This window comes from Centruroides vittatus, unplaced genomic scaffold (assembly GCF_030686945.1).
Source record: "Centruroides vittatus isolate TY-2023 unplaced genomic scaffold, ASM3068694v2 scaffold_373, whole genome shotgun sequence".
Classification (NCBI taxonomy): domain Eukaryota; kingdom Metazoa; phylum Arthropoda; class Arachnida; order Scorpiones; family Buthidae; genus Centruroides; species Centruroides vittatus.
In genome coordinates, this window is record NW_027122704.1 from 1,868,529 (window position 1) to 2,012,707 (window position 144,179).

A 144,179-nucleotide genomic window follows, 5' to 3' on the forward strand; every position below is an offset into this window, starting at 1 on the left:
TTTCCCTCTCGTCTCGTTTCCTATGGTGACTACAAGAAAATATTGATCAAATATACAGTTTTTAAACGTTTATATTTAAATATAAATTAGTAAAAATTGTAAAATTTGCAAGAAATTCAGCAAGCAAAATGCCAAGATGAATTTAACAAGACTTAAGTTTTCTATATATTAAAAAAAAAAAAATAATAATAATAAATCATTACCATTAACTGTTATTCAGAGTAAATGATTAATGGCATTAAAATCAATAACTGAAGTCTGAACAAAAGCAATGGAGTAGTATTTTATGATTTATTTTCCGGATGAGTTAAGAATAATAAAAGAAAACTTAACTTTGCATTTAAATTAAAATTTTAATGTTTTAATCGAATTTTACTAATTAAGATTAATTTTTATATAAATCTGTCAAAATTTATTAATATTCAAGCAAAGAATGATCTGTTTTCTTTCATAACTTCACTCAATAAATCAAACAATGATATATCTTGCTCTATATTATTCGAGGGAAATGTCATAGAACATAAATCTGAACGACTAGTATATCTTATTTCTGAGTTATATTTGGTAAAAAGCATTAAATATAATAAAAATCTATTCTTTTTGATATGTTTCTCGATAAAAGCATAACAATTTTGAAGTGTACAGTTTCAACAGAAGATCGAAAGGTTATTGTATCTTCAGTAGTATTCAAACGGATCTATACATTTGAACTGAGATTTCTGAAACTTCAATGAACTCCATATGTAATGTTGCTTTCTTGTTATTAAATATATTAAACATTACAAGTGTATACATTTACTACAAGATATTTAATTAACCAGAACTATATACAATTCTAAGTTATATAACACGAAGCTGATCATTTTGAATTATTCAACGATGCATATCTGGCATTACAAAGACGTTTCAATTTAAAAATAATTACTATAACAATTAAAATTAAACATTTAAAAATGTTTACAAGATATTTTAAACATACAAAGAACGCGGAATATGTAGAATTTTCCAATTTAAATTTCGAATAATTAAAACAAATTCCACGAAGTTTTCATACCTCTCTTATGTAAGCGCTTATTAATTTGAAATATTTTTTGCGGGTTATAGATACATTTTATCAAGGAAAAAAAACCCTGAAAGTTGATATTAAACACACATTCTTTCTCTTAAAAAATGACAAAAATCGATATTAATATAGGTGGTGATGTTAGTATTAAAATAAAACCTTCACGTTCGACATCTACCCAACAGAGTTTGATGCAACATCTCTACCTCTTAAATCAATACCAATATGTAGATACGAGATATAATCTACCAGCTGTGGACAATAAAAGCGTGTCATAGTTAAATCGAGAAGGTTAAAAAGAAAAAAATTTCTAATTCATTCATTAAAATTCAGCTTAAGTCATCCTTTAATATTACTTGTTAGTTTATTTTCTCTGTTTAAAGTTTAAAGATCAAAAGACAAAATATTCGATTTTTTATACAAATTTAACGTAAAAAAATTTATTCATGAAAAAACAAACTCCTATAAAAGTTATAGATTTTTCTTTTTTTTTTACTGAATAATTTTAATAAGATTCAGTTCAATTGCTCTTGTTTTCAGTTTTATTCAAAGTTTGTAAGCATCTTCATCTTGTTCTTATCTTACATGTTATGAATATAAAGTAAAATAAAATAAAAACTAATAAAAATTCCCGATTTTAAATAGTTTATGGATGAGATAGCATAATATATTTATAAGAATATAAAAGCGATAATTTATCTTGATTTCATAAAACTACCATACAAATTACTTAAAGAGAGTAATACGGTAATAATTTATGTAAGGAAAAAAACAAGCATTTAATATTATTTTAAGGTAATAAATTCATCGTTAAAATAATATATTTGTATCGGATACTGTTACAGTATCGAGAAAATTGCCTATCAACTTGACTAAATGGTTGTCATTAGTATCTTTAATTACATTATCCGACGTTACACTATCCACATATTTGCTAAAACTACTGTAATACCTGTGTTTAGTTGTTAATTTTATTGATATTTTTATGCGTTTTTAAAAATAATTTAGCCCCTATATAAAAGTATTGAATAAGAAAGTTAATATTTATCTTCCACCATTGAATTTTCCCTTTAGGAATAATTTATATTCGCATTCTTTACTCTTGTATAAGATTACTCCTTAAGCTAATTAAACTTTTGTTAAATTATGTAAATTTCTCTTAGAGAATTTATTTAAAATAATCTGTTAACAATTTTTTGGGCAGATTAACTTAATAATATTGAAACATCATCAAACTAATGAATTATTATTATTAATTTAAACTCAAATTTTCTTTCTTTTTCCAGAGTTTAAAACAGCTTACATTTAATTTACATTATATTGATTAAAAATTTGCGAATTTTTATGTAATAAAGCTAATTGGTTCGTGTAATAGTAAAATAATTACATTTAAAAGTTTCATTTTATCCATCATTACGGATTAAAAACTATTATTGTGAATGAGTAAATAATATTCTAGATCTCTAAGCTGTATTATATAAATTATATGTACTGTACTTTATTGTACAGTACATGTGATTTACGTGCTACAGCAAAGAAACAAAAACTCAGAAAAATATATTTAGCTACATATATTTAAATAGTTTATTGCTCACTGATGCAGTTGGTCGCGGGTTCGAGTCTGGCCCGTACCCGTGCTAACAGGCACGTGAAGAAAAACCGGAAAACTCCACGTGGCCAACCTGGACCACGTGGTTTTTCTTTAAGACATAAATGGGCTCCAGTTTCTCATAAAAAGACCTCATAGCCTCTTGGCAGAACGCCCACGTGTTGCCTTGCCTTATTCTGTCACCCCTAGTTAATTGTTTAATATTATTTATGATTTTTTTTCGTTATAGAATGATTTAATACAGTTAAATAATAAATGTAGAAACTAATTAAGTTTTTAGCATCTAGTCTCAAGAATATTGTCAATTCATTTACTAGAAAACTATTGACACAGTGTTGCTTCTCTTTATACAAATGTCAACATTTCTTTCGCTTGATTGTGTAATTTCACTTTCGGGAATAGTTAAATACAAAATACTTCTTCGATATCAATTCTTTCAATTAATTAAAAATGAATTAGGTCAATTTTACTTATGTAATATGCCCATAAAATACTGTCCGATACTCAATTTCAGTATGTGAATTTTAAAGAATTTAATAAATTTTTACGAAAAAATTACTAGAAAATTATTCTAAAAATCTAGAATTATTAAATATTAATTCATTATTTTTTATTATATATATATATATATTTTTATTTGGTTGTCTCTTCGCTTATCCGATTTAATATTAGAAAACGTAAATAGACAACAGGAAAAATTCTTAACGCTGTAGAGAATTTATCGATCTTGTAAAGCAGATACTTTACTAAATCTAGAATTCAAAAATATTTGATAAGTGCCTTAAAAATGTGGGATCGATTTAATTAACAATCGAAATAAAATTCGATTAAATTTCAAATAAAAAAAATCATAAATTATTACTACTACTTGATTCATTACTACGTTTATGTCGTTTATTAATTAAAATAAATGATTAATTTAATTAAAAAATAATATTTTCCTCTCTCTTCTTAAAATGAATTTAATCATTTCAATTTAATTCTTTCATAAAAAAAAAATCAAAAGATTTATCTGCTGTTCGTATATAAACAAATTCTTAATGAAAGATATCCTCGTGTGGGTTCTGCTGATAAATCAATTTATCATTCTATTTTACTCTTAAAAAATATAACAAGAGATATTAATTTTTTGAACTGTAGTGTCTATTTGAAATCCTATAGAAAAAATTATAAAAAGTATAATAGTAACGAGCAATTTTTTATCATGTTTTAATTAAAACACACGTGACTTCCGGTACAGACCGGAAGTCACGTGAGTTCTCCGACGCCTAAGCTTTTTACATCTGATACGGATTTTAGTGGTATCTTGCCCCTATACAGTACATCTTACTTCTCCTGATAACAATCGAGTCATTCCATTCTCGAAAAAATTTTGAATTGAAACCACATGACTTCCGGTCCAGACCGAAAGTTTGTGTATATACTTAATAAAGGTCCCTGACATCATCTACGTTTTTAATATCTAGTCTCGATTTTCATCTATCTAACTTGATCAGACAGGCGACAGACTACAGTGGAAATGTGTAGGTCTGCAATTTAAAAATTGCAGCCAAAAAAGTGTGTAGAAAAATCAAGATAATATTACACTTGTTCGGAGTAAAACTTTTTTTCTTTTTAAAAAAATTTACAATTTATAAATGTTTTTTTCTATTTTTTACATTTAATTTTATATTAAATATTTTCATTTACAAGAGTGGAAAGCAGTGAATTCATATTCTTAGCTTATTTAAACTAAAACTTGTACAGGTAAACAGGAAATAGCTACAATAAACTTCAATGTTAGAAGAGTTAAAATTAAATTCTGATGAACGTATGTTGTTCTGTGCCATGTATGCACCATATTATCATGAGATTTTAACAATTGTAACCAGTTTAACAATCGATTGATAAAATAAATAAGTACGTTTAAATTTTCTATTAAATTACTGTTTAAACAATGTCTTTTCTAAGGTATCTTAATTATAATTTAGGTATTTTCATTTACATATTTGTAAAACAATTTTTTTAACAGGAGATCCAACTCGAGGAGGAGGAAGAAGATAAGAAAGAGGAGAGAATATCTCAGTACGATAGTGAGCCAATAGGGTAAATAATTATATAATATTTTAAATTTATTCTCTTTGCTTTAAAAAATAAAAAACAATTGTATTTTTATTTAAATTTAGAATAATTTGATTCCAGAATAAAATAAAATAAAAATTTAACAGGAAGAAAAATTATTTTTTAAAAAAACTTAATTATAGTATAAACTACCCAAATACATTATTTCACATCAGTGACCATGTAAAAACGACGATCTATTTACTAAAATCTTTCTACTTCCAATTTAATGTTTAGAGGAAGTATATAAATCTTATACACACCATAAATTTTTCAAAAGAAAATCAATAATAAAAAAGAACAGATAATAAAGATACTATAACATACATTTGCTTATAAGTTTATGTAAAATAATATTCATAAACTAAAACAACTGCTATAAAAATGTTTATTTTTTTATTCATAATATTTATTTGATGATTTATTTTCACGGCGGATTATTATTATTAAGAAAAGTTTACTCGAGTTCAGAAGAAAAATGAAAATAAACAAAACACTTAAGAACTGAAATTTAAAAACAAGAAAGCTGTTGCTTGTTTTTAACATTTATTAAACATATCCTGTTATAAATCACCGTACGTAAATGCTAAAAGTAAGTATTAATTTTATGTTTTTTAGTATATTAATATGCTAGATTTTGTTAGAATGGCTTCATTCTGTCGAAGAGTTGCAGCTAATGAATGGTATCTTCCACGTTTGCAGCTGCTTAGATTCTTAATACTGTCTTGTCATTCAATTCTTGATCTTCCTCTGGTTCTAGTGCCTTTAATTTTTCCTTAGATTATCCCTTTCATGACATCAGAGAATGTAACTTTTCTTTTCATGATTCTCAATAAAATTTCTTTTTTTCGTATTCGTCTTTCTTAAACTTCCTCGATTGTTACTTTCTCTAACAATTGATTCTGCTCATCTTTCTTAAGCAACATCGAATTAATTGGGCTGCAATTTGAAAAAAAAAAAAAATTGTAGACATATAAATTCTTACTGTCGTTCATCTGTCTGTCTGTCTGTCTGTCATATTATTTTAATTCAAACATTTTTCCTTGAAGTGTGTTACATAGATGACCGGCACGACTCTGTAGTTAAAGGAAAAGTATGATGTACAGGGGCAAGCCATTACTAATTTGAGGTGGAGAGCATATATTTTAAATTAAATAAATTAAAAACATGAATAAAAATTGCAGCCCGGCATTGTGACGATGCCATAATAAATTGCTCGTATATAATTATATAACTGTACATTAAAATATTGAACTATTAATTAACTATATCCTATTATTTTAATATTCAATTATATAAATTTAAATAAACAATCTATGCCTTATCAAGGAAACGTGTAATGCTATTTTTATAACATTTACATAAAAATTCAATTTAAGTTATATTTAATCATATTAAAATATTGTTACAATATATATCACATATATGTTAAGTATTAACTAAGTAATTTGATTTAACTAATTGTGTAAATATGTAATTTGTATAAAATTATATAACTATATATTAAGATATTAGATAACAATTATTACGTATTGATGGATATCAGTAAAACTGCCTTCATAACTTGTAGGTTTTTTGAACGATTTTTTTCTCCTTAATATAATTGAAGAGTAGATAAGGCAATGTAACACATTGTCGATTTTCAAGGGACTCCCCTTTTCAGGGAGTCTCCAGGGAGTGCATTCCTGGAGGACTTTTAATGGAAAACTAACCCTATTTAGGTGTTTACACGTGTGAAGAAAACCCGTTGTTCAGAAACGAACCCACGACACAGTTGTTTTATTCATTCGGGCACTCTTGGCACTCTTTGATACAAGCTTTCAGAATTAAAAAATTATTAACTAACTGTTTTCTATTATCTCATTATACGATTATATAATTTATTAAATACAAACTTATAGTCTATATATTAACAACAAATATTCTGATATTTTCATTAAAAATATTTAAATTATATTTAATAATAATAATAATAATAAAAGAAGAAGAAGAAGAAGAAGAAGAAGAAGAAGTAGAAGTAGAAAAGATTTAATTTCGGTGATTTTTCATTATTTTCAACTTGTATAAGAAATTTTAATGAACAATAATCTAATAAAAAATGCATTGAACTAGACATAATTTTTCTTTTAGTAAGCAGCTTATCTTCTATCAATGAAGATTAAAATCCATTTTTATAGTCTAAAATGAATATTTTTGAATAGAATTGATAGTTAAAACATCTTTAATTCTAAAAAATATTTCGGGCAGAAACTTTTTGAATTGTCCTATTTCTCTTTATATTATGTTGAGTAATGTTTATGTATTTTCTTTTGATAAACAAAATAAAGTCATTTATTTTCTCGTTTTATTAAAGATGTACTCCAGGAATAAAAAATTATATTAAAAAAAATCTCCATTAATTTTTCAAAAATTTGAAGAAAAATACATCTTTAACGTTATTTCTTGATTATATTCGATAAGATAAAGAAATCCTTTTTTCCCAGGTAATAAAATAAACAATTCAGTTTCATATTTCTCAATGTTATGTGCTGGAAATATATTAAAATTTTCACTTTTAAGTAATTTATTTTTCTCTAACGTGTCCTTTACGATCCTTATTTTAAAAAAAAAATATATATATATATATACTTTTCTAGAATAAAATAATTTATATTCATTTTATATTAATAAAAATTTATATTATATAAATTTTAATTTCCTTTTCTTTCAATAAGTATATTTACGTTGATAAAGCGTTTAAAAAGAAAATAAAACGGTATTTACTTCATTAAAATTGCATAAATTACATGTTTAAAAGTTTATTAGTTTTTTTATCTTTGTAATTTTATTCTTTAATAAACTTGTAAATATGATCATCGCATCAAATTTCCAATGCAAATCAATTTTAAATCCTTAATAACTTTTTAGATTAACACAATAAGCTTGATTAATAAAAATTAGCAAAACTTTTTCATGTTTTTAATGTTACAAAGTTTTATTATTTCTTTTTAATTTAAAAAGGATTAATAAAAAACGTTGGAAAATTCTCAAATTTCTAATAAATTAACTTGAATTTGATAAAAAGTTTAACTTTATTTAACAAATTTTATATATTTTATATATAAATATATTTAATTTTATTAGAAATTCTAAATTATCTTCTTAATAAATCTATAATATAAATCGTTGTTACGAGAAGAATAATATAGTTTCACTACACCAATTTATCTAAATGGCTAGTTAAGTAATACATCGAAACCTGTTAACAACGGCCACTGATGGAAGGTTGTTTAGAGGTTATTTATATTCAACGGTCACTGATAGAAACATAAAAAATTTCACTGTTTGGAGGTTATTTATATTCATTTCAAAAGGAAACATTTCTGAAAATGTGGTTAGAGATGGCTATAATTGGAGATTAGAGTGTATGTTATTTCTCAGTTTACAAAAATAACTTAGCTAATGGCTTTCAAATATAATACTTTTTAGCTTTTTACATATTTATTAAATTACGTAAACCTCTTGAATAAAGTATTTTTGTTACATTCCTACACAGTTTACTTGTAATAATTCTCTAGAAGTGATACGTGCTAGTTGAGAACTCCTTTCTCTTTCGAGATGATCTTTATATTTCTACATAATATATTTTTAAAATTTCTTTAATAATTTTCTTCTAACCAATTATAATATCATTAATTTACATTCTACTTTAATATTTTTATTTTTTAATTTTTTTCGAGAAAAACAAATGTTATTCTGCAGAGAATTGTATTTTAAATAATTTCAATTATTTTTAATAAATAAAATAATTTTTTGCTATATTCTCTCGCTTCTGTATATTTTTTTAATAATATTTATAATTTATTATATGCAATTTTTAATGGGATTTTCATATAACTTTTGATCTCTGCTTATTAATTTTTCAAAATAAATAAATATATAAAATCCAATAAACAAGATGGCATGGAAGGAGTAGATCAGTTAAAGACTTCTTATTTTAGAAGAATAAAATTTAATAAATTTGCAATTTAAGTACAAAATTCTTTATGATATTTAGAAACAAAACAAACGAGACAATAATTGAAACAATTGTTTAAAGTCATACGAAAGAAGCTTATCACTATAAATTTATTGCTCTTCACAGTTCTTTCAGTATTTGGAGAGTTTAAAATCTAAATAATCAAAATAATTATCATTTAATAACGTGAAAGAACACTTAATTAAAGATCGAAACAACAGTAATTGCTCTATTATAATTCTGGATTTCCTCCTGTATTATGAGAATACAATTAATCTTAAATGATAAATCAAATTTAAGCTTAATTTATCATTAAATTAAGCATTCTTTCATAAAATTTTACTAAAATTTCTTGTAAGAAAGGTTAATTTTTTTAAATAAAGCAGAATTGTAAATTTTTCAATAGAAATAAATAAATTTTAATTTATTTTTCACAGACATTAAAAAATTATAAGCATATAAAAATATCTTATAATGATAATATTATTCCAATCTTCAAGTATACGTAATGGACTTTATCATGGCATCTAATTTTCGAAAATTACACGTCACCAACATTTTAAACATAATTCTGTTGTCAGGTATTGAGTATTTTAATTTAATCATCGATTTAAAATTAATTTTTCCAAACTAATAATGGCCCACTAGTTAATTAACCTCATCATCTATAAACGTTTTACTTGACACGCATCTCATCCAAAAGATATCAAATAAATATTTGTTTTTCGATAAAGTGGAGAAATTTTCTACTTCATCTTGTCTTTCCAAAACTCCATCTTCTATAATTAATTACTATATTTTGTATAACTTTATAAACAGCAAAGAACTGAATTTTCTCTTCTACGTACATAAATATACATATATATATTAAAAAAAACTTAAATTTTATTAAAATATTTCGATAATTAATAAATCTTTTAATTAATTAAAGTATCAAAATTTAAATTTTAAATTTTGTAGGTTACATATTTTATATATTTTTATATCTAAAGCAATAATAATTGTAAAAGATACGGAGGAGTGTAGAATAACCGTCTTGACAATTTGAAATTTGATAATACCACTTCTAGACTCGAGATAATGTTAGAAAATTAATAATCTTGTCATTTTAAGCAATTAATCTTCTCCATAAATTAAAATATATTTACTGTAATAACAGAATTTATAAAATTTATGTAGAGTTGTCGAGTTTTTAACCTTTTCCACTGCGTGAATCCTTCAAATTTTTAACATTTTTTCTCGCTTTCCCACAAAAAAATTCGTTAATTGTTTTTATTTAAAGGAAAATATTTCCCCATTTTCTTGTTTGTAGCCTAACATTAGATACATCTTATGTAATTAATAAAGAAAATTTACCTGTTTTTATTTATTAGTATACAAATATTTAGGTCTAAGTTAGGGATTTATAACAGAAAAAAATTACATATTAAGATTATTTTAAAAAACGGCCCAATTATTAACGAGCAATTACTTACTATGACATCGTCACAATGCCAGGTTGCAATTTTTAAGCATATTTTTAAATTTATTTAATTTAAAATATATGCTCTCCATCTCAAATTAGTATTAGCTTGCCCCTGTAAATCATACTTTTACGTTAGCAACGAAGTTGTGCCGGTCATTTATCTAACTCCGATGTTAAGAAAAGACAGACAGACAGACGGATGGAATGAAAATTATTAAGTCTACAGTTTTTAAAATTGCAGCCGAATGATAAAAAAGGGAAATTATTTAAAAGGATTAATGAAAGAAGTTGCAGAAGTCTCGAATCCTGGGTGCGTGAATCTCGGATAAAAACTGCTGTTTGTTAAATAATAAGCATTTTATAAAGAATTTATATAATTAAATAATATTTTCCATCATTTCTTCTCGATTTACAAGATATAAAATTAACTAATATTGTTTAAAAAATAAGAGTTTTTATCTAAATATTATTTTGTAAAAATATTGACATTATTTTTTTATGATTACTTTGTAAAAATTATTAATTTATTTTCTCCTTGCAGTTATTTATATTTATATATAAATAACATAAGACGATAGTTTTAGTTTTTGTGTTATAATAAAACGAATTTTCTTTATTAGAATAAAAGATGTTTTGCCTAAAGCTTTCTTATTCAAAAATTAATTCATTGTAATTTTTTTTATGGTAATGTAATAAATTTTTCTTCTTTTAACATAATTTTATACGCTTTATATGAATTACTTAATGTTAAAATTATAAAAAAATATATATATATATATACTAAAAGTTAGACTTATTTTTATAACTGTAAAAAATAATAAAACTTTATTTTCTTACTCCTACATTTAAATCAGAATATTTTTTTTAAAAATATATTAACTTATTAAATTAAAAACTATTTAAATTTTATTATAAAGTTTTCTAATTAATTCAAAATTTTTTAATTTGTTTAAATTTTGTTGGAATTTTAATCAAACTTAATCAATTATTTTTAGCTTAGTATTTTAATTACGCTTAATATTATTCGTTGCTTAATGATAAATAATAAAAATATATTTATGTAAATATTCTTATTAATAGTATTACGAATTCAAAGTTATATCGAAAGGTAATTGGTTGAATAACTGAGGAAATTGACACATTTTTCAATGAAAATAATTTTTATTGGTAAATTTAAATTTTTAAAATTGTAATACAGTTAACTGGAAAGTTATATTTAAAATATTTTATTATTCGGATAATATGCAAGATGACCTAACAGTCAGTGAACCATGTTTGTTTGTGTGTTCCAGAAACACTTTTTGTGTGTGTGAACATGAATTATAAACTGAGTTTAGAACGATATTACTTCACAAAATTGATAAAAAGTACAATTAAGTAAACAATAAAATAAGAAAACAATTTAATCTTGTTTACAATGGCCACCCCGTTTAATGATAGTGTTTTAAAACATCATATATAGATGATATTCAGATTTCTCGCTCATAAAATTGAAATAAAAAATTGAATACAACTCTTTAAAAATGTATATATATATATTAATGTAGATTTATTTAAATTTTATGCTATAAAAATCTTTTAATATAGGTTAAAGCCTATAAGGAATTTTGGCTTCTGTATTTTACATATAAACTTGTTATTCTGAGTGGCAAATTCAATTAACTTTCAACAAATAGACTTAAAGAATTCAAAATTTCCTTTTAATATGTATCATGCGAACGACATGGGATATATGTTTGAAATTAACTAATCTGTAAAGTAATTTTAATTTTATATGGTTTTAGAATTTAAAACGAGCTTTAAAAAATTTAATTTAATAAAGAATAAACAAGTATTTTAATAAAATTGTATTATTTATACTAGAATAAATATTTTAATAAAATATAAAATTTATTTTTAAAATAGAAAAAAAAAATTTCACGAGCAGCCACTCGAAATTATTAATTCTAAACGTTTTTGCTACAATTTTAACAGTTTATTTACTTATTATATTAAATTATTAAATTTAATTAAAATTCTAATTAGGAAAACAATTTAAAAATTAAATTATTTCAAAACAATTATTTTTTATTGCTAAAAAATAGGAAATTTTTTTAAATCTAAAAAGAAAAAAAAACAATTCGATTAATTGAGGCTTTTACTAACTAATTTAATATAAATGTATATAAATTATAAGTAAAATTCAGCTTTCCTGTATATTTAATTTAATATTTCTCTACTTTTTTTCCTCTTTATAACTTGGAGATTTTTCAAATTTTAGATAATAAAAGATTTGATTTCGCTTGGATAAACACAGACACTTGGCTGATGTTGACCATTCTTATTTATATTCGGCATCGTTTATCTATAATAATTGAATAATGTAAATTAACTGAAGGTCACGGTTAATTATTTAAACGTTATGGCCCAGAATTTACATTTTAAAAAAATGCATTAAATGCATATTAAGAACGAGTTGTAGCCCACTCTTCGAGTCTACAAAAAGTTTTCCTTTTTATGTTTCTCACTAATATCAAGAGCCTTGCCAAGTTTAAATGAGTTATTAAAAAAAAACAATATAAATTACTTATTAGATATATTTAATTAGTTTTTAAGAATTTTAAGTAATGATTATTAATAATAATTTGCTAAAATATATTCATTTTATCGAAATAAACAGGAATAAAACGACAATGAAATTAATCTTCGGAAGAAATTTTATGATAATTAAATTATGTCGTAATGACAATTTTTCGTATTTTAATTACAAAGAGAAAATCTTCCTTTCATTTGCTGTCATTTACTAATCTATACGAGAAGTTTCCAAGTAAATAACATCGTAAACATTACTATATCCGGTTTCTAATAACCATACAGCAATAAAAATTACAGAGGGAAAAAGAATTTAATTCTTAAAGAATTTAATACAGAAACGGAGCTTACTTATAAATAAATAAACTAAAATAAAAATATGTTTTTATCACCGTAAAAAAGTATATAAACTGTTATATAAAACCTCTATAAATCAGAAAAATTAAAAAAAGTTAGGGAAAATATATGTTGAATATTATTTCCCGTTTAAAATTTAAAGAGTAAGATTGTATGATCTGAGTATAAAGTAAGTTTTAAATTTTTATAGGAGAGAAATAAAGATTATATATATATATATAAGTACGAAAATCAATACAATGAAAGTTATGTAAACCAGACACGTACAGTACAGTATCGAATACTTTCTTCCATTTAGGCAGGTTTCCGTTTTGAATAGGTTTAGCTGTATACTAAACATGGAAAAAGGTTATTGTTCTGTGAAAAATATTGGCATTCTATCCCATTGCTAAATATTATAAAAGCTGTTATAAATCTAAACTATCTGAAATAATATTTGATATGAAAAATAGAAAAAATAATATTCAATTTATTATATTTCTATTCTTCTATTCTTCTTACTAATTTCTTGTCTAGACATTAACTCGTGAACCTTCTTTAAAAATATATTATTAACAAGAATTGTTCAATTTATTTTAAATGTTTATTTTTTATATATAAAGCCTCTACATAATAAACAGTTTCTTTATAAGTAATTTTTTTAATAAAATTTTTACGTTTTTAAATTAAGAATTTGGCTTCATGTTCTATGTACAAACGAGTATTTTATATTATGTTTCTACTAAAATTGGCAACTAAGTCATGCTTTATTTTATGTATTATTAACTTACATAGGCAAGTCGATACGATATAATCTTTAATATCTTCGAAAAGATATTAACTAGCTGATGTCTTGTTTGTCATATTTAAAATTTTAATATTTAGATTTATACGTTTAAATATCTTCATTTTAATTAATTCTTTAATAAAATGTCGAGTCATTTTTTATGTAAAAATGAAAACAATTAAGGATATATCTGCCAAAATAAGAGCATTTTGTAGAGATTAGAATAATGCCAAATATAGAATTTTTAAATCGCCGCTGTGTGGGCACTAAGAGGGCTTTTTTTCATTCCAATTATAGGTTCGGCAGGCCCACAACGGCTATGAAAAAGGCCCTCCATATCTGGGACACATCATCCAGGATATTACTGTAGACTGATGTCAGAATAATTCGTTTTAAGTATAAAAAATTATTTATTTTTTTAATATAAATTTTTTTCTAAAATTAGATAATTGCCTCATTAAAGAATACCTGACATATTTTGCCTCATATTACATTACTCTTGTTTATAAAATATTTAAAATATTTTCTTAAATGAAGAGAAGAATTTTAAATCTTTCAATTCATTTAAACAAACTTCCATTAATGAATATCAATTTCTATAGAAATTTAAGAGTAAATTAGCTATTATTTATAATGTTGTAAACAGCCAGCTGCATTATGTCATTAGTCAAGGTCACTTTCTATTTTCGTTTTACCAAAATAAGTGTAATTTATTAGCTTAAACATAAGAATTTTCTTTTGTATAATTATAATTGATCTTCATTAGAATAAAGTAAAAAAAAATTCTCGATTTTAAGATAATTTTAATGTTAAAGTTTTGCTTTTTTTCCTTTAGAGTTAGTTGTATTTTTTCATGGAATTTTTTTAATCGTCCTTTCCTACGCTTGATATATTTTAAATTTAAACTTTATGAAACTTTTAAGTAAATTTAATAACAAATTAATATTATTTTTTTAAGTTCTTGAATATTAATAAAATTTTAAAAATTAAATTAATGAAAGTTCTATTTATTTACATATTAATTTCTCAAGATTTTATAATAAACTTTAAAAAATAAAATAGTAGACTAATAACATTCATAATAATAATATTTATGGTTATTATATTTTATAACGAACGTATATTAATAAAATATACCGATTAATATGTATTATCTTTAATTCAAACATAATTAATTAAAGTTCTTTAGTGATATTTAGTTGAAAATTATTAATTAATCTGTTCAGCCTCTAATAAATATTTAAAAAATTATATAATATAACATTAAAATATGTAATTAATAGATCTACAAATTAATTAATGTCTAAGGGCATAATAATAAATTTACTACAGATCTGGGTACTGTGAGTATAGTTTCTGAGCCACTTTAGATCCCCTTCATCCCTGTTGTGTACAATGATTTGGCAACTTTTTGGCAAACTTCCTCATGTACTGTACTGTACAATAGTTCATGGACCCTCCTGACATTGGATATATGACTTTAAAATATTTTATAACGTATATTTTTATTCTAATAATTAGTAAGTTGTATTCATATGCCCCTAAGAAATGTTCACGTAGACAATGTCTCAACCCCCCTCTCCATGACCCTCTCCAGGGGCGCGTTATAGCTTCGTGGAGTTCCAGGCAAATTTGAATTATGTACTATACAGTGTTAACTGTACAGTACATAATTCAAAAAATTGTGAAGAAAGAAGACAGTGAAGAAATTTTTTGAGGAAATATTATCTTATAAAAGATTGCTTTGGGGTCCCTGTTGGGAGGTACCAGGCAATTGTATTTTTTGCACTACTGACCCCAATTCTGTACACATAATTAATGAACGCCCCTCGTACACCATATAATTTATTAATATATAATGTTTAAAACATATAATACATAAATGGAATTGATAACTTATCATTTATAATAAATTTTATAAGAATAAAAAATAACCAATTACTTATAGTCTATTGATTATTCAAATTCTCATGTTAATACTTAATGTAAACAATTGTTAATTTAGTTTTTATTCTTAGTTTTTGTTTTATTTAACAAATTTAATAAAAATTTAAATAAAAGAATTATCAAATGTTGATTTAATTAAATACGTTATAAGAATCGCTGCTTATTTACATACAAATGAACAATAATGAATTTCCCCCTTCCTTAATTAAAAGCACAAAAAGAAATATTTTCTAGGATTAATTTTATACAATAGAAAACAGATATATGTATATATGTAGAAAAATGTAATTTTACTTAATTTATGCCATGAAATGTTTGTATAGATCTGCTCAAGAGATTATGAATTACATTATAAAAGTCAATTAACATTCTAATTATGTTTACTTCTCGATTTATTAAGTTTATTGATGAAAAGTAAAATTATGCATTTGGAATTGAAAGGAATAATATTAATCTAAACCTCTTATAAAAGTTAAAGAAAACTAATTAATTACTGAGAAATTCATTAGATAAATAGCCAAGTACTTCACATACAACTATTCAAGATGCGAAAGTAATTTTGACGTCTTTAAACATTTCTATTAATACGAAGGATTAGGGATTATGTTGCAGATTATACATCGTTATAATAATAGAATATTCAAATATTATCTTATCTATTAATGCGACAAGATGAAAATTTCTCTTTTTCTCCCCTCGAATGAATAATAAATTAATATTATTTCCATACAAAACACGATACATCGGCTATATTAATATTTCATTTATTTATAAATCATGTTTTGTATAACATGGATCCTCCTTTCCTGTCAGATTTCTGTTGAAATATGTGAACATTTTTATAAGATTTTTTTAAAAGAACAATAAAAATTTGAAGATAGAAATTTATTATTTTATAAATTTTAAATTTTTATATAAAGTTTTAGATTTTTATTTGATTTTATTTTTATTAAATAACATCTTCAGTTAAAGTATTTAAAAATTACTCATTTTTGCTTTGCAAATATGTGTACTTAAGCATGTAATAAGCGTGTAAATATTACAACATTTATATATATATATATATAATAAAGTAAAGATATTATTTATTTAAAACCTTAATCGAAAATAAACACCGAAAATGTTTCAATAAAAAAGAAGGGTGAACTGTTTTCTTTTTCTTTTTTGTAAAGTGAATTCTGATTGGCATGTAGTCGAGAATAGTTTCTGCTATTTATTTTTTTTTCTGACAAAATATTTCATTTCTTGTATCAAATCAGATCGCAGATGTCTTCTTTCTAGACGATGTGCAGACTTCAGTGAAGAAAATCTCTTAAGAGTTTCCAAAAGAAGTAAAAAAAATTACATATAGATATGTCACAATCGTATATTATTTATATTAAAACACAACAAATATCTTTCAAATTATAAAGAATTTAGAAGTACCTATTTAATCAACAAGTTAATTAATTCTCAACTGTATAGTGGAACGTTTTTCTATGGGCAAAAAGGACAATTTCCCACCAACAGGAACTCCAAATCAATCTTTTATAAGAAAATATTTCCCCCAAAAATCCTCCGAAGGAAAATGTCTGATATATGGGGCCTCTTAATTTCAATTTGCATGGGCACTCAAGAAGCTATAACGCGCCACTGCAACTGTGGGCTGTTATATCATCAATATCACATGAATTATTGATTTTAATTTATAAATATGTAGATTTTTATTTTATGGTTATGCTAAAAATAAGACATTTTAATAAAAAAGAGAAGTTTCGGGTTTATATAATGTTATGATAATGTGAAAAGAGATTTAAAAGAAAGTGTTTGAAGTTAAAACAAAAAAATCCACATGAAAACTGAACCAGGACTGTCTTACATGTTAACCACTATTGAAAGCATCATCCGGAAACTTCTGTAACTTGATGCTTGAACTACCTTGTTTCACGTGATGGATTGACGATCTTCCTGTTAGCGAAGAAAAAATAGCAAAGTTTAGCAAATATATGGCCTATTACTCATTAATATAACATTAAGATCACTTTTTTTGTGAAAAAGCAAGCGATTTTCACAATTATAATTTATTAAAAGTTTATATAATAGTAAAATGAATTATTTAACAAATAAAACGTTTTATTTAGACTCTAAAATATTTACCTTTTTGTGGAAATTTTATTGACAGTTTGGCTATTGGCTTGTGGCTATTGATCGTTACGCTGTCAGTTGAAATGATATCATTTGAGTCTTTCTCCTATGGGGAATCAAAACATGCAAGATGGGAAATCACAGCTACTTGACTGTAATGACTACAAATAAAAATTTCAATTAAACTGTCTTTTTTCTTTAATTTTAAATTAGAAATGTTCTTATTTTTCTCATTTGAAAATCTTTAATTTCATTTCTTATCTGTAAAAATTTATTAATTGTTAAAGAAATTTTAATTTAACGTGTAATACAGGTAAGAGATATAAATATTTTCTATAGGCTTATAGAATGAAATCCTCAAAAGTTTGGTATGGAGCCTTTTGCCTTGTTTTTTTTAGAACGAGTGAAATACGGGTTTTATTACCTAAATTTACTTTTAGATAATAAAAATAGCATTAATTTGTAGGGGTAGGAACCATTGTAAGCCCACTAAATTTTCTTCAGGCTCGGGGAAAAATCCCCAACTCACTCTTCCTCACGATGGTTCTGCCTAGATCTAGATACAAGGCCCATAATATAATAATATTGATTACAATGCATTCTGTACACCTTAGATCAAGGTTTAATTCGTAATAAATTTCTTAAATGTTCTTCGTTTACTTTAAAGAAATGAAATTTATCATTCGAATTTTTCTTGTAATCCATCAATTCGTAAAACAACAAATTTTCCCAAAATATGTAAACCTGCCACGAATATATATACAGGTCATCAATCAAACTTAAACAAGTTCTCGACACATTTTGTGACCAAAATGGTAATCGGCTACTAAACCTAACGCAATTTATTACAGAAACTAATTTTATTTAACATAAAAAAATAGAATAAAAATGCTCATATCGATTAATAATCTTCTATTGATACTATAAAAAGTGTTATCGATCCGGCGGGTTATTAATAAACTGACATTTTTATAGTGTAATATTTAGAAATATCGAATAATTTAACAACTTTAATGACTTATAACAATTATATTTTACTCCAAAATATTAAATATATTTAAAAATTAATTAATTTCTTATGTTTTATAATCGGTTGACCTGCACGACTCTGCTGTTATCAGGGAAAGTATGATTTACAGGGGCAAGCCACTACTAATTTGAGATGGATAGCATATATTTTAAATTAAATAAATTAAAAATAGGATTAAAAATTGCAGCCCAGCATTGCAACAATGCCAAAAATTATTTTGTACAGTACGTTTCTAATAAATTCATTTATAAAAAAATAAAAATATCTAAGTTTTAGTAAGTCGTGATACAGTTTTAAATTACTTTAAAATTATATATCTTTGCTTTTTCTTCCTTCAACTCTGCAGGAATTAAATCACTTCATATACAGGTGTTGAGACTGTTAGTACCTTTCATAAAACTTCTAGTCTTGCTTTATGACTTAGAAGTTCGGATGTGGTAATAACGTATGTGAAATTGGAATGGTTAAGATACTGATATTTTGCCAGTAGAGAAATGTTTTATTGGCATTTGTGTAGCGAAATATTCTAAAAATGATGCTTTCTTTATCTATTTTTTCCCAGATAATTTTCGTAAATGTTTTTGAATCTCTTCCTTCTTTTGATGCATTACTTTAATATTTTGTTGTATCTCGTGTTGAGAAATTCTAAAATGTAAATATACGTATTTATATATAAATCTACAGAATAGGAAAAAGTATTTTTCAACTATGAAAATTTCCAGATTTCGATTCATATTGATGCTCAGGTTATAGAACGTGTGTATAAATATATTTATTTCTTAAAGCATTTATTTTTCCTAAAGTTTTCAAACTTCTCTGATATACTTCTAAATTTAAAGATTTAAACTATATACGTATATATTTTTTAATATTACAAATTTTATAGTTTATTTTCTTTTAAAAGTTTAGAATTTTATTGTGGAGCGTAAGAAAAAATAATAGTTTAATTTTAAAAAGAAATAGTTTAAAAATTAATAATTAAATCGACAGGATAATCTTTTAAAGGTATTTTATTATAAATATTTAATTTTTTTTATTTCCGAACTTTACTTTGAATAATAATAATAATAATAATAATAATAATATAATAAATAAATAAATAATTTATCACTTTAACTTTCATTAAAGTTTTAACTGCATAAACTTTATTTTAATTAAATAATTTTATTATTTATTCATTTATACATTTATAATATATTTATAAAACTAACATTCAGTTTTTTAAAGTAGAATTTATGAATTAAATATTTGTTTAATAATTAAAAACAACTTTAACTCCGGTCGATTCTACTAAAAATATCACAATTTAGGTGAAATTATCTCGTTATTTTTTTATATTTTAATAAATATTAATTAATTCTACTCCTTATAAATTCTAAAAATACTCAAAAATACCTTGATTTTAAAATAAGGATTTATTTTTAAATGCATGATAAGTGATTAAAGTCCTGATTTCTTTAATGAAAAGAATGGAGAAGAAAATAAATAAATTTACAAAAAAAAAAATGTTGAGAAAAAAATAATAAAATCCGCTCTGAAGAAAATTGATTAAAAAGATTTTCTCACTCAAAATTGGAACTTAAAAATAAAAAAATATTAAAAAAAAAGAAATTTATTAATATTGATGGTCAAGAAAGTTTTTTAGAAATGAAAGCGAAACTATTTGATAAAAGAAAAATGAATGAATGGCAGATCATTTGTTGCTGAATTTAAATAGAAAAATATATATTAAAAAAAATTATTACGGAAGTTCTAATATTGGATAAATTATATTCCATATCCGAGATTCTTATATAAAATATCTTACATTATATAAAAAATATTCACGTAATATTTTCACTTATAAGAACTTTCTTGCAATTAAACATATTATATCAGATTATATAAAGATTATTTATATTATATTGATTTATATATTATATATATATTTCAATTACTGGTTTAAAATTCTTCATAACTGAATCAATACAAATTTAACATATAATTTCAAATTGAACTAGAATTAATTATTAATAAACTAGAACTATAGTAAAAAAAAATAAAGAAGAAATATGTAATATGCTTCTAGAATTTAAAAAAATATATATAATTTAAGAAAGGAAAATGTATGTCGACTTTTGAATTTACCACATTAACTAGCATATGGCGTGCTTTAACCCGATGTTAGTAGATAATCTATCCTTGAGTTGGTCATAAAATTCTCGCCAATATGGACATTTCCGTACTTATTCTAGTTTCTTCTCCCTTAGTTTACATCTGGAAATTTTGTGGTACATTGTAAAATATCATAAATATTTATAGCATCAATCATTAAAACAGTTCCGAAAGTCTATCATTAACAGATAATACAAATAAATAAGTAATATTCCATTTGTTTTTTAAAAAAAAATCTTACATGACTTCTGCAAATGATGTCGGAAATTTTGGCAAAGACGTTTGAAATTAAATTTATGGACTAGTAAAGTTGTTAAATAATTTTGTTTCTTTACTTCGTTAACGTAATTTAATTCATTGTCAGAAGATGAAGTTAAACTAATTTTAACGTACAGTACGTAGTTTTGTTTATCTAATTTGTGATGTAATTAATGATTCTGATGCATATATTTCTAAGTCTAAATATATCATTGATCAATGAATAAAAAAGGGGTAAATTTTAATTGGTTCCTATACTAATTTATCTGATATATATATATATATATTTTTTTATCATTGAAATTTTCTTCGAAACTTTCCTCTACTCTTCTGTCAACAAGTTCTGTCAACAATCCAAAATTACTTGGAATGTTTCGGGTATTCCCACGAGTCTACGGACGATAATAAAATAAACCGTTTTAAATCTAAAATTGAAAAATAAATCATTAAATAATTTAATAAAAATCGAAATTTATGTCGATTGTCTTATAATGTATACGTTTATATATATAATTATTAATTTATTATATATTTGACAAATTAGAAAAAATAATTCAAATTAAGGTGGAAAAAAATTAAATTAATTTTTTAATTTTAAAGCATTTTATGTCATTTCTACATAAGCCTCGTGGGGCCTAGACAAATTTGAATTAAGGGGCCTACAATTCATACAGTGTTGACTTCAAACATTATTCTTCGGAATAATTTTTTCGGGAAATATTTTTCTTTTATAAAAGGGATTCCTGGTTGCGGGGCCCCCAGGCAATTGTCCATTTTGCCCATAGGATAACGCGTATAGTAATATAAATCATTCAACAAAATAGGCTCGAATTAAATTTATGAATATGCAATTCATGAAAACTCTGTTTAATTGTTTATGTTCTACATTTTTTTTTTTTTTTTTACTTTTGACCTCGTTGTTTATTTCCTGTGTTTTCTTCTATACAATTGCAACTTTTCTTCATGCTTAGCGTATTGATGCAATTCATGTTTTATCGCAAAGAGTGTCTTTTTTCGATAGATCTATGCAAGAAAAACAATTAAATACTTGCGGAAATTATAGAATAAACTCTTATGAAACTCATTGTTGATCCCTATTGTCAAATAGTTTTAAACACCGTCATAAACTCTGCAAGTTTATCTACAATAATCAATATCATCCATTCTCTATAACCATATCGATCTAATAGTAACAATTGCCTTTAGCCAAGCTTATAACTATAATTAAGACATTTATACGCAGATTTAATAAATTTTATTGATTAAATTTTAAGGTGAAAAGAACCATTTAACACTTTAAACAGAATAAATTTCCATAAATTAATAATATAAAAAAATTTATATATATATATTTAAAATGTAATAAATTTAATCGATTCAGAAAAGATTCTTTAAACAATAGAAAATTAATAAAATTTAATAATTTTCTTTTCTTAAAGTTTTATTTTTGTAATAAAAATTAATAATAAAAATTTTTAACGTAATTTTAACAAATAAAAATTTATTTAATGTATTAAAATTATAAAAAATCCATAATTTAGTGACATCGAATATATAATACTTTTTTTGCCATAAACTGTTATAAATACAGTAAAACCTGTTTAAAACGAATAGTATTGGACATAAAACAGCTACAAAACGGGAAAATTCCCGTTTTCCCGTTCTGTAGATGTTTTATATTTTTATTAATTAACCCTTCTAGAAAACTAGGGAGAAACAGCAGTGTTGTATTGTCACAACTTACTTCTAAACAACTAAAATAAAATCTTAATAAAGAAAATGATGATAATAAATTCGAAAAGTCAACCAAACGAGCCACAACTTACAGCCACGTACTGCACAATAGAATTTAAGTGATGTTAAACTGAAAAATTCAGAGTCTGTTTCCGTGTTAGACAGGTTTGAGGCTCGTAATAGTATTTATTTTCCATTTTAGACAAGATTTACTGTATTTTAGTAAATTTAGATCTACATATTTATTACAAAAAACGACTATACTTTAGTTAAAAGTTACGATAGTTAATAGTTTCACTTAAAATAGATTCTATATCAACAAAAAATAGTTTAGCTTTTAATCTATTGTCAGATTTTCTATTGCTTCATCACGTATATTCATTCAAACTGTTTACTATCCATTAGAATATCCATTAATCATACAAGTAAACATTATCGTTCTTCCTTTTCCCTATATTATCTCGAATATCTCCAAATATCAAGCCGTGGCATTATTATGCGACAGATTTTTGTTCTAAGGAATAATCAATAAGCTAAGAAATTAATCTAATTTAACGATTCTCTTCTTGATTTTAATTATAAGGAAATTTTGGCATTCGGTCACTTTACTATCATTTCAAGCATAAAATAGCTTCATTAATGTATTTTCTAAAAATAAATTTCTTCCTTTACTAAGAATTTTCCAAACTGTACTTAAAACGAATTTACAATTTTAAAAATGTGTTTTAATAAATATTAATGCCGAATTTAATTACTAAAATTAAATTATACGTTAAATATTACGACTCTTTATTCCAGTTTATTAACGAATAAAATATAATTATGAAAAAAAAATCCTTACAAAATGAACAGAAATTAACCAGCAATAAATTCTTTTAAATTAATTTTAATGGGATGAAAGTTTTATTAACCTTTATTAAATAATATACTGATCTTATGAGGATAAATATGAAATCGTTCGTTGGGGTTTACACCTATAAATTTCCACTATCGGACTGTCTGTCTTTCCTTAATCTTGAGAAGGATGTTAGATAAATGAAAGTAGAAACTAAATACGGAAAACTTAAGGCAAGAGGTCCTAATTATCTCTACATGAACTTCCGGTATAGACGGGAAGTCACGTGATTTCAATTCACAAATTTTTCCCAGAACGGAGGTAGATAGACGACCGGCATGACTCTGTTGTTGTCAGGAAAAGTATGATGTACAGGGGTTAATTTGAGATGGAGAGCGTATATTTTAAATTAAATAAATTAAAAATATAATTAAAAATTGCATAAATAAATACTTTAGTTCGTTTATTAATACATTAGTTTGGTGATGTAATGTTATCAAAACAATGCCGAAATAATAACTAACTATAAATAGATTTAGTTCATAAAGTTATAAAATTATTTTAAAAAATATTAAACTCTCCAAAGTAATCGTACATAAAAGTACAAGAAAAATTTGTTTTAAAATTAATTTAAAGTATTATTTATAGACAAGAAAAATTATTTTTTTTTAAATCCCTAATTTATTTTTATTTTTAAAATATTTCTTTTAAAATATATTAAATGTATGTTATTATTATTGGGTAAAGTTATAATTGAAAAATATCTGTTTGCTCGAATTTTCTATAATATTTTAATAAAAATATCGCATTTCCTCAAGCTATTGTTTTTTCACGATTCGGGGCGTATTTTTTCTGCATCTTTACTTTAAAAATAAATGTTAAAATTTAATTAAAAAACATTTTTATAACTCTTGACGGTTTCTTTTATAAAATATTTTATTAAGTGTTTCTTTTTTAAAGTAAAAAAAAACATGTTTTATTAGGTATAAATTTTAAGATTTTTATATATATATATTTTTGTATTTCTAGAAAGTTATTGCTTATATATTTTATATACGGTATATATTATATATTTTTTAACTGTTAAGATGTCGAATGGCATCTAAACAAAAATTCGAGTTTTTCTCTTGTAAAGTTCAAATATAGACGATTAAATTGTATCGAATCGATAGAAGAATGCGAAAATTCATAAATATTATCGATTATTATACACTTTTTTCTTCCCTTTTTTCACAAATAAAGTAGTTTTAGGTAACAGTTCGATTGAAGCCAAACACTTCCTTTGAAAGAAGAATCTGTAGAGTTTTTCAAGAAACGTGTTTGTTTTATATCCGGACTTTTGACATTTCTAAAGAAAAAGTTGTGACTTCAACGAATTATTCTAACTGAAACAAATTTTATTTTTAACCTTTAAAAAAAATAAAAATAAAATAATAAAATACAAGCTGAAACTCATTACTCTACTTCACTAAACGTTATGCAAATACTTGTTTAAAGAGTTAATTCTTCTCAACAACGTTTAGTTTACCAATAAAAAAAAAAGAAAAAGAAAAACAATAATAAAATTTAGTAAACATTAAAGATAAATATTTTATAAATTATAAACAGTGTCGTGAATGTAAACAAAGTAGTAAATTTTATGATAATTTAATAGTTCTGTTAATTTGACTACATATTACTGAGAATTTACACTCATTTACATTATTTAAAATAATATGATAACAAATTTATCAACAATAAATGAACCACATTATGTAGTTACCAATCTATGTTTGATCATATCAGATTGATAAACGAAGCCAATAAAATAATAACTATTCATTAAATCAATGTTACAGTTATAAGATGAGATAAAAGTATTGATAAGTAATCGATTTAAATATCAAAATAAAATATATTATGATAAATATTTTAATAAGTTAAATATATATATTATTTTACCTGAAAAACTTTTGTTTAAACTTCAACTTTCTTATAATATATATATATATATATATATATATAATCTGATTATTGAGTTTGAGATCGAATCTCAAGGGAGAATGCTCCGAATTTATGATTTTATTCTTCATCTCTAGAGGTTGCTAGAGGGAAAATATCTTTTAAAAAAAAGTAATAAAAATTAAATATTATTTTTTAAACATTTAAACAAAATTATATTGATAATAAATTTAAATTTTTAAATGAAATTAGATAAATAAATTAATTACTTTTTCATCTTTGAACTTATGAGGAATACAACAACGTCACTTCCTTTTTCCAATCGCAACGATTTGTTTTACGTAATTTTAAGGGTGTTCCATAAACTTGCAAATCTTCGTGATTGGCGGAAAACGGGACACGACATTGCTCAAGTTTGAATTTATTATCATCCATACTAAATGTTAATTACTTTTTATTTATAGAAAAGATAATTAATCATAATTGAAAGCATTTATTTAGATAATTAAAAAGTATCCATTACAAAAAATACATTATAATAAAAGTAAGTAAAAATCTATATTCTTCTTTCTTTCGAAAGTAAATGAAATCAAGTAAACACGCAACTGGCTCATTGACCGATTTTCTAAAGTTTAACATTTTCTAATAATTAGAAAAAGGTAAAAGAAAAATTAAGGATTATTCTACAAAATTTAACAACTTCAATTATTTTTCTTTAATAAAAAAAATTGTTTTACCCGATTAAAAAGTAATAATTCGATTGATTTAGCTTACACAATTAATACAGTAGCGATTATCTTTTCTTTATTTTATGTAATATTTATTAATACTTGGAAGAATTCATGATTTATAATATCTTACAATGATCAAATTTCAGAATCATTTAAGTTTTCAAACGTAAAGTACTTGATGTGGATAAGTAGTATTAATGACAAACCATTCTTAGAAAGGTTTGATCGTTATTTAAATTTCCAAATCATCATTAGTTATTGTCATAAGATCTTTGATTAAATCTTCCCCAGGAATAATTGTGCAAGTTAGAATTTTCTAATTTAAAATAGAATTTAAAAAAACTATTTATTTGTTTATTTTTAAATCTTTATTTTCGGATTATAAAATTTTTGTAAACTTTGTTAGTTTAAAGTAACAAAAATAATAGTTCTTACGCTGAGTAACTTTTGTCATTCTATACAAATACTCATCTTTGAAATTTTTGAAATAAAATGATTTATTTTTAAAGTAAAATATAAAAAGAAATTATTTCTATTTTGTCAGCTGTTTATGATCCTTTATATTATTATTATTTTTATTTTAATGCGCCAAAGTCTGCTATACGAATTTTTCTAGTTATTTTTAAATAAATTTTCGGTCTTAAATATTAAATATTTAATAATATTTTAGTAATATATATCAGTAATATATCTATGTAAAGATATTTACGTTAGATAATATTTTATTTATTATTATTATTATTTTTTTTTTTAAACTTCATCGGAAGCGGTTTATCCATTTTGTGACTTCAGCAGATGGGTTATGTTCTTGTTACTGAAGTAACCAGTAAGTGTTTGTCGCTATAACAGTTATTGGTATGTTTAAGAGCAAACAAGTATCAAGAATATCCGCGATGAAAGCTGAAAATTTAACACAATAATAATACTTTAGTTTAGGTAAAGATATAATATATTTATTTAAAGCAAAATTACGTTATTTATTTATTAAAAAATAAATCAATTTAAGAGCTTAGAATCGAGCAAAGAGTTATACACAAAAAGATCTTCGTATACATGCTTTTTTTAATACGTTAAATTATCCACTTTGTTTAATATTCTTATATTAATAAAGCAACCTAAGCTTCCTTAAAATACATAAAGATTTATCTTAAATGTTAATATAATTTTATTATATATTTTTAAGAGTATCGGCGCAGTAAATTACATAAAAATTATAATTATTATTTACAGATAATAGTGATTAATATTTTAATAGTAAAAAAGAGTTTATTGACGACGTTGTTATTCAGTGTTCTTTAGTGTGAGCCAAGCGGTGCGCGATCTATGAAGCTGTGCCATGCGCCCTCCTACTGACAACATTAAGGATTGTGAGAGCACTGGGCAGTACTGGCAAGGATGATAAAGCTGTAACATTACCGCTCATGCCTCCTAAGTTCACGGCTGGAATTACCTGTAGTCTTACAACCTTCATTATATGGTAAGTAATGCCAAAATTTTGTTCTTCTAAGTGCATTTCTTAATATAAAAACAATCATTTCGAAGATATATAAAATTTTCTATTATAAATTAACACATAAACCGACTTTTACTTGCGAAATTTGTTTGTAGAATATTTACTTTTTATACTTCTAAATCCTCTCGTCTTTTTTCAATTAAATTCTTATAATTATTTAAGTTTCTTAAATATAGACAAAACTGTAACGAAATTCTGGTCAGGATCCAAACAATAATATTAATACTTAAAAATATAATATTAAATAATTATATAAAAACTTTCCATACAAACTTATGCATAAAAATTTGGCTTTAAAATAGTATAAAAATTAAAAAAAAAAAATACTTTTACTCGCATTTATCACCAATTTTTATTGATCATCAATTTTTAACTTTTGACCCAATTTTCACACGTTCACACTATTTTTTTTATCGTTATTTTGGTCACGTTTAAGTGTATTTTGATACCATTTTGTCTACCATATTTTTAATCGTTTAGTCTTTAATTTATAATAAAACCTATGAAATTTTTTACCATAAAAATATTATTATAAAATATATTTTTATGAATATTTAATTTATTTTACTTGATGAAATTCTTGGCAAATTATCAAGCTTTCAGTCTTTGGTAGATTACTATTTTAGTAAAGTTACTGATAACAAAATATACAAAAGCTATTATTAATTTTTTTTACAATATTTATTACAAAAAATTGCTTTAAGATAAATTGATAAAAAAAACTAATATATTATATTTAGTGCCAGCTTAATTTTATTATTTATTAATCTATTTAATTTTTAATGCAAATATTACTTGAGTATTATATATATATATGTGTGTATGAATTTAAATTATTATAAAATTCTAAACACAAATATTCAAAAATACAAATTAATTCTCAAGAGAAAAATGACCAAAATTTAAAGAATTCACTCCAGAGATCCCATTAAATATGTATTTTTCTTTAAAAATAAAAATAGAAAAATATTTTACATATAATAAAAAACCAAACAATTTCTAATATTTTTATTTAAAAAAATATATTAAAATTGTTTAAAAATTAAGTAATATTCTATTTAAAAAAATTTCTAAAAATAAAGAAGCTTTATTTATTTATTTTTAATAATTTGTCAGTATCAATATGCATATTTTAAACAATTTATATATATATATATATATAAATTAAAAATAAACTGCAAATTTTATAAACAAATATGAAAAAAAAAATATATATATATATATATATTTTATTAATATGAAGTGTATTGTTTAATATTCTCTTGGATATATAACTTGAAAGAAGAAAAGCATATTCTCAGACTAAAAATAGTCTCAATACTCTTATATCTCACATATTTACTGTAAATCTCAATATGCTATATTGATTGTATATTGAGAGTTTGTTTTATAAACAGATTTAAACTTTTAGAAATAAAAATTTCTACTTTCCTATGCTATATTAATCACTTTAAATGTTTTCCTATATATTTGACTACTTTTTTTTGAATAATTCTAATGCATTAGTATCATTGAAACTTCAATAATCTATATTCGATCTAGTAACTTTTTTTTTATATTTTATTTTTCCACACAAAAATAGGATATTTTAAGATTCACGACATCACTTTGTATGTTCTTTTTCTTTAAAAAGTAAAATTTATAATGGCTATGTTCACTTCTATATCTTAGAAATTTATTCAGAGACATTATTTTCTGTTTCTAATATTATTTTTAATCTTTACCATACAATTTAAGCTATTTATTCGAGCATATTATACTTTAAACTTGGGGTTTCTAACCTATCTAGCTTGTCGATTCCCCTTTCCAAAATTTGATTTAATTCTCCAACCTTTCTACACTGTTAATATATATATATATATATATATATAATGTAAATATTACTGTATAATAATTGTAAATAATTATGTTTACATCATATAAAAAGTTTCACGTCTTAAAGAGCTTAATAAATTGTTTGTAAGAGATAAATTTATTATGATTAAAATGCAATTTATTTTATATCTATATAACCTCATTTCTTTTCTCCTTATGTATGTAGTTTAAATCTACTTTTATCTCTTTTTAAGATATTGTTTGTTTATCTTTTTATATCCGAAAAAATAATATTACGATTTTCAGACTGATTCAACTGTTGATATAAAGGGTATACGAATTTTTCCAAGTGACTGAATGTAGAAAATAAATTGAATTCGATAAAACATTAATCTTAACTTAAAAAAAATTCTTCTTGATAAGTCTCGTATTGAAGAATTATGTAATTAATGAGTCTACTGATCGTTTTATTTTGTTTATTTTGGAGAATTCTTTAAGATTTTCCTAATATTGCCATTAAATTATATGAATTTATATGTACTGTACAGTAAAACCTCTGAATAACGACACTAACGAGAACATTAAAAAATGGACGTTATTTGGAGGAGGTTATTGTTTGGAGATTATTTTAAAGGCAATTTTGTTTTAAAAGAAGCTTACGAAAAAAAATGGCCGTCGTTTAAAGTTGGAGTTGTGGAAGGTCGCCATTATTGGAACTTTGAATGTGTTATTTTGTAGATTTTTAATGGTATAAAAGAAATACACAATTTTAAATTATTGTTTCACCATTCTGATTTTAAAAAATAATAAATATCTTTCACTTTTTTAATTTAAAATGAAAATTATAAAGGTCTTTTTTTAGAGCTATAGTCCTTAGAGATATATAGTGTCATGTATAGAACTATGCCTTATATTTGATGTAATTAAATATATCTTGTGTTATCTTAAACATAAATTTACAAAATAATACTCTTTATTTTAATGACCTTTAATTATAATCAAAAAAAAGATTTAATTAATTTTTTTTTAAAAACTGTTTTATTCGTTGGTATAAATTCGTTTTAATTGCTTCACAGTTACAATCTTCAGAAAATCATTTGTAAACTAACACAAAAGTATTTTGAAATAAAAATCTTTCTAAGTTTTACTTCTCTTTTACAGCAATTGTTGTAATGACTGCATATTTTTTACTGAAAGTTGATTTAAGAAACAACAGGCTTAATTACTCCTTCAAGCCATAGTTATAGAAACAAATATTAAACTAAGGAAAAAAAAAAATACTTATTTCTTATTTAATCTGTTTTGCTGTTAAAGAATTAACAGTAAAAAAATTTGTTTTTATTGTTAAATATTGATTTTTACAAGTAAATAAAGTGACAATTTACTGTTGAATATGGAGCTTCTCCTATACGATTTATTTATAATCGTGTAAAATTACAAATTATATCGATAATTCACAATACGTTACAATTATATTTATTGTAGAAACGTTAAAGTTAAAATATTTATAGAGTAATCTCATTTGTTACTATGTTAAAATTGTTTTTTTTTTCTTAGCAATTCCCAAATAAATTAAACAAGTTAAAAGGCTGATAATTGGTAAATACTTTAGAGATACGTAATTACGTCAGATAAGATCTGTAAATACGAAAGAAATGAAATTCATATAAACCTAATTTTAAACTCTTTAGTTGCATTTTTTTTTAAATAAATTGTTTATATTAAAAATTTAATTATTATAATTCGTTAGAAAAATAAACATTTTAATGTCTCTAATTTGGAAATTATTTTAATTAGATAAATTTACTAATTAGAGTAAAATTAAACTTTTACTTGTTAATAAGTATTCTAAATTATACATTTTAATTTAACGTTTTATAAAGACTATTTACTTAATATAATTGTTATTACAATTTTCAATGTTAAGTAGTTAATATTGTAGAATTAATGTGTGACAGCATTAATTATTTTAAAGTGATTTCAATATAAATTCGACAAGTGAAACACTTCTTTAATTCATAAATGTAACAGTATAAAAAGAACTAAAAGAAAAAAACAAACAATCAGTAGCTAGATAATGAAATTACGTAATAATGGAAAAAATAATACAATAGATTAATTTGATACCAAACAATTTCTTTATAGAAAAAAATAATAATAATAAAAATAATTTCGTTACTGTTATAACTCAAAATTGGCACACCAGTATCTTAAAACCGTTATTAGAAATTAAACTAGTATCAATTTAGAATTGAAATCGATACTAGATGTTGAGTAATTAATAAAAACATTCATTTAATTGATTTATATCAATAAATACTATTTTTTTAAGAAAAATCTCAACTAAAAACATAGAAAGTTAGTGCCGGATTGCCCACTCGACACCCCTAATTGCTTCAAGTGGCGCATGATTAATAATACGATCAATTGGAAAAAATAAAGCAATTTTACCATTGAAATTGTAACTTATATTATAAAATTTATACATAATTATACAATTAGACTTAATTATTTCGTGATGTCTTAAAAGGGTTAATGTTACCTTAGGATCCAAGATGGCGGCGGGGGAAATTTTTCCCTACGTTGGTACAGCGACGGGGAAAAAATAATTATAAAATCGTAATTTATTATTTTGTTAAAGGAATCATTTAATTCGAAGAGTTTCTTCTTCTCAATCTTTAAAAATAGTTTTACGAATGAAAAAAAATATAAAAGATAAACTATGATTTTGTTGTAAAACGGCATGTCATAAAAAGTTATGTCAAGCTGTCGTTTGTATTTTAGAAGTATCGAGTTAGATCTTGACGTGTACAGTACAGATAAAGAAAATCTGACAAAATGAATATTGAATTTGGTTTATCGTAGTAAAATATGTATATATTTCTACGTACTTTATACGAAATTTAATATTTTAATTAATTAATTAATAGGTTTTACAACTTGAATTTCGATATTTTTGATATAGTTCACCTCGTTATATATCGAATCTACTATTAATAACTTGTTACATTCTCAATTCCTTAACTACACGTGAACGTGACATTTTAAAGAATCAACATCCTGAAAGAAAAATAATAAATTTATCTACAAACCTTTACAAAATAAAACGTGAAACCATAAAAATTCAAATTTAATATTTGAAAGTGCGAGAAGAATGAATGCCACCAAATTTTACTTCCTTGATATTTTCTTTAAAAATTTTTATTATATATACCCGTATAAATATATATTTATTATTAATATTTGAATTTTCTAAACAAGCAAACAGTTGAAATTGTATATATATGTGTGTGTGTTTTATTTGTCCGTTTCTTTACAGATATGTAAATTTTGAAAGAAGATCTGAAGATCTTAACGATTATGGAGATTTTTAACGATACAGGAATCGAAGATGAAAATACAGAAAGTAAAGCAGTGTTACCGAAATTTATCGAAGCTATTATGTGTATTATGTACGTGGCTATATCTATAGCAGCAATTGGAGGTAATGGTATTGTTTGCTACATAGTGATGGCTTATCACCGAATGAGGACTGTCACCAATTTCTTCATTGTTAACCTAGCTGTCGGTGACATCTTAATGGCTTGTCTCTGCATCCCATTTGGTTTTGTTTCCAATTTACTGCTACAATATTGGCCATTTGGAAGTGTCATGTGTGTTCTTGTGTCTTATTCTCAAGCAGTTTCTGTATTCATTAGTGCTTACACGTTAATAGCAATCAGCATAGATAGATACATCGCTATCCTTTATCCTCTTAGACCACGTATGACTAAACTCCAAGCGAAAATTATTATATTTGTGGTATGGATTGTGGCTTTATTGACACCTTTACCTACAGCTATCATGTCGAGATTAGGACAACCACCGGACTGGATAGAGAAAAATATCACGGAACTGTACGTTTGTACCGAAGCTTGGGAAACGGACGAACAAAGATATTATTACAGTATGGCTCTTATGATATTACAGTATTTTTTCCCATTGACTGTGCTTATTTATACGTATACAAAAATTGCTATAGTCGTCTGGGTCAAAAGAACACCGGGAGAAGCGGAAGATGCTAGAGATCAAAGAATGGCAGCATCTAAAAGAAAAGTAAGTAGAAAAGTCAAGAAAAGAAATTCTTAAGAGCGATTAAATTCAACACAGATAATCACTTTGGTTAATTAATCTTGTTTTAATTAATATAATGCTATTCATTTCCGCATATAAAACTTTAATTAAAATTATTTGAAAGCGTCTTTTGACAAACGTGATCTTTGATTGATGAGAATCTGAAAATATTTGCTAAGTACACATAAGTTAAATTGTTAAACAATTTAATAAAAATCTTCACTTAAAGTGCTTAATTGTATTAATTTTATTAAAATTTAATTCAGGGAACAAAGTTTGGCTTAATTAACAAATTTTATAGTTTATTATACTGAAATCATGTTAATTATGAAAATTAATCTCTTACGTATCTTCTTTACTTTATTCTTAAAAGGTTTTTAAATTCAGACTATTCTTTCGATTATTTAAAATTACTAAAAAGATATTTTTTTTTTAAATTTCTATAATTTCCTATCTTTCTCTTTTATGTTCTTTGTTATTTGTGCATTCTATCCTTTCCTACACTCTTCTTCCTATTCTTGCAGATGATTAGAATGATGATAACCTGTGTGACTGCTTACTCCTTGTGCTGGCTTCCTCTCAATACTTTTGTTCTTGTGGGTGATCAGCATCCTGAGATTTACAAACTACCAGAAATCATCTACGTTTGGTTTGTGTGTCATTGGTTAGCCATGAGTCATACCTGTTATAATCCTCTTATATATTGTTGGATGAACACGAAGATGAGAGCCGGTTTTCAGCATGTTTTTCGTAGTGTTTTCTGTCTTCGACAATCTACCCCAAAAGATTTGTTAGAAGTTACACAAATATCTACCGTTCATTATGGTCACGGGCAGAAAATTAGTGGTCATCCACTCTCGCGAAAATTCACTCACATAACCAATGATGGCGAAAAGATGTATAGAATTAAGTACGAAATTATTTTATGGTCTATTTTTACTATTTTCTTTGGTCTTATTTTTAAAACACTTTTATCTAAATTAATCAATATAATATATATATATATTTTTTAAGTTTGTTACTATTTAAAATTGAATGAATCTTTTTTTGTTTCAGATGACAAAAATGATGATAACAATAGTAACAATTTTTACATTGTGTTGGTTACCACTGAACACTTTAATCGTTGTAGCCGATCAAGACGAGCGAGTATGGAAATACGAAAACATCATTTACATCTGGTTTGTTTGTCACTGGTTAGCAATGAGCCATACGTCATATAATCCAATCATTTATTGTTGGATGAATGCAAAATTCCGCGAAGGGTTTAAACAACTTTGTCATCGTATCGGATGTATTAAAATGCGGCAAAGATACGGAGAAAGTGCACTCAGGAGGAGCAATACATGTACGACATATACAAGTATAAGAAATATGAGCATACGTGGTTCCACTTCGATTTCTCGTATATCTCACATGGACGGTTTCAATAAAAATTTTGCTTTGCCTATACATAGGACTAAGGCACATCCTCACATATCTAGATATGATGATGAATTGGCGAGTGATTCTTACGTATAGATAAAGATCGTATGTTTTTCTCGTCATCTTCTTGCGCTTTTGTATCTTTATCTAGTATATATCATCCCACTATATACGTGTGCATGTGTGTGTGTGTGTGTGTGTGTATATATAATTTATTTTCAAAACATCTTTAATGTTATAATTTGATGTTTTAAAAGTGTGATTTTCTTAATATATTAACATCCTTTAAAATAATTCCAAGAGTTTATAGTTATTTTACATGTCTTAGGTTGGCTTATACACTCATATTTAACTATTTTAATCACATAAAACATATTAATAAATGTCAAAAAAAAAATTAAAATTGTATATATGTATGTATACGTCTTAAAAAAATTTATTATTAATTAATTAATTATCTAAAAATTATTTATTAATGTATATATTCTATCTAATATTAAATTCATTTATCACTAAATCTTGTTAATATTTTATGTAAATTAAATTAATATATATAAATAATTTATATATTATACAGCTTTGATAATTCAGTATTATTTTATATTTATATATAATATATATTTATATTTTTAATGCTTTAAAAAATAAATAAATAAAATAACAATCAAGTAAATTACATCAAATATTTATAAAAAATGTATATTTATGAAAAGGAAAAGAATATATATATTTTTATTGATAAAAATTAATAATGATATGATATATATTTATTGAAAAAAAAATATTAAAATTTTATATATTTATTTTAAAATTATATGTAAAAATTTCAGAAAGAAAAGTGTCATTCTGCTAAATTTTATGTAAAATATTTAATTATTCGATTAAAATTATGCAAAATGTTAGTTGTCATTCATAGCTTAAAAATAAATATCTGTCTAAATTATAATTAAAGTAAATTCTATCATTAATATAAACTTTATTATAATTTCTATAAATATTAATAGGGTTTTAATTGATAGGATATTTTAAAATCTATTCAATATTACCGAATAAACTTAAACCCTGTTCTTAATTAATATTATCCCATGTTAAGTGATGACAATAAGACTCCGGGCTATAGAAAAGAAGAAAAACTAAACAAATTTGCACAGATCACTTACAAAATTGCAATTAGTTTATAATAAAACTAACATTCTACTTGAAATTTGAAAGTTTAAATATAAAATGATATTAACATTCTTATAGTTATCAAAGTATTAATTCATGTTTTAATACCCTCATTACAAATCATAGCACAATTTAAATTATTAATCCACATAAATATTCATTAATCAGTCAATATATTGATATAAAGTTGTCAATATTAATATCTAAATCTTTAATTAATCCTTTGCTTTATATTAATTATTTAATGATATTTATTAATCTACGCTGATAGTAGCTTTTATCCACGTGATAACATATAATACCCGTCGCTGGTTAAAATCTTGGAATATTAAATTTTGCTTACGAAATTAATTCACGAGCGGAAAAGTTTAAATTTATCGTAGAAAATATATTATTTAATATCTTTATTTCATACCTGCGCATATTTTATATCATTACAAGAATCACAATCCTTAATTGATTCAATTAAGTTGTTAACTACTTAAATGTATAATTAATTATTATTTTTTATGAGTTGTAAATGATATTTACTTGTTGAATTTTAAACAAATACACAAATGCTAGAGTCTAGACTTGATAATTATAAAATAAATACATTAAACTGTGCATTAAGTGTGAGGTGTTAAATAATTAAATTTATTTTTATAACTAATTAGACAATTTTTTAAAAATACTTTGATATAGTTCCAAAGTTTAATATACTTTTGCTATTTTTAGTATTAATTATCTTCTTATTAAGACTTAAAGAGGAATGAATACTAAATAAAATTAATATATAATTATATATAAAGACATTTAAGTGAATTTAATATATTCTTTGTTCGATTATAGCTAATATTTAATATGTAAGACAAAGTTATTTAACTATTAAATTTCTGGATATGTAAAATGTTTTATTAATTGCATTAAATACAAAAGAAATTTATCTCTGATTACAATTAAATATCATCTTTTACAATATTTTATCAATTAAATATTTTAATTTAACATTGTGTATAATTTAAATAATTAAATAATTATCCTTCCATTAAATAAAGCTATTTTAGTAATTAAATAGGAAACAAACTTACTTTTTAAACATTAAAATAATATTTTTTTCTTAACGTATAAAAATTATTTTCTATGTAACATCTACGAAAATAAATATTTGATTAATTTTAAATAATGAAATATATTTAAATAATAGTAGTAATAATAAAAAACAAGCGTTAGAAATTAAATTAAATTATATTATTTTCAACATTTATTAAGTATTAATGATAATTAAAGTTGTTTATATACATTATCATTAATATTACATTTAAGAAGTGGATGTTTACATTAATCTTAAAGCTGTTAATGGACCTCTTTAAAAAGTATTAAAATGAAGAAGATAGTAAGAATTTACAGATATAATAAATTAAAAAATAAATCTTAAATAATAATAAAAATGAATCATTTTATTAAAATTGTTTTATTACAATTATCTTCCTTAGAATCAAAATATAAGCTAAGTCATTTAAAAAAAAAAATATGAATTTAATATAATATCTTAAAAACAAACAATAAAATACAATATTTTAAAGATAATTCTACTTAAAACAGCAGATTTTTTTTATAAATAATAATTGTGTAATATCAAACCATTAGCCCTGAACATGATTTTTTTTTTCTGATATTACACAATATTGAGATCAGTTTCTTACATTGCACAAAAACAAATAAAATTCTTTAAGTAAAATAAATCATATTTTGCACAAATTTAATGGTAAAAATTATTCTTCGGCCCGGTTAAAATCTTTACAAGATATTTCTTAGAGTATCGACGATTACAATTAATTAGTTTAATAATAGTTTGTCTATCTTCACTTCATTCCCTAACACTTCAATTAATTACATACAATCAATTATATAATTAGGAAATTTGCTTACAATCTATTAATTGGATCATGAATATGTTATCTGTTTATTACATTCATCTTCAATATAATTGAATTAATATATTTTCCCAAATTGTAAAATATCTTATTAACATTAAAAAAAAGTTATATATATATATATATAACTGTAAAATCATCATTATCTAATTAATTATTTAAAAACTACTTTTACAAATTCTTATAAACATTTAATAAAATTTTATCTGTAAAAATATATATAATTATATAGTAATAACATTTATAAGAGTGACAATAGACATTTTTGTTATAAAATTGATAAGAGGACAATTGAATTTCTGCTGTATAATGATAAGAATATAATACTATATTGTCAAATTGTTTAAATATTCATATCATATGTAACTTTAAGCAGCACCAAGGCAATAATTTACAATCATTGTTTTCATTCTCAATTTATCCATGCTAAATATAACTGTAAAATTCTTCAAATTTGTTGTTCTATTTTATCTACAGTTCAATTTATTTAAGGACTAGAACTTTGACTTATTTATTCTCCTATTGAATCGAACGTTTTCAAATATCTCGCTCACATCTTGGCATTTATGAACTATAAATTGATTCAAATATCCCATTTTGCCATTCCAAGTTTTGAAAATATCTTTTATTAAAATTTACAATAAACATTCAAATTTAAACAAATATCTAACTTTAAAAGAAAGGGGGGAAATCAGTTTAATTAGAGCCAATTTTTAATTTCATTAAAGATATTAACCAAAAAAAAATTAAAACATCTGATCATTTTCCCAACCAAAATTCCATACACCATCAAGAAATATTCTGCTTGAACCAATTTTTAAGCATGAAATGACCTTTGAACCATTTATTAAGACGACTAACCGATTGATACATCAATCGTCTTAGATTTTATTTTTTTTTAATTACTTTTCCCAGCATCAGAAGATGAAATCAATCAACTTTTTATGTTCTGAACGAATCTCCAACGTCGCTGTTCTTCTTCCGATTCAAAATATCGGTCCATCCTATAGGATATTTTATATAACACACGCAACAAGATGGAAATCTGAAGGATGCGATCTGACTCTTCTTATCATCCGGATCCAAAGCTAAAAGTCTCTTGTATGCATATAACTGGCGGCATTTTGAATCAAATCCTGCGGGAAGATTCTCATCCATATACAGGCACGACTTATTCTCGTTTCTAAATATATAAATACAAATAATATATTTTTTTAAAAAAAATTACTAGGTTAATAGCTCTTTGTCACTATTTTTATAACGGTATTAAAGTTTTTTATCGACCAAACATAAAAATATATCTTGAAGAAACATACGATTTTTTAATTGCCGTTCATAAATTTTAAGAGAATATATATATATATTTTTTAAAGTAAATTTCTATTTTTTTTTAATTAAACATATAAAACATACTCGCAAATTTCGGCGAACACAGCTTGAACATAGTCAACGTCGTTAACTACGTAAACCCATTTATTATCATCAGACTTTCCAGCTTTAGGATAGAAGAGTCGAGTCTTTCTGGAACAGATTCTCTCTTCAGAAACGTCAACATTTGTAGCTTTTACTCTAGAATGTAATTCTGGAGGCCCGAAAATTTCGCGAAATTGATCCTTACTGAAAGGTATCGATTGACGTATTTCGCTTCTAAAAATAAAAATTTTAAAATAAAAAAAAAAGGTTGTAGTTTAGTTTCCGAAATATATATTTAATAACGAACAATCAATTATTATTATTATTATTTAAAATTAAAAATATGTCATTAAACCTCCGAACAACGGCCACTGACGATAACATAAAATGTCCGCTGTTCGGAGGTTTACAAGTTATTTTGTTGTTTGAAATAAATTTTTAAATTTAATTCAAAGGTAATTTACTCGACGAATAAATACAAGAGTATTTTATTTTCTTGTAGAAACTAGTCGAAATGCAACAAGCACCAAAAGAAAAGTTGGTGCAATAAGTACAGTACCATACCATAATTGAATTATCTTAATGGAAGTTATCTTACAAAAACTACATTTACTGAAAGATTCGAGATTATTTTATCAAATTTGAACTAGTTTAATTGAGTTACTAACGTGGGATAATTCGAAACATTCTCGCAGAAAGAAGAGCCGGGATTGGAACACAAAGGTCTTTCTTTATAAACTCCAGGTTGAAAAGGATATCGAGGAACGTGCCCTTTTGGATGGTATTCTCTATCGATTTCCGCTTGATGTGGTCGTGAAGGCCTGGCATTAATTTCGGGGCGGTATACCTTACTGCGATTTTGTATCTCGTCGTCAGGAAACACAATCGGTAAGTCAGGATTCGGTCTTGAGGTCACAGAACCCGTATACAGCAAAGTAACCATAATGTTGGCCTGAAACAGAAAGGTAAGTAAGAAAAAAAAAAAAAATAGTAATAATTACTCGACTGTTGACGTCACCGTTTCGCCGACAAACGCCTTCGTACGTCACGAATAACGTCACACTTCCTGACCTCACAAGGTGACTGAGAAACCTGATTACGTTTCACGGAAAATTATTTACATAGACGATTGTTTTTCCCCCGATTTAAAGCATTCGAAAACCATTCATTTATCTTCGAAAACATATTTTTTTTGAAATTCTTTTTTAAAAAATATATTTTAAATTAAAAAAATTCTAAACGTTTTATTTACAACTTTATCTTATATAAGAGGAAAATTTTGTAAGAGATTGCCACACGTACAGTTCTTATCAGCAAAACAATTCTGAAGAATTTCGTAAAAAAAAAAAAAAACCCAACAGTACATTAAAATCAATGACATTTCTCCCATTCAGTAAGAACATTTTACAAGTTCATATACACGTAAATTAAATTTTAAAAAATGTTTTCGTGCATGTATAGCGTACAGCACGCATCGATGTATTCGTCTACTGAGATAAATATTTTTTTTTTTATGAGCATTGTTTAATGCCTTAGATTAGTTTTTAATGTGACAAGTCGTAAAAAGTTTAAACCACCCATTTAAAAGGAACCACGCTAATAACAGTAAACAGCCTACATTACAGTGTAGAAGGAGAACAATAAATAACATTAAAAAATCGCTTCGCTTCCTTATAAAACAATACAAAATAACATTCTTTTATATCTTTAAAAAATAAATAAAAAATAAACAATTAATTACATTATTATACATTAAAAATTACACAAATTGTTACTGTTAACCTATAATTACGAATATTTATATGTATTGTTTCCTTTAAATAAAAAAAGAATATTTTATATTTATAAATCTCCATTTTATTTCCTATTTTTTTAAACAAATTCTTTCTTATTGAAGCATAAAAAAAAATTACATAACATTTTAATCAATTCAAAACACTAAATAAATATTATATTTAATAATATTATTTCTTCACTTGTGACATATGAACTTGTAAGAAACTAACATAAACAAGCAAAACCAGATTTAGCTCAGTTTATATTTATATACATTCAAACTTAAAATATTTTTATTGTCTTAAACTTTAAAATAACTTAGTTTTAAAAATATTTTAAATTATATAAATATAAGAAATTTAATAAATGCATTAAAAATTGAGAATTTTTTTTTTAATTTAAAAAAAAAATTATTAATATTATTATTATTAAAATTATAATTTAAACATATTTTAAAATATAAATAAAGGAAAATACTCACTAACAATCTATTAGTGTCCATTTTTAATAATGTCAAACCTTCATCCGAACAATACACAAGAAAGAACACTACAAACTGAAAACACAACTAGTTATAACCAAGGACGACGGGAAAAACAATCGAATACACCAATCAAGTGTTGGCATGAGACACGTGCGATGAAGTAACACGTGTAGGCAATTTTCATGAAGTTCAGAGATTTACGGATCAATATTTTCCCCAAAATACGTGATATTTCCATTTTATGGAATTTCCCATTCACGGGAAAGAATTTTTAAAAATGGAAACAAAAGCGAAGGTAAGTAGTTCTGTATACACATAATAAGTAAGAGCACAAAACTAAGTATTGTTAGGTAAATTACCTTAAAAGTATTTTAAAAAAAACACATAAATTTATTAAAAATTCGATTATATTTTGGCACATATTCGATTAATATTATTTTAATACGCATTAATGAGTTAACACAGAAAGATCGTAGTGTTAGGTTAATTTATTGAAGTAAAATGATATGGCATTTTTTATTAGACACAAAAAAATGAGTCAAAAACTCGTTCTTAAAATTTTATCGATAGGAAATCCCTTATATTCGGAATACACGTAATACTACACACAATTATAAAATGACACTAAGCATGACTGAGTTAAGCACGATTCTCCTTTAATATGTGAGCAATTTTCCCCAATCTTAAAATGAAATTCTTCATTTCTTTTTTATTTTTAAAATTTTCATTGTAATGTTCTCCATCATTAAATTCTTCTTTACGTAACTGTTATTATTATTATTATTATTAATATTGCATGCGGTAATCTGCCCACGTTAAAGTGGTCTAGTGTGATGTTACTTTACGTCATTTTACACATCATTATTACAAGAAAACTACTATACACCAGTGATTATCATAATGAATCTTGCGATAATGAATGAACGTTTCCTGTTAATTAGATTGTATATTTCTATGATTTTTAATGGAATATGTCTGATGAAATGACTCACTTCCTTGATTGTAATCAAATTAGTATCTTATATATATATAAAAATAATAATAATAATAAAAAAAATACCATTCATATTGTATAAGAAATTAATTACTTCACGGTTGCACTGACTTATAATGTGTATTATACACTCTTCTATATTTAATTATATTATTTTTGCGAATTTCTGTTTATTTTTGTCTATTAAATAAGATAAATGTTGACTTTAATAATTAAATTAATTATTGATAACAATAATTAGAGTAAAACATTACTCAATTAGCTTCTTCATTCCAATTTGTTATATTATGGAAAAGATTGTAATTAATTTTGCAAAATTAATTACAATCTTTCAACTTTTTTTTGTAAATATTAAAAAAATTTTAAATTATATTTATAATAATAATTAATTTAATTAATTAATGCATTATAGATTATTATAATCATCATTGAAGGAAGTAGAGCATTTAATATTTATTATACAATTAATTAATAATTATATACAATTGTTAAACTGAAGAAGGCCATTTAATATAGCCGAAAACGGTAGTTCATTTGATTTAATTAAAAAAATTTTGCTAGAAGAGAGAGAAAGATGTTTCGAAGCTTAATAACTTAATGTCCAATAGAAAATATAGTAATACACAAGAGAAATTTCCCTTAGCTTAATATAATGTATGTAAAATATAAATTCTATCTCCTACATCGTTTCATTCGAAATTAATAAAGGGCTAATTAATTTAAACCAGAATAATTTGTAATAAAAATTATTTAAGATATTAAAGCGAATGTCGTAGAATGTGGCGTATTTTATTCTTAAGTAAAATTCTGGATAATCTTTTTCATATAACTTTTTGTTATATTTCTGAATATTCAAATTAAATGGATCATTGCTTTAATTTCCTATAAATAACTGTTTTTATATGATTTAAAAAAAGAATTCGGTAATAGAATATTTATGTAAAAGTAACGTAATCAAGAATAAAATCAATTTTAAAACAAACATTGAATAATTCATGAATATCACATATTTAATTACTATTACTAGAAGGTTGATAAAGCAATTTTACTGATTAACCTTCAAAATGTTTAGAAGGTTGATCAGTAAAATTGCCTTATCAATTTTCTGAAGCTTATTTTATAGGGGGAAAAAGTATAAAAGTTTTAAACAAATTTATTAAATTATATTTTTTATTTATAAAACAAAAGTTTTGGATGTTTGTTCTAGATTAAAAAAGAATTATAATGTTAAAAAAGTATATTTTTTTTTTGTTAATAAGTGCAAATTACTGTGAAGATAATTTTTTTTTAATTTTATATTGTCATTAGTGTTTAACCAGAATAAATTAACAATAAAAAAGTTTGATTTCCCAAGATAATAGTTTCAATTGAATAAATTTAATTTGTTTTAGATCTAAAAAATGTAATAATAATTTCAAACAAAATTAGAAACTTGTTTAAATTTCATATACGTGTTCATTTATAAGACTGAGCTAAGGTCGGAAATTTTAAAATTTATTCAATAACTATAAATTTTTTTAATATTTTTCTTCTTTTTTATTAAAAACAATAATTAAAAGTAACAGAAACTCTAAAATTCTTATATTCTTTCTTATATAAACAATGCCCCAAATGAATAAAAATATAATAACTGAGCGCAATTTATTTTTATACAAGAATTCCCATAAAATCAACAAAAGTTGTAATTATTTTATAAACAATAATTTTTTTTTTTCATAAAAATATATAATACAATAATTTCTTAAAATTTTCCAGTTATTTAACTTCTTTAAGTACAAAATATTAAATTGCCATTTTAGCATTAAAGAATATCTCTGATATACAAAAATATAACATGCACAATACATATATATCATGTTACAATACATTATATGTATATTACACAAGCCTTCACCATCATATAAAAAGAAATTTATAACATTCTACAGGAATGTCCGTAACATGGCTTTTTCACAATGAATTTATGAAAATGATTTGAAAAAATATATATGTTTTTGAGCACACAAAGATGAAAAATTATATTATGGCATTTATATCACATTATAAGCTTGTCAGAAGTCTCATTCTTGTAAGTGTCTTACAAGTTCCTTCACTTCCGTCAATTGGGCGGCATCAATTGCATTTAGAAAGACGTCAACATCTCCATGCCTCTGTATAAATAAAATAGTAAATTTTATTATTCAAAATTTAGAACATTTTGTACATGTATAAAGCAATTACACTAATATCAAATTACACCTCTAATTAGATTTAAAGTTCAGTACTACTTAAAAACAGAAATGTTTAGATTTTTTTATATTTGAGTGAATGTTTAGAAAAGACCACTGGATTTATAATAGCAAGGTTGAGGCCGAAGTTTTAAATGCGAAAACGTGTACGTTGGACGTTCGGCGCCGCTTTCCTGTAAGCCTAGAAGTTTGACAATGGTGTTTGGAAAGTCAGTGGAATCGTGCTCGACATTCCAAACGCCATTGTCAAACTTCTATGCTTACAGGAAAGTGGCGCCGAACGTCCGACATACACGTATTCGCATTTAAAACTTTGGCCTCAACTTCGCCAATAGTGAGATTATAAATCAAGTGGTATATTGAGTATATTGTTAAATTTATAAATACAAAAACAGAGAAGCTTTTTAATGTTAAAAATATAAAAAAATTAAAGAAAGACAATAGCAAATTATTCTTAATTGAATTATTTAGCAATATAGAAGTGTTTTATAAAACAACAAAGTTTTAAGAAAGATAAAAGTTAATGTAAGATTTTATCTTGTTGCAAATTACTATTACTGTATTTTCATAATCAAATAAAGAAATTTTCTGTCGATATTAGGAAATGATAAAAATAGTCTGAAAAAGAATTAATTCTTAGTTATGAATTAAGGTCTTATCTACTGCAACTCGCAAAAGCTGCAGTATTGTTATCTGAATTTTCACATTCAAATAATTTTAGAATCTATTGTAGGAAACGTATTGTAGGAAATTAATATTGTTTAGTTATCAAACAATTGAAAAATATATAATTTTGTAAATAAAATTCCTGGATTTTTAATGTTATATTCATGTGTTTGCTAATGATAATGTCTGAACATCAATTTTTAAATTACAAAAATCTAAAATAGATTCATTTTATTGTTTTATACTTTTAAATTTTCAAAAAATCACTTTAGAGAAGGTGCTGTTTTCTATAAAGCATTCTTACAAAAAGCAAATGCTTAAAATTTTACAATAAAATAAATTAAATAGATTTAAAAATCCATTTTATTCATTTATGTTTGCTTCCGTGAGAATTTTCAATGTATATAAATGTAAAACTATGATGGCTGGATGGCCAAACAGTCAAGGTAGCAGCCCCTATTGCCCTGGGGACCAGGGATCGAATCAGGATGGGTCAAAAAATCCCAAGGAAGTTTTCGGAGGGGGAGGTCCATTCAGATATGTCAGGTCCCATCCCTCACCATTATTATCCATAATACGAAGATTATAATTTACATTTTATTCTACATACATCGTATAAAATGCACATTGGTGTTTACGTAATTTTGATATTTTACAGGAAAAATACTCAACTACAAATATTGATGTAAAATTAGATCAGAAGCTTAAATCCAACTATTATAATTAGCAATGTAATGTAATGACACATACTAAAAGAAACATATTACAAGTGTAAATTATAAATATCTGATAACATGATTAGATTAAATATCTTTATTCAGTGACATACTCAAATGAATAGTTTATTTTTAACAAATTATATAATGCAATTTCATGAATAATTTACAAGTAAATCAATTATTATATTTAAATATGTAATTAAGTTAATTGCCACATTTATTAATATCAATATTTACCTGGAAATGTTTAATGATTGTCCTTGTCGGGCTAACTTCTTTTTCGAGTGGTGTGTCAATACCCAAGAATAAAGCCAATTTTTCCCAGCCTAATTGGGGTGGATCCAGCAGTTCACATAATTTGTTTAATGTTTTTTCATCAAATAATGTTATTTCACCTATGTAAAGTTAAAAAAACAAAATAATAAAGTCAATGCATTAAAGATTTATCATATAACTTTTGATGTAACCAATAACTATAATAGAAAAAGCATTTGGATTAGATAATAGAATTAATAAAATCTATTCTTTAATTTATAAATTTATATTTATATTTTAAGCAACAGCCATTCACTTACATAATAATATATTTATTTGCATTTATGCATTTTATATGACATCATAAGTTATGAGACTGTTTATGAAAACCATCTCTTAATTTATGATGATGTAATTTATGTCACCTTAAATATTTACATATATACATATACATACATACATATATATATATATATAAATTTGGATGTATATATTATATGTTATATACAAACATACTTAAAAATATACTACATATTTATTAGTTCAGATTACAATTATCAATATAATAATTTATTATCAAATCAAATTTATTCTGTAAGTTTCACACAAGTAAATGAAATGCAATGCAATATCATAAATATTTTTTGTCATTCTGTACATTTTCTATAAACATTTTTTTATAATTAATTTATAAAAATTCTTTTATTAAAAATAATTAAGTGAAATTTCAAAAATATGAAAGCCATTTTAATACTGAAGCTAGAATATTCTCTTTATTAATAAATTAATAGGATTATTAAACTGCATTTGTATTATACTATATTTTTATTACATTCGTACTTTGAAAATAAATAAATAAAACAGTTTGTATTTATTATCAATAGGTTTTCTTAGATTAAAATTTGAATAGTCTTTTAAATAATTTTAATTATACTGATATTAAAGATGCGTGAAAAACAAGTTTATAATGTCTGACTTCAGCAATTTATGATATATACAGAGAGAAGTAAATTCAAGGCCAGGTTCTTAAGTTCATAAACTAGATATGTGAATGCCAACATATTCTTTATCAAATTGGAATATCTGAATTGTTAAATTATTTTATAAAGTTTGTCGTCATAGAATATAAAAACCTTAATTCAAATTAAGAATTAAATAGTGAAAAAATTATACATAAAAAACTATTAATAATTAGCAGAATCATTATTATTATGTAAACATTTAAAATAAAATTCATACGTATTAAAAACACACACACACATATATATATATATATATATACACAATTCAATGCAATCATACTTGAAAATTGTTCACTATATCAGGGTATATCAATAATTTTGAAAACTATTGTGCATTTCTAAATCTCAAAAACATTAAAAAAAAATCAACAATAATATGTTGCTAAAATAGATGCAATATAATATAATCTGAATATAAATATTTCGCTTATATTATTTTTATAAATTTTTTACCCTCCTCTAATTTAAGATAAAACCAGTTTCTTTTAAAATACTGAATATTTAAAGTCGATTAAATATTTTTCCATTTAATAATTTAAATTATCAAACTACACTAAATTTTTTATCTAACCTAATTAGTAATTAATATTTTATTATTTAAATAATTAAAAATTTTTAAAAAACTTAATTATAATAAACTTTTATTTTACTGAATTTATCAAAATTATCATCATCACATCTTTCATTTTACATAAAACAACGATACTTTTACTGTATAATTTTTCAATTTTTTTTTTCGGTTGTACTCTATTTTTACTAAAATTCTGTATTTATAATTTTAAAAAATAAAATAAATATGAAATTATTTGTTTTATACCTTCTTTAAGTCCAACAAATCTTTTAAAAATATCACTTGTATTAAAAAATAACATTTCCTATGCTAACAACTATAAATTTTTAATTTCAAGGCTCAATAACTATTTTAAGTAAATAAATCATAATTTTGTTTTAGTGGAGAGAATATGATAAGAAAACAAATTCAAATATATATATATATATATATATATATATATATATATATATATTTAAATTATAAATTTTCTTATAAATACATTTATAAATAAAAACTTGTTTGTCCTTTAAATATATGGTAATGCTTATTATTTTAGGTTGATTTCAAAATATAGAGACCATAACTTTGTGCAAATTATGCTTAGGTCATATTGCACAAAACAGGAAAATAAGAAAATTAGGGTAGGTCAAAAAAAAAAATTTAACATACTGAATACAGTTTTTATCTATTTAATAAAAAAATATCATGCATCCAAATCAGAAACGAGAAATAAATTTGATAAAATATTAAATTTTTTAATAAATATAAAAATTATAATATACAGATTGAAATATTAGAGTTTTGAATTTAAAGTTGTATGTGTTTTAAAATTTAAAACAAAAAGTTTATTTAAGAAACATAATTACAATTTAAATTGGATACTTATTTGGTTTTTTTTTAATAAAAATCAAAAGAACCATAAGAAATTTAAGATCTTTTAATTATAGGTTGAGTAAGTTTAACTTATTTAGAGTAAAAATAAGCTGTTCTAAAAATTAGCTATGGTAGAATTATTTGCTTTCACTCATATTCTTTATATCAGTTTTTTTTAGTTAATAATCATATTAATCACATAATTAAATAGCATAAAAAAATTAAAATTATGTTTTACACAAATCTTTCTGGAAGGTTGTCACGTTCGAGAAAGATTTTCCAAGCCAACGGTTAATTTTGACTAGAAATTCAAATTCGAATAGAGAATTCCATAGCGCCTGAAGAAGAACCACATTAAGTTCGAAAACGTTTGCAAAGTCCTCTGCTTTCATTGGAGAAGAAGCACACCGGTTACAGGCAGTGAAGTTGGTTTAATTCATTTATGTTTTACACTATAATTTTGTTGGTGTTATAGATTAGGGATGGCCAACCTGTGGCACGTAATGTATCATATGATTTCTGTTTTTTTCAATCATCCTTTCTATTTATCACCCGATCATCTTTTTTTCAATCAGATTTTTTACATTTATTCGAATTAAAGCATATTTGTTTAATTTCTTTAAATATCATTATTCGAAGTCTAGGACATTGGCACGCATTAACATCTTTAAAGCTAAGTATGCTTACAATATGGCACGCGGACTCAAAAAGGTTCGCCGTCCCTGTTATAGATGAATCGATAAATAGATAAACTAATTCCATTTTAAAGAGTCACTTGTGAGTTGGTAACAAAAATCTAAAAACATTTGAGATTAAACATTTTTAAGCATTTACTAAATTGCAAATATTGGTATAATTTTATGTATTTTGAAATGGCAGTGCAGAATTTTATTCTTTTTATTTCAAGTTTGTTTAATGTATCTAAATTGTTTTTTCCTAGATAAATAGAGCAAAGTAGTTAAATTTAAAAATTGCTATCTTATATCATCACATCTTAATTTCCCATACTCTTCATTTACATGAATTATTCAGTATAGCTATTTAAAAAATAGTTAACAAATTTAAAATAGTACATTAATCAAAATTACTTACTACTGCAAAATCCAGAATCCATTATGCTCTGATTATCATCATCTTTCTTATTTACATCATCATTACTTTCAACACTCCTATCACTTGTTTTGAATTTAGCATCAATATTTAATGAAGACGGATGTTCAGAAACATCCATTGATTCTAGTACAGTAATGCCATTCAGAATATCAATAATCTGAAATATAAATAAGATTGTAAGAAGATTCAAAGACTGAAAGATTAAAAATTGTATTTAATTTTATTATTAAAAAATTAATCTTGACTAAGTTACAGATAATTGTGATATTCCTAGTTTTTCGTAAATCATGCACTGTAGGAGATTGTGCAGAGAAGCATTAATTGATTGTAGGCAAAACACCAGGAACAAGTATATAGTTATTGATATTGATTATATGATGCATCATTTCAAGTCTGCAATTCGGTCAAATGAAAATTAATTGCACAAAATTCATATGCTTGGTTGAGTCACTTTCAACTAATGTAAGCCCAGCTGCCTATTCTGTAACTCACAACTAGGTAAATTGTGAAGATTGAATTTGTTCTGTTTAATACACAAATCATTACCAATTTTTTACTATTGTTATGTTTAATTTTATTTAAATAAAACTACCAGTTTTTTAATGTGTCATATTCTTGCTATCATCTGCATATTGAATATTAAAAGAAATTTGATCCTCACAACATACCAATTATTTACAGAACTATGCAGATGAGCCAACATTAGTTGAAAGTGATTCAAGCAAGCATATGAATTTTGTGCAATTAATTTCCTTTTGACAGTACATGTATATTTTGGGTTACGTCATTCTCAATTATACATCGTTTGTCAAAAAAAAAATATATATGGAAAAATAAAAATCAAGTTTAAGTCCTTTTATTCGACTCTACCTCTGTCCGTCACAAATACGGAAGTCGTAATATCACTAGAAAAGCATTAAAAGCACATAAAATCATGTTACTGTACAATAAATAAGAATAAAAGTATATAAAATCATATTAAAATACTCAGAATCAGAATCAGCTGTTGATGCTGAGGATCCACAGCCATCTATGTCTGTGATGTAAATAAACAAATTGAATGTAAATGTTGGTAAATTTAACATAAATTAGTTTTTTCTACTATCGCAAAATAATTTTAATAACTGTATTTGTTATTTAACCTTACAAAATCATTTTATTTTATAATGTCTTAGAGCAAACCACATTCACAAATAGAGTCTGTGATGTACTGTGAACATTGCCAAGTTGTAAACATGTACTGTACATGTATTAATAAATTTAGATTACTTTTTTTTCTGTACTGTATTAAAAACTAAAATTTATTTGTTTGTAAGTTTAAAATAGATTCTTATTAACCATATATTATTAAAAATGCATTTATAAATAAAATACAGAACTGGAAATGGTTATTTGTAGTTCAGCCCAGTGACAAGTGAATTCGAAGACAAGTAAATTCGACTTAAGTCGTTTTTCATCTTAAGTCATCTCTCCTGGAACCAATTACAGAGGTAAGGTGAGGTATATCTATATTGTAGACCCAAAATGATGCTTCATAAGTTATAACCAGTACATTATGCACTTGCCCCTGATGCATTGCCTAGAATCTCCTGATGTTTCTCCACACTATCTTCTATGGTGTGTGACTTACAACAAACACTGTATAGTGAAAATTAAGTATTATAAATCACGAATAAATTGAAAATTACAATAAAATAAAAATTGAACTTTATAAGGAACTCTACCAGTGTATTTGTTTTGTTCCAAATTATTGATATAAATAAATGGATTCACATTGATAACTTGATTCAACTTATTTATGAATCAATTTTTCTTACATCCAAGTCTAGTAAAACAAAACTCTCTCACTCATTAAAACAGTTATGAGTGAAGACAGATATTTAAATATATGCTGCTCAATATGTGGTCACAATGCATACTGTGTTATTTACTACTAGATAAGCTTTCTGCTGAACATTACTCTCAGATTTATAATATTCAACTGTAATGTGCAGATCAGATTTTGCTGTTTTACTCATTATCATTTGTATTTAATGCAAAATGAATAAAAAAAACTTTTTGTTGAAATTTTATAAAACTATAAGCCAACCAATGCTGTGTGTCATGTATCGGGTTATAGTGATGTTTGAAATTCTGTAATGCATAATATCATTTCTTAATTAAGAAACTTTAATATGCTATTTTAATTTTAATAATTGACCTTACATTGTTTCTCTCATTTTTTACAAGCACTTTTGAGAATAATTTTTTATTGTTTTTAATGACAGTTCAAAGTATAAAAAATAAAAGAATAAATTAATATTAATATACAGTGATTATGTGTTTCAAGTTATGGCAGCTAATCCTCTATTAAGAAGAGCATGAACAATAACATTTGTGGGAACGATTAGATAGTTATGACAGGTTTGATACTATTAGTAATTCCTAAAAATACATGAAAATCTGTTTTATACATTTAAACATTCTTTTAAAGAACAGATAAATTTCAAATTATATTTCAGTCTTAATTCTATTGTAAAAATTCCAATTGTCAGAAAATTAAGGTAATGAACTTGACAGTTTTTCAGTAATATTTATTTAATAGAAAGTTTTTTTCTATTAAACAAATATCAAAACTATTATAGTCAATACAATAAATATAAACAATGTATATTGATAGATTTAAATCTTCATATATAACAAATTAGTCAAAATATAATAATAATTATTAAATTTTATAGTTTATACTTTATTATACCTCTTTATCTCCCTCTGTGAGATCAAAAGCAGTTTTTCCAAGATCATCATCATCATCATCATCTCTACATTTGTCATCAGTATCTGAATCATTCATTTCTTCATCATCATCATCTTCAAAGCTACCATAAGTGTCATAATTAAGTATATTTGGATTAGATCCTTCTTTAATTAGTTTCATGATACAATCTTTTAATTTACGAGAACATGCCAAATGTAATGCAGTGTTTCCAGCATAATCTTGTAGATCAAACTCTATATTTGCCTAAAATAAACAAATAAATAAATTATAATTGATTTGAATTATTAATTTTTATTTGAAAAGTTAATTAAAATTACGTAAATATACACCACAAAATCATAAAAACTTTTGTTGTTCATTACATCATAAATAAAACAAAACAATGGAATCTTTTTGTATATTTGATTATTTTAATCTAAACAGCAAAAATACATTTAAAAAAAATTTACTTTGTTCTACAAACAATTTTATAAAATTATAGCACAATTTTTCTTAAACATGTTTAATTATTATTCTATCTTAATATAAAACAATTAAGCTATGATATTATAAATTTACCTGTTTTAGCAAAATATCCAATGCTTGAGGATTATATTCAATTGCCAAATGTAAAGCACTTCTACCTCGAGTACCTTCTTGTAGATTTACATCCCCTCCTGCTTGACAAAGAAGTCTAATGCATGATTCATTACCTTTGGTAATTGCTAAATGTAAAGCTGCTTGACCTGAAAAAAATTTTTAAAAAATATATATATAATTTCATTTTTTAATTTTATTGCACAGATGACATTGATAACAATAATTATAAATAGCTGGATAAAGAATATGAAAAGAAATTTACCACAATAATTTAATATAGATAATCTTGGATAGTTGTTTTCATAATTGCAATAATTATTAAAGCAAAGAAGATGTGAAAGACTTTCTACATTGTTAGTTTCTATCGGCTAATTGAGAACAGATGTGTTTCCATATCTGTCTTGAATATTAGGATCAGCACCATGTTTTAAAAGAGATGGTATAATTTTTGGACAAAGTCTAACTGCTAAATGCAAACATGTCTATAAAAAAAAAATATGAATTTTATTAATAATATAGAATAAAAAGATATATTTGAAAAAAGTTTGGTGTTTACAAATACCTGATGGAGATTATTCAGATGATTTATTGGATTACACATATCTGATATTATATCAAGGAATATCTGAATTATACTTATATTTTCTGGTTGATGCAATATGGCTAAGTGAAGAGGACTGAAATTTCAAACATAAACATATTATTAATATAAAATAAAAAATTAATAAATCATTGTGATTTAAAAAACTTACGTATCTCCTGCATCATTTCCTACTGCTAATAAGTGATGCTTATCTGCTAACAATTCTCTTACATCACCAGTAGCAGAAAAATACTGTAAATTTTCTGCTTCTTCTTTTGCTAATATCCTTGAAATATGTCTAACTTCTTCTTGAATTCTTTTCTCACATAATAACTGTATTAAATTTGAATCTATGGAAGAAAATGGATTAACTCCAAACCTTCCAAGTCTAACAGTCAGGTAAGATGAAAAATCATTGATAATTTTTGAAATATTTGATTGAAAGATGGAGAGTGAATGATACATCTCATTTTCAGATAAGTCTGAAGAATGTTTTGACTTTTCTTGTGAGTGCATTACTTCTTTCATTGATTTGTTTATGATGGTTTGTAATTCAAAAGTCTTCTTTAAAATTTCTCTTTAAGAAGTTCAAAATCTTTACTTGAATTAGTGATTAATTTCCTTAAAACATCTGAAGTAATGAAATATATAAAATTTGAAATGAATATAAAATAATAAGAAACTGCTTTATTATATTTAAATTAAATTTTAAATAATTAATATACGTAATTGAATAATAACCTTAACACTTTGTAAATAATTATGTTAATTTATATCTCTTGCATTTATTTACGCAATAATATGGTGATAAAAAATAATTTTCATTACCAATATTTTATTGAAAATAATTCATGAATAATGTTATATTTTCTAATTATTTCAAATAACAAGTTTTAAAATAAAATTTATTACATAATAAGAAAAACTTTGCATGTCTTCTTAAATACTTCACCTTTTTTTAAAGGATCGTCATGATGACTAGAAAGTTTTTTGATATCTTGACTAAATTCTACAGGATTTTGCATTTCATCTACCAATTCAGAACTATCAGAAGTTTCTTCTTTAAAAATTGCTTCCCTTTGATATCCTGGTGGACTTTTACCTATCAAAGTATATAAAAAAATTACAATCATTTCATGTTCATTCTTATTGTACAGTACATAGACATAACAATTTCCTTAAAAACACAAATCAACTTTCAAAATGAGATATTTTAAAAATTTTTTACAATTATTATTATTTCAAATGAATAATGAGAATTGAAAAAGTATTCTTAATCTTTAAAATGTTATATTATATATTGGTAAAAATCTAAATTTATTATTATTCATCAAAATAAATTACAGTAAGTTGAATTGTATTAACTCAAAGCAGTCAACAAGTCCAGGACAGACTATATGAGGTTTTTCCATATAATACAGTCTTAAATCAATTTTGACTGATTAAGTACTTTTAATTCAACCCTGTTTTCCCATGTAACTTCTGTCCTTGATCTTCATTTTTTCTCCTATTCCATGTGAATACATATGATTAAGATAAATAAACACTAAGGCACTGTGCCAAACATAATTCCATACCATTACAACCTCATGTCAACATCATTTTACTGATACAGTATGTTATCAGCATTCTAATTGAGACACAAGGGAGGTGCTTTGACAACAATCTCAGAAGTGTCATGAACTGCATATAATTTTGTAATCATATTGTGAATAGATTTGTGAGAAATGGCTTGATAATGGAAAATTTAGGGCCAAAATTTGAGAAAATTGGATATTAAACTAGTTAATTTCAAACTATTTAACTCAAAGTTGGTATTTTTTACACCTTAAATTTTGACAAGATTTTACTGTATATAATTTCAAAAATATTAATAGTTTTTAATTAAAATCTGATAATGCATATGGAATATACAAAATTTCTATACAAATCTGCATATATTTAATACCATTGTCATTTACTTATTATATTGTAACTTTTTATAAAATTTTATGTTATATATCAGCAAGTTCTCAACCTTAATTATTACGCCTTTGTGTCCTTTTTATCTTAATTTAAATTTAATTTGTATACTAGTACTTTTTATATATTAACAGGACTTTTATACTGGAAAATATGGATGCAGATATTTAGTCTTACAGATCAGGCGAACTAAATAAAAAACATTATTTTCGATCTGTAAGACTAAATATCTGCATCCATATTTTCCAGTATAATAAGTCCTGTTAATATATAAAAAGTACTAGTATACAAATTAAATTTAAATTAAGTTCTCAACCTTTTTCTCACTCACATACCACCTGAGCCATCTGTGTATAGACTGGTAGCACTAATAGATCCTTCTTGCATACCCCCAGTGGTACATGTACCACTGATTGAGAACTGCTGCTATATATTAATATAAATACTAAAGTATTTCCATTCATATATAGTGTTAATATGAAATATATTTTTATTCATAATATTCAAAAATGCTAATGCTTTATATATGTAAAAGAAATAAAAATTATAATATAAATTTATTAACTGACATCAAAGTAGCCTGATTCTCTGAATAATTCAAATACTTTACATTCAATAAATAAAAGCCTAATATTATTATAATTATTTGTTTAAATTAAAAATGACATTGAATAATTATTAATCACTTTAATTTTTATATGAATCTTTTTATAATAAAATAATTAACTTTTCTAAACTTAGTTATTTTATAAACTTTATTCTAAATTATAGATGAATTTTTAATGTATAATTACCAAAGAAACCATGCAATCCTTCATCTCCTCCATTACCCAAATCAGAAGGACCAGTATGATAGGAACCTGGATCATAATGGTTAGTATGATAGCCAAACCCTCCAAATCCAGGATTAAAATTAGGTTTCTTCCTTTTCTGTTCTACACCATCTTTATCTTTAAATAAATATATTTAAGTTTTTAAAAAATGAATAATTTACAGTGTTTCATATAGTTTAATATGCAAATATTACTTGTTTTAATTTTCAACATTCAACGTATTAAAAACTCACCGTGATCAACTGGTTTGTAATGAAACTCTTTTGCTTCACTACACTCTCCATCTTTACTTCTGAATAACTGAAGATATACTTTTACTGAACTTTTAATTTCTGTGTTATGATAAGCTGGTGTACGAAATACAATTGCCACCTTCAATTAAAGAATAATGATGTTAATATAAATTTATAGAAATTAATTTTGATATTAACAATGATTAAAATTAAATTCATTAAAGCTAATTTAATAATTATCTCAATTAACAAGTTGGTAGAGATACGAGACTTATTAAACTGCAATGGAGTCGAATAATCAAGATTACATTGAAAAATTACGATTTTTATTAGTGGAATGAATGCATTTAAGTCCTCACTAGACACTCCCTTTTTAGATGCAAGAAGCTTACAACTATACATTAAAGCTAATTTAAATTAATTAGATATCCAAATTTCATCTAAAATATGAAGTTGTGCTTCATCTTGGGTAAAGATTAATAATTAAAAATTTATTTTGAATTTAATTTAACATCCAATAACTGACCAACAATTTGGACTGATAAGTGAACAAGATGCACAGTAAGAAGTTGTGAGTTTGAGTCTTGCTCTAAGTCAATCTTTTCTTTCAGAGTTTTTCTAATTTATTTAATTAAATTCAAACTAATTTCTAATCACTAACATAAGATGGTACAATAGTTAAGCTCAGCTTTAGATCAAATTTGGCTATATTATATATGTATTTTTAAACAATATTATCATCTTATTAACTGTTTTTGTTTATATTAATCTTTATTATCATTACCTGATAAGCAATGTATATTTATAAAAGCTATTGTAAATATGAATTATGACATATTTATAGGAGTTATTGCTTATCAGCATTGATATCTCATTTATTAAAAAATATATAAGATCAATTTTAATTTTTAGAAATTATAATAACATTTCTCAAACTCATGCTATGATTTCCAGTCTCCAATAAATCTTACTAGATCAAAATCCATTACGTACATAATGATAAATAATGCAGACAACTTAGAAAGATCAACTTGTTTGATTAATTATATTAGTCATTCCTATTTCATTTTATGACAAAGCAATCTTTAAAACATTCTTATTTGTAATAAATAATACAAATAGCAATGTTTTTTATTACAATTCCTAAATCCTTTGATATATAGCATCCTATATAAAAGTAATATAAATATCATTTTCCTGTTAATATCATTATTTTAAAAAAGCAATATTTTTAATTGAAGTAATTGTTAACAAATCTCACTTTTGGATTGGTAAAGTCCATTTGAGACACAAACGTAAATAGTTCTTAAAGGAAATTTAGTCTTCCAATATATATTCAAACTCAAATTTCTTTGGGAAAGTTAATACAAGTAAAATACATTATTTGTCTAATTCCCTATTATATTTTGAAACTGATCAGATATTACATAGATTACTCCCTACGGAATTTCGGGACTTTGAGTATATATCTGAATGCAGGGGACCGAAACGAGTTCAATGATACCCTACTTTTGGACTGGAGACCAAAAATAAGAAAGTTATCATATTTACAATTTCTTGCCTTTCACAATGCATTCTACGCCATTTTAGAGTTTTTACTAGGTGGCGCTGCTTATAGTTCAGTATGCGTTTCCTTTTTTTTGTTTTGTTCAAGAACTACTGTGAACTCTCCCTCCGGGTATTCTAACCTTAGGCGACGGTATCTCACCCTCATTTGTAGCTGTAGCTTTTAGTCTTAATAAATTGTTGTTTTTATACGTCTTTAATGTCATTTATTTGAGTATCGCCGCCGCTCTATCGTCGGACCCATCCACTTCCTCATTCTCACTCGCGTAACGCATGACGCATAACAAACCCAAACCGCCATCTTGACCGTGGACAGGTCTCACCGACCTGTTAGCCGAGAAAAAGGAGGTGCTACTCCGTCCACCTCCCGGCGCACCCACACTACTGTGAATCAATAACTAGTGACATTAAACACTCGGCGGTTCTCCTCGGGAGGAGTCCGTCGGGAGCACGAACAGTCGAACGCCACCTAGTGGAAAACTCTAAAATGGCGTAGAATGCATTGTGAAAGGCAAGAAATTGTAAATATGATAACTTTCTTATTTTTGGTCTCCGGTCCAAAAGTAGGGTATCGTTGAACTTGTCTCAGTCCCGAGTTCAGATATATACTTAAAGTCCCAAAATTCTATAGGGAGTAATCTATATAACAGCCAACTGATCTATTACAGTAATAATTATTATTTATAATATAAAAATTTATTCACAATGTGAATAAATTTTATTTGATTAATTTTATTAATTATTTAATTCTTTTAAAGGAATATAAAATAATGAAGTAATGAAACAAAGAGGAAATTTTGATTTATATCTTTAACCATCATAAAGATTGAAATGACTATAATCATATTGAATTTTCAGATATGTTATAATAACTAATGAATTTAAGAGTTACTTTCTCAAATGTTACTTACTTGATGATGTACATCAGTCTCATTAAATCTTCCATAAGATTCCCACATTGTTTTGCCATTTTCATCAGTTTCAAAGAAACGAATTTTAATTTCCTCTAAAATTTTAAAAGAATATAATTTAATTCAAATTCTATTTCCTTTTATGTTAATATGTAAAAAATTCTTTGAACTTACTTTTATTTACTTTTTCACAAAGAAGGAAAACTTCTTCGTCACCAGTACAAACACCAGAGCATTTATCTATCCGTGAGATCTTTAATTCACCAAAATCTGGTGATTCTATTAAAAAATTGAGATTATGACATACAAGTTTGATTATTAATTATTATTATTTGCATAATTATATCATTTAATTTATTACATTATTATTAACTGTTTAATTATAGTTTTTTACATACTTTGATTAGCAACAGCATCAGAAAAGATTGGAGGACATATACTTTCATATAAATCAGAATCTGGATTATACGCAAGTGCCTCGAAACATATTTTAACGGAATTGAGATTCATATCCTTAGCTTCTTTTTCCGCTTCTTCTCTAAGATGTTGTTTTTCTGATTCTAAGTATAATATTAGTTATTAATAAAAATTATAATGACATCAAACGTTATTTATAATACACATACACATAAATTTCATTTCATAAATATTAAAAAGATATACCTGTCAGAGATGATTGTGCATTTCTGATAACGAAATCTTTCAAAAGACAGAGTTCCTCCAATTTTCTGTGATATAATATTTGAGGTACTTCCTTTTTAGCTGCAAATAATATACCAAGATTTTGAAACCTGCAATCAAATTATAACATTATTACTTTATTTAATAAAAAAAGTCTAATATTTAAAAAACAATATAATGAAAATACAAAATAAATAATAAAATATTTAATTCTCTTATAAATCTACAGATTAATAATTATATCAAACATTAATTTCAACAAACTATTATAGTTTTCTTATATTACATGTAATGAAACAGGCATAGCACTAAAATTTATATAATATAATTCCTTGTTTTTAAATAAAGTTTTAGTGGATAAAATTAATTTAAAAGATGCAGATATGTATAAAAGATATGTATATCTAGTTTACAATTCTAACTTCTGCTATTTAATTCTCTGTTCAATAAATATAATAAAACTCAACCAAATGATCATCTTAATTAATTGAGCTATAAATTTGCTTTTATTAATGATTAGATATTAAGTAATTTGGTATTAGAGGTAGACTTTAGATTCCATTTCTTATCTACATTAATAATTATAAATTTTAATAATTTATTAAATAATTTAGAATCTAGAAAAGAACTAGCCCAGAGTGGGACTTGAACTCGCAACCTCTGCTTACCACACGGTGCACTTGCCAGTTATGCCACCCTGACATCCTAGCAATTCTTTGCTTCCAGACGTATTTAAACTTTAGATGTAACCATGTGCAGTTACTCACGGCACCAGCTGGGGATGACTCTTATGCCCACAGCCTAAGTACACCTCCGCTATGGGACTCAGCCAGCTTTTGCTTTAATTAAGGAGATCCTTTGGTTGTGTATCAATGTATTGGGCTTCAGAAAGTTTATTATACATGATAAAACTTGTATAGAGACAATAATAATTTTATTAACAATTTTGTTAAAAACAAATGTAAAATTTTTAAATGGATAAAATAAAAATATAGAATGATTCAATTGCCAAATGTTCAAATAAACTGTTTTCAAGACTAATTCAATTTCAATTATATAAAAATTGTCTGACATAAAAGAAGAGAAAAAAGTGAATAAAAGTGAATGAATGTAGAGATCAGAAACTTATATTAATATATAGTGAACAAAAGCTTTGAATTATATATCGTAGTAATTATCAAAGTAAATACAGTTTGTATACTCACACTGCTGTCATATCTTCACCAAGATGTATAGTGCATACTCCATCTTCATTACAATTTCTTCCCATGAGTTTATGAACATGTGGTTTAGAATCTTGTTCGTTTGTATACAAACTACCACGAATACAGACCTGTCTGTTACCTCTGTAATTTTCGAGCTAAAACAAATCAAGTATATGAATATTTATTTATTCTTAACATTATGTTTAAATTATTACTATTATTATTAATAAATAATTCTTACCCTAACAGTTGGATAAGTTTTTCTGGTTGTATTGTTAGTTTTACCAGTCAACCCTCCATGTGATCCTTTTTCACTCCTATAACGATATCTGATTCTATTTGTTGGTTGAATAATTATATTTAAGTAGGGTTCCCCTGTAACAGTTTTGAACAAATATTTCAATTAAATAAATAAAATTACTTACTAAAGTAATAAAAACATATAACAATAAATAAAAATTACCTAATAATATTGTAATAATAATAATCATAATAATTTATCAGCAAAATTTTATAAACAAATATTAGAAATTCTATACTAGAGTTTCCAGAGTATTCTACAAATTTTCCTGAAAAATGTTTATTATAATAGTGAAATAACTCATTGTCTAATAGAAGATATCAAGCAACAAGTTTTATTCACTATTCCAATCTATTGTTTTCTTTAGGAATATCAAATCTTCAGCTTTTTAAATCTTCAAAGCTTTGAAAATAATGTTTCAAAACTTCAAAGTTTTAAAAGTTTTAATTTTTGCCAACATTTTTGCCATAGTAATTTATCATTATAACAAATGAATGAATTCAATCTATTATAGTGAGGTTGAGGCCAAAGTTTTAAATGCAAAAATGTGTACATTGGACGTTCGGTGCTGCTTTCGTGTAAGCCTAGGAGTTTGACAATGGTGTTCGGAAAGTCAGTGAAATCATGCTTGACATTCCAAACGCCATTGTCAAACTTCTATGTTTACAGGAAAGCGGTGCCGAATGCCTGACATACACGTTTTCGCGTTTAAAACTTCGACCTCAACCTTGCTATAATAGATAGAATTCATTCAGTTAAGTATATGAAAGTGTTAAAAAAGATGAGGAGTAATCAATTCTTTACTTTTGTTAAAATATTATCACAAATCGAGAAAACCCTTTCACTATCAGTTAATGTAGTTTAGATGGTTTTGAGTGCTAAGTGAAGTTTCTCTATATTTTTTTCGTTACATTTGCTTGCAAATTCAAACATGCTTCTAATTTAATTTCTTCAACTTTAAATACCCATCCAATTGTTGTTTCCAATTTATCAAAGAATTCTGAATTAAATATAATTACTTAATAAAGGTAAGAAAAGGAAAAAAAACATTAAAACAGATTCATGTATTGTCTCAAATACTTTCAGTTTCAATTATAAGCTTGTTAAGGAAAATTTGTACAAAAAATAAATAAAAATAATAATAATAAACAACACGCAAAACAAACTTTTTCTGAGATTTATATTTTAATTTTATTATTTACATAATGTTAAATATAATGTAACCACTTAATCATAGGTTATTCATTTTTTAATTACAGATTGTACTAACTTATCATTAAGATAATATTTGTTTATATAGCTACATTTTTTTTTTATCTCTAGTATCATTTATATGTAATTGATCTGACAACAATTATATATTTATTTTACTTCACAATGTTTAGCACTAAATCCAAATATTTCACCAACAATTTGGTACGTGCATATGCAATATGTGCAATGCACGTACATGCAGTTTTTGCATTATTTGCAAAAGATTGAAATGTGCACAGAAATTTTATTTATCAAAAACTGTTGTAAAATGTAGCACTTTACGTTGTTTTCCAAAACTAACAGATACAATGGCATCCATTTTTCAACTTTATTTATCATTTTTGCAAATATTTCAAAACCTCTAATCAAGACCTCCATATAAGAATTTTGATTGGAGCTACCACACGAAAGAGTTCACAAAAAGAGCTGCAAATTGAATAAACCAAGAGGACAGTCATGTCAAAGTACTTTCATTACAAAAGAAAAGTGTTTGCTTTTGTTCTAATAAATTATTTAAGTTTAAATTGACTAATGTATTCACTAATAAGGAACGAGGAATAACCTGTATTTCACACTTTTGTTTCTATTATTTCATTAGAAAATTAAGAAATACTTTTTATTTCAGTTTTTGGAACTTCACAGTTTCTCGGCTTTAAAATGTGGTGTTAAAACATATGTAATAATACCCACCTCCCATTTCAAAAAAATGAGCTTGACGAGCATTACATTTACCAAATTGTTGATGGCATATTTGGATTCAGCATTAAGCATTGTGAAGGAATGCCAGTCATAAATTCCCATATTAGCAAATGTTTCTGATAGGGATTCTTGTATGAAATTAAGCTGAACACCTTGTATATACAAATTTGACACTTGATTAACTAACGTGGAAAATGTTTATAACATACAGAAAATTTGCAGAAAGTTGTTTAATACAGTGGACCCCCGATATAACACGCATGTCGGGTGGAAAACAACACTCGTGGTATAAGGTGAACAGCGTTATATCGAGCGGTGCGGTGTAACACAGTTCACCTCTTTAGCAATAATGTCAAGCTTTTCTTTCACACTGTAAGCTTTTCTTTTACTCATCATGCATACAATAATTAAACACTATTCAAAATACATTCAGGAACTCAATACATACACAATTACTCAATATGTAGTAACAATAAAATGCGCTACTCACTAATGCCGCACCTGTATAAACGTGTTTGAGCTTATCACAACGCGAACATTGCCCACGCTATAACCGAGTGTGCGGTATAGTGAGCAGCGCTATAACGAAGGTCCACTGTATTAAATATTTGTGAAGTCAGAATAAAAAAATATTTTTAAACTATATATTGTGAAATCTAAATTTCATAATTAATCGAAACATATTATGATCTTATCTCTTAATCAGAGTTTTTTAGTTATATACAGTAGAACACTGATATTCCAAGTTAATGTGGACCAACGCTACCTCAGACAGCCACAGCAATTTTAGATTAAAAATTATAAATATAAAACATTTATGTGATATATCTCTTATTAAATGATAAAAGAGAACGGAAATAAATCATTTTGCAATACATGTTATTGTTTTAAACTTTTTTATGAATTACAGTAAAAGAAAAATAATGTATTCACTGCAGGTTTGCCTCAGATAATATGAAACCTTGGTTAATCAGGACTTGGATAGTTGGAGTTTCTACTGTAATTATTGTATATTTTTAGTATTAAATATAACAAAAAATATCATCATTCGCAACAATTAACCAGTATCTGATTAAGAAAAATAAATCAACGAAAGAAAAATTACAGTCGATATTTTCACACCTTACAATACAATGAATTCAAAATATAATTATTTTTCGATGACAGCACAATGAGTTAATGTATATTTGATTAGCTTTTCAAATCACATTTTATGAATAAGTGATGTCATAATTGTTTACATACACATTTGTATTGCCAATACAAACGTGCATGTACAATGGCAATACAAAACTGTGTATCTCTTAATTAAGATTTTTGGGAAAGAAGCCTTTAAATTTCTATTTTACATAATTTATAAATTATGTAAAATAGAATTTTAAATTTAATTTAAAATATTTTCGGATTAAAGTTCAAAATTTATTAATTTGTAGAGTGCAATTTCTATTAAATATTTCCTTAATTAAGCAAATTAATTACTAAAACAAAAAATGAACTAAGATAGCAACTAAGATGTAGAAAATTAATCCCAAAGAAGTGTAGTATAATATGAAAAAATAAATAACAATTTTTAATAAAAAGTAAAATTAAATTTTGTTTATTAAAAGAAATTGAAGATGTAATTAGAAAAATTACTTGATTTTCTAGAATGATGATAAAATGATAATAGTTAATATTCATTATTATAAATTATAATTTATAATAACTTATATGAAAACAAAAATTTATATTTTACTTATCATATTTGTATTATATGCTAATAAGAAATTCTAGAATATTATTGTTAAAATTTAATCAGATAATTTATAAGTATTAATGATATTATTTACAGAAAAAAATCATTAAAATAAACCAGTTCTATTTTAAACAAATCTCAGTTACTTGAAACGGGTCAAGGTTTAGACAACATAGGAAGTTTATAGCAATACTTCAAACAAATATCTATACAGAGCTATTTACGAACTTTTAAATTTAAAATCTTCGATTGTTTTCATTATTTTATTGATTTTGTTTTTCAAGAAAATTTATAGAAAATAATAAAAGTTGAACTCAGTGCTACTTATCAGAAGTATATACAAGAAAATTTATCCGAAAGTTGTAAATCTTTTGAAAATATGAAAGATTAGCCTAAAACATTTAAAATATTTGTGATTTTGCATCGGTTACTTTTTTCTATTAACAAAAAAGAATACAGTTTGTTAAATTCTGCAACATAACTTTTTCAATTAAATATAGTATTTAATATAACCAAACATAATATTCAAAACCGAAAAACTGTGTAATATTTAGTGTAGCATTCAAACAACGTAGGAAGAATATAAAAATAAAGTATTTTTATATTCTTAATCTATTTGAATACCATTAGTTGTTAGCTTTCATCATTTTTGTTTTTTAATTTAAAAATAATTCACTTAAGGTAAATATCTGAAACATTTAATTTCATCTCTGACTTCGTATTTATTAGCGATGAATATGCTGATAAATAGCTGTTATTTTGAATTATTTATAAATACTGATATTTCGATGTTTTTAAATTGCATATCTGATCATAGAATTCTATAACGAAACTTTCATTTGAAAAAAAATATGAATTTAGATATAATTATATCTAGTGCTTTTAAATTATATTTCATAACTTTAGGAAACATTCAATATTATAACACATTCAAAAATTAAATTTTGAAAAATGAGTTAAAAAAACACGAAAAGTATAACTAGGCAGGTAAATATAACCTGTTAACTGGATATAAATATCAAATGTCAAAGACAGGAAAGAATATTTTTATATAACTTTTTTAATCTTTGAAATTTACTAATATAACATATCCATAAACAGATTTATATTTATTATAATTGTATTTATAGTATGGCAAGTATTTGAATAAACAAACATTCTCAAATTTAAATTTAGAAAGTAATTTTTCATTTTAATATTAATAATATAGTATACTGATAGTTTTTCATTTACATAAAATTTAAATACAAGCATTTATCATTTCATGGCATTTTATATATTAATGTTCCTTTTCATTCAATTACTATTTCATTTAAATACAACAAATGCATCTTCTTTTTTCTATTGATATTCCTTTGTTGAGGACGACTTAACATTAATCAATTTCATACAATACAAAAAGTTTCTTTAATTTAAAAAGATAACCTAAAGACATTTTAAAATAAATTAGCTAACTTATAACTAACAAATGCATAAAGTTAAAGTATAATAATTAAATATTATCATATAACTTACGAATCCAGTAAATTTTTTATTGTAGATAATACGCATTCATTTACTTATTTAATAAACTTACAATTCTAATAATCTGATTCAAAGAATTAAATTTTAAATAAATAAATTACTGTATATCATGAAAAGAATCATTTCTAATAAAGATTTTGAAGATGGAAATAATTTAAATGAATTATAATTAAAAATACAGTAGTAATTTTATTATAAGTATTTTCAATAACTATTTTTACAAGTACATAAATAAAATATATAATTCTTATTAAAATGAAAAATAATACAGTAAAACCTTGCTAAGTCAAACTGCATTAACTCAAAGCTGTTTATAGATCACAGCCACAGTATACAGTTTTCTATTAAATCATTCTATTAAGTCATTAGATCAAAGTTGTTTGTGCTTTCAACTCGGATCTATCTTCCCATGTACCCCTACACCCTTTGATAGACCTGAACTTCATTTTCTCTTATATTCTGTGTGAATACAGACAATTAAGATAAACAAACACTACAGCTCTATGAACACAATGCCACACCATTACAACCTTGTGTCATCATCCTTTTATTGATACAGTATGTTACTGGCATTCTAATTGGGACATGACAATGCACTCAAATGTGCCATAAACTGTATACAATTTTATAATCATTCCATGAACAGATTCTTGAGAAACAAGAACAGTTTGAAAATGGGAAATTTTTAGCCACAGAAAAATTTGACAAAATTGGGCATTAAACTTGTTAACTTGAAACTCTAATTTAAAGTTGGGATTTTTTACCCCTTAAACTTGGCTTAACAAGTTCTTACTGTATATTAAATAAATGACTAACTCTCCTAATGATAAAACTAAAAAAATTAATAATTTATTAAAACACAGCAATATATATTTATCACGATTAATTACAGGCATACTCCAGGTTATGTTCATAATGCATTCCATCAAATAGTATATGTATCGTGAATTGCCATTTCCCATACATTATTTTTATTTAAAGGAAGTTTCACATCATGGAAAGTTTTTGAGCAATGATCAATATGGTTTCATGCCCCAGCAATCCACAGAGGATACCCTTTAATTTTGTGATACTTTACAGCAGTGTTTTCAACTTTTTTTTATATCATAGCATACTTAAACCTATAATTACCATATTTTCTGGCGTATAAGATGACTTTTTAACCCAGGAAAATCTTCTCAAAAGTCGGGGATCGTCTTATACGCCAGGTGTTGTCTTATAGGGCAAGTATATCCCAAACTCTATATTTTAACTGTAAAAGTCGGGGGTCGTCTTATACGCCGGAAAATACGGTAAATTTCTGCAGCCCATATTTACGCAGAAAAAAATCATGATTTAAAGTTGTGTTTGTAAACATTCTATCGCCATATTACTTGCCACTAAATTCTTTTTGTCTATATTTCTTGTAAATTAAACAAAACAGCATTGTTGTTCATTAAAATAGCAGCAGGTTACAACAATTCTTATTTAAATTTATAATTTTCATTTACATAAGAAAAGCAATTAAGTCTTAATTTGCAATTAAAAGTAGCATAATAATTGCCTTTAGAAACCTGCCCAATGCCCTGCTATCTCTAAGTTAAAATAATTTGAAGTAAATATGGACAATTATAGATATTTTTGATTTAACGAAAATTTCATTTTAAATGAAATAACCTGGTCTTATGCATATATAATTTTGCTTATGAATATGTATTTTATACTACATTATGTATACATTTATTTATTATAACAATGAAATATTCGTATAATTAATTTAAAAAGGTTTTAATTTTTGACCTGTACAATGATTGTTCTTTGGGCATCTTTCAAAAATAATTTATTTAATAACCTTCAAAAATTTTTGTGGCATACTGGTGTGCCACAACACATCAGTTGAAAATCACTACTCTACAGCAAAGAAAGAAGAGATTAATGTGTTTGTTAATATTTCTAGATATCAAAGATGCATTTGACAATGCATGGTGGCCCTCAATTTTAAAACTTATCTAAATACCAAATTACCACAAAATGTTTTCTACTTGTTCAAAGATTTCTTAAAAGACAGAACAGCTGAACTTACATTGGGCTTGGTTAAAAAAAAAAACATGCTCCCTAAATAAAGGCTGTCCTTAAGACTTAGTACCTGGACCTCTATTCTAGAATGTTATTATAAATGACTTGCTAATTAAATTATCAGACTGTTTCTGTTTGTTAGTTATAAAATCAGCCATATCATTAAAAAATAATTAATTATTGACAATTTGTCAAATTTTCTTAAAACCCACAGTTTTTGGTCTTTTTTCCTGGACACATGATGAAAAACTGGACAAGAAGCAACACTTGGAACAGACAAAGTATCATATCAGTGGGGATAGCTAAGTTGGATCATGGTAGGGGTAGAAATATTACAGTTGTATCTTTGGCTTGTTTTATTGTGAGATGGTTGTAACCTGGGGTACAACCATCTCACGATAAAACAAACCACTCAGAAAGATTTAGTTATTAAGCAACTCATAATTAGTCAACTAATGAATGCTTCTCTTCAAACAAAATATATAATGCAAGTAAACAAATTAGCTCTTTCTGAGTCACAAATTACATAGCTTTCATTTTGTTAGAAAGATCTTAAAATATTAATTACAGTAGATCCCCATATAACACGGTAGATACGTTGTGTTATATGAATCTGTGTTGTACGAGTCACTTAGATTTTACAAATACATGAGCCGTTCACAGCCCAAAGTGATTAACTTACTTGTTATATTTAAAATAACTTTCTTTAGTAATCAGGCTTAAGGCACTACATGACAATAATTTTTATGGCTGTTGAATAATAAATGTTTTTTTTTCACAAAAAAACACAACTTTCCTGCCTAAACTGTCTGTATATACGCGTGCCGCTGGACGGCAGTCATCCAATCAGCATCCTCGCTATGCTGGTAGCTCTCAAGTAGGTCCGCTGCACATCCACTATTGATTCGGATTCGACCAATCCTGTTGAGACACGAGTCGGCCATGACAATCTGTCTCATTCTTTTACCATGTTATATGAGCCTCTTTTAGCGTGTTATATGAACACGATCACAATTTTTCCGCCGTGTTATACGAATCCGTCTTATACGAACACGTGTTATAGGGGGGTCTACTGTATCTTATAATTTTTCTAATACTTTCAATCTAAATCATTTATATTCAAGTACTGGTGGAAAAATATATTTTAAAGTTATATTCAAACAATTTTTTAAAAGAAAATAAATTTTCAAAAAAATGAAAGCAAATAAATTCAATTTACTTTGTATATTCTGAAAATTGCTCAAATTCAAAATTAAACTAACTTGATATATATATCTTTTGATGACTGAATATTTAACTTGATAAAGTCGAGGAAACTATAAAACAATATATTATTCTTAATAAAAATAGGGTGGTTAAATATTTTGTAAAATATGAAAAATATTTTATTTTTTGTTATCTTTCAGTTATTATTATAATTAGTTCCTTCTTCTTACTAAACAGTAATTAACATTTCTACATTAATTAGGAATCTTGATTAATACAATTTTTATTATACTATTTAACAATATACTTTACTGATAAACATTTCTTAGAAATCTGTAAACAGTTTTTTGATTAACATATAACTTTACCAAATGAATGAACTAGTGACTATTATGTATTGATATTTTTCCATCTTAGATAAATATTAAGAAAATTTTAATATTTTTACAATATAAAAATGAATTTTAGATTCATTTGAGAAAGATGCAAAAGTGAATAGAGAAATGCATAATAAGATTTAAGATGGATGAATAAGAATGTTGAAAGGTACAAACAGGAAGAAAATTATTTAGGGTCCACAAGGAGAAATTTAGAAGAGAGAATGAGTGATACGTAATATGTGAGCATAAGAAAAATATAGTTGAAGGTAGTTTAAATAGAAATATGAGTGTATTATGGAATGAAATGAGAATACTGTACAAAGAGGATATACACAAATATAAGGGCAGTTAAACAAATGTGTATATATCTATTAGGCTTGAGAAGACAGAGTAAAAAGAAATGATTCTCATGCATTGTCAAACATCAGTGATTCATAAGAAGAGAGCAATGATGTCCATGGAGTAACTATTCAATAGTTGTTAAGAATATAAAGATGTGGTTAAAATATTCTTAGAACAAACTGAATATGACACAATAGATACACAAAACACACCTTATTGACTTTCAGCAGTGGGTTTAATACAATAAAAACGTTTTTTGACCTATTCATTTATTATTTTATTTGTATTAATCTCACTGCTGGAAGTAAATAAGGTGTTTTTTTATATCTTATAAAAACATATTTTCTATAAAACATTATTTATAACTCTTGGCATTTCTGTAAAACAAATATGTATAAAAAATAAATGACGTAAATTTATTTATGAAACAAATTTTCAGAAAACAGGTCAATCAAATTTGCACAGATATGAACAAATAACTTAATAAATTATAGCTTTTATACTATTGTTTCTCAACAGCTTCTCACAAAATACTGATGAATCTGAATATGATAATAACATACTGTATAAAAACTGGATAACTTCCAACAAATATTTGTTTTGTTATTATGCATAATTAAATATTTAAATTTTCTTTCATTTAATTCAATTCATTTCCAAAACTGCTGATGATAAATATCTTTATCAACTAAAAGTATATAAATTCTGAAAATTAAAATTAATTTTTGTTCTCACTTTTATCATAATTTAATTCTAAATTATTTTGATTGTAAATACAATTAACTTTAGTATTCGTACGTTATTTGTTGTATCAAAACAAAATTAACAGGTTATATTTTTTGGTTAATGTTACCTATGGTTCCAAAATGGCGGCTCGTCTCTGATTCCAGCAAATAGAAGAAAGGAAACACTGGGGATGCACGTTCTAACCTAACCTAACCTATTCTAATAATTTTGTTGGTAATAATTATGGTAATTTATTAGAATAGGTTAGGTTAGGTTAGAACGTGCGTCCCCACTGTTTCCTTTCTTCTATTTGCTGGAATCAGAGATGAGCCGCCATTTTGGAACCATAGGTAACATTAACCTATTTTTTCAGTCCTGTTAACTAAATTTTATATATAAACATTATTGTTTTTATAATATAATAAATGAAATATATATTATAGAATTTGTATGCTTAATAAAAAGATAAAAGTATTCTACATTGTTATCTGAAATACAAATTAAAAAATTATTTCCAATTAGTTAGCTTGGAATATTACATACAATACTATAATTATACAGTATACTAAGCCCAAAATTATATATTAATTAAAAGATAACTCTGAATTAATTGGGCCATAACTTGGTTAATTAAATTAGCCAAGTTATGGCTAATTAATTTGGCATTATCATTAATTTTTCATTAATTTATTATAATACTTTTGTTTCTAAAAGTATATTTGGTATATTATTTCTTGAACTGGTTATAGGCATGTTAGTGTTCTTTGAGTTCTTAGTGTTGTATTAAAAACCGAAAAATGCTGATGTAAAACAAATAGTAAATACTTATGATATACAAATTCAGAAATATAACTTCTAACTTTTAATTAGATTTTTATATAATATATATTTATATTAAAGTTTTCTAGCGACTTTTTTCTTTGTTAACAATTCATAGAGTAATAATGTAATGTAAAATAATTAAATAAATAGTAATTAATTAGTAAAAAATCAGATTTAATTAATTTTCATATTCGCAAGAAACTGCAATATAGAAATTAACTAGTTATCAATCACAAATTCAAATTTGAATTATTAGATTAATTAGATTATTAGTAAATTATTAGAATAATCATTTTTAAATTTTAAAAATACTTACTATGACAAATATTCTGTGAATGTAATGTTTCTAGAGTGTAAGGTGAATGATTCAAGCCAATTTGTCCATTTTGCATATTTTGACTAGATAATGTTAAATTCTGTACATTGTTCATCTGCAAAGATGATGAAACAGGTGGAATTGAATGTCCATCGTTCATTCCCATTGCAGGACTGCAACATATAGTGTACACAGCACCACATGATGAAACACCATTGGCAGTTGATATAGTATTATGTTCAAGTGATAATTCACCTTGACCAGCAAGGTTACTTCCCAAGTCTCCCACTAAAACACCTGGTTCACCCATCCACATATATCGTTCCTATGTAAAAATACAACTAAATGTTAATTATATAAATAAATTGGATAGAATATTTATCTCAATTATGTTAAATAAACATTTATTTCTAATATAGTCCTTTAATTAATGTAAAAATCTATTGTTTTAAAAAAAATAACCAATAAAACAACAGTTTACTATTGTTTTATTTGTTATTAATCTTAAATAGTTTCCATAATCTGTTTCATTACTATACAGATAATTTACTGCATAAAGTTAATGATGTGTTATAGCATCAAACGTAATCAAAAATATAATTAAGTAGATAAAATGGTATTAATACTTAAATTCGGAACAAAAGAAATTAACCTATTAATTTAATTTCTTTATCATTTTGTCTAATATTTAAAAATTCTTGAAAAATCCTCGGTGCTTCTCTATATGGATCGATATAACTGACGAAGTAAATTTAAGAAGTTTGACATACAATCAACAAATGGAAGCTCCAACATATTAATATAACTAATATATCAATAACAACAGTTTCATTCATTTTATTTGTTTCTAAATATGCAAACTTCCTACAAAATTTATCGTTACAAAGAATTAAATATACGGTAATTCAAAGAGTAGAAATCAAACTGGCAGAAAAAACATTGAATTTTCTCAAATAATATACAAGGCCGATTTTTTAATCAATCAAACATCAGCCAATCAAAGTTTTATTTTGCTTAAAATAAAAATATTTTATTATGATTTCTAAAATATTACTTTCCTTGATATATCAAGGAAAATAACAAAATATTGAATAAATTATTACACGAAAAGCTAAAAAAAGAAAAGTAAAAAGCTGATTTAACGGTATTTCAAATGCCTTTAAAGCAATTGTTCTATATGTTTGAAGAATTTTAAAATAATTTCTTAAAGAACTAGTATCATTTTATATATATATTTATATATAAATATTGTTGTTCCACATGTATAAAATAGAAAAATATGTCAGACATATTAAAAAAAAAGTGAAATATGATAAAAACTTTAAACATGAAATTATTTTATATACAGAACATTTTTATTTACTTTTATAATTATGTATTAAGTGTAACAATTTAACACTTACAAAGCTTAAAAAATTAACTGTAAATACCTATTAAAATCAATAATAATATTTAAAATAGTCTTGAAATGAATATATAATAAAAAAGACAGAAAACCAACCATTATTTAGTGCTGAATTATCAACTTTTATCATTTAATCCATGTACTACAACTAAAATGTAGAATTTAAATTTGAAAGAAAAAAAAAAACAAATGACAAGATAGTGTAATTGTTCATGAATGACTTTGCAAAATATAATCAAATAAAATAGCATTTTGTGGAAAAACATAAAATAGAAACATGACACATAAGGAAGATCTTACCAGCATTTCGAAGGGAAAAAAATACACGCTTTCTTGAAAGCAAAACATCCAACAATCATCAATAGAAAGAAATGGAATACTTTTTTCCAGAAATCGAAATTCGTTTAGGATTATTACATGACGTATCGGAAATTTAACATGACGAATCGGAATTCCTCAGTCCTTGATTTTTCATTAGAAAATAACTCGATTTCGTGTTTACCATCGAACACGTGACACCGTGTGTCTTTACGACGTTTACGTATATTGACGTTTTAGGGGAAATTCAAAATTAGTTTTTTGGATCCGGTGCTTACCTTTTTTTTCAAATACTGGTTAAATTTTCCATTCGAAATTATTCTGACGTCTCGTTAGCTCCACTCTTAAACTGTACAATGCGATTCTTGACGGGAAAATCCACTTCCATTACCTCACACACCATTCGCTACTTCTTGTGTGACGTCAAATGACGTTGTTGTAGGTGTAGTAGGTGTCCAGCGGGAATTTCCAGTAAACTGTCATGTTCAGGTATGTTTTTTTAAAAAAAAAAGAAAGGGGGAAAGTAGATTTTGAAGTTGCTGGTGATTTTCGTTTCCTTTAAAATACTAATTAACGTTACTTAATGAAACAATACTAGTTTTTGCTGTGTTTTAACATTAAAACTCACTATAACACGTGTATTTAATATATACTAACCTGCATATCAATTAATTAATGTCATATTAAGTTAATACTTTTAATATTTAATTTATTAAGACACATTAAAACAATATATTTATTTTTCTTCCTTTTATGTATTGTAAACTGATTAATTATTAGGTTGTAAAGCCCTATTTTGTAAATATTGTGTTGCGATCAAATCTTATATGGTATAATAATAATTAAAATCTAAATCAGATGACTCAACTCGTTATTTATGTGAAACTAATATGTAAATAAATGACAAATGATTCAGAGCTTATCTTTAAACTAGCTGCTTTACAGGTTTTTATTTAATGTGGGTTTCTTTACAGGTTATAAACGTTGGTGTATTATTCGTCGGATGATATAACTTTGTATAGTATGATTTTACATATTATATATGAAATAAAAAATTAAAAAAATAGAAAAAACTACCATCCATGGATGTATAATGTATTGATTATTTGCGCAAAATGTCAAAACAAGTTGTATATAATACAACTTGTTTTAGAGCTTGCATTGTTAGTATGACAGCTGTATGTGATGTTTGTTGTTGGCAATGACTTAATTGCACGAAGATTCTGTAAATTATAATGAAAATTAAACTAGATGCGTTATGTATAAAATGAAAGTATTAAAAACTTTCTCTGCAATTTCTTTTCTTCTTACAAAAGGAAATCTGGGAAATCTAGAAACGAATCAATTCATAACAGAAATAAAACCAACGTTTTAACATAAGAAAAATCGGATTAAATTAAACTTTATTCCAAACTGTTCATGAAAATTTAGAAATCCGGAATGGACTAAGATTCCGGATCTTCTATTGCAATAGAAATATCCACAGCTATAAGTAATTATAATTTTACTTCCGTTTTGAATTATTTTTCCTCCGGAAAATTTCCTCGTTATATGCAATCTTGAAACGATTTTTAAATTATTCACCAAAATAAATATTATTAGGTAAAATATTTAAATTGGCATTAAATACAAATAGTTTATTATTATTATTATTATTATTATTTACTCTTTAAATTAATTTCAGATAATAATAAATCATTGTAAAACAGACATGTGAGTTAACTCCTTAATTAACTCCTTAATAAAGAGGAACTCCTTATTAGATTATTAAATATTAAAGTTATTTTAAAAAAAAAGCAAATTTTATAGAGCATATACAAACAATTGACAAATTTAATGTGTAAAAAGAAATGAAAATATAAATATTAAGATCAATATCAGTTTATGGTTAACATTTTAAATAACTGATATATTTTTTTCCCTTAGAAGATTAATGTTTTCGCCTCACATGTCGAGTTATTTTATAATAAGTCACGTTGATGTTTTAGCTTGTCACGACGACATTCATTCGCTTCCATAAGTAAAAATTAAAATTCTCCAAGCGATGTCATTTTATTATTATTATTTTATTATTATTTTTTTTTTAAATGAATATTCTTCTTTGAAATCATGAAAACAGATTTATCTCATTCTTGAAATGGCATATTGTAATCTATTTATTAAAAATATTAATTTAAATATGAATTTTTGTCCTTAGTAACCTTGAATATATATATTCAAGGCAAAAATAGACATTTCTTTTCTCCTCGTAATCTTATATTAAAAATCATGAAATTATATTGTGTTTACATAATATAGGAATTTCGATATGTTATTTTCGTGTAAAGGAAGTATTAAAAAAGATTGAGATTAACAAAATTTTATTCTTTAACAAGCTGAATTGAACATCTGGAACGCGTAATAAACACTAGGTAGCCTTGATAGTAAATTACACACCTAAGTGTGCAGTCGTGTGTGAGAGAGATCGGATATCTGATTTAAACAATTGAAAATTTAAGATTTTCAGATGTCATTTGTGACGTATATGATTCATTAGATTAGATCATACCTTTATTTGAAAGAGAGATTAATGTAATTAAATTTATTAATTAGATCTTTATACAATATATATTATATATAGTCAAAAAATCAAATTTTGAGAAAACACATACAAACTTTTTTTTTTCCTTTAAAATATATTTATTCATTAATTATAATATAAAACAAGTGTTTTCACTGATTATTATATTATTAACAAATTATGAATTTAGTTTTATAATTTGTATGAATATTTTATCAAAATCTTGTGATTGAGATAATATAATTAGAGATAATATTGAGATGATTAATAATATACGTATATATAATATAGAAAAATTGGTTAATGTTACTTATGGTTCCAAAATGGCGGCTCGTCTCTGATTCCAGCAAATAGAAGAAAGGAAACAGTGGAGACGCACGTTCTAACCTAACCTAACCTATTCTAATAAATTACCACAATTATTACCAACAAAATTATTAGAATAGGTTAGGTTAGGTTGGAACGTGCGTCCCCACTGTTTCCTTTCTTCTATTTGCTGAAATCAGAGACGAGCCGCCATTTTGGAACCATAAATAACATTTACCGAAAAATTAAATTGTAAATAAACAACTATAAGTTTTATATAACTGAAACTTAATTGCTTGCGATAGTAATTAATTATGTAATAGATCTATTTATTACATATGTAAATTTGTTCATTTATTATATATAATAAATTAAATAATAAGCATATAATACAAAATAAGTGTTACTAAACAATAAATAAATATTATACTGTATAATTTAAAATAATGGCAATTCAAATATTTATATTCTAATATGAAAAATAATGTTATATCATATAAATGTTTTGACTTCAATTACCCGATTAGGTTAATGTTACTTATGGTTCCAAAATGGCGGCTCGTCTCTGATTCTATCAAATAGAAGAAAGGAAACAATGGGGACACACGTTCTAGCTTAACCTAACCTATTCTAATAAATTACCATAATTATTATTAACAAAATTTTGTGGTTAGGTTAGGTTAGAACGTGCATCACCACTGTTTCCTTTCTTCTATTTGCTGGAATCAGAGACGAGCCGCCATTTTGGAACCATAAGTAACATTAACCCCTGATTATTTTCAATTCAATTTTGAAACAAAAGCACCGTAACTAAGAATCATTCTCTTCTGAACTTCGAAAATAACGAATGAAAACCAAACTTGGCTTCACGACAGAATGGCGCAACAAGCTTTTAGACCTGTTGCAAGTTTCCTAATATTCAATCATTTATTTAAAATTTAATATATTTAAACTTTAAATGAATTCGTGAATCATTTCCTTTTCTGTATCCACGTTTTATCTTCTGTTATTGCTGCGGTATGGTATATTGAGATACTACGAATCACTCAAAGTACAACGCCAGACATGCAAACCACATTTAATTCATATTACACGAGATTGCTAAGATTTAGTTTGAATAAGATGGAAGGTATACTTGTAGTTTAAATAAAAAATAAAGAATTTGTAAGCCTGGCGTTATCCTTTATTAATCAGATGTATTGTGTATCAATACATCATAATGCAAAATAATAAATTATTGAATTTCCGGTTTTAAGCAAGTTGGGGTGCCGGCTTCAAAGCTTGATTGAAAACTACTCTTTTGATATAAATGAATCAACGCTAGCTTAGTAACAGATTTGGATTATTATCATCAAGATTAGTGTAATTTGGACAGTAATCTGAATAATATAAATGATTAAAAATTACTTATTAATTCTAATATATTGATAATAAATTTGATATTTTAATTCTATAATTAATTATTATTACGTATTTTATATTTTTAGACACAGATATAAAACATTTGCCTGCTTGGATTGCGTAAATCTAATAAGACTCTTATCCTTTGTTAACATTAAAATTGGTATTTACCAAGCAACTATAAAGTTTATCGCCTTTTCGGATAAACTTATTATATTCAATTTATTCACGTAGATTTCGTATACATTATTATTTTACCTTTGTAATTTTTAGTTCATATGTTCTTATGAAACAATGAAAAGTTATGAATCACATCCACCAATTTATTATATGTAAATTTTTTTGTATTGGTCTTAAACAATATTATTATATAATTATAAAAATGTTAAAGCATTATACTACTGAAAACCTATATTTAATGTGATGTGTGTAATATATATAGTGCATTAAATGTATACATTATATAAAAACACTTACATAAATGTTTAATTTCCTCAAAATTATTTTTAAAATTCATATCAGTTTAATGAATACCATTCTTAGAATTACACATTAGGAATAAATTTGTATGAAATATATACTTTTCTTGGAACCAATTTTCGTAATTTATATATTAAACGAATAACTGTTCATTCATTAAATATTCAATTAAAATTAGTACATTTAAGATGAATAATTATTAATATATAATTTAGTTAGTTTACCTATTGTTTATCTTGTTTTATCTGTCTTATATTAAAAAGGTCTACTACAACTTAATGTGTATAGATGATATATTTATTATTTTATGCTAAACTGATATATATATATTAGTGACTTTTAATCAGTTGATCGTGATTTCTAATGGAGTTAAAAACCGTATTCTTGTTGTAATGTTAATGTCACGGTTTTCTAGTTGTGTGAAAAGAGGTCACACAACTCAAAAAGCTTGGAAAACACTGATATAGAATAAAGATTATATTAAATATAAACTATAAATCATAAAAATATGTTATCCTTAAAATATATATATAATAATTAAATTTTTGTATTTTTAAAAGGGTTTAGAGTATAACCCAATTATAAATTTATTATAAATTAACACGAAAACCTCCAATATTGCATTTATTTAAAAAGAATTGACAACCAGTTTTATTTCTTAGAAAGTAGTTAGAATTAAGTTATAGATAAATGCAAACTTATATATAACTATAATTAATAATTTCGTAATCGTAATTTACAGTATGTGACTGAATGGTTGAACGAATAAACATTTGTTACCTTGGAACTGAATACAATCGAAAAGTTGTCCACTGATCTGTAATTAAACTGTATTAAGAAGAAAAACTTTAAGTATATATATACATTTGTAGAAGCTTTGTTCACTATTACTTTCACTTATCTAATTATATCTACAAAAAATTTTAAATATTATATTCAAACTTCAATCAAATTCGAGAACGTGACGTTATTGTTTAATGTCCTAATGAACAACGTGGAGTTATTTTATCTTAAACATTTTTTTTTTTTTTAATATTTAATTTCGCCATTATCTAAATACATTTAATTTTTATCGATGTTTTGAAATGGTTATTTAATCATAATAAAACTTTGTTTATAAACAGAATGGATTATTACGATGACCTTGTTCTGTCTGTTCAACAATATACAATGCATCCTTAAATATTTGTCCTTGATTGAATTTGGTTGTCTCTACTATTTTAAAATAAATAAATAAATAGAAAAAACACTGTGGATATTTTACGAAAAAAGAAACAATAAAAGTTTCATGTTAATGAGAATCTTAATCTCAATATCACGTTCGGTTATTAATCTTCTTTACATTTCAATTGTTTATTGTTTCTTATGAGAGAATTTTACAATTTGGTAACTTATTGATTGTAATTACAATTTAATTTAAAGTTAATATGCTATAAAACCTCGTTAATAATATTTAATTGATGCTATTTTATTTTTCATTTTTAAAATAACGATTAGTTTTAACTTATGTAACTGAAATATATAAGCATTCCTATATAACAATACTGAAAAGATAAGGCTAATTTATCCATTATTTCATGAATATCTTTCGATAATCGTTTAGATAATTAATTGAATTTTTATTATTAAAACAATATAAATAATTCGTGAAAGTATTGTAGATAATTATTTATATAATAAATACCGCACACAAAGATATAACTTATTGACCTAATTAATTAAGCAATTTGCAATATTATTAAGCAATATTTTAACGTTGTTTCTATAGTATTTAGCCTGCCCATGCAATATTTAAATTTTAAAAACATGGGATTTTTTTTTTTAAAAATCTTCAAAATTAAAGGTAAGAATCAATATATATCAGTTTATTTATATTTTATAATTCTTATAATAGAAATTCATTACCTTGTACAATTATGTATTTATTACTTACACGCTATAATGAGAAAAAATATACTGTTAATTAAGGTATAAATAAACATATAGGTATATATTTATATATAAAATTATGATTAGAAGATTTTCGCAATTTAATTTGCACTTAGAGAACAATAACAGAATTTTTATATATATTCTTGTAATACCTTTGATACGAGCCACACCTAAAAAACCACAATATTGAATAGGAAAAGTACATGCTAAATTACTTATTATATAAGTTTTAATATGCACAATTATGTATTCAGCTTGAAATTATTGCATTACATTTAAGAATTTATAGGATAATAAATTTCTATGAACCAAAATCCTAAGAAACGGAAAAAAACTATTGGAAAAGTTTTTGAATTGCATAATTTCTGTAAGTGTTGCATCTAGGCCGAATGGCGCCACAGAGGCTTTGGGGGAACAGGATCGAGTCTGGACTGCTTGGATTTTCCATGGGTGCTGGCATTTCCAGGACTTCAGTTGAGGATGAAGCGGCCGCCTTCTCGGATTCTGCATGGTGGCCCCTGAATGCAATTAAAGAGGTTGCCACCTTGGAACATCAGATGGGAGAAGGCAGCATATAGTCGGGTTCCTTCTCAGCTTCCAGTCGACTCCGGCACAATGGGCCTTTCACGCCTCAGTGCCCCATATATTCTATATTCTACGATGTTGCTTTCGTCCTTATTCTGCATAATATTTTTAAATATATTCAAAATGAGCACTTGTCAGATGAACGAATTAGTGTATGCAATTCATTATACAGTATTATTAATATTTTTTCTGTTTTTCGCAACACTCTATTTGTTTATTTCTCCAATAAAATACAAGATCATTTGCGCAAACGAATTAAATGAAAAACAACATCAAAAAAATATACACATAAAAACAAAAATATATCAAAATATATAAATACAAAAAATTTATTAATATAACATGTAGCGGCAATGAGGATATTCCAAGAAATATTTTTAAAAAGAGTTCTGATTAAATACGTACATAAATTTGTATTTTGCTATTGTTTAACGAAGACAATGTTGGGTATTAAGTAATTTGTTTCATTATGTGCTGTTATTCTGTACGAAGATAAAAGACCGACCTCTATCGGTGATGCATAGAATTAATTTACATCCTCATTTATGAAGACACAGTCTCATTTTAGGAAAGCTGTCCGCACAATTTTTGTGAATTTCCTGTTTTGTTGTCGTTTCCAGTAATTGGACATTGTTTTTCGCTCTAGAAGTTGCGCTTCTCTTCCATGTAAAAATGAAAGACTTTCTCTATTTGTAATAGAGTAGTGTTAAATTTAAAATTCAGAACTTGGCTATTCGATCATTACATTTTTAGCATCGTTTTCCGCTTTGAGTTTCGGGTTTCTGTGTCGGTCTTCATTGGCAGATAGCTTCGGTTTTCGTCACACGTGTAGCGTTAGTTTTTGTCGTATGTATGCAGTTTATTCAACTATATTCATGGAAGTAATTGTTTGCTTGATGTATTGGTACAAGTCCACTAATGTACTAAACCACTAAACACTGGTTTTATTGCAACTGGCTGGTCGTGGATTCGCACCTGATCAATGAGCTGGACACGTGGAGTTTACTGGGTTTTCTTCGCTGATAGGGGCTGAATAGACGCCAATTTACCATAGAAAGTACTGAGAGGCACTCACCTTGGTAGATCGTACATATATTGTGTTGCCTTATCCCATTATTCCTACAATGCTCGATGTACAATAATAAATTGTTTAAAAAATGTATATACACGTGCTCAACAACGATAAAAAGAAATGTGGATAACCTTTGCTTTCTGTAAGCCACATTATTTTTCCACATTCTCTACTACTAGGCATTTTGTTAACGCTACAAAATACATTTCTAAATGATTGGATTGGATTAATGAAATGAGACAACACAACATATGGCGATCTACCAAGAGTGAGTGCCTCCCTGGAGAATTTTTATGGGGGTTCTCTACTTAGATATTGAACACTCAAAGAGAGCCCGGCAGACTGATATTATTGTAATTTCTGTAGTTAAAAATTTATGTTTTTAGGACTTCATGCTCAATTTTGGGTACTAAATTCGTTGGGGATTTTCTCATTTTCGCATTTCGCAACATGATGCAGAAATTCAATATGGATATATGCAATAACGGAATATTTTTATCATTTAAAAAAAAAATACACGAAAAATGATGAATCAACATAATGTTAAATGTTACAACTAATAATAATCTTTATTGGTTTAGCTAATTAATTTAAACGCATTGTAAGCGCTGATGAAGCGTATTCCTTTGATTCCCCCCTGTTGTTAGTTATAATCACTGAGAAAGATAATCTTCGTGTCATAATAAATAACGAAAATGTATGTATTTTTATCTTTATAATGATATAAAATGGAAAATTTTTCGATATTGGATCTGATTAACGAAGATGAAAATCCAAAATTATAAAAAATAAATGGGGTTTATCAACATCGAATTGTGATAAAAGCAGGGCACAAATTTGTATGTACAGTTCTTCTGCTTAAATAGCAAAAGACTTATTTTTAAATATAGAATAAATATTACTATTTATTCTATATTTTCTTGTTTTAATGAAAAATAATTTCCGTTACAGAAATTCAATTTTTAACAGTTAAGTATTTAAATGAAATTTGAATGAGTAAAATAGAGAAATAGTTTACATCGTGCGATAATTTGTAGTGTATGAAAGTGAATTATAAATGTTAGGTTTATGAATATAAATCATTACAGTTATTTAATTTTTAATTACAATACTATCTTTTCTTACAAGTTATTAAGAATTATTTATTGAGAACAACTAAGGATAGGATAGGATTTATGGAGTAAACATAACACTTGGGCGATCTGCCAAGAAAGGGTGCCTCCCGGGAGGACTTTTATAGAAAACTGGCCTATATTTAGGTGTTAGACATGTGAGGGAAAACCGGAAAAACCATGTGGCTAGCCCATTGGTGAGGCGAGAACCCGCCACCAACTACCTGTGTGCAATGGTTTTATTCAATCGGCCACAGGTGGGCGAGAACAATTAAGAAGTAAACTAGTAAAAACTTACAACAAAAATTTTCTTATTTCATTCTCTCTATAAACAGATTACATATATTTAAATTGTCTAAATTGCGCGCGAAACTACCACATGTTTCTGCCACGTGCTTCATCTTGCTTACAAATTAGTTTAATTTAATAAAATTTGACTTTTTATTCATGGATTTTTTTTTAAAAAATTACTTTAATATTCCTAACATTAAATATTTAATAATGCTTTTTTAATTATATTTCTGTTTCCGCTTATAACGGAAGCAGATTTAAGAGATATCAACGATTGTATTTATGAGGTGGCATTGATGATTGTATCAATAGAATATCAGTAAATAGATCTGTTTTATAAATATATATAGCTTCGAACATGCAATTGTGCAATATAATTCAAGAATTTATCTATATTTTCTTATAGAGTTCTGCCTTCGAGGCGATTCTGTTCAGGAAAGAGTTTATCTTATGATCTCTTAATGAGAGTTTAATGATTTTCTAATCCTATTTTTCTGTTAACAACTATAATTTTAATATAACACACCAAAGACTTAACAATTTTACAATATATCCACCATCAAATTCGTTTTTAAGGTTTCCAGAGTCGCTTGGCCACTGATGGGCCTTCAATTTGTCGTCTACTTTAAATAAAATGAGTCATCAAATCATTTATTTTTGTGACTTTTTTTAATAGAGATTTTCAGTTTAATTTGTTTTTAACGTTTTAAATAATATTTTATACATTATTATATATTCTCTTTAAATGAAATAAACAAATGTTTCTTACTTTATTAAGAGGTTTTATAATGCTTTATTTTAGATCTCCGATAACCCGTTCATAATATGCCCAAGTTGATAAAAATCACTCAACCCAGCTGGTCACGGGTTCGCTTCTGACAAATGGGCTAGTCGAGTAGAGTTTTTCGACTTTTTTCACGTGCTAACACCTAAACAATGGCCATTTTGTAATCGAGGTGCACCCCTTTGCAGATCGTTCACGTATTGCGTTGTCTTAAACAATCAATCAACTTCCTTTACAATATGAAACTGTTGTTTGACATTTGGACATTGACAACAGGCAGTTAAAATGTGATCCTGTTGCTCATGGGAGACAGGGATCGAATTCGGGCGAGTAACCCCAGAAATTTTCATGGGTGGTCTATCACCATTCCGATATAGTCTCGGTCGCCCCCATTGAAGACCTGGCCAAACTCATTACAGTTGTTTGTAAAAAGGCTCTCTTAGTGTCCACAGGGTGGAAAGATATATAAATTAATACAGGGAAGTCCGACCTTCGGACGTGTGTTTCTAAAAATGAGACGAAAGTTCGAGGTTATTTTTTGTCTCTTGACAAATATATCCTTCTATTTTAATGTATTCTATATCTAGATCAATGTTAGTCAATGTAATACAGTGTTTTTTTTAAATTAATGATTCTATTCGTCAATGGTACACAGCAAAAATTTGCTACTTACCACACTTTGCAAAACACGAAAATTTGCCAGATTAAGTAAATAAAATCGACATATGTTTATAAACAAATTAGAAATAACTGAATTAAAAATAATAAAGTAAAACGTTAGGAAAATCAATACACGTAATAGGCTTGTATACACTTTTCTTGATAAGAATATGACGTAAGTGAAAATGAACAGACGTAGATAGAATAGTAAATAATAATAATATAATAATAGTTTTCTACATAAAATTTCGAAACATTATATATTTTCGGTATCAATATAAGGTATAATAATTTATAGAATCTGATGAATGCTTGTTTATTAAGCTCATAACTAGTTATCAGTTATGTCCTCGAGTATAGTTTGTTTCCTACGACATTGAATACGCTCCGCTTCTGGAATTAATAAATATAAATCAATTGATTAAAATAAATAAACTATTGAAAAAACTTTGATTTAAATGACTATGCTAATCTTCAATGGAAATTCGAAAATAAATGTTTATTACCTTTATTTTATTTGTTTATTTTTTTCGACTGTTATAGGCTATATAATAGAGGAAAAGAGGAAAAGTATGGCGATTGGTCAAAAAATATTTTAAGATTTTTACATTTTTGGACTCGGGGATCTTGAAACGTCGAGAAATGCAAAATATATTGGGGGTCTTTTTTTGTATGTATGGATTTTAGTGTGTACGATTTTGTTCACCCATTTTGAAGCTTAATAATTCTGTGTCTTTCGTCGAAATTTTCTGAAATTTTGTTAATTAGAGGCATTGATGGTATTAAATTTTGGTAGTTAAAGGTTCAGATGGTGAATACTGTTTTACTGTATCAGACCCTATTAGATGAAGGCCACCTGAGTCCATTTGATAGGGTCTACTGATCTCACGTTCATGAGACCTTCAATAATATTTGTTACAGATTATTTATTTTCTTGTATTTCTGGATTATAAAGAAAAAAAAACCTTCATTTTTAACAACTTTTATTAAGAAACTAGGCCATAATTAATGTTTTTCTTATTTCCAAAATAAAGTTTTTATTTAATTATATTTAATTCATTCACAGTTTAAAACAAACCTACGAAATGTAAGCACAGTATTTGATTTCGTTCATAATTTTCCTATCTTCTATGGCAGGGCTTCTTAAACTATGGGTCGCGACCCCATTTGGGGTCGCTTAGCGAAATCTTGGGGTCACGAGATTTTAATGCAAAATATTGAAAATAATTTGTGAGAGTTTGAAAATGGCATGCTTTGTGTCGTAGGTTTCGTGAGTTGCACTTCGTATCACTTCTGGTGCAGCGAGACAACGATTCAGCAACACTGATTGTGGTGTGAACTAGTGTAGTGTTGTTGCTTTTCAGTGTATTCAGTTGTCTCTGTTCCATTGTAACACAAGAGTGAACTGTGGTAGTACACCATTGTTTTTGCAAATTTGTATATATCTTCAATATATATGTATATTTTCATTGTATTTCATATGTGTATATTGCAAAATATTTATATATCTTTATTTTATATTTTTTTGGGGAAAGGGGGGTCGCGAAAAAAATCGCAATCATAAATGGGGTCGTGAATAAAAAAAGTTTAAGAAGCCCTGTTCTATGGTAAACCCAAATAATATTGATTCACTCAGTAGTCCATTTATGGACCACTGATAAATGGACAACCTGACAACGGATAGAAGTCCATAAATGGACTTCTAACAAATTTCGATCCTATAGCTTCACTAAAGGCTATTAGGACCGGTTCTCCTAGATTATGGATCTCAGACACTCGTTCTTCCTGTTCTCTATGGGCAGTGATATTAATCTGTATAATACAGTACTGTGTTATTAAATAGTAAAGATAAATGCTAAACAATTATAATAAATTGGTGTTTGATTAATTAACTAATAGATAGACTCTATTCAGATATTTCTTTAACGAATTTAAGTGGTTAATTTAAATTAATTTCTAAATAAATTCTAAAATTATAGGCACGAATATTTTATAAATAATTTTTAATTTATTAAAATAATAAGAAACTTTCGCTCGAGTGAACTTTATCAAAGATTTAATCGAAAAAAATATCGTTTAAACCCACATTTAACTTACATTATAGATAAAAAATTATCTTTAATTAAATTATCTTTCGATATCATTTTATTAACTTATTCTATAAATAAATTGATAAGTAAATTATAAACGATATTAAAAGTAATTTCTATATTTGTTTACATTTTAATATTATATATAAAAAACCGCAATTTTACGTATTGAATATATTTATTAACGAATTAAACGTTAAATTAGCAACTATAAAAGTAATAACTTTGGATGTTAACGATAAAGATGTGGAAGATGTCCGGATGTTTACATCATGACTCAATAATATTACATCATTTCAAGGTCAGTGACATCCTTTCTAACAATGAAACAAATAGGAAGACACCCCACTTACTAGGAAGTGCCTCAAAGTATCTAATCTGGTAATCTGATAATAAAAAGTAGTAGTAATATGAGATAAAAATCTATAATAAGAATTACTTCGAAAAATATAAATTTTTGGCTTTCTATACACAATAAACTGATGAATTCCTACGAATTTATGTCATATTATCAATTGATTACTCTACTAAAGTGTAATCAATTTATGATAAGATTGTGTTATTTTTTCTATTTGTTAAATTGATTATACAATTTGCTTTATAAGTATCGAAAGTAAAAGGAATGATACGCTTGATGTCACTTAATTATGTTAACATTTCCACGTATTGCATTTAATACGATATCTTTAGAATTATAGGCTAATACTTTCATCGTTTATTGAACAAGAAAGTTATTTCGAGTTAATTAGGTATTTTATAATAAATCGTATTGGTAATTTCTGAAATAAAATTTAAATTACGTATTACAAAACATAAAATTCTAAGAACAAGAGATAATTATTCGATTTTGCATACCTTTACGTTTTCGTTAAAATAATTGATTCATATGCATACATTTAAATACAATATTTAAATATTTCTTCGAGTCGTTATCGAGTAATCAGAAAGTTCAAGATTTTTGGAAAAGATAATGTTCAAAATTAATTGAATGGACGTGACAGAGAGGTTAAGGCCTCGGTCTACCGCTCTGACTGATCCTACGTCGAATCTGGGTGAAAAATCCATAATATTCGGGTCTTGTCCCTTACCATACGACCGTTTCGTTGTGGGATAGGTTTGCCATCTTTCTTGTACAAAAAAAGAAGGGCACAAACATTGTACAGTAGAGGACATTTATAATAAAGTAGCTAAATGTTTATCGATTAACTGTAAATTATAAAACATTAAATATACAATAAATATGATGGTTAGAATTATTGCCAACTGCTGCACAATGCCATTCTAAGTTTTATTTGCTTATTCGACTCTGATTAATGATAGTGTCTTTCTCTTTCGGTAACTCTTGTGAGTGATAAAGGCGAAATTATCATTTTAGAATAAGAATATAAATTACTTGAATGTCTGCTGGTGATATTTCAGAGATAATAAAGTAAAATCAAATAAAAAGAAATAATTAAAATTGTGGTACTCAAAGGGGGGACATTATTGATAAAACAAGGAGGGAGAACAATACAGTTCAATGGAGGACTAATTGTGGGCTGGCCGACCCATACGGACTTTGAAAAAAAAAAAAAAAAAATCTTCGTGCTCATAGAAATATTTAAAACAGTTATTCTGAGTAATAACACTTATATAATGTCTTACTAAACAGGTACTGTAGACCAAAGAGTAATGAATGAAAGAGTTTAAGTTATTAAAGACGATTTAACTCATTTGTTACGGCATTATCGGTCAATTATAGGATTATCATTTTTTAAGATCTTAATATCTCTGCTCAAAAAGGAGTGGTTGATAAACAATCATTTCCGAGAACTGTTAACCTAACTAGTAGCAAATGGGTCAACTTTGAGCTATAAATACGTAAAATCGCAAACGGTATAAGTGTATTCTTTCCTGTTTTTTTGCGATAATAAAAGGATTGACTAGTATCATGACTCAACATATTTTTTCCATTCGACCTTCTCTTTCATTATCAAGCGACTACAAGATCATTGTTCGATTCGGCAAATTATTATTTCGTCGAAATTCAATCAGTCTTTTGTGTATCCGCTAAGCATGACTATCCACCAATGGTAATTACTAGGAAAATAGAACGTCATTAATAACTTAATTATTATTAAACTTCTACTAACTGATCGATATTCGAATTTATTAATTCATTCGCTTTATGTCTGTTAGGAATTTATGCCCCGTGTTTGATAAAATCACGATAATAATCGTAGTAAACGGATGCGGATAACATGTCACTAGGACATCGTGACGTAATGGGAATTACGAATATGTCATTGCCCCAATGAGTCATGAAACTGTTCTCTATATCCTGCGATCCCATAATCGTTTTATGCGCAATCAAATTCTTATTATATTATTACTTTTTACTTAAATTAAATTCGAAAGGTCAATAACCAAATAACGTTTTATCATCAAGTGTAACTATTTAAACGTCTCGAAAGAAATTATCCTTGACGGATTTTCCTATTTGTTGGCATATTTTGATCTATTTTTAGACCAAGAAATAAGAAAAGGAAAAGATTTTTTTATTATTTTTTTTCCAATGAGGAATGAAGGTTAGTTATTAACAATGTTAAAATACCCACCGGATAGGAAATGACGTCAGTTTTATATCCTATTTGATAAGAAAATTTTCAATTTATTTTCTAATAATTATTATTATTAATTTGCAATGTAACGAACCGAGTTTATCATCTTGTAATTCGAGCATAATTTAAATACTATAAATTACTTTTACAGGAATTTTGCCGTTAATTTCTTTGACTAATAATTAATAAGAGTATTTTGTACATTTATTTTTTTATATGCCATGTTAATTATTTAAAATTAAATTTTTAATTAGTTTTAAAATAAAATAATCTGATATATCACAAGCTTATTAGAATATATCCCGGATCTTAATGTGGATCTAGGTCTTCTATGTGCTATTTTGGTAAAAAAAATATCAGACTCTTACTTTAAATTTATATATATATATATAGGTATTTACTGATTTCTCTAATATAAATTAATATATGGTGTGTCAATGGATGCTAAGAAATATTAATTGAAAGATATAAGAATTTCCATTTCGTGTTAAATAATTAATTTTGTATTTATCGTGAAACATACTTAATGAACAAAAATCAGTGTTTTGGCATAGATTTATTCAATGTGAAGTTTAATAGTCGTACGAAGGACACACTTGATCTACGTACCGCATCATTCTTAGAAATAGGAACCTTGTATTGGCCATGAAATAAAATGAAATAAATCAAAAGAAATCACAATACACTTATTTATATAATCACATAATAGTTGTAACCTTTAAAAGATCGAAATAAATATTTCCAAGAAGATAATAAAAAGGCTTTTAATCATAGTTTAAATATATTATTTAAAATAATTGAAATATATATATATATATATTACACTTGATATTTTATCTTATTTTAATATTTAATTTATACATTTTTATAATATCTGTATAAGAATAAATTAAATAAATAATTCTAGTTTGAAACTAGCAGAAAGTAGTGTCAAAATTATCAAAAAATCTAGCATTTATTCTTAAATAAGTCAATTGATGCATTTATATAAATTTAATTTTTTGTAAATTGAATTATGAATTTCTGTGTAAACGTAGATATTTAATACAACTTTTAAATTATACCTTATGTAAAAATTGCAAAATTAATGTATAACATAAGATGAATAGCATCTTAGTGTGATAGTGAGAGTGAAGAGAAAAGTCATTTCAAAGGTAAGCATGACTTGAGAAGGTCTTTCGTAACTTCTAGGAGTATTTTGATGAATGATTCGGTATTAAATACTACTTTTTAAATATGAATTTAAGTGAGTTTTATGTGAAAAATTTGCCTAAAATTCTAAATGATTCCAACCGTATCAAGTAAACTCTTTAGAAATATTAAAAATGAAATGATACCATTTAATTTTTATTATTTTATATATCCTGAATGTTTTTAAAATTTTACAATATTATAAAAAATTTTAAATATATAGAAACCATGTATATTTATAAACATTAATATAGAATTTCTTAAATTTCAAATTAATACATTACATGCATGTACAGTACTTCCAGATTCAGAATTTTAATTAAATTTGCCTGTATAGTCTGATCGATAATCAGGCCCTACAAGCAAATTTAATAAAAGTAAATAAATAAAATTCGTTCCAAAATATAGATTTATTTTCCTTTTATTTAGTTTTTATAATATTTTCAATCTATTTTAAAGTGGGATAATTAAAAAACGATTCTCTATCCAGGACAACTTTCTTAATATGTCATCTCTAGAAAGACTGGATTTCCCCACTTACGTATATGTTAATTTAAAACAATTTATACGTTAATTATTTTTATAAAAAATAAAAAAAAATGATGTTAAAAATGTTTAGAACAATTGCTTTTTTTCCTTTGTTTCGTTCGTAATAAATCATTTTCTCAGTAACATTGTCATAAGCTAGTTTAGAGAAAGTAAAACATTAAATTGTAATTTAATAGAATAATAAGTATAGAAATTCTAAATCTGATTTTAAATACATTTTTCTTTCATTTATGTCTATTTATTATCGTGTAACAGTTGAATTCCTTACTTAAAAACTAGTTTTTTTTCTCCAAAATCTATCTTTTCTGAACGATGCATATGACTGGAATTTTCAATAAAATTATTTTTGCTTAATTATTACTAAATCTATTATTATTATTATTATTTTAAATAACGATACAATAAAAAGAGTTTACAGTTTTATAAACTATTCAAATTTATATTGTCTGATTAATAGATTTTTTAGAAAATTTAATTTCTCGATTTGAAATTAAGCACAAAAAACATGAGTAATGTATGAATATTTATATAATTATGAAATGTAAGTAATGTAGTAAGAGAAATGTAAAGTCACTGAAGGTAATTCTGAATGAATGTTATACAGGTGATTTCTCAGAAGTTTGATTCTGCATAAAATTCTAAATGTGCCAATTTGATAGGCATAAGAACTCAAGAATTTGATTCCTCGAGAAAAATAGAAAATCTATTCAAAAATATTTTAATTTTAGAAAAATTTTTGACATAATTAACACGATAATTTCATTGACATACCCAAGATGATGATGAACATTCCAGACTTGTTTTAATTTGTACGAGTGACGATATTATTTTTTTAAAAAATTCAATAACTAGAATCATTGCCGATTTTTTCTGAATTTGTGGGCTTATTCGTACAAAAAAATTCCCAAAACAGGTTTTTGTTTTCATCAGATTTTAAGAAATTGAATTGTCCATTTGTGATTCCAATATACTTTTTGTAGAATCTCGTAAATTTCCCTTGACTCAAGGATTCTCAAGAGTTTCGTGTTTCAACCATTACACTCAATATATTAATTTATTTTTTTTAAATTGCATTCTGCATCTATTTTTATTTTTATCTTACGCAATTTACAGGTACTGTACGTCTTGCAACTAGAAACGTAATCCAAGAAAGTGTGACTTTGTTATCTGAAGGATTTATATACTGTACATCCTTTTCTTTGTCCTACTGGAATATTTTTCTGAATCACACAATTCCGTTTATGATTTCCATAAACGATACAGGAGATTTTTATTATCGATCAAGATTCTGGTTTCCGTTTTCAAATCGAAATCTTGATCCATGGTAAGAATAATAGTATCTATTATAGTTTCATGAGTTTAATTACTCATCATCTCATACAATAATCCTTAAATATAATATTTGGTTACAATTTTTTCTATGGATATTAATATTAATTAATTAATTTGGATATATAACTTATAATATATCTAAAGATTTTATATGCCCCCTAGCAGCCAGATGTTAAAGGAAGGTTTTGTTGTAATGTATAATTGTGTGCTAAATTGTGTTTATATAATAATATATACTGTGTATATATATAGTAATCAATTGTTCAGCCAGTAAGCAATCCACCGTAAATCAATATACAGTATATAAATTATAAATCCAGTCGTATATATGGAAAGTTACCTTTTAAATTGCCGATTTATATGTATCGTTCGCGTAGAATTAAGATGAATAAAACTTAACACAGTTTTAAAATTAAAAAAATTTAACAGTAATCCTCATCCAAACTTATTATATTTTTTAGGAATCATTCTATGTGTTATTACAAGTATTACTACAGGAAGGAAATTGCATTTACACTTTATGTGTAAATGCAATTTCAACAATGACAATACTCAGTGTAATTTAGCTATTAAAATCATATCAGAAATGATTTACACGTTATTATTATGAATAGGTATTTCTTTGATTTTAAATATGATAACGGAAGCTTAGAAATTACACCATTAATTGAAACTATTTAATTAATATAAAGTATATCAGATAAAGTTATGTATTCATTGAATCGTATTCAATAATTTGCAATTTGGAGGCACGAATATGATAAACAATATTCATACTCTGATAATATATAATCTATTAATATTTTTGCACTGTCACATTCATTTTGTAACAATAAATTCATGGATGGTTAGCTGTAAGGCGAAATCTTCCATTTTTTTTCAATTTGAAACATATGAATTGGGTCACGCAACGTCACTGTCATTTTGTTTATGAATATCATATTACTAAATTTATATAATTTGTAATCAGCTGATTATAAATCTTCATAATGTAACAATATTACGTAATTGTGACGTACGAATATTTTTTTTTTATTATTTACCTGATTAACTTTTTATTATGCGTTATGAATTTCATATTCTTTCGTTATTCGTGACTTGAGGGCCACTTAAAATTTCCCAAATAAACTGCTTCTTTTAAATTTCTCATGTGATATAAATATATATATATATGACCTATTTATTAAGGTATACTGAGTCACTATAATTTTCATTATCTTTTCATCATTAATTAGGGATGCAATGCCACGTCTTCGTATCACTAAACTTTTATCGTAGTTTTGAGTACGTTATATAGGAAAAAATGCATTTATTGTGAGCAAAATTACTTATTTAAAGGGATTAGGAATCAATTTTCCAAAGTTTCTATTAATTATACAGAGATTCTATAAGTTATTATTAATTTATGCGAATTTTAACATGGTTTACATAAACAAGCCATTTTGAATTTCATTTCTATTACGGAGAATAAACTGCAATATATTTCCTAACTTAGTTATATTTATTAATCGCTAAATCATCCTACTTAATTGAAATTTTTGCATATACTTCTATATGATTTTATTAAATCTGAGAATTATATATATATATCTAAAGAATTATATTTTCACAATTAGAAGAATGTAATATTTATATAATTTTGTCAAATTATAAGTGAAGTGCAAAGAATTTTTCATGAGAAACTAATAATTGTATTACTTCACCAGAAAAATCATTCCATTCTGGCAGCGCATTTTACATGGCATTTAAAGGATTTCTACCGCATTAATTGTAGGTTGTGATATTAAGAACAAAACAAGTTTTAAACATAAAATAATTTATTATTTTTTAAAATATTTTGTAACTCTAAAGAAGGCTGTGCCGTGGTGGACCCCAACATTAACATCTCTGAGAAAACAGGTCAATTCTCTTAGGCGCAAATTTCAAAGGCAGAAAAATCCCCAATTGAGAGTCAGTTAAGAAACTGAATACAGGTCAGCAAAAAAGAAATATATCAGAGAAATGGAGTCAGAAAAGCTGAAATCCTGGCAAAATTATTACAATACAAAGGGAAAAACATTTATAGGATTTTAAACAGGAACAACACAGATCTAACACTTCTGGCACCCATAGATAACACCCATCAAAGTTATGATATTAAATCTGCTTTATCAGCCCTGGCTGCACAACTTTTTCCTGGAGATAATACTACAAATGAATTCTCTGAACATAAATCTATCAGAAAAAACTGTCTAAGTGTATGTTCAGCTCCAACTGAAATAGATTATTATTTCTCTACTTTTGAACTCAAGAAAGCAAATTTCTCCATGGGACCTCATAAGGCTTCAGGGGGTGATGAGATCTATGCCAAAATGCTACAGGTGTCTTTCAATCTTTTGGAGCCATTTCTACTCAGTCTGTACAACTCCTGCCTAAGATTTTCTTACTTTCCTGATCAGTAGAAAATTGCCAATGTTATTCGTATCAAAAAGCCAAAGACTGAAAATACCAACCCCTCCAAACCCCTCCAGTATAGACCAATTAGCCTTCTTCCAGTAATAGGTAAAGTTTTTGAAAAAAATATTTTGGGTCGACTCGAGTGGCATGCTAATACGCACCACTGGCTAGATCCAAACCAGTATGGCTTCAGAAAAAGTAGAAGTGCTGAAGATACCATCTATGCCTTGACAGACATTATAGAAGAAGGCCTGAATAACAAAGTTTATACCGCAGCCATATTTTTGGATATTAAAGAGCCTTTAACAACTGCTGGCACCCTAGCATTATCAACGAGCTCTCCCAACTAGATTGTCCCATCTATCTTGTCAAGTTGGTCTCCTCTTTTTTAACTAATAGGAAAATAAATCTATCTTACCATGATCACTCTGTTTAAAAAACTCCTAACTAAAGGTGCTTGCTCTCAAGGTGGTGTCCTATCTCCTTCCTTATGGAGCCTGGTGGTAAATTCTTTTCTGAAAACCAAACGTGAGAAGGCAATAAGTGTACAAGCCTATGCCAACGACCTTGTCATTGTGTGACAGCAGAGAGATACTGCTTTTTTGGAAAGTAAGCTAAACGAAATGTTGAGTATAGCTTCCAAATGGGCCTATCTTAATAAACTCCAATTTTGTACTTATAAGACCAAAGCCATGCTTTTCATCAACAAATACAAATTTTCATACCCCCAAGGTTTTATTAAATGGTGACTCAATCGAATTGGTAGATCGGCAAAAGTACCTGAAAGTAATCCTTGATTTTAAACTCACCTACAGTTATCATATTGATTATATCTTGGCTAAGGCCAAGAAAATAAACTACATGCTGATAAAATGTGCTAGATGCACCTGGGGACTAAATCATAAAGTTTGTAAAACTCTATATAATGTGGCAATACAACCAATGCTACTTTACGCGGCCTCTACATGGGGTCATGAACTAGTAAAAATTTAATAGCAAGTAAATTACTCTCTCTTCAAAGAGAGTTTGCCATCAGAATTTCAAAGTGCTGCAGAACCGTTTCTACAAATGCCTCTCTGATACTAGCAGAGCTCCTTCCTTTGCCACTATGTATTGAAGAAAAAGTTATAAACTATTACACCATAACCACAAACATCAAGGTTCAACAACGGTCTCTACTCCTATCTCCTATCCGGCTGCTCATATGCTTCCACAATGCAATTACCCTATTAACTGTGATCATCACACTGTAAGCGGGGTTATCCCCAGGGTGCATCTGGTGTCATCTGCTTCCTCCCTGGATAACCATGCTGACATTAATATCTACTCAGATGGATCCAAAGGCCTCCTTCATGTTGGCTCAAGTGTCTGTATCTTCCTGCAAACTGACATATTTTGTCCAAAATATGTTAAAAGGTACAGATACCCGCCAAAAACCTCCATCTATCAAGCTGAAGAAGATGCTGTCTACCAAGCTGTTCAGTGGGCCACTTCACTACCTAACAAAACTCTTTCTATCAACATTTACAGTGACTCTCAGTCTGTCCTAAAAACCCTATTAAATCCCAATTGCAATAGCAACAAAATCACATATATCCAGCGCCATATTAAAAATCATGTTAATAAGATAACTTTCATATTTGTTCCTGGCCATACTGGCATACTAGGAAATGAAAAAGCCGACTTTGAGGCTAAGTCAGCTGCAAAGGACACTGACTCGGACTACACTCTCATCCCTCTCTCACGTAGCAGCTTTAAAAATTATATTCATGTCAACGCTATGCAGAAGTGGAACCAGCAATAGTTGAGCAGTAAAACTGGTAGAATAACAAGACTTTATTTTCCTAGTGTTGATTGCAGATTCTCATCACCACTTAGAGATTTAACGTTTGCTACTGCTCAACTACTTACCGAGCATGGAAATTTTCGAAGCCATCTGGCAGAAACTTGTCCAATTTACGATCAAGATAGACTTATTCTGAAATTAGAAATCTTCACGCATGGTTTCAGGTGGCCATGTTCACTGGATAAGCTTGTTCAGAAGACACTTTTTGATGCTTTTTACAATTATGTTTAAAAAATATGGAAGAAAACACTATTTATAATCTCTAATTTCTAGTTTTTTACATTTTAGTCTTCACTAAAAGCCGAATACTAATTTTTGGTTTATGTATCCTTAGTGTTATACTTCCATAGGAAGTATAACACTAAGTATACATAAACCAAAATAATATTTTGCACCTTATATCATAAGGATTTTAATATATTCGAAGTGAAATTCTGTTTATTTCTATAATTCGAAGTGAAATTCTGTTTATTTTATAGTATTAACATTTTAATAGCATATTTTTCCCCATTAAATCGCGCCAAATTTCAAGAAGTTTATATGATAAATTCAAATTTGTAGTAGTAAGAAGTATTAAAGCAACTATGATTAAGATTTTTGATTTAAAAATGATTAATATTGCAAATTATTATGTAAAACATAATAATACAACACGTTTTTAGCATTAAAAAAATAAAAATAAAAAAGTGCGCTTTTCATTTCCATTTCAAATGGATGTTTTTTCTTCTTTTATACATAAAACATTTTCCCACTGTAACTGTAGTGTTTATAAAAGACACAAATATATAAAAATCTAGGGAAATTCCATAATTTCCCTAATACTTTATAACATAGGAACAACAGTACCACGTGATTGACCTTTTACCTTTATATATTTCTACAACTTATTGGTTTTTTCCCTTGTTATTTGTCCCGCTTCTCTAAATATAAAGTAAATTGTCAAATGGGCAAATCAGTTTATTTATCCAAGCTTATATACAGACAAACAGACACGAATTTACAGCCCATCTTTAGATACATATTACGTAAATATTTTCGAAAAATTATGTAAATTCTGATTGTTTTTAGTAATCACTAAAAAGAGAAAACATAAATAAATAAAAATTAAATGTAATTTTTAATTGAAAATATATTTAAAACGGAATTTTTGTTCTAAAAAATTTGTATTTCATAGTTTCAGCGTTGTGAATATCTTAAATATACTTATCTTATATATAAAAATTTTAAATATTATTAAATAAATGAAGAAATATTCATTTACATTTTGCTTATCATTTAATGATAGAAACAATAAAAATAAGTTTTGAAATATATACAAAATAAATACTTATAAATCTTAGTACTGTGAATTCGTTTTAAGGCTGATATATTCTAATTTTCTTGGTTAAAATGATATTATAAACTTAAAAAAAATTAATATAAAACCAGCTAGGAGCGTTTGAACTACTGTTCTAATCTCCAAACGAGGGAAATTCCATTTTTTTTTTTTTTTTATAATCACATATTCAATCGCTGTACTCTTTGTCATAGGGAAAATCTTTATTACGAAATATGTCATTTAAAAATATATACGTCTTAACACTTATTATCGAAATCTGCTTAATATTTTTTATATTATATTAATTATTAATTTATTATAAACGTATACTTGAAGAAATATATATGTATTTATATTTATATATTTAAAATAAAAAAGAAAATCTATATGCAAAACTTTACGGGATTTCCGTATTTTCACCAGGAAAAATTCCTTTTTTCCTCGTAGTTCAATTGATTTTATTATTTATCATATACATTATATAATAATAATAAATACATAAATTTGTTATTAATTACAAATCTGCTATATTATTGTATAAAAAAAATTGATTAATTTATTAATGTAAACAAATCGTATTGAGAACTAACTGGTTTTATAATGACTAGTTATTTTGTAGACTATCCAATTTTCCTCTTCGTTATCCAATACATCAATTATATTCGAATAATATTTTATTTAGACATAATTTACATTAAAATATATTATATATATACAAGTCATAAAATCCTCCTGAAGAAATAAAGGAGTAAATGAATGAATTATTTATCCAATAATATATAAATAGTACCGGTAAATAAAAATACGCTATATTTAGAATAATTTTTGAATATTAATGTTATAATATTCTGCTGTATATACAATATACAATATATATATAGTTTTTATATATGCTCTGTTAAGAAATTAGTTCAAGGTTTGAATAAAATAATATGAACAAAACGTAAATTATTTTATAGATTTATAAGTGATGCATGTGATAATCCTTTATTATTTTTTATTCCTCTAATTTATAAACTTTTTTAATTATTTATTATCGATAAAATTGTATTAGGCTAGATATACTAGAGCCTGCGCTCTATAAGAAAGTGTATAACAGGATGTACTGTACTTTTTTTTATTATTATATAAATGGAGATCGCTATTTCGATAATATAACTAAACTAAATACTTGCGAGTTTTTATATATTTTGACAACATTTCTATATGTTCATGTGTAGAAAACATAATTTACGGTCGGGAAGAGTAAAATAAAATCCGATTCTTACGTACTCTTTCGGAACTGATGTCTTTTTATATTCATATAATTAAATTTATAATTATAAAATATAATTAATAATAATATTTGAAACTAATTTCGAATTTCGCAAGGAATAAAACTGACGTCTTTTAAGCGTATCGGTGTGAGAAAGCGTAGAAATGCCTAAAAATATGAAATATTTGTTGGCATTTTTTAAAAATTTGTACATAAAATTTATGAAAAATGGATGATAAACTTCATACTTAATATATTGTAATTTATTTTAGCCTATTAGCATTGAAAATCGTTGAGATTTTTTTTAAAAATTCATCCGGTTTCAGTCACCATTCAAATTTAAATACACAAGTAAATTTATTATTTGTAATATGAGGAATATTTAAATAAAAGTCGAAAATTTTGTTAATAAAATGAAATATTAATTTGAATATAATCAATTCTTACTAAAAAAAACAAAAAAACAAAAAAACGTGAAAGATGTAGTGAATTTCTTAATTTGGATCTTAATTTACCCCATTTTTGTCATCAAAATTGAGGCAGAAAATCAATAATTAATTTTATAAAATTCAGGAAAAATAATCATATACTTTTATATGCATTTGTTCGGTATTATAAATGAATTAATATTGTAGATTACGTTAAAATAATTAATTTATAACGAAGTGTACAATAACCGACATCAAACCTAATTTTTAAAATTACCTTAATATTTTAATAATTAACTGATTTATATTATTCTATATACTTTATACGAATGATTTAATATTTCTGAGAGGGTATAGAGTATGTGTTATATTCGGTATTCTTATCTGATGAAGTGAAAGCTCTGATAACGGATATCTGTTTCTCATACACCTATTCTTAATAGTTCTAACTAAAAAAAAGAAGACTTAACCTAGAACATACAATCTAGAATTTTTTAATAAGTACGTTAGTCCGGTTACTACAAAGAAATTCTCTGTAACCTGCTATTTCAGATACGATTCATAAGAACCGATTATCGGAGGAAAACTATTATTTTTATAAATCTTCTTGCTTTGAAGATAATCGTCTTAAGCAGAATTCTTAAATTAATGGTTGAATATATATATATATATATATATTCTCTTACTAGGTTACAAGGCTTGTTATTCCAGTTTTGTCTAATCAGAAATAGTAGAACTATTATTATTATTTTTGAAGTTTATATATGCAGTAAAATATTCTCATACTGTAAAAAATATATGTTTTAAGTAAATTATGTACTGTTTTAATCATTTAATGTAATAATATTAAGATTAAATCTTTAAATGAGGCAGAAATGATTTTTAAATTCGGAATAAATAACGTTTAACAGTACATTTTTTTAATAGTATATTCAAGGACAGTAATTTAATCAACTTTTTAATAAGTTAAATAAAATTTAGATAAAATGATAATACTGTATATTAAAATAATACAAATTATCAATATATATTATTTACAAATGGAATAAAATACGCATTATTATTTAGCAAATGTTGTTTTATAATAATAATAAAACACATTTACTATAACGGAAAAATAAGGAACGAGTTTGATGATGATAACTATCAAAACGACACGCAAGGAGACATTTTGTCCTTTAACGAAATCAAAAATTAGTGAAATAATTATGTTTTTGATTTTACATTGATAAATAAATTATACAAACTACACTACATTATAAGAAATATTAAATTGTAAACTATTTAATATTTTTTTATGATTTTTGTTACATCTAATAACACAAGAATATATTATTAACCTTGAATATAAGTACAGCAATTATATAATGCTCTTGGACAAATTTGATATTTAATCTAATGATGTTTTTAAAATTTATTATCAAGCGTTATTGATTTTCTGGTACAGAAATTGTTTCTGTACGTATCAAATAGCACACGGAGGGGATAAATTCGAGCGCCGGACGTAAGTAGCGTAGAAATGTATTTAAAAATAGATGTAAGATATTTCAAAAAATGAATCACCTCCATCACGTTGCACCTTTTTTTGTGTTTTAATTGTACAAAAGGTTTTCAATATTGTGTAATATTTCTAGTAATATTACAATAGTGAAATTAACTTTATATAATTAAGTTATATTATGATACAAAGTTTATTTTTAGGTGTTTTTTTAAAGTAAATTTTTAATTGAATAAAGTGATTCCTTCAACGTTGATTTAAAACATTATATATTGTACAAATTCTAAATTAAAAAAAAATTAATTAGATAGTTAAAATTCCCTAGTTATTAAGATATATTTTCCGAAAATAAAATGAAGTAAGAGCTTTTTTATTTAGATTATATGAAACAATGCAATTCTTAAAAAAATAAATAATAACGTATTATACAGAATAGCAAAAAAATCTCCCCTTCAATACCACCAATGAAATTATTTATGACATAATTATGGAGAAATACTTTAAATATAATTCTATCAAAAATTCGCGCTAAAAACTATTGGATTTCCCACACAATGTTACCATATCCTTATAGTAAAATATAAGTCATCTTACCTGCGAATTATTCATGTTTCACTCGAGATAGAAAAGATGTATGTTAACATTCTCCAGACAAGTGGTTAAATGGCAAGACACAATTTGTGTTATTACTGGCTGATTCATGTATGATTCGTCAGTTGATCTTTTCCTGCCCTCTAGCTATTCCGGTCAATACGTAAAATTACTACCTGGTTAGTATTGTGACGTACTTCCGATTGATTTGCATATCATAATCTTTATATCGGGATTACTCCAATATGAATACATTATACACGAGTTACAGAAATTTATATTTATTTATATATGTAATATATGGATTATTACGTGAATATGAAGAATAAGTTGTGGATTGAAAGGTAGGTTTATTTTAAACAAATATTTATAATATATATTGTATTTAGAAGCGTGTATAACAATACGTATACATAGCAATATATTATATTTAATTGTGAAGAAAATATGAAAAATGACAATAAGGAAAACAATGTTTTGATTTTTCTTCTCATTTTATTGCGACATTTCTCTTATATAAATAGATTTTTCTGTGTTAAAGTAATTAAATTATCAAAATTCATTCTTCTCTGAATTATTTGTCTATAGTTTTTTTCCCCCAAAGAAAGGCTATAAATAAAAAGGCTATGAAATCATTTGCCTTATCTTTGTAATCAGTTAAGATTATGGAATTCCCACTTTAATAATCTTCACTTTGAAAGGTAAAACGAGCTTGAACTTTAAGTAAAAACTTTAATATAATAATTTCCCTTATAGATACGAGCTTAGATATAAAATACACGTAACTAATAACTGGTATTAAAGCTTACAATAATATGTATTTTTTTTCATTAAAGTGATTTTACCAATAAAATTTTATTTAATAATCATTAGATTTAAATTGATACATTTGAAAACATTTGGCTGAGGCTCTTCTAATAGAAATAAGGCTCAGTTAATTTAACATTTACAATTTATATCAATTATACTGGACAATAAATTTGAACTTACACAGTGGCGCGTTGTACATTTATAGGGGATCGATCGTGTCGAATTTAATAGATTTCACAATTTTTTTTATAAAGCTTGTCTCTAGCCTTAAATTAATCTTTTTGCCATTTTATAGCAATTAATAATATAAAACGTTTTTAATAAAATATCATAACAGATGGCGCAATACCCAATTTTAAGTTTTTTGCCGGTAAAGTTAAACAACTGGTTGCTGGATTTTTATGTACGTGATTTTATTTTTCGAGGAAGCGTTATAACGTTTAAAAATATACTCGACTACTACCTGGGATGTGCGGCTCATTTTAATAATCGCTGCTTTAGATAAGTAAAAAAAAAATCAGAGCAAATTAAAGATTTATTCAAACATTAAAATAAGTAAAATAAAACGTGGTATTTTTTTTTTAATTAAATTATTAGTAAAAGTTCAAAAGGTCTCACTTCTATATATTAGCTTAGAAATTTTATTTGCCTTTCATTCTATGTAGACTTATCTCACTTATCTCCCAAGTTGATAAAAGCTGTGTTAAATGTGTGTGGTCTATAAAAAGTTTTACGTTACGAATGTGTTACACGTCTTTGTCCCGATGCCAAATATGCATTCGAGATTATCCCACGGTTTTAAATTAATTTAAAACAGTCACAGTTTTTAAAGCTTACGTCAACAATATTTTGATATGTATTTTGAATAAAAAGAACCCGTGTATTATTAGGAAAAAATTCTTTATTATATAACAAATTTTATATGGAAAAACTATTATTTTTACGAGAAAATCAATGCCGAGATTTTGATTGATGCTCACGTTCTGAGGTGTCGTGAATAAGTTATGAATCGACTACTTTCAGATGATGATGATGTTTGCGTGACGTGACCATTAATTTCAATAGTCAGTGACCAATTATTATATTTATCGTAACTATAAAACGGCTTTTCCAACGAAAACGAGTTTGGTATTAAAAAAAAAAAAAATTATTGTATTTACATAAAGTGATTTGCTGACATTCAAGGCGCTTCAATACCGGAAACGGAAGATAATATATACATTTTTTTTTTCTTTCAAGTTTATCAAGTTCTATTGCCTTTTCAAATTTATAATAATCAAATTTTTAAAATTATTTAGCAATTGTTTTTTTACAGTTAATAATTGTTAATTTTATTCGAATTTTCAGTGGTTTTAATGATTACCGTGGAAAAATTTTGAAGATAAATAGCAATTTTTTAAACGTTAATTTGTGATGTAAACTTGAACAATATGTAATAAAAGAGTAGTGTTTTTTAATTGAATATATTTTAATGTTTTAATGTTATTCTCTCCAACTATATTGCATTTATTCTTTAGGTAATAACAAACTAGACAAAATTGCTATTGATTATTGCATTCGTTTTCAATTATTTAACATACTCTTTCATTGCTTATTCACGCAACGGTTGTTTTGCTTTTTTTTTTTCCTTTTTAATTTGAAAGTTTTAAAAAGATCCGTCTTCATGCAATGCATTAACTTATTTTTTGTTTAACTTTTATTCAGTTATTATATTATTTTTTCATACTTGTTGTCTATTGACTTATTCTTTATAAAATAAATGAAATTAAAAGCAGAAGAATCATTTATTATAAAAATATTATTTTAAATATTTTATTTTTTACGAAATCTTTTAGTTGGCAGGCCTTTTTTGAACTTAAAAAAGAAACTTGGCAGACTAAGATGAAAGGGGCATTTCCTCAACCAAGAATCATTAAAACTCGGAATCCCCTAACTATATATTATTTATAAATACATAAATTTAAAGGAAAATACCTTTTTCGTGATGAATATTAATATAAACTCGCTGACATTCATCGTGAAGAAATGAAAGTTTTGTTAAAGATGAATCTGTAACAGTACATTACTACTACTATAACTAATAACATATGTGATTAATATGATTGACAGCTTGTTAATTGTTACGATTATTGTATGCTTCAATATACTTTAAACTATGAGCTGATATCCACAGCTGATTAGGAATGGAATGCTATAACTATAACGTGAACGAATTATAAAGTATTAAGTTAAAATGTCAGTTGCTGGGTACTCAGTAGCTGACAGGATGGAAAGGTTTGGGGCCCGTCTTATCCGGGGAAAACTAATTTGGAAATAATTGAATATATTTTTATTTAAGTTTTTTTTTATATAAAATTCTGTTCTTCTCATTCCAATATTGCCTAACGATGTAGAAGTAATTTATTTTTATTAAAAAAATAAATAAATAATAATAATAATACTTCTCAAATATTGAATTAAACATCCGTTAAACTCGTTTAGTTGGCGTAGCCCACACTTTAACGTCAATTTGACGTCAGATTTACGTAAAAATGTGCATTATCTCAACCAATCGAACATCAAACGTTTCTATATTGTATCATTCATGGAACTGGTTTTGTAACAGAAAGATTAACTATGTTTTTGTAAAAATATCATTTGTTTTTTATAGTTTTCATTTTAATTCTTCTATTTCATTTTAATATATATATATATACAAAAATATATATATTTTCCTGAAGCGAATAAGCTTTTGAAAAGTTTCGAAAAAAAAAACATTTGATTTTAATATACTGTTAATCGTTTAATACGCTTGAACAAGCATTGTTTTTAGTAAATTCTATATTTTTAAAGTTAATTTAGAAGGAATTATTAAAAATTATAGAAAATATATTCATACGTTGACACAAATGTTCTGTTTTAATCATGAGAATTCGATTTCGATTTAAATTTGATTCTATTCTTTCTTCTATCTCTTAGCATTTTTCTATCGGAAGGTGCTAAGAAGCACTTAGACTACAGGAAGATAATGGACAAATAAATCAAATAGGAACTAATTAATGAACGGAACGGCTCCATAATTGCCAGATAAAATATTAAATCTACTCTTTAGAAGATTTTATTATATAAGACAGGTCTAGTGATAAGAATTTTACAGAACTTATTAAAACAATTCTTTATAATTCAGTTTCAGATTGTAATGAGTTTGATACATAAAACATTAAAATAATAATCTGTATAAAAGTAAACTTATATCGTTTCATCATTATTTTGAGACTTTTGCAATAAATTGAAACTTTACAAATGACTATATCAATTAACAAATCATAGTTTCCATCCATAAAATTTTCTTGTCTCTTTAATATATTAGTATTATTACTTTAATACTTTTACAGTAAAACAGAACCTGAATAAAACGGAAACTTGTCAAGCCGGAAAAAATATTCTGTCCCGTACGATTCCGGTTTATAAAGGTTTTACTGTATGTAATTATAATATTGTTTGAAACCTTCATTAAAATTATAATGTATATACAATATGTAATTTAAAATGGATTTTTTAGTATATACTTTTCATGTTTTGTTTTACGTTAAGACGTTCATATAATAATGTCGCATAATTATTAATACTTAAATTATATTTCTAATATTCATTTAATTTTAATTAATTTAATAGCGAAATAAAATTAATTGCTTTTGTTTTATTATTTTAACAAAGAAATCTATGTAACACTGAATAATCACTTGGCTTAGTCTTGTTCATCCGCAGCCTTTACGATATTGAACTCGGCATGTTTCTAATTTTCATGTCACTAATTAGTACAGCTTACTTATTGAATAATGAATATATATTCAGCCGAAAAGATTAGTCTTCTCCAAATTACATAACATAACAATACACAAAATTCTTTTTTTAGAACAAAAACAAAAAATTCTCTTATTATTAATAAAAATATTTAACACGGCAATTATTAGGAACAACAAAAAAAAATATTTTAGAAAAAAATCACTTATTAACGAGCAATTATTTATTGTGACGATGCCCCAATGCCGGGATGCAATTTTATATGCTCTCCACCTCAAATTAGTAGTGGCTTACCCCTGTACATCATACTTTTCCTTTAACAATAGAGTCGTGCCGGTCATCTAACTCCTTTCAGAGAAAAATGTTTGAATTGAAATAATACAACTTCCATTTTGTATCGGAAGTTTTTATACAGTTAATTGGGGCTTCCTGTCCCTGAAAGTTTCATATCTGGTTTAGATTGTCATATATCTAACTTCGTTCTCGAAATTAAAGAATGACAGACAGACGGACGACAGTAGGAATTTATAGGTCTACAATGTTTTTAAATTGCAGCCCAATTACTAATAGCATTATTTACATGTAATATATCTGACTTATTTTTAAGAAATTTATAAAATTCTAGACAATCCGTTTCTACATTAACGATGACTTTCCACATTGCTGTGAATAATTATTTTTTTCTGGAACCTATGAGCAAGAAAACTCTCAAGAAAACTCAATATAGACATATCCTGACATTACAGTATACATACAACAATCTATGTTATTTGTTATATTCTAAGTTATTATTTAAAAAATGCGGACTCGACTGTAATTATTAAAGATGCCAATCCAACTGCTCTAATTATTTAACATTCCACTCGTTTAACTTTTCGCCCTTAACGTAAAATAAATATAAAAAATAATTCTACCTTTGAGTTGCATCAATCGTCGCCGAGCTGTAAAAAAACACTACTATTAAACTTAGAAGCTGCTTAATTAATAATTTTGCATTTATAAAATATGAAATAAATGTCTCACTTAGGGCCGGACATATTACTTCAAAAACGGTATTGTTTACTTATAAATACAATACCGTTTTATAAATACAATACAATTGCGAATTGATTTATTTTATATAATTTAAAGTAACTTTATCTTGTTAAAAATAAGTAAATTTTCCATTCGGTTAATAAATAATTTAATATTAAATATACCTCGGGGATTTCAATTCTTATGTATTCGGTTGAGGAAATGCCCATTTATTTTGGCTATTCGCCAAATTTCTTAACTACGAAATAAATCTGCCAACATATTGGAAATCATTGATCTAGACTTATATTAAAAATAAGTAATTTGTTTCGATAGCTAAAATCAAACTGAATTTTAAAAAAGTCCTTTCGAACCAATAGAGATTTTTATAAGGCAAAAATAAAATTTGTTTAGCATAAAATTGATACCTTAGCAATGCCATTGAAAATCATATTTTGCAACTGAGAATCAAATTTAAATAATAAATGAATTAAACAAATAAAAAAGTATATTATAATAATGAAAAAAATGTAATTAATTTTCTCATTCACGATCGCTTTTATAAAATTATTAATATTAATAATTTTAAAAATAATAAATTATTTTATTTTATTTCTTTATTTTTGACGATTTATAAAATCGTTAAATATCGGTCTTATAAATATTTGTGAAGATATTCATTAAAATTCTCCCCTTTTTTCTGTAATTGATTCAATCTATGAGTATTGTTATTCGTAGATTGAAGTAAAGGGTGCTTCAAAAAAATCTTAAGACTTATGGAGAAGATGTGCAGTCACTGTGGCAGGAATAGTAGTTTTGAGAACTACATTGTTTGATCCTGACTTCTTGCACATGATGAAGAAGTACACAGAGAACAATCTACAACTACAGATCCGGCATAACAAGTTCCTTCCAAATCCCTGTAATTCAGTATTTAGAACCGTTTAAATCAATACAATCTGATTGCTTTTTCTCAATGATTTCATATTCATAGCATGTTAATTCTGCAGTTTTTGATGCTTATGCTAAAAAACCTGAAATTAATTTCACCTGATAGTGGTTTTTGAATGTTTGTCTTAGCTTAATTGTCTTCCTTGCAGTCACTTTCATACAATTATCACTTTGCATATAATAAAATTTTGGTAAATAGTTTTTCCAAAACCTATTCGAATAGAGAAATTGTAATTATGGATATTCTTACTTAAACGTAGAAAATTTATTTTAAAAAATTTAGCCATTTTATCAAATTTTTATTTAATATTACGACATATTTAATGGAATTATTTAATTAGTTTACTTGTGTAAATTGTCAGCCACAATTTTGTTCGTTATAAGAGATTTGATTCGCAATACAGAAAACAAGAATGATCAATGGATGAGAAATGCTAATCCAATTTCGGGGGAAGCAGATCGAGATTTCCGATTTCCGGATATCTTATTACTCAACTACCTAGTCCTTTTGATACTATTAAATTTTTGACGTTTGAATCCTTGTAGCCTACATAATTTGCTAACAGAGAGAGAAATTGAAACCTCACGTTATTTCTCCAATAGGAAGTTGAAATTGGGACAGTATTTCGGGATACTATAGATTACCACCTATGGAATTTCGGGTCTTTGGGTATATATCTGAACTCAGGAGACCGAGACAAGTTCAACGATATCCTACTTTTGGACCGGAGACGAAAAATGAAAAAGTTATCGTACTTTTTTCCAGCGATCGCGCGATGATAGGGAATCGCGTTGCTTGCCGTTAAAATTGCCTTTAGTAGACGTTCCCCCTTTTTTACTTTGTTCAAGAACTACCGTGAATCAATAACTAGTGACGTTTAGTACATGGCGGCCTGCCGGAGGCTCCCCTCCGGGAGGTCAGTCGGGAGCGCGAACAGTGGGAACGGCCGCCATAAGTAGCGTTCGCTGCCATAAATAACATTAACCGAAATGGCGATCGCGCGATGATCGGAAGTCGCGTCGCTCTCTCCGCTCTCGTATCGCGTGTTTAACCCTACTGGAGATGACCGTAGTCCAACGTCATGCAGACTTTACCGCAATCTGGCAGTACTAGCAACTATGGTGCCGTCTTCATGAGAGCATTAAAAAAGTATGATAACTTTTTTATTTTTCGTCTCCGGTCCAAAAATAAGGTACCGTTGAACTCGTCTCAATCCCCTGAGTTCAAATATATAATCAAAGTCCTGAAATTCCATAGGTGGTAATCTATAGTACACCCCAGTATTTCCTGTGCTTCACTCATTCTTGTTGCTCTATTGTGAATTAAAGTCCTGTAAACAGCCGGATAGTCGTGGCAACCTAGAGGATGAGGAAAATTTTTACAATTCAGTTCTTTCGATCGCACTTAACAATTTGCAAAGATGCAAAATTATAACACTGTTTCGAATAGTATATTATACAAATAATAATAACGAAAAATTTATGAATGGCTGTTTATTTTCGCAGCTTGTTTCGTTTGTGAAACTGTTACATTGTTTTTCTCGGAAATGCTACTCTGCAGTTTCCAAGAAACTGCGTGATCCGATTGTAGTTAGCAATATTATGACGGCAAAGAATATATTGTTCCATGCCCGTCCTTGTTTCAGTATTATTTAAGGATAGGTGTCATAATTAGATTTAATTCATTGTCAATTCCGTAGGTGTTTACCTACCAAAGTACATGTACCACTGTATTAAAGTAAAACTATTCAACAGGTCAGACATAAATTCAACATCGTAAAGGCAAATATAGTCAAACCTTGTTAATATAAAATGTAAAAGACTTAAAAATTGGTACTTTGTATTACCGAAATTCGTATTAACCGAACCCTTTAACATTGAAATGCTTATTCTTCCATGTCCACGGAAGCAAATCTTCATAATTAAAGCGGACTTCACATAAACTGATAACACAGGGTTTAACTGTAATGTTAATATGAAATATAAATGAATATTTATCAGTTCTGAGTGTTGCAGAATTGTTGTAGAATCCAAAACGTCCCAGGACTGTTCAGATTCAGAACCATACAAACGAATAAGCTTCTTGTGATCTAGTGGCGGCTCATGGCGTCTGATACGGGGTACTGTCTCAAAACGGCGCGTGGCACTCAACACTAATATAATATTTTGATTGGCAATGGTTTTGATTAATATTAACCTAAAATTAATGTTTTTATTAAAATGATTCTATTAGGGTTTCATGCCGCGTACAGAGACAGCATCCCATACCCATATTAGATGTACGAGCCGCCATGTTGTGATCAGTAAATTGCTTTACTCGGTTAGTTTTTTCTTTTTTCATACTTTAATCAACTTATTGCTGTAAACCTTGCGCGATTGATGTAATTATTTTTGTTAATACCTTTGTGATTTTGTAATTTTTCAAAAATCTCCGTTACTTCTTTCATACAACTAATAATTTTTATTTTATATATAAAAATATTCACAATTCGGAAGAAACAATAAAATGTCTTCACATCCTGTCCTTCTTTCACAACCTCAAGAATAAAACAGTTTTTACGAGTGGAGTCGACCTTTCAATTAAGGGACTAAAATTTCCAGGGACGTACAGTATAAAAATTAATATATACTGTACAATACACCTTAAAGAAAGGTCATGTGACCTCTGAAATCTGGTTGCTAATTACTTCTTTTCTTGTGCCCAATAAAACATGTACATTATGATTCTGTAAGAAATTTCTTTATTAGTAATTTATTAATAAACTGTCCAATGGAAGATTTCACCAAATCTCAACAATATAAAATAATGACCTTGTCGCTGTGTGCCCATTTACTACAAGATTAAATATAGGCCCTTATAAATCTTTCTATGAATTGTGTTCCTTATGCGGACTGCTGCTCTAAAAACGCTATGTAAAGAATTTTTGAGTTTTTATATATATTTCTAATGTATACTAATTGTGACTAATGGTTAAAGTGGCCACAAAATAAACCTTGTGTATTACTTCTCGGCGTTGTTAAATACAAATGTGAGAGAAAGTATGGCGATCGGTCAAAGAATGACCCCGAAGATTTTTTTTTTTGGATTCGGACACCTTGAAACGTCGAAAAATTCAAAAAAAAAAAAAAAAAAAAATTCGAGGGGTTTCCGTATGTATGGATGTGTGTGAGGGCACGATTTTGTTCACCAACTTTGAAGCTTAATAATTTCTGTTCTTTTTGTCGAAAGTTTCTGAAATTTTGCAGGGAGTTTATGTATTAGAAGATTGATAGATAAAGGGAGTTCGTAGATCATATCTCGAGTAGGGACGGACTTAATCCTTTTAAATGCCAATGAGGAGTAAAATCGTCAGATTTTACTCCTCATTGGCATTTAAAAGGATTAAGTCCGTCCTTATTAGCAATTAAAAATTTTTCATGGAACCCATCCCTGCTCTCGAAATTAAGTTTTTTTCGCCATTTTATAATAATGAAAAATATAAAACGATGTTTTAATAAAATATCATAACAGATGGTGCCACCAAAATTTTAAATTGTGCCCGGAAAGTTATCAAGTCTTTGTTGGATTTTACATTTATAAGATGTGCCATAACAGCCTTTAAATTTTATATATTGCTTTTATATAGCTTTCAAAATCATAAACATTTTTTTTTATAGTCGAATTTCCAATAATGGTCACCTCTAAAACAACGGCTAATTTTTATGTTTCCGTCAGTGGCCGTTGTTCAGAGGTTTGGCTGTATTTATAAAATAACGCGGCACTGAATATAGTTATAGAATTTATATTATATATAACCTTGCAATGTGTAGGAAAATTCATTTTAATTTATATTCATAGAAATCGAATATCCTTGATGTTTAATCGATAAATTGATGTCTACATTCCAAATTATATTAAATTTGGAACTTCAACTGTTTTTTTTTTTTTTTTTTAATAATTATTAAGCTACTTGTATAATGCAGAAATCTAAATTAATAAAAGTGGATTGGCGTTTGACCAACACGCTGATCATGCGGAGTTTTTCGGATTTTCTTCACGTGTCTAGCATCTATTAAACAGGAGCGAGTTTCTGTGGAAAGTCCGTGGGAAAGTCCTTTCTTTGGCAGATTGCCCATATGTTGCGTGCCTTATCTCATCAATTTAACCCAGAAATGTTTATTCATTAATATTTGTGGCTCTGATTAAAGATTTTTCAAGATTTTTTTTTATATGTTATAGTTAATGCAACGTCTTCTGATATAGTGAAAGATAACGCCATCTTAAATAGTACTAACTAATGAAACTCGAATAATATAAAGTATCCTAGTCCAAGCTAAACTGAGTGATCTTAAATGGTCTTATTGTTTGAAATCACTCAGTTTGCACTACACTCGATTTAATGCTAATTTTAGAAACGAACAAATTGTAGTGTTAAATCAAAGTTTGACTGTATTTCTTAAAATTTTTAAATCTGTATTTTAAAAAAGTATAAAATTTTGGTCAAAAGTAATCACTTTTTCTAATAATTATCAGTTTTCCCTTTTAATTGTAGTTTGAATTTGTCAAAATGCTTATAATGAGTAAAATATTCATTAAATCCGACTCCACTCGAGATATGACACATGACCCATTTATCTCTCACCATCCCCTCCACCTTTAACCACCAAAATTTAATACAGTAGTATTAGTTTCTCTAATACACAAATCTTACTGCAAAGTTTCAGAAATTTTCGACAAAAGGCATAAGAGATATTAAGCTTCAAAGTGAGGTGAACAAAATTCTGCCCCTCATACACACTAACATCCATACATATAGGGGGGAACACAATATGTTTGAATTTCTCAATATCTCAAGGTCCCGTCATCCAAAAATGCAAAACTCTGTAACAAAGTGTGTCTGTTGGTCATAATTTCTCTCTGTTACGGACTATATAACAGCCGGGAAAGTAGAATTAGATGCTAAATAGAAGTTTGCTAATCCAGCACCTGATAATCCGGAATGTCCGGTAATCTGACATGATCTGAAAAATTGTCGATAACCTAATATCAGGTTTCTCGTACTTGGAGCACGTGTAGCTTTCGTAAATTGTGTGTATACACAGTACATATCTGGAAACTAAATATTATATTTACTGTACAGTACAAGAATCATGTTGCTCTTGTGCAATAAGGTTTTATCAGGTCTTTTTAAAGCGATCTTTACACTTTATAGTCGTGCCCTGTATCGTATTCAGACTGATTAAAGAGTATGAGTAAACAAACCGGATGCAGTCAGAATGTACAATCGTTGCTGTAAAAAAAGCAACTTTGAAGGCATTATTGTACTAAATGTACAGTACAGTCTAGCATCAACGTTCAAATCCGTTGATGCTAGATTAACGAACTTCTACCGTATATTAAGACCTTGTTTATTAATAGAACTTATTATACTGGTGAAGTTTTTGATTAGCGAAGAGAGGAGATGTTAGTAAAAAATTAAAACAAAATATCAGGTGAAAATAAAGATATTTTGCTTTGATTTTTGATTAAGATCTCCTCTCTTTGCTAATCAAAACTTTGCCAATATAATAAGTTCTATTAATAAATATGGTCCAAGTATTCCACTGTATACGACAATGTTGAAGTTAAGGTTTTTGTGGAAAATAATGAAAACAACATATGGAAGAAATAGTTGAAATTTTTCAAAATTTTAAAAAGCATTTACTAAATAATATAAATTGCAAAAACAATAAAATGGGATAATCTTGCAAATAAAATAGAAAGAGGTTGCAAATATTAAAGAGATTTAAAATTTTTGGAATACGTTTAGCTATTTCAAGTTGCATAAATAACTCGAGAATTGTTTATAGTGTTAATGAATTAATTCACGAAATTGTACAAATTAATGATTTATCATCGTCATTTTTGTTTTAAAAAATGCACTTGCATGTAAAACGGATTCGTGTTTATTTATAATTAGTATTGTATATAACATTGTGTTTTCGCTACTAATAGAAATTAGTATTTAAAATTCGGTTACGGACAGTATTTATTTTTATAATGGTGAAGTACTTGCCGATTATTTATGGGAAGAGCAAGCGTAGTTTAATTTATTTCATCGTTTTCTTTTTTTTTCTTTTTTTTTAAAAAAAAAAAATATAATTTTCGATCTTACTTATCACCACTAATGATCTAAATTTCTTTTGTGTACCGGTAATTTGTTACCATGAATGTAGAAGCTGTACCACATTCTAAAATCATATGTTTTATGTTTTATTTAAAAGTTGCAATCTGCATATGATGGATATTTCTACCGTAAATTAAAGGAAAACATAATTTTCTATAGAAATATCTAATTCAAAATTGAAAATAGTACTTTCGATTTTCATGTTTTTCCTATTTTCTTTTTGATACAAGTAGAAAATTTAAATATTAAATCGATATTAATTTTACTCTTTCTACGATCACGTTTTTCTAAATTTATCATGCTCCAGGAAATCCTAAAAATGCTCAGCAACATCCTATGTAATATAGTTTTAATATAAATGATATGATCTAGAAACATTGCATATATTGTTATTTTGATACGATGTCCAGTGTTTTAAATTTGATAGCCACTAACTACTTAATCGAAATATCCGAAAACAGTTTCTATAGTACAGTTCTTTTTTGATAACTCAGACTATTCTGGCATTTTTCTACAAGAAATGTTCTAGCAGACCCGGCCACGCGTTGTTGTGGCTCAAAATGTATCTATTACAAATGTATAACACTTCCCCCGTGGGGGGAATTTCAAAAAATCTCTCCTTAGTGTACATTCTCTTGACGTACCCTATTAAAACGCATTCAAACACGCATCTAAAATAGTATAATAGAAGCCGAGTTCTTCACGGTAAGCCTTAATCCTGTCCATCTCCCCCCAGTAGGGGAAATTTCGACATGCATATTATATAAAAACACGTGCGTATTCGAATGCAATGTTGTGTCAAAATTTCAAAGGAATCGGTAGGAACAAACAAACGCTATATTTTATTTATATAGATAGATAGAAAATGATCTGCTCTAGTCCATGCTCACAGAAAAGCGTAATGCCTCACAGAAAAGCAAACTTAGGTCGTCGGAGTTAGCTCCATCTGTTGGACATAAAAGCCTTAATCCATATATAAAGATATTTTTGGAAGGGGGGAAATGGTGGTCTTCACATATGCCACAAACCTTCGCGGGAGTGTATTAAACAACTTCTCGAAGTTTCATGGCAATCGGATAAATGGTGTGGTAATGAATGAAGGACAAACAGAAGGACAGTCTGACAGACACACATACATTCGTTTTTATATATATAGAAGATAATCATTATCTGTATATTCTCTGTTCAAGCATGTATTTTGATTTTAGAGTTAATCACTCGAAAAACTAAACCGTCTAAATGAAAAAAGTAATAATAAACATAATTATATGAAAATTGACAGTCCACCGAGGTATTAAAATTACTTACAATAATTATTAAAAAAAATTTTTGTGAATTTTTTACTTTTACATATCATATTGTTTGGTTATTACTAAATTTAAAAATTCTAATAATGGCCATCCCTCTAGCAACGTCCACTTGTAAATAGCAGCCATTTTTTGCATGAAATACAAAATAACTTCCGAACAACGGTCATTTTTCAGGTCACTGGCCATTGTTCAGAAATTTGACTGTATCACCGTGATAAAAGTCGAGATTTATTCTGAAAATGTAATTATTTTATTAGCAATTGTTTCGAACTTTTTGATGTTCTGAAATTTATATTTTAATATTTCCTATGCTTCGAATGATTTCTCGTATAAATAAAAAGAAGCTTTTGGTGTTTCGGGGGTGGCTTTTCTTATAGTGGCAACTTCAGTTTGGGTTTATTAGTTGCGCATATCATACGTTTATATACAACATAATATTCAGTAACATAACTAGAACCGATATTACGAAGGCCCGAATTAGAACACGCAAACCTAAATTTATCCCTATACCATTGTGGATGAAGAGTAAACTCTTAGATATTACATGTACAGGTACATAAGTGTGTTTGTCACATTTAAATCTTTTTCCTTTACTTATTTGAGTATTTCTTCATTTGTTTATTTACAAAGATATATTTTAATGAAAAACTTTTGCGTGAGGAATAAATAATAAATTTGTTTATTTTAAAATAATTATAATGATATTTATGATCTTCGAGAGAATCGATGGAGGACACAATGCAACAAATATGGGCGATCTGCCAAGGGAAAATGGATTGAATTATTTATATACAGCAACGCAACACGTGAACGATCTGCCGAAGGGGGATGATTTTCTTTGGGAAACTGGCCCCTATTTAGGTGTTACAATCGTAAAGAAACCTAGAGACCCGTTGACGAGGCGCAAACCCATGACAGACTACTTCAGTTGTTTTATGTACTCAACCACTGGTGGGCGAGAATATCCCGAAAATGAAGAAAATTCCACTGCTGTCAGAAGTACAGCGACATAAATTGGTATAACGAATTCTATGTTTATCACACATCGGAGTTCTCGATTCTTTTATAAGATCGAGAACTCGCAATCCACCTCTCCATACTCATATCCGTTTAATATTTGTTTTTCTGAGAGTGAGTGAAGATATTGCAGTATCATATACTGGCTGGCAGCAGGGTGGCACATGTTAATACGTTATCTGGACCCTATTAGGAGCTGGGCCTTGTTAGGGCAACCTACCTTATAATTCAAAATCTATTAATAATAATTCATATACATGTGTATAGTGTAATATATTCAAAAGTTTTATAAAGAAATAATTTATAATTGTTGAAAAAAATTTGAAATATTTTATAAAATTTTCTAATTTTTACAAAATCACTGGTTGCTATAAAATAAATTCATGTAATAATTTTTAATTATTCGTTTAAAAACACAATTTTAAGTATTTATCGTGCAATAATTGCAAACATTACATTTATAACAAGGCACATAATACGATTGCATCATTGAATAAGCTTGCATGTTTCCAAGGTTAAAGTCATATCTTTCGTGCTAATATTAAAGTCTTAAAATAATTTAAATAATGATTCTGTACTGAAAAGTAAACAAATGAACTGCATTAATGACATACTGCTTCCAGGAAAAACTATATATTGAGACATATCTCTATAATGCGATGTAGTTAGATTAAGGTTTTAATTGTTTCTATGCGAGAATTCTAACAGTAGAATATCAACGAATGTAATTAATTTAATATTGCACTAAGAAAAACCGCAAAACAATTTAAACATAAGCTTAAAGTTTCCTTTTAAATTTAAATTAATTATACATTTTTTCCGCGTATATATTCATAATATTTCGATAAGCTAATACAACGACTTAAAAATAACATTAAATTTTGTGAAATAAATAACCAGTATCGTCCTTTATTAATAAAAATATTATAAAAATAACGTTTCCAGTTCATTATTAAAAGCTAACATCAAACCTTTAAAGCGTTATCGCTCGACAATTATACGAATAGAAAATCAGTTTAATAGGTCCTTTTTTCATTATAAATCTGGTCTATGAAGTGAAAAACATTTTCGGGTAAGCGTTAAGAATGAACTCTTTTATTGTAATTAATGAAGTGTACCGTTTTATATTTAAAATTCCATTCGGGATCTAACGTTTTTGCAAAGTTATTAATCGAAATTTTTGAATTTTTTTATTTAGATCTGAATTATGCTTTTCATGAAGTGCACGAAGCGAAACGATGACGAAAGAATAAATTCAGCTGAATTGCCAATAAAGGGCTATTTAAGTTTATTTTTCAGTGTGAATGTTTAGATTCGTAGAAGCTATAATAGAGAATCAAGAAAACTATATCGTATATTTTGTTAATATGTTATATTTTTGACTATGCGAATAAACTACAACGTCTTATTTAAGTAGTAAGTTATTGTTTTTATATTATTAATTTAAGGTAAGTCGAGGGACGATGCCACTATACTCATAAAACTTCCTTTTGGTTTATCGTCATTCAACCCAAAGATCTGCGGATTTATGCCTATTGTTGCTAACGGGTACAGCATGTTGCAATATTCCTCTTCGTCATAGTAAAGACTGTTGATCCCGTGTTTGACTTTATAAAGTTTGTGGACCCGGCGGGAATCACCGTATAAATGCATTTACATTCTGTTTAGATATTTTCCTGGAGTCTACGGAAAATGTAATGCTAGAAGGTTTAATAAAGGGCTGTAAAATATGCTTATAATAATCTCACGAAATTTAATGTACAGCATTTAACTGTAAAAATATTCTTTATTGTTAACTACTTCAAATTTCATACAAGTGGCATCTTCTGTCAATACCACTGGCATTTTACCCGTATGTTCTAGAAAGATGTCACGAAAGAAAGGAAATTTTAATTGCTTACTACCTTACGATAAAGATATGGTGTTTTCCGATTAAAATAAATGTCACACGATTATCCTGTAAAATTTGTAAAGCTTAAAGACGGATAATTTCTCGTATATTACGACATATTCCTTATCTATGGCATCTCCCTCGACTTACTCGATTTATTTATCTGTAACTAAATAATTTTAAATTAATTTGTCGTTTATAGAGTATCGAAACACGCAAGAAAATTAATACAAATAAAAAATTTCCATAAATATATAAATGCATCAATTTTTATTATTATAAATTATATATTAATATATACTGTATATATAAATTTTAATGTAGAAGACTGTTATGAAGAATTGCCTCTTAATTGTTTTCTATGGGAAAGAATTAAGAGCGACTGGTATCATAAATTATGTTCTTCTTCCATGAGTAAATGTTACTTCATAAATTTTCATGCAAGAATTAATACAGAAATTCTTCATTTTATTTTCTTAGTCTTTTTTAATTTTTTAAGTTATATTACTAACTTTATAAACTAATAAAATCAATTTTCGAATTTCGAAAGTGGAAACATATAATAGAAGAATTAAAAAAAGTTGTATCAAACAGAACAACAAAAATTAATAAATTAGACGATTAATGTAAAATAACGCTTATCATTATTCGAAAAATTTCCCCACGACAATTTATTTTTTAATATTAATTACAAAATTAATTAAAATTATTATTGTATTCAAGGAAGTATGATATTAATCAGTTGATTTACATGTTCTGATAAAAAACAAAAAAATGAAATATTCAACTATTATTATAATCAGCTATTATTATTCAACTTTTTAAAAACTAAAATATTGCAATAAATTAGCCAATAATAAATAATACATTTTCGTCTTCACGTAGAATTTATTCGAATATACACTAGAATTCGTTTATTGTAATTGCGGGTATTGTTATCAATCGTTTAATATCATCAGAATTAGCAAATACAGGCAGTCCGAAAATTCGACACTGCCTGTATTTGCTCTCAGAATAGTTTAAATTGCAGGCGTTACTTCCTTCAATCAGATACAACTATTGAAGACGGCTCTGCAAAATAAAAAAGCAGGCAAAACAACAGTAGATTAATTGCTGTCATGATAAATGAATCTTCAAGTTTCTTTTTTATTTTTTTAATTGCTTGAACGTGTCCTTTAAATGTCAGAATTAATAAAACTACCAGATAGAATTTACAATAATTGTAGTCTTATTTGCTTACCTCGCTTAATGTTATCGATTAGCTATTATTATCAATGATATCCAAAAATGGTTACTTTAAACGAATTCTACTAATAAAACGTTTACCAATGCTGAGTGAAACCGCTAAACTCTGGTATAGCTTTAGCTTGTCACGGATTCGTACCTGACCAATGAGCCGACCACGTAGGGTTCTTTTCGCGTGTCTAACGCTAGTTCCCAACAGAAAATCCTCTAGAGAGACACTATTCCTTGAAGGAGAGCCCGCATATTGCGTTGCTTCTAAAACTAGAAAAATCTTTTAAAAATTATTGGGTGCATTTAGTGAAAATTTTACTCGTTATTAGTATTTACACTTTTTTTTTTCTTTTTCCAATTAAACTCGTCTCCATTCTCAAAATTAAGCTTTTTGTCATTTAATAATAAATGATAATATAACAAATTTTTAATAAAAACACATGACAGATGAACCACACATAATTTTAACTTTATTGCAGGGAAAGTTACGCTGGAATTTTTAAGTTAAGCTTTTATTTTATAAATGAAAAAAAAACAGTTGTGTGTAAATTAAAATACTTCATTAATTCATGTAAAGTGGTATGTTACAAACTGATTTTACAGTGCATTTGGTTGAAGTTCAATAGTAAATTTCTGTTTCAAAATGAATTTTTGTAGCCCTCGTCTTCCAGTGCCCCATACCTCTCCCTTGCCTTCCAACGCCTCGCTTTGAGTCTTCTACCTCTCCAAGAGGGCAGTAGTGCCCACTTTGGAATCACTGACGAATTTGTGACACGTGATACTCCCAACACATTCGTATTGCTACTCACGTAACTCGAGACACTTACCTGCTTGCCACCTAGCGTCTAGCGAGAAAGCAAGAAAGCAAGCCAAAGACTCTGTCATTGGCTTGCTTTCGTAGCCGCTTGCCATTGTTCTGTTCCAGATAAAAAGAAAAATTTTTTTTGCAAACAAGTAACTTTCAGAATTAGAATAGTTAAATACACTTACTATCTTGTTCAATATCATTTGAACTGGTGCCAACAATGCACTAACAGTTATGAATATTTAATACTTATTTATTTATGTTCGTTTCCTACATGCAAATTAATTCAATTTCAAGAAACAGCAGCTTACCGAAAATGCATTGTAAATTTTTGCGATGAAAACGAATTCTGTGAGATTAATAATCTGATGAAAACGAATCTGAGATTAATAGTCTGATGTAAAATAATAATAATATTTATTTAAGAATTCATTACATTAAATGAATATCTTTCTGGTATTATTGTAACTTCTACGATACTAATCTAATATACAATTATCAATCAAATTTTATAGATAAATTCTACACAATAATACCAATATATTTAATAATTTTAAAGTTCGTAGCTTGTTATTGAAATGTTCTTTTCAAAGGTTATCTATTAAATTTTTACTTCATTTTTATTTTATAAAATAAAATATTTAAAGATTTGAAAATATTAAAAATACCTACTGCATTAACGTATATCTATATATATTACGCTAAGAAGATTTTTGTTTCCTAAATGCCTCCTAGATTTCTTGCTGATTTGAACGAATTGTGTCGAAGGATAGAATTGGGTTTGCATATGTGCAACATGCTTTTTATTTTCGGATCGAATGGTTCGTTCCGGAGACAAAGAGTTCCGAATTTTCTGAAATTTCCCCATCACTTTGTATAGGAATTCGATAAGAAAATTTTTGCATCATTAATATTTTTTTAATAATATTATTGGTGCAATATCAGGTTCACTAAATTGTTAGCGTATGGAATTTGGCAGTGAAATCTTGGGATGTATTGTATTTACCATCTTAAATGTGATATAGAAAGAGATTTTGTTATTCGTTTTCGTAGTTGGTATTTGGAGTGTAAATACATTTTATATAGTCAAGAATACAAGTAACTTTTGATACACATCAAATTTCAATTTTTAACTCTCAGTTTTTCTATTAGATGACTAATTCTGTGGTAACTAAGATGGTGTTTTATATTCATCCGATAAGCGAACGTTTTGATCACTGACCATCCTGCGTTTTCAATTTATAATCAGGGTGACTTTAAATTATTGTCGGGGTTTCTGTGTCGTATAATTTTCTAATTGAAAATAACAAAATAAAAATGCTTAGAGAATATGAAAGCATAATTGACATACGTAATAAGACTTTTTGGTCTTATTACGTAAAGAATCGATACTGAAGAATGTTCAACAACTTCAACAAGCCGTCAATTTTAAAATTATATAAAGTATTAAAAAAAAAAAATTGGGAATAGATTTCTTTACGAGATCCTCAAAATTAATATGAGGCTATGTAATGCGATCCAGATACAGTGCGATACAATACATACCTGTGAATATTAGGGTCAGGATATTTGCCAGCATGGCTTTAAAAATGATCTTCGTATTGTCTACAAGACAGAAAGAGTAGAATACGTATTGACATTACATATATATAGAACTCTAAATAATGGCCACTTACTGGAACACAAAATATGGCATGGTTTGGAAATTATTTTGTGTGCAGTTTTGTTTTAAGAAAAAAAGCTTCGGGAAAAAATGGTCACTGTTTAGAGGTGACCATTATTGCAGGTTCGACTGTATTTAATATTCCAATTTCAATTTTTTTTCTGATTAGACTAATATAAAATATAATTTGTTTAAAAGTTCAGATTCGAGAAATCTCTCATTCAAATCCGACTTCTTGAAATTAAAGAGAAATTTTTATTCGAACATCAGTGAAATACCCGGTGTTACCTTCAAATGCATTTCGCCTTGGTGACTCTGTCGAGGACTGCTCAGTAGATCTTGACACAACAAAAAAATTATTGAGCACAGAATATTAGATTCGGTAAGTAAGCAAGCCAGACTCCGTCATTGGCTTGCTTACTTACCTGCTTGCCACCTAAGGGTCTCGAGTTACGTGAGTAGCAATACGAATGTGTTGGGAGTATCACGTGTCACAAATTCATCAGTGATTCCAAAGTGGGTACTACTGCCCTCTTGGAGAGGTAGAAGACTCAAAGCGAGGCGTTGGAAGGCAAGGGAGAGGTATGGAGCACTGGAAGACGAGGGCTACAAAAATTCATTTTGAAACAGAAATTTGCTATTGAACTTCAACCAAATGCACTGTAAAATCAGTTTGTAACATACCACTTTATATGAATTAATGAAGTATTTTAATTTACACACAACTGTTTTTCTCATTTATAAAATAAAAGCTTAACTTAAAAATTCCAGCGTAACTTTCCCTGCAATGAAGTTAAAATTATGTGTGGTTCATCTGTCATGTGTTTTTATTAAAAATTTGTTATATTATCATTTATTATTAAATGACAAAAAGCTTAATTTTGAGAATGGAGGCGAGTTTAATTTAAAAAAAAAAAAAGTGTAAATGCTAATAACGAGTAAAATTTTCACTAAATGCACCCAATAATTTTTAAAAGATATTTCTAATTTTAGAAGCAACGCAATATGCGGGCTCTCCTTCAAGGAATAGTGTCTCTCTAGAGGATTTTCTGTTGGGAACTAGCGTTAGACACGCGAAAAGAACCCTACGTGGTCGGCTCATTGGTCAGGCACGAATCCGTGACAAGCTAAAGCTATACCAGAGTTTAGCGGTTTCACTCAGCATTGGTAAACGTTTTATTAGTAGAATTCGTTTAAAGTAACCATTTTTGGATATCATTGATAATAATAGCTAATCGATAACATTAAGCGAGGTAAGCAAATAAGACTACAATTATTGTAAATTCTATCTCGTAGTTTTATTAATTCTGACATTAAAAGGACACGTTCAAACAATTAAAAAAATAAAAAAGAAACTTGAAGATTACAAGCAATTAATCGACTGTTGTTTTGCCTGCTTTTTTATTTTGCAGAGCCGTCTCTAATAGTTGTATCTGATTGAAGGAAGTAACGCCTGCAATTTAAACTATTCTGAGAGCAAATACAGGCAGTGTCGAATTTTCGGACTGCCTGTATTTGCTAATTCTGATGATATTAAACGATTGATAACAATACCCGCAATTACAATAAACGAATTCTAGTGTATATTCGAATAAATTCTACGTGAAAACGAAAATGTATTATTTATTATAGGTTAATTCATTGCAAGATTTTATTTTTTAAAAAGTTGAATAATAATAGCTGATTATAATAATAGTTGAATATTTCATTTTTTTGTTTTTTACCAGAACATGTATTAACTATTATTAATATCGTACTTCCTAGAATACAATAATTATTTTAATTAATTTTGTAAGTAATATTAAAAAGTAAATTGTCGTGGGGAAATTTTTCGAATAATGATAATAAATTAGACGATTAATGTAAAATAACGCTTAAATTTTGTTTTTCTTTTTGATGGTTACCTTAACACAACTTTTTTAATTCTTCTATTTTATGCCAAAAATAAAATAATCCTTCGTTTCTATATATTAATTTTTTATTAATACATCATTAATTTAATAGATTATATCGATAAAACAAGGAAATATTTCATAAAACAATTAAAAATAATTGCCGCACAATAATAATCGTAGTATATTTTTACTTTCTGGGCTGTTATATATAATAGAAGGAAAGTATGGCGATCGGTCAAAAAATGACCCCCGAGATTTTTACATTTTTGGACTCGGGGGACCTGAAACGTCGAGAAATTAAAAAAAAATTCCAGGGCCAACCTGTAAGTGTATCCTCCGATATTCTTTTTTAATACTGTAATTCATAAAAGAAAGCTAAAATCGATAAAATATATTACAAAATGATTTCTTTCTACTACTTTTTATCATTTACTATAATGTGAGACAAGTTTTTTATATTCGTAACTTTTAATCCAAAATGGCAGTGGCCTTCCATTTTATCTGAATTTTCGGTTATCCAAGGTAATGCTACATCGGTTAATTATGATTATACGTAGATAGAAAATACTACAAATTCGTTCATTTTTAAATTGAAAATTTATAAATAATTATTTATTATTGTTGTGGTTTTATCATACTGGTGTATACAGTTTGTATATACGAAACACATTTAATTTGGCTTTATAAATTCTAATTTACTGAACTCGTATTAATATAGAATATTTTGAATCTAAATAATATGCATAATGTTACAGAACAAGATTTTGAATATTTGAAAAGGGAAATATAATATACAAAGTAAGGTTAAATAAAAAAAAAATTCAGCAACGAGTTGCTTAACTTTCCCGGAGACATTTGGTGGCGCTATTTGTTATCATATTTCATTATTAAAAACGTTTCATATTTTTAACTATTATAAAATGGCAAAAAGCTTAATTTTGAGGAAGGGATGGGTTTTATTAAAAAAGAAAAAAAAATTGTTAATGCTAATAACGAGTAAAATCGTCGTTAAGTCTAGTCGTAGATACACACGACCTCCATTATCTCCCCACCCCCTCGACCTTTAACCACCAAAATTTAATATCATCAATTCACCTAATAAACAAACCACTCAGCAAAATTTCAGACATTTTCGACAAAAAGCACAGGAGTTATTAAGCTACAAACAGGATGAACAAAATAGTGCCCCACACACACATACGTCCGTACATACAGAAATTACTCCCGAATTTTTCCGCATTTCCCGACGTTACAAGGTCCCCCGAGTTAAAAAATGTAAAAATCTCGGGGTCATTTTTTGACCGATCGCCATACTTTCCTTCTATTATACATAACAGCCCAGAAAGTAAAAATATACTACGATCATTACGCACTGTTTAACAGTTAGTTTAAAATATCGCATTTTTTTGTATTTGTTCCCAAAGATGAGAAATTTATCAGCAATTTATTTATAATTTTGAAATTTTCAGTAATGAGATGCAACCTCGTAAAATAAATATTAAAAATGTACCAGACATAAATCGTGATTTCATGACATCAATAAAATGGATTTTGTCACGCAAAATATATATCGGATTATACATGTAGTTTTTAAAATTAAAATAAATTATGCTACGTATTATAATAACAATTAAATTTAAATATTTTTGATTAAAAAATAGTTATTATTATTTATTATCTTCATTGCTTTATCGATCATAAATTAACCTTGAATTTCATATATAAACATTTACATTTGCAGCCAAATATGTATTAAAATCACTTAAAATTAAAAAAAGAGGAGGAAAATTTATTATAATTATATTTATGTAAAAATTAAATAAATGCGCCAATTATTTTTAATTGTTTTATGAAATATTTCGTTGTTTTATCTATATAATCGATTAAATTAATGATGTATTAATAAAAAAATTAATATATACGAACATGAAGGATTATTCTATTTTCGTATAATATTTATTCATTTATTACGAATTTTACGATTAATTATTTTTATTTTATAGATCTTTTGATTAGTAATAAAACACGTTTAAACTGTATAAAAATTAAAATGCGTTTTGCAAAGGACATATTGAACATTTCGTTGTGTAAAGAGTTAATTAAAACTAAATATAATAAAGAAAAATATTAATTTTGTTATTTTAGTGTTTTTATGTTATTAAAGAATTCTTGATAATTTTAAAATACTGTTTACAGCTTCGTAAATTAAGCATATAGAGGTACAGTACATACTGTACAAGGTATGTATAATTAATCTCTTCATATAAAGAAGAGCGAGGGATTATAAGTTACTCGCTCTCTCCTCCCTATTTACAGGCGTATATACATCGAGTAAAATATATTTCAACGAATATAAAAACATAAAAATAAACCGTATTGTATAAATAACTCAACAAATGAAAAACTTCCGTTATATTTTCTTTATATAATTAGATTGTCTACGTACTTCGCTTATTAGGAATTCCCACTCGATATAATTTAACTAATTTATTCTATTATAACTTTATTAGTCTGTGTATTCCCTACAAGGTGTTGACCACAATAAAGGGAAATCCGTATCCTAAATATTAAATGACCCCATAAGTAATTTGAAAGTAAAATAAACAGCAAAGAAATTACTTTCAGACCTATTGTTTTAAAATCATTAAATTGTACTTAAATAAATATCGTTTTTTGAAAGTTTATAAGAAATAATTAATATAGAAAACTCTATTTTATAAATAATAATAATAATATTTATTTAAATAATAATAAAATTTATTTGCTTGTAATGAATGAAAATTGAAGTTTTTATTGATTAAATGTAATTGCTTTTAGAAATGTCATATTTTTCTGATATTTTGTTCTTTCTGATTATTTTATGGAACGTAATATAACCAGAAAGAACAAAAAATGAAGTATATGTTATCTGATCTTTATTTGATTCTATTCTTGCGTATAATTTGAAGAAACATACTTCCGCGAAAGAGAAAATTTATTCCAGATTTTATATAAATAGGAAGAGTTTTTATGTAGAGTATAAAGTATTTATAAATTCAATTGAAAAGAAAGAGGAAATTTATTTTATTATCCCTATAAGTTAGTACTGTAATGTTAATTGTATTGATTACAGATAATGTTATTTATATTCAATAGTTAGAATTATTTTTATCAGGATAACGTTATTCTTTGATGAAATACAAGAGATTTATAATTACTGATATAGAGTTCTAGCGAATAACAGATCGAACAGAGCAATAAGAGCTTGTTAAACAGAGCGAGATAAATACGAAGAGTTGTAAAATTGGCTTATATTTTTCCTAATTACATTTTCCTAATACATTTATACAATATTTTGTATACGTTTTCTTATATTTACGAGTTTTTACTGTATATTTATTCAATGCACCTATACGCATTAGCTGCTTCCTGAGAAAATAACCCTTGATGGAGAGATATTTACCCCCGTGTGGTTCATTATGGTTTTCCTAAATGACCTCTCTCACATGTGTCCTTCTTGTCTTGTTTTTCATAAAAAAAACAAGGCAAAATATTTAGTAATAAATACAAAAAAACACACGAAATGTTTAGAAGTATATTAAAATATTTTTTAGAATTCTTAGTGAGAACAAATAATATACTGTATATTAATAAAGAAGTTACATTAAGTCACAATGTGTAATTCATTTCACACACCAATAATAAATAATTGTAATAAATAATCTGTTTTAATATAATATTTTTTTTCTAAAATGTATATCATAGTTATAGCATCAGAGCACATAACGAAGACTAAATTAGTAGTTTATGCATTTAAAATTTTTCAAAAATTATTGTTATGTTATTTCTATTAAATTATAACAATATTTAATTAATAAGCGTGAATATTTTGTTCCATTAATTCATTATTAGCGTATCCTTAATGACAGAACAGGCAGTGGGAAATCATCGTTTCCATCAACTCATATACAGTATTTCTTAATTACGTGATGTTTTGTTTGTGATATAAATATCTTTTATGGCTGAAATGGGGGGAAATTATGACTGTTAACAGCGGCGGCCTGGGTCATGATTTTGAGTCTGGCCACATCAAGATCACCGGTCCACAACACTAGTCAATTTATTAACTAGTGTCAGTCAAGATTTTTCATATTTACAAAAAATTGGATGAGGGGCAGTGAAATAAAACGAACTAAAAGGCATTGTTATAACATTTAAATTTGAATATACAGTACTTGGAAATTTACAGTTTCAATTTCAATACAATTTATAACAGTTTCGGCCCATTTTGGCACCGGCCCTTCTTGAATTTGCCAGAACAATCCTATGGACAGTCTGTCAATGGCTGTTATTTTATTGGGCTACAATTTGAACAAATTGTAGACCTATAGATTCCCACAGTCTTTCCTTAATCTCGAGAACACAGTCAGATAAATGTAAGACGAAATTAGATATGAAAACCTTGGGGATAGGGTGTCCTGATTAATTGTATAACAACTTCTGATGCAAGCCGGAAGTCATATTATTTCAATTGAAAACTTCCCCTGAAAGGTTTTAGATAGATGACCGGCACGACTCTGTTGTTAAAGGAAAAGTATGATGTACAAGGGCACGCTGCTATTAATTTGAGATGAAAAGCACATGTTTTAAGTTAATTAAAAATACGATTAAAAATTTCAGCTTGGCATTGTGACAACGCTAAGCTGCGGTAGATAAATTTTCTTTTAACCTTGGGATAAACACGTTAAAATAATTATTTTGACACGTTTAAATTTCATCATAAAACTTATTTATTTAGATACAAACTAACGCTTTTTACTTAAATGATTCATGTAAAGGATTTTCTTATTTTCTATATAAAAAATTAAACTTAAACGTAATTTACATTTAATTTAGCTTACAAGTTAGTCAAGACAAATGTTTTCCATAATTTTGATTCTATAATGTGTAACTATTGTAATGTTAATCTATAAAATATATCTTTTTATTAATTCACTTGTATATTTTACAGTTATCATTATTCTGTTAATGTAATGAATCCGTGAGTATTAAATTAAACTAGAAATTTCTATTGTAGATGAATAAGATGACAAATTTGCATACTTCTACGTAGTACCATCTTTTCTTTTAAATTGAAAAAACTGTTCTGTAAATTGATAGACTTTTACTAACTTTCCTTCAATTGCTATTTCTATATCACGATCAGACTTCTGTTTCTTTCCGCAGCAGCTAATAAAGTGACTGCGAGATAACTAAATATTGAACATTAAATGAAAAACTAATCTTTTAAAGAAAAATACTGTTGGCTGGATGGCTCTATCGCTCTGGAAGACCCGGATCGAAACTGGGTGAGCAATTCCCCAGGAATTTTGTGAGCGATATGTCCCGTATAGGATCCTTCCAGTGTATGAATTGATTAAACTATTGAAAACTGCTAAGTGGTCAAGGATACGCGCCTGGCAAGCAGGCTGAGTTGGAATTTGCCAAGTAGAATTTTACGAGTTTTTTTCAAGTATCTAACATTAACTTTAACGGAAGATAAGCTATCTTGGCAGAAAGCCCGTGTGTTGCGTTGCCTTTTCCCATCAATATCGGACCCCGTTCTACACCTGGTTGTTCTGATCGTGGGCCTGGACGAATCCACAATGACTATGAAAAAAAGACCCTCTTACTTGTTAGTCTTACAAAACAAAAGTCCACAAGGAAGAAAGACAAAAAATGAAAAACTATTCCGATGAAATTAAAATGTTTATTTGTTACTACTTTACATTGAAATTTCGTGATCTTAGTCGAATTCATCTGAAGACATCAAAATAAAGTCTGTGCACCCCAATAAAATATTTCTTTTAATTTAATCCCCATATATCTATTACTTTAACAGAATAAATAATAATTCTAAAAAAACAAGTAAATTAATTAGACGTATATAATTTAAAGATTAATATAAAACTGTAATAATTACATATATAATTACTTTTTTTATAAATAAAGTTTTTAATTATTATATTTTATATATTTATTATGTATTATTTTTTACCTTAATTTTATTATATCATTAAATAATCAATTCACATTCGTAAACTGATACTATATTATAAATAAATATATATATTCTGTTATATAACAGCCGGGAAGGTAAAATAAATGTAACAGCTGGTAGATTAATTAAGCTGATCGTTATTAACAGAGGGAAAGTTTGGAGATCAGTCTAAAAATGACCCCTAAGATTTTTACATTTTTTGACTCGGTACCTTAGAAGGTCGAGAAATGCAAGAAATTTTGGGGGTTTTCTATATGTATGGATGTTAGTGGTGTGTGCATGCATGTGTGTATGTTTGGGGGGAGCACGATTTTGTTAACACACTTTGAAGCTTAATAACTCCTGTCTTTCGATGAAAATTTCTGAAATTTTGCACGAAGATTTGTGTATTACGGAGATTAATGCTTTTAAATTTTGGTAGATAAAGGTTGACGGAGCGGGGAGATAAAGGGGGTCATGTGTCATATCTCAAATGGAGTCGGACTTAATGAAGACTTATCGGTTATTAGCATTTACAATTTATTTTTTCTTATAAAACTTATCTCTACCCCGAAAATTAAGCTTTTTGTCATTTTATAATAATTAATTATATAAAAACTTTTTAAAATAAAATAACGTAACAGAAAGATCCCTCATCCAATTTTAAATTTTTTGCTGGGAAAGTTACTGGAATTTTTTAAAGAGAAATAATAAATATGTTTTAAATGCTATCATTCAAATATATATAGAATGTTGAATTTAAATGGATAATTTTCTTTTATAATATTGTCTTAAAAAAATAAGATAATTTGAAATTAAAATTGATAAGGAATAAATACATTATATAAATTATTTAATCATAATATTTATTTTATGAGTTACAGTACTGTACATACTTTAACAAAATAGTATAGATTATTATAATTTATGGGAAATAATTAAGTAAAAAATAATGAAATGATGAGTTTAAAAAAATGAAAGTTGACATTGCTTCTATATGCTTAATTAAATAGCCACAGGATTTGGTTAGAGTGTCTCGAACTAAAGGTTCTCAAATATACTTTTTTTAAATCGCATTTCTCGAAATTTAAATAATTTGCTGTCTTTGTTTTTTATGTACGAGTATATTTGTTAATTTTGGGGGTGAATAGCAATTCTCTTTCAGGACTTTCCCATTTATTTCTAAAAATAGATAAATAGATTTTTTTCTTTTATATACAAAATGAAGACCAGATTGTTAACATTGATGATGGTAAGGGCATGGGAATAATTAGCCTATATATATATATACATCATAACTTAACTTTAAAAATATCCCCACTTTAAGACATTGAAAAGTATATGAAATTAAAAGCAAAATATAAGATATAAATAATTCAATTGCCTGATATATGACTATAAACTGAGCTACAGTATATGAATATGTTTTCTCTCACTTTAAATCAGAAAATATTGCTTATATATATAAAACTTCTAACGAATTCTCGTAAGGTCTAACATATTTTAATATATTAAGTACTGGTATTAATATTTATTATGATTCCTTCATTCTTTTAAGAGATAGATTCAAGGTCGAATATCTTTTATAACGTAACTATACAGAAATACGTTTTGTAATGGATTGCACAATTATGCGCAATGATATACGTAATAATTTGACATTTAAATAAAATAAAACATAAACAAACAGTGGGAAATTTTGAACTAAAAAAAAAAATTATATCTTGCAACAATACTTAAAATAATTCGGAGGTTGTGATTTCAATGGAATTAATTATAATTGACAATTTATTCAATCATTAAAGTAATTTTATTTAATTTTCGGATAGAACTGAAGTTTATTAACAGATTTAAACTAATTTGTTATAATATAATTTAAGCCTAGAACAGCTGCAAGTGAGGATCGAGGAGCCATGGCTCTTTACCCTTCCCTGTTTCAATTAATAATTATTTTTGATTAGCGGATATGCCTGGCCTCGTCGGATGAAAAGATAATAAGAAGAAACATTAAAATTAAAACCACATTAGATTTTTAGGTCATTGAAATCAACAGTGTAATTTCTGCCAAACTTCCAAAACCAGAAGACCCTGTGCTATGAAATCATCTCAACAATATGATTCGTGGACCGTGTGGCACCTTCACTAATTATTACACAATGCTTTTATTTATATAATAATGTAATAAACTTAAATTAACACAAAGTGTCAAAGAGATAAAATTAGGGGATGGCAATCTATGTAGAGTGATCAATTTTAATCACTCCTCTGGAATAATTCGAAAAACAGGAAAATTCGCTACACCAAAATTGTTGCTTTAAGTGGCCACAAGGTAGCGCTATTGGTTTAATAACAGATGGCGATACAATCGATGAAAATGGGTCATTTTCTTAAACGGGAACACCTTTTTCATATTGTATTTTATGATTCTACATAATAAGTAAACAAACTTTTATCCGTAACATTTTTTTTTGAAAGATGAACTTAGGTATCAGGAGTTACGAGCGTTTGAAATTTTACGTGGCTGTTACAGCTCGCAAGAGGCCATGTAATATCTGTGGATATCTGTGAAATTCTCTGAAAAAAAGGATGAAAAGGCTTTAAAAAATATAAGAAAACTATTATCATTCGGTGGAAACCAGATCAACATCTTCTCTTTATCATAAGCTTCATGGTTTCAACATACTAGCACGAGTTTTGAATCAGTTCATTATTTGATGAAGTAAAAGAATGATTTCATCAAATAATAGTTTCGTGGTGATTTTCTCTTAAGGTCTAAAACAATTTTGGCCTAATGAATTTTTCCGTAGGATGCGTATTTTTCGAATTATTACAGTGGATTGATTAAAATGGACCATCCTGTATTTACCGCAGAGTTCTAGAGAGTAACTCTTGAGTAATTTGGTTAGGATTGATCAAAGGGTTTAGAAGTGTATATGGAATAGATAGACAGACAGACAGATATTCTATTTTGTATACATATACAGACAATAACTTCAAAATAAAGTTCGAAAATAAGAATAATAATTATCGTTTTTAAATCATGTCTATTATATAGTCTATTCAGTAAATTGTAACAGCGTAGAATATTCTTAAAACATAAAATCGTCTAATACTTATATAATATTATTTAAATTTCTTTAACAAACATGTATTTTACTCTGGTATATTAAGCATTAATAAAATTAATAAATGAATAATAAATATTGTCTTTATCGCTTCTTCTAAGTGTTAGTTTTCATGTATACATAAAAATGAACTCATAAAATCATTGTTAGAGCCGTTCTTGTGTTGATTACAAAGCAATTAAATGTCATAAATAATATTTAAATTAATCTATATTCGTTATAATTAAATATTTACTTATTAATAATTTGTTTTACAAAATATACATTCTATGGGGGGAGTATACGAGAATAAACTATTTTTCCGAATCTATTTGCTGTTTTAAAATAATAATATAACAATAAAACTAATTTATTTTAAAATCTCAAGAAGCATACATTTAATTTACTTACTGAATTTAATAGCTGAATAAATATTTGCATAATTAACTTCCTTGTATTTATAAAGTTTAAGGAGTAAATGGAAAATAATTCTGTAATTAATTCAGTTTTATGCTTTTTATGGAAAGTATAAATAAAGAAAAATTCCTATACAAAAAGGAAATTCGTGTATCTTAACATTAACATATCACGTTACAAACTGGTAAATCCAACTGCAAGAAATTTTCATATATTTATTGAATGAATCATTTTAAAATTCATATACAATAAAATTTTAATAACGAGTGATTAAATAAATATACATCCTTTCGATCAGCTGTTATACAGTATCTCATGTGTTGTCTACATTCTCTGATATATGACGTGAGAATCTATATAAATATTAGGTTCAATTTAAAATCTATGTGTTAATTAATATAAATGTGTAAAAAAGTCGATATTTTTGACACTATTTCGAGTTTTTATTCGATAATTATATTGGTAATTTCCGTTAGATGTGCTTTGTCACTGTATAACCACACGTGAAGGTCGTCTATCACGCCTGTTACTGGGGAAACCACAAAATTTTGACTTTTTTCTTATTATTCTTTTGTACAAATGATCAATAAAATGGGTCATCGTAAAATGAGTTAACATAAAAGCAGTCACAGTAAACAGAACATCGAAAATTTTAAGAAAAATCATGACCATTTCAGTTATTCCCCAATTAACGCACTTTAATGGTGTATTACTGGTGAAATTATAAATTTAACGTTCATTTTCTTTAGTTTTATCACAAATTTATTGATATTGTTTATATAATACATATTTTTTTCTTTTACTATTATTTGTACGCTACGAAATGAAATTCATTATTTATTCTTAACGCATTATTTTAATATTCAGAATAAGCGTGTAAAAATATACTTGGAATCAGTTATATAAATAGAAACGAAAAATATATATAGAAATTCCATTTCTAAATATAGATTCTAATTAATAAAATGGTTTTTCCAAAGTATATTCTATTTGTGTTTATAGAAATGATGACCCTTGTGAAGAAATATGGGTAGAAAATTAATAAACAAGTTATATTTAGATAATTGAAAATGATGTACTGTACAGAATTTAATTTTGAATAAATATTTTCGCGTATTTTTTTATAAATTTATAACTTTTTCTTTTAATTCGCGGATAGAACACGCATAGATCAACGAGTCAATGATTATAAATTACTCAATTTGCATTATAATAACATTTTAATACATTCTGTACAGTACGTTATAAGTTCATTATTAATACAATGAAAAGATATACGATTCCGGTTTACACAGGTTTTACTGTATATGTTTTCAGTATACATTCGCTTTTAACGGACTTTCGGGAAATGTGAGCACTCCCTTCTTCCATTATTCCGTTAAATCGAGGATGTACTGTATATCAGATTTTAGATAAAAGTTTGAATAATTGTAAAAATCTATAAATGACATAAATATTAATGTTTTGTAAGTAGAAATCATAGAAGTAATTACACATAATAATTTTCTATGAAAAACTTCTTATACTTATACATTAATTCTACGAAATATTTTCGATAATAATAGATAAATTCAAATAATTTTAACAACAAAACAATTAAATATTCGAAAACTTAAAATAAAAACGAAAAACTCGTTTAAAATAATATACTAATTAAATCTTTACACTATATTTGAAATTTAAAACAATTCGTTATTCGAATTATTCACTATAAATTTAAATACAACGAAAGGTTAATGTTACCTATGGTTCCAAAATGGCGGCTCGTCTCTGATTGCAGCAAATAGAAGAAAGGAAACAGTGGAAACGCACATTCTAACCTAACCTAACCTATTCTAATAATTTTTTTGGTAATAATTATGATAATTTATTAGAATAGGTTAGGTTAGAACGTGCGTCCCCACTGTTTCCTTTCTTCTATTTGCTGGAATCAGAAACGAGCCGCCATTTTGGAACCATAGGTAACATTAACCCAACGAAAACATTTTCTCTTATTTATAGATAGAGATTCTGGAGTATCCAGATGAACCCAACGGAGGGCTAACTCAAAAATATTTTAGTAATTATAAGCACATTTTATTAACATATACAGGATGGCTTTAGTCTCTTTAGCCATCCTGTGAATCCTCCCTAGACTGAGACATCTAGAAGAACCCCTGACAAATTTTGATTCCGTAATTGAGTCTCTCCTATATCTTCACTAGGAGCCTGTAGAAATTACGGACTCTCAGTATGTATTTACCTTGCCCCTTCGTGGACTTCCATGTCTGTATATATTTAAACATTTTAAAATGGAAGTAGTGACTTAAGAATTGAATGAATCTCTGTTCAAAAAGCTCCGTGGGGCAGCGAGTCATTTCGAATTTCAGTGAGAAAAAAAAATAACAGATTATGTGGTTTTCAAACTTGTGCATTTCTTTAATGAATTTAGGATTTACTTTAACATAATGATGTGTAAAAGTCCTCCGTTGCTCCATTGATGCAGGGGTCCATGGTCCACTTCACATTCTGTAGCTCCGATTGTTGCACCCCTGAATGTAAATTATAATATAACACAATTATTGGATTGGATTTAAGGTCGTACGCTTATAAATTTCAATACGGAACGTGTTACAAATGCAAAAATGGAAAGTTTTTTTAAGTAAATGTATGATAATAGATAAAAATACTGAAGAGAAAGTCTTTTGAAAGGTGTAATTACAATTGGTAAATTCAAAATTTTTATTGAAAAATATAAATAAGCATTAAGAAATTAAAATATGAAAGAAATGGTCATTTGATAATTATGTAAAGATATCAGCGTAAAGCTAAATTATGATATTCACTTAACGACATCTGTCGGAGGAAATATATATTAAGATACCAATATTTAAATTTTATTAATATAATATTTATACAGTTGTTATTATTATTTAATTTTTAAAATATATGCGAATAATAAATTTATTTATTTATTTATGTTTTATATATAATATTTATAAATATCAAAAATATTTGCTGTTGCAGTATTTAACAAAATATACAGTAAATAAGAATTAAATTAAAACATAGTATTATTTAATTTTAAAAAGTTTATATGGAATATACTGTAAATGACAAATCGCAAAGATTAGATTGGATTAATGGATTAAGGCAAGGAAGCACCATGGCGACCTGCCGTAGGATACATTCTGTAAACACTTTCTGTAGGGAACTGGCCTCTATAGTAGGTGTTAAGCCCTGGTCACACTATACGATTTCCAGCCGCGCAGGCGACCGCAACTGCAACAAGCGCGAGTCGCGCGCGTCTTCTCGTGGTCACACATTGTTCGTTGACGTTGCAACTCGGAACACCCGACCCTATAATAAACCAATAAAATTACAGTAGCTTGTTTTTGTCTACTTTCGTGAGTTTACCGACATTTTTACGTTCTACTTCAGAGTATTTACGGAATTTTAGCTACTTTTCTTATTAAAATAGCAAGCAGTTCCTTTTCTGGAATAAATAAAAGAAAAAAGGCGCTAATTTTGTTAGAGCTGGCGAGAATATACGAAAAGAAAAATAAGAAAAAACGTTCATGCTGGGTTAAAACTTGACGAAATGAAAATCAACGGGCTAAACAATCGTGCTTTCTTTCACCAGCTGATGAATGAATTAAGGCTTTCGGATGCCGTAGGTTATAGGGGATATATCCGTATGAATACCAATACTTATATATAATTTAGGAGAAACGTTTCGTAGTTTGGCATATCAATTTAGAATGGCCCATAATTCGATATCAGTCATTATCCCAGAAGTTTTGGATGCTATTTATCAATCTTATAAAAGTGAATATTTGAAGGTAAGTGTTGTTTAGAGGAAAGCTTGAATGATTTAATTCATTTATAATCGATATATTTTTTTCTTCTATATAAGCATTTATTTTATTAAATTGTATATTATTAAAAGTAATCAAAGTTTTTAAAATAAATCTAACAATAACTTTTATAAATTCAGATTTGATTTATATCAAATATAGCATTTAAATGTACTGAAACTGAGCTAATACAAATGTTATAATCAAGATATGTTGACAAATATACAACACAAAGTATGACGTGGCACAAAGACGTTTTCTGATTGGATGCGCGTTTGCAACCGTCGCCAGTAGAACAAACTTTTTGTTTCTAGTTGTGGTTGCAGTTGCGCCGGTTTTCGAGGGGGGATTACCAGTTAACGGGAACAGCCGTCGCGGTTGCAGTTGCGCCGGTTTTCGAGGGGGGATTACCAGTTAACGGGAACAGCCGTCGCGGTTGCAGTCGCCCGCGCGGCTGGAAATCGCATAGTGTGACCAGGGCTTAACAGCTCAGAACCGGTCCTGGATAGAATCATTGGAAGCGTTATACGATATTTTGGTGTTTAGTTTCCACCAGCTAAACCGCGTGAGGTTGGTGCTCTGTAAAGCGCATAATGCTATAATCTGGCTGCTTTACACCATTCAAATATTTTCGCCGTGGAAGCTGTCCCGTATTCGACAATACGGCGCTTCCATTGGGAATATCCACATACACGGTTCACAAAAATTATTACAAAATCGCAAAGGATCCTTCGCTCGCTCGTATAAGACGACATGCAAGTAAATACGGTATTTGAGTATTTTTCGGCATTGAACGCATCGTATTTTACATTAAATTCTATTGGAAAAATTGTTTCGCTTAACGAGTGTTTCGCGTTGCGAATAAGGTTCTGGAACGAATTATGCTCGTTAAGCGAGGTTTTACTGTATATAATTCGATCATAAAAATCATCTTAAAGAAAATTTCAGGAATTTCATTTTTGACACACGGTATTCAAAACGGTATACAATATAGAGCAGGGGTAGCTAACCTTTTTGAGCTCACGTGCCATATAGTAAACATGTTTATCTTTAGAAATATTTATATGTGCCAAAGTTCTAGATTTCTAATAACTATGTTTATATCAATAAAATTCATTTCATTAGATTTAATTAACATAACAGTTATATGCCCTGATTTCGCAAAGCATTATCAGGGTTACATACAAGGAACAAGGATATACAATATGTACAAAATAGAATGTTAGATCACTTAACAGATTTTCTTACAGTAATATGAGGGGTAACGTTGCTATTAATAGACGAGAGGTATTAACAATTGCAATATTAAAATATATAGCAGTTTAGAGAAGCTGCAATAAATCTGTAGGAATAGAATATTTAGCGTACAATACAATAAAGCCCGACAATGTAGGTTTACATAAATTAGTTAGATACATCAATAAGTGAGAACAATTTCTAAATCAGATGATTTGCGGATAAATAAGAGGAGACAAAGTTATTAACCGTTGGTGACAATTGGTAACATTTGTTAACAATACGAAATTCAGATACGTATAACAACAGGAAAAAAAGGTTACGACATGAACCCATAAAGTTGAAACATTTCGCGTAAGATACAATAAAAACCCCTACAATGCGAGTTTGCCCAGATTGAACATTCCACCACTAGTATATCACTAACTGTAAGGTATTACAGATAACATAATTTCTGTACATATAATACAATGATAATTTTAAATATGTAAGATATGGGAATAGCTACAAACATTATATATAGATTAATATTAACAAATACAATATTTTTCATAAGAGATATGCTATATACAAAAGTGTTAACAGTTATTTACACTACATATCCTTAGTATATATAAGGTAACAAAATATAGTCTAATACTACAGTCAATTGCAGGTGTACTGTCCAGGAAAACGAGTACATTTCTTCTATACTGTTGAATATGCACTCTATATCTGTATTGTGAGGTCACTTTGACCACAATAGAGTCATTTTATCAGCAGCAATATTACCAGTTAGTTAGTTAGTTGATTCTAGTTTTTTGGCACAAGAGCCATACAGGCTATGCTGCGCCATGACAAATGATAAAATTAAACAAAGCTAAATATATATATCACAAGGCGTCAATACAACACAAAAACACAAACAAATAGAACAACACAAATATAAATATATAATAAATAAATTAGTTAACTTAAATCTTTCTATTAATATTTATAACTTTCAAAAAGTTCAGTATCTTATCAAGATTTGGCCTCTGGCCCAAAATCTCTCTCAAAGTTGCATTTCCAAAATGCTGTCTGCGACTCTTGTCAAAAGCAACACAGTTGCAAAGTATATGTTTAACACTTAAAGTACAAATGCAATACTGGCATACTGGCTGGTCATCACCCTTCAAAAGGTATTGATGAGTAAGCCGAGTATGTCCAATTCTCAGACGAGTAAGAATGACTTCAGATCTCCTATCATACTGTATCTTGTGTGTCCAATTTTCTATTATAGGTTTGATCTCGTAAAGTTTATTGTGGACTTGTTCGTTCCACACATTTTGCGATCTCTCTGCTAGTCGTTTTTTAACAACCAGCTTCAAGTCACCTCCTTCAATAAACATTGTATGCTGAGAAGGACTTGCTGACTTTGCAGCTGCATCAGCTTCTTCATTCCCTTTTATACCTACATGGCCTGGGACCCAACAAAATTTTACAAGAATATTACTCGCAATAAGATGGCAAAACAGTTTGTGAATTTTAATCACTATAGAGTGAGAACTAGGTTCATGTGAGATCAAAGCCTGAAGTGCACTAACTGAGTCAGTGTAAATAACACAGCGACGATGACCTTTACTAATTATATATTTTAAGGCTAGGTAAATAGCCTGCAACTCTGCAGTAAAGATGGAAGAATTCGATGCAATTTGTTCTGCCACGATCTCATCCTGGCAGACAAAGGCTGAGCCAACGTAATCAACCGATTTCGATCCATCAGTATAAATAGGAATTAAATTCCTGTCGTGGTGTTGAATTTCTGCAAAGTGCTGCCTATAGATGTAGTCCGGGGTGGATTCCTTAGGAAACTGCTTTAAGCTAAAGTCAACATTAATCACAGGAGTTGACCAAGGTGATATATTATCGACCTCGACCTGTGAAATGTTGCTTGTGTCCAGGTCAATCGTGCTGCTTACATTCTCCATTCTAATGTCAAATGTAGGGACACAACTTGGGCGAGCTGTAAATAATCTTTTCAGCTGAGTATCTGATACTCTACAATAAACTGAAGGTTTAGCCAGAAATTTCTGTTTAATGTAATAGAACAAAGACAACTGCTCTCTCCTGAGAGATAGTGGAGGCTCATAAGCATCCACGTACAAACTTTGAATAGGAGAAGTTCGAAATGCACCAGTGCACAAACGCAATGCTTGATGGTGGATTGGATCCAGCATCCGAAGAGTAGATTCTCGCGCAGAGCCATAAACAACACATCCATAATCCAGCTTAGAGCGAACGAGGGCTCTATATATCCTGAGCATCGAACATTTGTCTGCTCCCCAGGATGAGCAGCATAATACCTTTAAAAGGTTCAGAGATTTTAAACATCTACTCTTCAAATTGCGCAAGTGTGGCAAGAACGTCAATTTATGGTCGAACACAACACCCAAAAATTTTGCTTCATTGACCATTGGGATTTTAACCCCATTTAGGTGAATTTCAGGGTCCAGGTGCAAACCACGCCTTCGGCAAAAGTGGATGCACGAGGTCTTCTCTGCATTAAAAGTAAAACCATTGATCTTGGACCAATTGTCTATGCGATTTAGGGAGGTTTGCAGTTGTCTCTCAATAAAACCCATGTTAGTAGACTGACAGGAGATCTGAAAGTCATCCACATACAAGGAGTGTTTCACACTGAGAGGAAGACACTTAGCTATGCTATTAATTTTTATTAGGAACAGAGTCACACTCAAAATAGAACCTTGAGGAACACCCTCTTCTTGTGTGAAAGGCCTAGACAAAGTGTTGCCCATCCTAACTTGGAATCTTCGATTCTGCAAGAAGTTTTTTATAAAAATTGGCAGATTACCCCGCAGTCCAAATTCATGCAGATCACGGAGTATTCCATATCGCCAGCAGCGATCATAAGCCTTCTCTATATCGAAAAACACAGACACTAAGTGCTGTCGTCTTACAAACGCTTCGCGTATAGATGTTTCAAGGTTTACTAGATTGTCTGTGGTACTTCTGTTCCTACGAAATCCACTCTGATGTGGTGAAAAGTAGTTCTTTTCCTCTAGGAGGAACATCAGGCGTCTGTTTACCATTCTCTCGAAAAGTTTGCAGAGACAACTAGTCAGAGAAATTGGTCTATAATTAGAGGGATTCTTGCAGTCTTTACCTGGCTTGGGAATGGGAATTATGATAGATAGCCTCCAAGAGTCAGGAAAAGTATGTTCTGTCCATATTCTGTTGAACAGATTCAGAAGGTTACTAAGGGAATTGTCTGACAGATTTTTAATCATGCTGTAATGGATTTTATCCGGCCCTACAGCAGTATTCCCCGAGCGAGAGATTGCTGTACATAGTTCTATTCTGCTGAATGGCACATTATATTCCTCATTAGATGGAGAGTGGAAGTTTAGATATTGTTTTTCACTTTGGACTTTATAAGCCTGGAAATTTGTTGTATACATAATATTGCTGGATGAAGACGAAAATGTTTCACCCAACAAATCAGCAATACCTTTTATGTCACTGATTATTGTGCCATTATTTTCCAGCATGGACAGAGAGTGAGAAGCATATTTCCCATTAATTTTATGGATTTTATCCCAGACTGCTTTTGAGCTGGTGGAAGATGTTATGCTAGAAACATACTTCCT

At 26.5% G+C, this 144,179-nt stretch overlaps 4 protein-coding genes across 7 annotated transcripts; 1 reads left to right on the top strand and 3 right to left on the bottom strand.

The window, feature by feature from the left end:
- The first annotated feature begins 11,319 nt into the window (after window positions 1–11,319).
- LOC136988618 (RYamide receptor-like) lies at window positions 11,320–35,298 on the top strand. The gene is made up of 5 exons (XM_067286522.1): window positions 11,320–11,401; window positions 27,913–28,159; window positions 33,330–34,105; window positions 34,648–35,033; window positions 35,180–35,298. The coding sequence occupies exons 3-5, from the start codon at window positions 33,371–33,373 to the stop codon at window positions 35,181–35,183; spliced, it is 1,125 nt and encodes a 374-aa protein (XP_067142623.1). The 5' UTR covers window positions 11,320–11,401; window positions 27,913–28,159; window positions 33,330–33,370; the 3' UTR covers window positions 35,184–35,298.
- A 4,066-nt stretch (window positions 35,299–39,364) lies between these two features.
- Window positions 39,365–42,439, bottom strand: LOC136988677 (protein spaetzle-like). 3 transcript variants are annotated; one of them, XM_067286596.1, is made up of 4 exons: window positions 41,663–41,764; window positions 40,713–40,996; window positions 40,045–40,278; window positions 39,365–39,814 (listed from the first exon to the last, which is right to left on the bottom strand). In XM_067286596.1, exons 1-4 carry the CDS (start codon window positions 41,693–41,695, stop codon window positions 39,574–39,576), a joined length of 792 nt encoding a protein of 263 aa, XP_067142697.1. In that variant the 5' UTR covers window positions 41,696–41,764; the 3' UTR covers window positions 39,365–39,573. The 3 variants fall into 3 exon arrangements, with proteins under 3 accessions (XP_067142697.1, XP_067142698.1, XP_067142699.1); XM_067286597.1 differs by lacking the exon at window positions 41,663–41,764 and adding an exon at window positions 42,302–42,439 and having other exon boundaries at window positions 39,367–39,814; XM_067286598.1 differs by lacking the exon at window positions 41,663–41,764 and adding an exon at window positions 42,306–42,381 and having other exon boundaries at window positions 39,367–39,814.
- Window positions 42,440–44,896: 2,457 nt separating this feature from the next.
- Window positions 44,897–54,741, bottom strand: LOC136988637 (uncharacterized). Its single transcript, XM_067286549.1, has 7 exons — window positions 54,627–54,741; window positions 54,327–54,546; window positions 54,044–54,210; window positions 53,465–53,728; window positions 50,707–50,884; window positions 47,149–47,306; window positions 44,897–45,448 (listed from the first exon to the last, which is right to left on the bottom strand). Exons 4-7 carry the CDS (start codon window positions 53,642–53,644, stop codon window positions 45,359–45,361), a joined length of 606 nt encoding a protein of 201 aa, XP_067142650.1. The 5' UTR covers window positions 53,645–53,728; window positions 54,044–54,210; window positions 54,327–54,546; window positions 54,627–54,741; the 3' UTR covers window positions 44,897–45,358.
- Window positions 54,742–54,889: 148 nt separating this feature from the next.
- On the bottom strand, window positions 54,890–103,535 carry LOC136988635 (nuclear factor NF-kappa-B p100 subunit-like). 2 transcript variants are annotated; one of them, XM_067286546.1, is made up of 12 exons: window positions 103,442–103,535; window positions 73,399–73,723; window positions 62,280–62,413; window positions 62,039–62,193; window positions 60,816–60,943; window positions 60,551–60,712; window positions 60,327–60,431; window positions 60,153–60,247; window positions 57,676–57,814; window positions 57,404–57,559; window positions 55,600–55,749; window positions 54,890–55,278 (listed from the first exon to the last, which is right to left on the bottom strand). In XM_067286546.1, exons 1-12 carry the CDS (start codon window positions 103,454–103,456, stop codon window positions 55,214–55,216), a joined length of 1,629 nt encoding a protein of 542 aa, XP_067142647.1. In that variant the 5' UTR covers window positions 103,457–103,535; the 3' UTR covers window positions 54,890–55,213. The 2 variants fall into 2 exon arrangements, with proteins under 2 accessions (XP_067142647.1, XP_067142646.1); XM_067286545.1 differs by lacking the exon at window positions 103,442–103,535 and adding an exon at window positions 75,104–75,371.
- Between the last annotated feature and the right edge of the window lie 40,644 nt (window positions 103,536–144,179).

What these genes read in the sequence shown, in the direction of transcription:
- LOC136988618 (XM_067286522.1), top strand. Translation starts at nt 33,371, where the DNA reads ATGGAGATTTTTAACGATACAGGAATCGAAGATGAAAATACAGAAAGT. An exon ending in TGGCAGCATCTAAAAGAAAA is followed by an intron (nt 34,106 to 34,647) that starts GTAAGTAGAAAA and finishes CTATTCTTGCAG; the next exon opens with ATGATTAGAATGATGATAAC.
- LOC136988677 (XM_067286596.1), bottom strand. Translation starts at nt 41,695, where the DNA reads ATGTTATTTATTGTTCTCCTTCTACACTGTAAT. An exon ending in TTCTCCTTCTACACTGTAAT is followed by an intron (nt 40,997 to 41,662) that starts GTAGGCTGTTTA and finishes TTTCTGTTTCAG; the next exon opens with GCCAACATTATGGTTACTTT. An exon ending in GTGTTCGCCGAAATTTGCGA is followed by an intron (nt 39,815 to 40,044) that starts GTATGTTTTATA and finishes TTATATATTTAG; the next exon opens with AAACGAGAATAAGTCGTGCC.
- LOC136988637 (XM_067286549.1), bottom strand. Translation starts at nt 53,644, where the DNA reads ATGAAACTAATTAAAGAAGGATCTAATCCAAATATACTTAATTATGAC. An exon ending in TCACAGAGGGAGATAAAGAG is followed by an intron (nt 50,885 to 53,464) that starts GTATAATAAAGT and finishes TTTATATTTCAG; the next exon opens with ATTATTGATATTCTGAATGG. An exon ending in CAATCATTAAACATTTCCAG is followed by an intron (nt 45,449 to 47,148) that starts GTAAATATTGAT and finishes TTATTTATACAG; the next exon opens with AGGCATGGAGATGTTGACGT.
- LOC136988635 (XM_067286545.1), bottom strand. Translation starts at nt 75,151, where the DNA reads ATGTTTTGCTTTCAAGAAAGCGTGTATTTTTTTCCCTTCGAAATGCTG. An exon ending in TTTTTCCCTTCGAAATGCTG is followed by an intron (nt 73,724 to 75,103) that starts GTAAGATCTTCC and finishes ATTTTTACATAG; the next exon opens with GAACGATATATGTGGATGGG. An exon ending in TTCACAGAATATTTGTCATA is followed by an intron (nt 62,414 to 73,398) that starts GTAAGTATTTTT and finishes AAACTGTTACAG; the next exon opens with GGGAACCCTACTTAAATATA.